Source organism: Anguilla rostrata, chromosome 17, assembly GCF_018555375.3.
Source record: "Anguilla rostrata isolate EN2019 chromosome 17, ASM1855537v3, whole genome shotgun sequence".
In the NCBI taxonomy this organism is placed as follows: domain Eukaryota; kingdom Metazoa; phylum Chordata; class Actinopteri; order Anguilliformes; family Anguillidae; genus Anguilla; species Anguilla rostrata.
This window is the reverse complement of record NC_057949.1, coordinates 885031-1029209: the sequence shown is the minus strand read 5'-3', so window position 1 is coordinate 1029209 and position 144179 is coordinate 885031. Positions and strand designations below refer to the sequence as shown.

General features: G+C 42.9%; 2 protein-coding genes and 17 non-coding genes across 19 annotated transcripts; 6 read left to right on the top strand and 13 right to left on the bottom strand.

Moving 5' to 3' along the window:
- Window positions 1–36802: 36802 nt before the first annotated feature.
- Window positions 36803–36879, bottom strand: trnaf-gaa (transfer RNA phenylalanine (anticodon GAA)). The gene has a single exon. It is a non-coding gene; the product is annotated as a tRNA-Phe (tRNA).
- Window positions 36880–38136: 1257 nt separating this feature from the next.
- Window positions 38137–38208, top strand: trnad-guc (transfer RNA aspartic acid (anticodon GUC)). Its single transcript has one exon. It is a non-coding gene; the product is annotated as a tRNA-Asp (tRNA).
- A 56-nt stretch (window positions 38209–38264) lies between these two features.
- On the bottom strand, window positions 38265–38338 carry trnai-aau (transfer RNA isoleucine (anticodon AAU)). Its single transcript has one exon. It is a non-coding gene; the product is annotated as a tRNA-Ile (tRNA).
- Window positions 38339–40824: 2486 nt separating this feature from the next.
- Window positions 40825–40897, bottom strand: trnaf-gaa (transfer RNA phenylalanine (anticodon GAA)). The gene has a single exon. It is a non-coding gene; the product is annotated as a tRNA-Phe (tRNA).
- Window positions 40898–42150: 1253 nt separating this feature from the next.
- Window positions 42151–42222, top strand: trnad-guc (transfer RNA aspartic acid (anticodon GUC)). The gene has a single exon. It is a non-coding gene; the product is annotated as a tRNA-Asp (tRNA).
- A 58-nt stretch (window positions 42223–42280) lies between these two features.
- Window positions 42281–42354, bottom strand: trnai-aau (transfer RNA isoleucine (anticodon AAU)). Its single transcript has one exon. It is a non-coding gene; the product is annotated as a tRNA-Ile (tRNA).
- Window positions 42355–44839: 2485 nt separating this feature from the next.
- On the bottom strand, window positions 44840–44912 carry trnaf-gaa (transfer RNA phenylalanine (anticodon GAA)). The gene has a single exon. It is a non-coding gene; the product is annotated as a tRNA-Phe (tRNA).
- A 1252-nt stretch (window positions 44913–46164) lies between these two features.
- trnad-guc (transfer RNA aspartic acid (anticodon GUC)) lies at window positions 46165–46235 on the top strand. Its single transcript has one exon. It is a non-coding gene; the product is annotated as a tRNA-Asp (tRNA).
- A 57-nt stretch (window positions 46236–46292) lies between these two features.
- Window positions 46293–46365, bottom strand: trnai-aau (transfer RNA isoleucine (anticodon AAU)). The gene has a single exon. It is a non-coding gene; the product is annotated as a tRNA-Ile (tRNA).
- Window positions 46366–48849: 2484 nt separating this feature from the next.
- trnaf-gaa (transfer RNA phenylalanine (anticodon GAA)) lies at window positions 48850–48922 on the bottom strand. Its single transcript has one exon. It is a non-coding gene; the product is annotated as a tRNA-Phe (tRNA).
- Window positions 48923–50175: 1253 nt separating this feature from the next.
- On the top strand, window positions 50176–50246 carry trnad-guc (transfer RNA aspartic acid (anticodon GUC)). Its single transcript has one exon. It is a non-coding gene; the product is annotated as a tRNA-Asp (tRNA).
- Window positions 50247–50303: 57 nt separating this feature from the next.
- On the bottom strand, window positions 50304–50377 carry trnai-aau (transfer RNA isoleucine (anticodon AAU)). The gene has a single exon. It is a non-coding gene; the product is annotated as a tRNA-Ile (tRNA).
- A 2485-nt stretch (window positions 50378–52862) lies between these two features.
- On the bottom strand, window positions 52863–52935 carry trnaf-gaa (transfer RNA phenylalanine (anticodon GAA)). The gene has a single exon. It is a non-coding gene; the product is annotated as a tRNA-Phe (tRNA).
- Window positions 52936–54187: 1252 nt separating this feature from the next.
- Window positions 54188–54259, top strand: trnad-guc (transfer RNA aspartic acid (anticodon GUC)). Its single transcript has one exon. It is a non-coding gene; the product is annotated as a tRNA-Asp (tRNA).
- A 58-nt stretch (window positions 54260–54317) lies between these two features.
- trnai-aau (transfer RNA isoleucine (anticodon AAU)) lies at window positions 54318–54391 on the bottom strand. The gene has a single exon. It is a non-coding gene; the product is annotated as a tRNA-Ile (tRNA).
- Window positions 54392–56876: 2485 nt separating this feature from the next.
- Window positions 56877–56949, bottom strand: trnaf-gaa (transfer RNA phenylalanine (anticodon GAA)). The gene has a single exon. It is a non-coding gene; the product is annotated as a tRNA-Phe (tRNA).
- Window positions 56950–57785: 836 nt separating this feature from the next.
- On the bottom strand, window positions 57786–62508 carry LOC135243762 (uncharacterized). The gene is made up of 7 exons (XM_064315784.1): window positions 62401–62508; window positions 62183–62254; window positions 62016–62084; window positions 60754–61912; window positions 59401–60493; window positions 59123–59279; window positions 57786–58927 (listed from the first exon to the last, which is right to left on the bottom strand). Exons 4-7 carry the CDS (start codon window positions 61749–61751, stop codon window positions 58221–58223), a joined length of 2955 nt encoding a protein of 984 aa, XP_064171854.1. The 5' UTR covers window positions 61752–61912; window positions 62016–62084; window positions 62183–62254; window positions 62401–62508; the 3' UTR covers window positions 57786–58220.
- A 3245-nt stretch (window positions 62509–65753) lies between these two features.
- On the bottom strand, window positions 65754–65827 carry trnai-aau (transfer RNA isoleucine (anticodon AAU)). The gene has a single exon. It is a non-coding gene; the product is annotated as a tRNA-Ile (tRNA).
- A 41587-nt stretch (window positions 65828–107414) lies between these two features.
- LOC135243896 (eukaryotic translation initiation factor 3 subunit A-like) lies at window positions 107415–108195 on the top strand. The gene is made up of 2 exons (XM_064316021.1): window positions 107415–107673; window positions 107719–108195. Exons 1-2 carry the CDS (start codon window positions 107599–107601, stop codon window positions 108178–108180), a joined length of 537 nt encoding a protein of 178 aa, XP_064172091.1. The 5' UTR covers window positions 107415–107598; the 3' UTR covers window positions 108181–108195.
- The last annotated feature ends 35984 nt before the right edge of the window (window positions 108196–144179 follow it).

The window sequence follows — 144179 nt, the reverse complement described above, 5'->3', positions numbered from 1 at the left end:
TTGTATATAAATGATCTTCCGGACTTATGTAATGGAGCTGGTCTGACAAGCATGTTAAAAAATTGTACTCATTTAGACTAATCAGAAACTGTTTGCCATTTGACCCTGCAAAGTTGTACATGCACTCTATGATTTTTTCGCATTTTAGTTATTGTGTTGCCTCTTAGTCGCAAGCATGCCCCTCGGTTATCAAACCATTAGAAAGGCTCTATAATCGTGCAATAAAAATACTAGACAAAAAGATTTCACCATTGTCACGTTCTAAAAAAACTGCATGTTTTAAGTTTTCATAACTTTGTTAAGTTTGCCAATGCCAAACTTACTTTTAAATGCCTACATGATATGGCTCCAACATGTCTTAGTGACAGGGTGAAATCTTTGTGGGATTCTGGTCTCACCACTAGGGGCGCAACTGTGGGGAATTGTAAAGTTCCGTATTGAAAAACTTCTTTTGGCCAGACAGCCTTTTCTATTGAGGGAGTTACCATCTGGAATTCTTTACCTGTGCACTTTAAAACCGACCATAACTTTGAGCATTTTAAGTATAAACTGAAGCAATTTTTTAAATGCACCCAGTTGTGTAATCATATGTGATTATGAATTGCTAGGTTTTTATTAAATTTTATGATATCTTTACTCAATTTTAATGTATTCAATAATGCTCTAGTAGTTTATTGTATGTGTTTTATGATTATATGATTTTGTGCTGTACGTGTATGTGTTTGAAAAGCCCAGCTAGGGACAAGCATCGCCAATTAGCATATGCTATAATGCTGTGATACATTGCATTGGATATTGTTTGTCAATAAGCTGTTTAAATGTATCTGTCCCTATCAAATACACATTAAATAAATAAATAAATAACCTTGTAGCTTATCTATAGCTACAGCTAGCTTTGTTTATAGCTAGCTACCTATCCTATTCAAGTGAGAAACAGAGTGTAGAAATTGGCTCGATGTTATGTGAGTCAATGATCACACTTGCTCAGAACAAACCGCTGGTTTATTAGGAACACAAAAACTGTGTGAGCCAAGCCGACATTCAGTGAGTCTGCTTGCATGCCTTGAACTAGATGGGGCTAGAGAACGTTGATTGGCCTAGCCATAAACACACGTACAGGTATGGTGGCTCATAGCGAACAAACAGGACAATCATTCAGCCAAATGATTTACATCCCTTAGGCTCACACCTCTATGAAACAAATGGTTTACTTAAACCACATTATACACAGGAAAGTATATGGCAGCCCATAGATTTTTTTACTGCATATATTTTGGGTTTGGTCTGCAGGTGCGGCCTGAATGCGTTGTGTATGGTGCATTGCTGTTCTCAGTGGGGAAGTGTGCTGTGGGCATTGGCTGGAGAGGGGATGCATGTTGTGATTGCATGGCGTTTGGCTCTGGTGTTTGTGGTGTGGGGGGAACACTGTCCATTGTGGAGGGACCGGTGTTCTGGGAGTCTGGGTCCTCTGCGTGGAGCTGTGGTGGCAGCAGCTCTGCAACAGGAAGGATATAGCAGCGATTCTTCCTGTATGTCTTCCCGCTGGACTGGATGACGTAGGAGCGTGGCTCCTTGCTCATCTCCTTCACAGTCCCAAGTTGGTCGTATCCTTTGGGGGTCTGCATTCGGACCACTTGTCCCTCTGCTAAAGGCTGTAGTGGGCGACTCGACTTGTCATAGTGGTGCTTTAGAGTGAGCCTTTTGTTGAGGAGTTGGGTGTTGACTTGCTGGGCGTTCTTCGGGGCTGGTTCCAGTAGTTTGGTACTCACCGGAATGGCTGCGCGTGTCTGTCGTGACATCAGACGTTCAGCGGAGGAGCTTAATGTTGGATCACGGGGAACGTTTCTGAGGTTCAGGAGATTGAGGAAGACGTCAGCTCCATCTCTGTGAGATTTCTCCATCAGCTGCTTGGCACTGCGGACCGCTCTCTCCGCAAGCCCGTTTGACTGGGGAAACTCGGGGCTGCTGCCGTGGCATGAATGAAATCCCATTGTTTGGCAAAATCTTTGAAATTGCTGACTGGTGTATTGCCTAGCATTGTCAGAGAAGAGGGTGTGCGGTGTACCATGGACTGAGAAGTGTCTCTTCAATTTGGAGATCTTGGCTGATGATGTCATGTCACGGAGAAGGTCGATTTCAAACCATCCGGAATATGAATCCACAAGCACTTGGTAATGTTTGCCACACCAGTCGAAGATGTCTGTGGCCACTGTCGATTATGGGAGGTCTGGAACTGGGTGAAGTTGAAGAGGTTCTTTTTGCTGGTGAGACTTGGTGCTGTTGCACGCTGCACATGAGAGCAACTCCTTGGTGATGTCGTTTGACATCGTTAGCCAAAAGATTATGCTTCTAGCTCTGCGCTTGGTTGCTTCAGCACCTGGGTGGCCTTTGTGCACAATGTTGATGTACTCTCTGTTCAGAGACTGGGGGATGACTGCTTTGTGGCCTTGCATGACGATCCCGTCCTCCACTGTGAGTTTGTCTCTGTAAGGGAAGGAGAGACTAACAGCAGGCTGGAGCTGGGTTTTCCTGGTGGGCCATCCTCGTTGAATGACTGCACTGAGGGTTTGTATCCTCTGCTACGTGCTTTCTGAGTTCCTCCAGGCTGGCTGTGGAGTAGGGGTGTGCAGAGGCGTAATTATCTATATCTGTTCAACCAATAAAATTATCTGTATCTGTATCTGTATCTGTATCTGTTCAACCAACAAAATTATCTGTATCTGTATCTGTTCAACCAACAAAATAATCTGTATCTGTATCTGTATCTGTTCAACCAACAAAATTATCTGTATCTGTATCTGTTCAACTAACAAAATTATCTGTATCTGTATCTGTTCAATCAACAAAATTATCTGTATCTGTATCTGTATTTGTTCAACCAACAAAATTATCTGTATCTGTATCTGTATCTGTTCAACCAACAAAATTATCTGTATCTGTATCTGTATCTATGTATGAGATTCTTAGCCTGACCTAAGGCTCAAAATGTGAATTTGCACAATTTTTTAATGATAAAATAACAACCATTGTCTGCTATATTGCAAATTGTCTGCTATATTGCAAATTCCCTAATTGCCGTTTCTACCCTCTTCCCCACGCTTCCGGCGGGGCTCTTGCCCCAACCCTCGAGAGTGCTTCGAGAGTCGTCTGGTCTTCCCCACCTCTGCGGTCCAGCCCGTCTTTCGTCATTGCCTCCAACCTGCCCACATCTGCCGCCACCTCCTGTTCCCCGTCACCGCCACCCGGCCCCACCCATCATCTGAGCCACAGCATAAACCTTATAAAACTGACTGACATGCTGGTCACCAGTCGGCACCCTGAGCCAACCAGAGGAGGATGGGTTTCCCCCTTGAGCCTGGTTCCTTCCAAGGTTTCTTCCCATCTGCCACAGGGAGTTTTTCCTTGCCACTGTTGCCTTAGGCTTGCTCCTGTGGGGGTTTAGGCCAGGGTTGTCTGTATAGTGTATTGTGACAACTGCTGTAAAATACGCTATACAAATAAAATTTGATTGATTGATTGAACATTAGAGTTGGTATTGTTAGAAATACTACCATCCTACATGATTTGCCCTGTAACAAGCCGGCAACCATGAGGAATTTTAACAGTATCTCTGATGCAGAACTCGACAGAATTATAGCACAGAGTAAATCGTCAACCTGCTGCCTCGACCCTGTCCCTAGAAATTTTTTTTAAAAGGTTGTTAATAGTGTTTCCACATCAGTTCTAAAAATAATTTACACATATCTAGAGACGGGAATTTTTCCCAACGCATTCAAAACCGCTGTTGTGAAACCGCTACTGAAGAAACCTAATTTAGACTACAATGTCCAAGTAATTACGGGCCGATATACAATTTACCCTACGCCACACCATAATAAAAAATAAAAAAATAAATAAAATAAAACATAAAATAAAAATGATATATATACTGTATATAGCCTATATATTAAATTATATACTAAATATTAAATAATTTATATATAAATTAAAAATGTTAAACTTTATAAATATTTCTGCCTAAATGTGCTTTCAAAACCGTACTGTCGCGTCCACATATTTATTTTCAAAAAGAGCCTAGGCCGCGCGCTCCGTGCTTGCTCCTTTCTGAGGTGGACGGAAGACTTGCAGCGCGCAAAGGTTGCACTGTCTCTCAAAGCGTCACTTTTTTTTCTTCAGCGACCTAAAGACAACGAAAAGGTAGGTAGCGATGCTTGAAATATTACAAAAATACCATAGTGTTAACCAGTGTTTGAATTGGACCAAAATAAGTGCCGGTACCTACTCCTCAAAATACATACTGTTTAAAATAAATTAATGTTGGTAATCAAAAGAAGAGTCGGTACTCATATACAAGTCCCGATAGCTCCTGCCTATTTCAAGCACCTGGCGTTAACTATCATTCGGTGATGACAACTGGCGGATCATAACTTTGTTCGGGCAAGTGGAATGCCTCATGCAGTTGTCTGATCGGACAAGTGAAAAATAAATAAATATGATAAATATGTAACGGTATCTGAAAATAAAGTGTTTGTTTGAGCCGAAGCGGAACCTGTTCCAGTTGAGCTACGTACATGCCTACCCTTTTTTATGTAGAGTTGCTGTTATAATGGTACAATACATCTGATTAAAATGGTGACCTGGAAAAACTCGTCGGATGTTGCGGCGGCAAATTGTTGGCAAATCACCAAAACAGTGCGAATTAAAAAAAATTTTTTTAGGGAATTTAAAATGTTTGTGATTCAACTACTTCCATTCCCATACTACAACATGGTGATTTTTTTTCCCATGAAAAGTGTTTGAAAAGGAAAGTGTTTATTTTTAGTTTAGTTTTGTGAATGTAGTGAGCTAGCAAAACTGAGAGTTAGGCTACAGTTGCTACAGCTGAAGGCTGCATTCTAATGACGGTTATGATTATAACGAGAGGATCAGTCTCACAAGCTGCTGCAGAAATGAATACAGATAACACTAGCTAATAAAAAATACATTAATCAAGCATCTAAGTTAGTTAGGAAATGTTTGCTTCTCAGTAGAATTCGAATGTAACAGAACAGAATCTTTAAAGCCATTTTTCTCACTTTTTACTTGTTTTTGCATGGACAAAGCATGTAAACTCTGTCATTGAGTGTGAGAGAGACAGAGAGAGGGCTTTGAATGTGGACCCAGCGACAATGGTTGGATCCGGTTGGATCTATGGGAAGTGAGGTCCAAAAACGCACCTGCAATTACCGCTTCTCGCCATTGGCACCGCCATAGAGAACGAAACTGAAATATTCGAGATTGTAACTTTTACAAACATTTTATGGTTTTAAAGTACACCGAAGACTACTTTTAGCTATTGCAAACTGCAATTCCTTGTATCAAGAGCTCGTCAGAGCTAAAAGATAGATTTAGATATTTAAAAAGAACCTTTAAGAAGTCTCAAGAGGTTATGATTTCATAGTCTTAAAATTTTTCGCCTTTGCTACTCCAGCCCCGCCCCCCCCCCCCCCCCCCCCTTCGGACACCCACCACTGCACCAAGAGACCAATTCCACAGGAAACACTGGTTTGTCCCTAACGTTATGGAGCTCACTGTATATAAAAATATAATTTCTGCTTCAGAAGTGGCCCATGAAGTACTTGGCAAAAGCAGACCAATGCCAGTACTTCTCTTAACACCCAAGCTCTGAGGAGCTTCAGGAGACCCAGCAGCTGTGGCAGCATGTGCCTGCAGGGAATCCGACTGCATGTGTGCCAGTTGTCACCTTGCAACCTTGGTAAATCCACCTGCTCCATTCCCAGCCCCAATCCCATTTCATGCTTGCGCATATCAACCCTGCTAATACTATTATGAACAAAAATACAAATATAGCTTTACATTTATACTTGGCTGTTGTTGTGTTTATATGTTTATTAAGAATTGTAATATGTAGTGTAATCTTATTTGTACTGTTGCAATAATTGATCTGATGTAAATACTCTGATAATTTTCTGTGTTTTGATTTGGCAGAAAAGATTTCCTGATCCTCTCCATAGTAAAATGGAGGTGGAGAACAAATATCATGTTAATATCAAACCTAAAAAAGAAGAAGCAGGATCTGAGACACTTCTGCGAAAAAATAAATCTATTATAAACAATTATTTATTTGCCCATGGGTGGATTCAAACCATAGTTTCCATGACACGTGTTACACCTATACACAGCTGGCCCTGCTGTGACAGGCGGGGATACTGGCCACTATACTAACGAGGACAGAGCACATTGGCACGCCCCCTGTTGCCCGTGGCTTTACCCTGAAAATGCCAGTAAACACCAAAATGTTCTCTTCCACAATGTGTCCTATTTAGAAGGGAACATACGATGAAATTCACACGGGTTTTGTATGGGTTGTAGACTCTTTTGCGTTAGTGCAGCTTGTGAAATCTGTGAATTTGTTAATCAAATTTTTTTAGATATACGGTTGAGGCCAAAAGTTTACATACACCAAGGCTAAATATATTCAAAGTGAGTTTTTCACAACTCTGCACATTTCATGTTACCATACATTTCTTTTGGCAAGTAAATTACTCCAGGACACCAGGGTACCTTTTCTGTATCATACAGCACTATGTACTACAGGAAGAGGAAGCTGCTGAAAGAGCAGGCTGGGCTATACACCTGGAAGTACACGAAGAAGGCAGAGGTGATCCATTGCAGCCATTGCATAAACAATATTTTGGAAATTGGCACTGTCAAGAGACCTCAGTTATCTCCTATGAGGAATGGAATGCAGAGCTGGCAGCAGGAAGGCAGAGCTCACTCCTGACCACAAACATACAAATCCCTTAGACCCCTTCATTCTGCCCAATGTATTTTGTACCTTTAATTGGCTAATTAAAACATGCCAGAAATCCATGCCACTTTCACTGAATTCAACATTTAAAGTCCACTGAAGGATAGTACTTGTTTTCATTACTTTTGATTACATCCATTTAATCTATAGTTTATTACTGCACTGTTAAATTATTATTATCGTTATTATTATTATTTGTGGTAGTAGTAGCTGTTGTGTTTATTTACTGTTATTATTATTATTATTATTATTATTATTATTAGTAGTAGTAGTTGTTGTAGTAGTAGTAGTAGTATTTTCTTCTTTTCTTTTCATTTGCAAATAATTTTAGACAGTAGCACTGTATAAAACATTAGATTAGATTAGATTCAACTTTATTGTCATTGCACAGAGTACACGTACTGAGACGACAAAATGCAGTTAGCATGTAACCAGAAGTGCAAAAGAAGCAGTAAAGTGCAGTAAGGTGTATGTACATATGTATAATATAAATATAGAGTATGGAATATGTAAAGCTAAGGTATATACAGTATGAAAGTGATAATTAATCATTGGAAGTATAAGTCTGAGTGGATGTATAGTTATTTATCCTCACCTTGGAGTGAGTGGATGATCATCGTGCATGCCTGCTCAGTGCAGCACACACGTCGGTGGGGGCGAGTGTAAGGGGCTGGTGGTCTGCAGGGAGTACAGCCCTGATAGCTGCCTCCTGATTGTCCCTGTCAAAGCGAGCGTAAAAGTTATTAAGCTCATCAGGGAGGGAGGTGTCGCTGGTTGGGGGAGAGGTGTAGGTGGGTTTGTAGTCTGTGAAGGCCTGGATGCCCTGCCACATGCGTCAGGGGTTGGAGTTGCTAGTGAAGTGCTCCTCAATCCTTAGCTTGTGGCTGTGCTTGGCCCTCTTGATGCCCCTTTTCAGGTTAGCCCTGGCTGAACTGTAGGCCTGCACGTCACCTGATCTAAAAGCAGTGTCGCGTGCCTTCAGCAGTAGGCGGACCTCTCTGTTCATCCACGGCTTCTGATTGGGGAACATTGTAATCATGCCATTCAGATGTCATAAGAGATTGCATCCATTTAATCTATAGTCTTGTATTTATTACTGCACTGTTAAATTATTATTATCGTTATTATTATTATTTGTAGTAATAGTAGTATTTATTATTATTATTATTATTATTATTATTATTATTAGTAGTAGTAGTAGTAGTAGTAGTAGCAGCATTTATTTCATTTGCATTTCTGGACTATTAAATTTTTGTTGTTGTTGTTGTTGTTGTTGATATGTTCATTTGTAAAGCATTTTAGACTGCTATGGCACTGTTTAAAAGATGGCATAACAGATGCTCTGTTGTATTTAATTCTTAAGATAGAAATGTTTCAAAATAGAAAATGTTCATAAAAAAATGGATAAAAAGCTGGAAGCCAAAATTGTGGTTTGCGGTTTAGCAAGGTTCTGAATCAGTGCTACTGTAAACAATGTAAATAAACCATTTTATAAACAAGTACACAGTATTGATTGATTACTATTTATATGTCATTAGAATGTAGATGCTCAACATTCATGTAACAATCACTACTGGTAATTGAAAGCAATGAAGTTCTTGAACACTGAATTATAATATTCGAAAAACATTTTGAAGGATTAAAGAAACAAGATTGCACAATAAAACTTTGGCACTTTTAATATATAGCAGTTTTATGCGTACCAAACTGTTAAATTATTAGTTTTATGCCTCTGACATCTTTAGTTAACTTTTTAACCGCGATTAGTTTTGTGCTTTTTGAAAATGCGTGATTTGCAGTGTCCTCGGTTGTATTCAAACTCACGTCATCGCGGGGTAATTCTTGGTTACTCTTTTCAATTCTTGGTAGCCAGAGGCCAATGCGCTATAGCCTCATCATGGTACGCACGCACACAGCACTCTGTTCCGTATTAATGCTGGAGGAGATGTAGGCTACAGATTAACGGTGTGTTGCTGAAGTGGGTAGTAGAGCAACAATCCCTTTTTCAAACGAGTGAAAATGAAATGCAATTAGTTATACACACTTAATTGCATTTGAGAAATATAGGCATAGTTTGCTTTGCAAGATAGTTGGCTAGTACCAGTTAAAGTTAGTAGCCATCCCTCAGTCCGGTTGTTTAGCTTTCTGGCCCGCTAGCTAGTCGTGATTTGTGATAGCATAGCATCCTATTTAATATTGGTGAAGGAGAGCTATGTGAATCTTACAGCAGTGAGCTGATAGTTTGTACCGCCGCTATCACAGGTTATAGTTAGCAAAACACTGAATTCCATTTGATATCTCCAGGTCAAGATGCAGAGGAAAATCTTGTCCTTCTTTAAAAAAACGACAGAAAGCACCAGCCCTGTCCTCAGTCAGGGGGTTGATAGTGCAAGAGGTAGGTTATTTTACGTGAGATTTATAGTGATAGGCTATTTGTCCTTAATTGAAATGTATGCAGATTTAATTGTGTGTAGGTGTGGTTACAGGTTATATGTACTTAGGTTAGTGGTGATGATTTCAAGGAGGCTGAGCAGTTTTGAAAATAGATTACTACTGCTCAGTCTGAGCTTTTATTGGCAATGGAGCAGACACTGCCATGTGATGTCAGCACAGTCTCATCTGTACTCATGCTGCTTCCTATACATTGTGCTTGAAAATACAACTATTACCATGTTGGCAAGTTCCTTTCATCTGTGGCTTTATTATCTATGCTCTCTAAATTAATTTGCATTGTGGATATAGTCTTTTTATGTGAATTTATGCCCCTTAAAATGTTTGGGTGAAGCAGACAAGATTTAGCTCTTTTCCAAGAGAAGTGGCAGCAGTGTAGAAGCTAGTGTAGAAGTGAGTGAACAAGTGAGTGTCATTTTCAATAATTCAGCACAAATAGTTGACATGAAAATCTCTAAATAAATATACAGCATTTACCCTAATATAAAGTGGGAGATTACCGAGCTACAAAAACTGATTTAGTGATGTTTTAAAATAATCCCACCAGAGTCTTTGAATATATATATGTCGAATGGCAGAAAATTGCATCATTATTTTCATTTTTTTCTGGGGAAGGACCCCCATGCCCCCCCCCCCCAGAATTTTGGCTTGCATGATGCCCCTGAAGCCATTCATGGGTCTCATATTAACAGCACAGGCTGCTTAGTGTCCACACTGCTGGTGTTAACAGCACACTTTTAACAGCACAGGCTGCTGCTGCTTAGAGTCCACACTGCTGGTGTTAACAGCACACTTTTAACAGCACAGGCTGCTGCTGCTTAGAGTCCACACTGCCCGTGTTAACAGCACACTTTTAACAGCACAAGCTGCTGCTGCTTAGTGTCCACACTGCTGGTGTTAACAGCACAGGCTGCTGCTGCTTAGTGTCCACACTGCCAGTGTTACCAGCACACTTTTAACAGCACAGGCTGCTGCTGCTTAGTGTCCACACTGCCGGTGTTAACAGCACACTTTTAACAGCACAGGCTGCTGCTGCTTAGTGTCCACACTGCCGGTGTTAACAGAACTTTCACACATTTTGTGTTAGTTAGTGGGTTGTCATTGTGATAGGAATCACATGAAGCCAAGCCAGATCATTGGTAAAGGACATGTTCTTCCCCAGATTGCTCCCCTTTGGGGAGTCTTTTTTCACCAGCATTTGAGTCTTTTTTTTCCGCACAGGGGAGTTTTTTTTGTTTATTATTTTTTACCTTACTTTCTCACTTTTTGGGGTTTCCCCAATTTTCCTTTTAGGTTTTGTTTCCTCTATTCTACATGTTATTGCTTATATATTATTGGTTCTTTTGCAGTCCTGGTGAATGTTCCTTGTTATACTGGTAAATGTATTTCAGCTGAATATATTGACTTTTCAAATATGACTACTATAGTATTTACTATTTTATTTACAATGAACAGGTTTGAATGCATATTATTCGCAATACATCATACATGTTATTTTCCACATGTATACACACATACACACACACACACACATAATAATAATTGTATGTAATAGATGTTTTGGATATAAATTTCCAGTTTAGAAACTGGTTGTTTCCATTGAATCTTAATAAATAAAATATATTTCACATGTTGGAAAATCACAATGTGGCTCTGAAACTATATTATATCATATTTGTTTATTTATTTATTTATTTAAATGGCATTGTTTGCTCTAACAAATCAAGAACAATGCATAAAATTGTCAAAACCACGTCAGAACTAAATCACAGTAATACAGTTTTATTGACCTGTTCATAGACAAAATGGGCACCACGTAATTTAACATCTACCTCTGTTCTCAGACCTTCCAGTAGCTACATTTAACCCATGAGCAGAGAAATTAAGGACATTTAATATTATCAATTATCAACCGCTAAATACCTTTTTAAAACAAACGCTTACCCCAGAAGAAAATGTGTAAGATGAGTATCGATGAAAAAGTGGTATCTATTTCTCTCTGTTGAAAGCAACGTAAGTTTACCTCATTCTGTCCAAACGACAGCTATATAAAAGCAACAGGAAACTAATTTCCTCTGATGGGCGGGTTTTTATCTTGTGACAGAGGCCTGAGATTGTCACGTAACGGGTAGGGGGGACCCAAACGCAGAGGGGAAAAAAACACAAACTCAAAAAGGGAAAATTAACATAGACTTTACTTACACGACAGACAAACAAGCAGGGAACAGAAAAGGCCACGATGGGCAAAAACACAAACTCAAAAAATATCTAATAAAACAGAAAACAACAGGAACTCAAAAACACAGGCAGGGCAGAACACAGGCAGGCAGAGTACAAGGGCAGTTACATTTCAAACAGATCAAACACAAGTAGGAAACAAACACAAGGAACCAGCACCCGAGTCAAGGGACAAAGAACTTAAATAGACAGGGGGTAACAAGACACAGGTGAACTCAAAACAATCAAACCAGAAGGAGGGGATAACAAGATACAGGTGGGAACAATGATAGAATAACGAGACAAACAATAATACAATTAACAGGGGGGAGCAGGACACAAAACAGAAGTGCCGCCATCTGGCGGCCCAACAAGGGAAACACAGACAGGAAAACACAGAACCATGACAGAGATGAGGATGATTAAACTCTCTTGTATAATGTCCACATCACGATCTCTCTCTCTCACACACGAGATGGACACTTCATATGCGCACACCATTTTTAAACATAGGCTATGTATTGAAAACATTTTTAAGAACTGCTCCATAAATTATACAGTTGTGAGAGGGATGTATTTTCTGTTACATTTATGATGGGTTCGCCGTCACTTGTCACCTATCCAATATTAAAATTCTTGGTTTTAGGTCAGAATGGTCTCACAGCATGCTTGTTATCCCGGCTAGCTAGCTAACTGTTGAATTGTATTCAAAACAGCGGTTACTATAAACGCAATCGTTCACAAACATACGGATGAAAATGCCTCCCGTAGCCATGAGTTAAAAACGGCTATTCTACTGTCCAAAAAAGGGAGGATTCCGATTTGCGGGATGGTTGGCAACCGTAAATAAAGCTAGCAACAGTAGGGACCAGACGTCCCCGTTTTCCGGGTACAGCCCCCGTTTTTGATAGCCTGTCCCCGGCTGGAGCTGTCCCCATTTTTAACTGTGCGTTAAAAACAGACTGCAAAGTGAAATAATATTTTACGTGGCAAGAAAGACCGGGCAGCAGAGCCTACCGGTTGACATCTCAATCGTGTTGTGCTTGTTTTGGCCAACAGAGAGTTCGCAATAGCAGCTTTATATCACTCTTCTTCTTCTACGAACTACTTGCTCATGCTAGTTTTAGAGAAAACTGCAGTGGAAAACTCAGCCAGAAGCTAGCAAGTGTCAAGTGAATCCACAACATCACCACAAATGTGTTTTCAAGACCATAGTTTATTACAGTACAGCAGTGCCATGGTCAAAATACATGAAACCGGAATTGTCCCCATTTTTTATTTCATAGATAATAACATTGGATATTTTAATGATATATTGACCACTGAACTGGAAATGTCCCCGGTTTTCATTTCAGAAATCTGGTCACCTGAAGCAACAGTAACTACATTACATTACAGGCATTTGGCAGACGCTCTTATCCAGAGCGACGTACAACAAAGTGTATAACCATAACCAGGAACAAGTATGTCGAAAACCCTAGAGAGAAGTACCGGTCCAAGTGCAGGGAACAACCGCATAGTTCAACTTGGACCCTGAAGGTTAAACTGATTAACACTAACACAAACGAGAACAGCAACAACGCAGTCTATGCAAAAATACAAGCAGTAGTTAAGACAGGTGCATTAACTAAGGTGCATTAACTAAGTCACCACAGCTACCTAGTTACAACCCTAAGCTTACAGTCATTTAAGAGATTACAGGGAGGTAGGGAGGGATGGGGAGAGGTGCAGCCTGAAGAGGTGAGTCTTCAGTCGTCACTTGAAGTGGGTCAGTGTCTCAGCTGTTCTGACCTCCATGGGGAGGTCATTCCACCATCGTGGGGCCAGAACAGACAGGAGACGTGTTCGGGAAGCGCAGGTGCGAAGAGGGGGAGGTGCCAGGCGTCCTGAGGTAGCAGAACGGAGGGGTCTGGCTGGCATGTAGGGTTTGAATATCTTGTGGAGGTATGCTGGGGCTGATCCCTTGACTGCCTGGTATGCTAGGACCAATGTTTTAAATTTGATGCGAGCTATAACAGGCAGCCAGTGGAGGGTAGTGAGCAGGGGAGTGACATGGGAGTGTCTGGGGAGGTTGAAGACCAGACGAGCTGCAGCATTCTGAATGAGTTGCAGGGGTCTGATGGCAGATGCCGGTAGTCCAGCCAGAAGAGAGTTGCAGTAGTCCAGGCGGGATAGTACTATTGCTTGGACCAGGAGCTGGGTTGAGTAGGTGGTGAGAAAGGGGCGGATTCTCCAGATGTTATACAGGAAAAATCTGCATGCCCGGCTTACTGCTGCAATGTTCTTGGAGAGGGACAACCTGTTGTCCATCACCACTCCGAGATTCTTGGCACAGGGTGATGATGTCACTAAGGTGTCCCCTAGGGAAATGGAAAAATCGAGGAGGGGAGAGGTTAGAGCAGGAATAAAGATTAGCTCCGTCTTTCCCGGGTTGAGCTTCAGGTGGTGATTGTCCATCCAGCTCTGGATGTCCCTCAGGCAAGCGGAGATGCGGGCAGGGACCTGTGTGTCCGATGGGGAGAAGGACAGCAAGAGATGCGTGTCGTCGGCATATATCATTGCACAGAAATTAGGCATTTTATTTTGAAAGTGGTTACCAATGGTTACAGGCAGCCATGCTGGAAGAAAGAGAACTATACAAACATTCCGTGCAAGGCCTCTATTGTCAATCTTTCAAGGGCTGTTGTGATTTACTTTCAAATGTTTTTGCAGCTTTTTGAGATGTGACATTTATTCTGAACCAGGGATTCTTGGTTTTATGTATATGTTGATTATATTTATTGGTTACATATAATGTAATCAGTCTTTGATTAAAAAACTCCTTTTAATTATGTATCTGTCTCTGTCTCTGTATCCCTGATGATACAGTGATAGAGAATAAGCTCATAGTGCTGCTGAGCACCATAAGCTGAGCTGAACATCTGCTCTCAAGCCACAATGCCATATTAACTGCACTTCCTGACTACAGTGGCTGGTATATATCACCTTTTAGAACAATGCAACTCTCAACTAACTACGGTGGCCAGCACATACCATCTTTTAGAATCATCCAATACACAACACCCCTTCCCCCCACTATTCAAAACTCTGGTAGCGTTTTGGGGGAATCCTCAGATGCACTGGCCGTCGGGGCGTCTCTTGAGGAGTCAGAGCAGGGGGCATAGCCTGTGAACTTGGAGGTGACTGGGGAGTGGGCAGGACCTCTGTCTGACTGTTGTCCAAGGGCCCATTGTTGGGCTTGGTGCTTGGAGGGCTGCTTAGACTGTCTTTAAAATCCCCACATATAGGCAGGGGGGGTTGCTCAATTGTTGAGGGAAGTCACCTCCTGAGTTGGTCCACATGACGCCGGTGCACCTGACCACCCACAGCTCGCACTCTGTAAGACAGGGGACCCGTGATATCAACAATTGCTCCAGGCACCCGTTTTGGTCCCTCTCCATAGTGTCGCGTGAACACTGACTCATGACCTGGAACTGCCTCATGGTGTCTGGACTTTTGGCAGCAGCTCTCTGTTGTTTTTGTTGCATGTCTGATCCAAGGTCTGGATGTAGATGGTCCAAAGCTGTTGTCAAGTGGCGGCCCATCAACATTTCAGCCGGACTCTTCTGAGTCACTGAGTGAGGTGTGGTATGCTGTGCTAGCAGAAACCTGGCAAGGCATGTTGGCCAGTCTCCTTGAACAATTCTTTCAAGACACTCCTTAGTTGTCTGTACCATACGCTCAGCTTGCCCATTGGATGACGGGTGATACGGGGCAGTGGTGGTATGTCTGATGCCATTTCGTTGCATGAACCTCTTGAATTCAGCTGAGGTGATGCTGTGCCGCTGTCAGAGACAATCACATCTGGGAGACCATGGGTTGCCATGAGCTTGCATAATGTGGTTATCACAGCTGTGGAAGACATGGCGCTCACCAGCTCAACCTCCAACCACTTAGAGCAGTGGTTCTCAACTCGGGCCAGAAAGGGCCGGTGTGGGTACAGGCTTTTGCTCCAACCAAGCAGTTACACACCTGATTCTACTAAGGTCCTTAGTAAAGACTCCAAAGGTTGATTGGTAGAATCAGGTGTGTAACTGCTTGGTTGGAACAAAAGCCTGCACCTACACCGGCCCTTTCTGGCCCGAGTTGAGAACCACTGACTTAGAGCATGAATCCACCACAATGAGGAAAACCTTCCCATGAAAAGGGCCTGCAAAATCGACATGCAGACGTGACCATCTTCTTAAACTCCACTCCCAGGGGTGCACAGGGGCCTTGGGTGGAGCATGCTGTGATTGCAGACACGTTGAACACCTCCTTACCATTTCCTCCACTTGGGCATCCAAACCTGGCCACCAGACATAACTGCGGGCAAGGCCCTTCATACGGACAATTCCAGGGTGGGCATCGTGTAGTAAAGTGAGCACTTCCTTCCACGCCTGTTCTGGGATCACAACCCTATTTCCCCACAGCACACAGTTCTTGTGGACTGAAATTTCATGACGGCGCACAAGGAATGGACTGAAGCGCTTGTCGCTGTCACCATCAGGCCACCCATTCATGATCCACCGTAAAACTTGTGACAAAACAGGATGTTTTGCAGTTAGTGCTCCTATTTGATCAACATGGAGAGACGCATCTGGAACTGCCTCCAACAACAAACTGCCTCCTTGAGTGGTGGTGGAGTCTCAGTGAAAGCAGCTGGGAGTGGCAAACAGCTGAGGGCATCAGCATTGGCCAGTTGCTTGCCCAGGCGATAGCATAGCTCATATTGGTAGGCCGAAAGAATCAAACTCCACCGCAACATGCGAGGAGACAAGACTTGTGGCACAGGCTGATGCAGCAAGCCCAACAGTGACTTGTGATCCGTGTAGACAACAAATGACTGGGCAAACAGGTACTGGTGGAATTTTCTCACAGCAAAATGACAGCAAGCGCCTCTTTGTCGATCTGTGCATAGTTCCTTTCAGTCGATGTCATGGTTCGTGAAGTGAAGCTCACAGGTGCTTCGCGGCCATCTGGCTGAACATGGCTCAGTAGGGCCCCGAGCCCATAAGGAGAGGCATTGCAGACCAGCACTAGAGGCTTGGTCTCATCATAATGCACCAGAACATCATCAGTCTGGAGTAACTGCTTTGCCTTCATGTACGCAGCTTCATGTTCTCTGATCCACTCCCAAGATGCTGATTGATCCAGTAAGCGATGCTATGGCTCCAGCACAGTTGCCTTATTGCGAAGAAAACAATTGTAGAAATTCAGTAAGCCCAAAAAGGCTTGGAGTTCTGTCTTGTTACGTGGTGTTGGTGCACCTTGTATGGCAGCCACCTTCTCATTTGTTGGTCTGATTCTATCCTTATCTATACAAAACCCCAGAAACTCCACTTCTGGAGCCGCAAAGAAGCATTTCTCTTTCTGCAGCCTCAGCGAAATATCAAAGCACCTCATCGAGATGCTGATCATGCTCGTTCTGTGTGTGACTTGCAATAAGTATTTTGTCAAGGTAAGGTTGGACCCCAGGAATGTCAGCTAACAGGGTGTCCATGCAGCATTGGAAAATGGACACTGCTGTCTACACTCCAAATTGCAATCGCAGGGCACGAAACAATCCACGGTGTGTATTTATGGTGAGCAACTCAGCTGCCTTCTCATCCACAATAAGCTGTTGATATGCCTGCTTTAAATCTAGCTTGGTAAAAACAGTCCCACCAGCCAGTTTTGCAAAAAGCTCATTAACATTGGGCAGGGGTTAAACATCAGGCCTGACAGCTGTGTTTACAGTGCAGCGGTAGTCACCACAGCATCTCAGTGAGACTCTTTTTTCACCACTGGCACAATAGGAGTTGCCCACCTTGACTGCTTCACAGGTGTAAAAACACCTTGCTCTAATAGGAGGTCCAAGGCCGCATCCACCTTTGCATGCAACTCAAATGGAAATGTGCGAGCTTTGAAAAACTTGGGCGCCACAGTTGGGTCCACTTCAGTTGACACTGGTGGGCCCCTGCATACTCCCATCCCTTCACCAAAAAGTTCAGCGTGTTTTTTGAGGATGCTGAGCAAAGAGTGCTGGTGAACCTGGTAAACTCCAGTGACATCAATGCCAAGAGCACTGAACCAATCACGTCCAAGCAGGCTTGTTCCATGGCCCTGGATGACCAACAAAGGCAGGGCATGTTTTAATCTTGCCCAGTGTGCTCAGTGGTGCACTTCACCATTGTCTTAGGACTCGACCCTCACTCATTAGCTGAAGGGCATCTGTAGGCCAGAGGCTGTGAAAAGTGTCCTCACTGATCAGGGAACAGACAGCACCTGAGTCCACTTCCATCTTGAGTTGCTTTTTATTAATTGTAACTGTAGCGTTGTGACACTCAGCTCCCACAACACTGTTGATCATATATGCTCCTTCAGTGTCACCGTGCATGTCATCACCCTGTTGGGGTTGCGCCGCCACAGCATTTGTAGCTGAAAACGATGCGTTTGCATGTGACTTTGACATGCAGACTCGGGCAACGTGCCCCCTCTTTTTGCAGTAATGGCAGACCGCTGTGCTAAATTTACAAGTAGAAGAGCTATGCGTTCCGCCACAGTGAAAACAGGGCTTACGCCCTTCCTCCCCATCAGCTTTTTTCCCCCGTCTTTGCTGTTGCACTGTCTGGTGAACATCACTTGGTTCAGGCGTTCCGTCAGGGCGAAGCATACGCGCGCTTGCAGATGCGGTCTCAGCTGCAAGGGCCTTTTCTTCAGCCATTTGGAAAGTTAGATTAGATTCAGCCAGTAGGCGGCGCTTCATTGAGAATTTACAATGTCACCTGCACTGCTGAATACGCGCTCAGAAGGTACACTAGTACCAGGTATGCAGAGGTACGTTTTGGCAAGATTTGCCAGCAGGGGAAACTCAGGCTGGTTTTCCACCAATCTAACGCATTACCATCCAGGGCCAGGGAGTCAGTCTCTTTATATTTCACAACTTCAGCTTGTGCTCTCTGTCTGGAGGACGTCACTGCAGGGTTCACTGTGCAGAAGGTGTCCCCAAAGAGGTCAGCCAGAGCCTTTGTCTTCTTAGAAGCTGGAACATATTCTGGAACAATACATGAATGGTAGAAATACAGGGGATGAACAAAATAACAGATAAACCAGGATTCCATAAAACATAAAACTGCTGTCACATGTTTAAGTAAAACCGCCACCCTCCCTATTCTTAACCTGATAATCTATGCTGTTTTGTGACTCAGGTCAGGTTCAACTTTTAGGTAGCCTATTTTTTAATATCCATTAAAATTATTCATAATTGACCATTAATCATATTATCATGAAATAATAAAAATTCATGACTCAAATGTAGCTATTGTTAGAAACAAAAAACTGCTAACAAATTACTAACATAATAACAGCATTTTACTCATTTGATGATTTTTATTTTTTCATGATAATATGATTAATGGTCAAATTGAGAGTGAGTCACATGAGAATCACAAAACAGCGTAGATAGGTTAAGAATAGAGGGTGGAGGTTTTACTTAAACATGTGAGTTTTTATGTTTTATGGAATCCAGTTGTTTGTTATTTTGTCCACCCCTGTATATATTACTTGGAAAAAAACAAAGATAAAATATCACTTCCATGCAATGCCAATGGTTTGCCAACAAGGCCTAAATAAAAGTAGCAATATACCCTAAAGGGCTGGCAACAAGGAAAAATGAACACACCTGACTCTAGCTTGTGAGTGGGACACAGGTTCTGTGTCTGGTTCGTCAGATGTAGGTCCTGTGTTTTCTGAGACAACTGGCTCTGTCTCATTCTGGAGATGATGCACAAAGAAAAACAAAGCAGCTAGCCAAGCTGAACAATTTGACTATGGCATGATGAGGATAGCTACACAATACTAAGACAAATCAACTTACCTTTTGATCCCACAGTGTCACCACCTCTGATGTGAGACACTCAAAAGTTGTCTCTCTTCTCTTTACTCATGTAAGGGACCTTCTTGAATCTTGCGTCTAGTACTGATGCTATATTCAAGACTTCCTGTACATCCATGTACCTGTCCCTGAGATCTCTAGCCATTGTTTGCTTCATCTCTGTCATAAGCGAAGAGTCATCCTGTGTGCTCTTGAAGTGATCCAGCAGCTTAGCTTTAAGTGGTGCGAGGACAGACAAGGTAGGCTGCTTCTCTTCACACATGACAGTAGTGGCGACTTTCACAGGCCCAAATGCCTTTACTATGTCCTCAGCAGCGGTGATGTCGGTCTCGCTCAGTGTGTGCACGTCACTGGCCCCTTTCCTTAGTTGTTTGTCCAGGATGTTGCGCACACAGCAGCCTGCTGCTCCAGCCTGCTGTCCAACATGTCCAACGAACTGTTCCAACGCGTGGCTACATCTAGCTTTAGTTTGTGTTGTGGAATTTCAAGCAATCTCTGCTTCTCGCACATAACTGCTGTTGCGGTGGTACTCCGGTGAAAGAACGCCACAACTTTTCTGACTCTGCCCAGAAGTCGTGCGGCACCAGCACATTTCAGCCCTTTCTGCGTAGCCAAATTAATTGTGTGTGCAAAGCACTTGATGTGTGGAGACAAATGGGTCTCGACTCCAGCCGCTGTCATGTTGCTAGTGTTATCGGTTACGAGTTCTGGGTTTTTGTTGTTTATGTTCCATTCGATTCGTGCTTCTCTCAGGACGGCCCCAATGTTTCTACCAGTATGTGCTTCATTCAATACACGCATCTGCAGAACGTAATTTTTCATGCGCCAGTCTGCGTCTATGTGGTGTGAAGTGATTGTTGCATAACCTTCTGTTGAACATGAAGTCCATCCATCCGTTGTAATGGCAACTCGCTCTGCTTTCTTCAATTCTTCTTGGACTTCTGCTTTTATTTGATTGTAGAGTGTGGGTATGCATTTCTCGCTAAAATGCTGTCGGCTTGGGATGACAGATTTAGGCTCTAACGTGTTCAGTAACTCGCAAAAGCCTTTGTTTTCGACCACACTATAAGGCCTCATGTCTTTACATATGAAATACGAAATGGCGGATGTTACATTCATTGCTGTCTTGGAGTTATGGCTTAACTTCTGTGATAAGTAGTTTTCTAAAGAAGGCGATTCATTTGATGCCTTGGAAGGCGTAGTGGAAAAGGTAAAGTTATCTACACCATGTTTTCTTTTCAGGTGCACGGCTAAGTTTGTGGTGTTACCAGTGTATTTTATTTTGGCTTTACATTTTTTGTAAATAGCATGCATTTTGTTTATTTTGCCTTCTTTTTTACTGAGTCCGAAATGATTCCATACTGCAGACTTACATCCGACGGGGGTTTGGATATCCGATTCCTCACTCGTCTCTTTTTGTGACTGCGAACTACCGGTAGCCATGCTGCGATCTGTCTCACCACCTGCCGTTTGTGCCGCTGAGCTTGGTTTGTGCAGAGCACTTATGCGCGTGTGGCTGATGACGTCAACCAATGAAAATTACAATTTAAACTGAACTAATCAGAGACGTTGACAGAACTGTCTGTGTTTTTCCGCAGCACTGGTGAGCTAAAAATTGGTGGGGCACAAAACTTTCCTTTAAACTAATCATTGATCTCAACCTGTTTTCATTCATTTTCCTTTATTATCAAGCGTGCCAACAGCAAGTAGCCTAACGCACAGTGTCTTCATACCGTGTTAGGGGGATTAAATCATAAATTCAATTTATCCATTAAAAATCTGTTTTAATCACCAAGTAGTCTACACAAAGCAGATAGAACTGTCTGTTATCTACCGTGTTAGCTTTCAGAATAACCAGCAAAAACGAAACCTGTACTTCAAGATTATTTACAATCTATGCATTGCAGATATTTGCCATGAATACGAGTGCGGAGAAAGAAGTGCATGTATCTGCAAATGATGTTGATTAAAAATGTGCACAATTTCGTACTGCAAATGAAAATAAATGTAGTATATAAGGCCTTGGCTACTCGCTAAACTGCCTATTTGGGAAGAGCTGGCTATATAATTGAGTATTGAGTAGCCTATTTTGTGGATTAATTGTATTGATACTCAAGGAAAATCAGGGGAAGTTTCCGCCACTGCTTAGTGATTAAAACAGATTTTTCTAAATCGCATTTGTCATTTAATCTCCCTAACACCACGCGAAGAAGCTGTGTGTCACTTTCCAATTGATTAGTCAGATCGTTTGCATGCTTGTTAATCACTGAAAATGAATGAAAACAGTTTGAGATCAATGATTAGTTTAAAGGAAAGTTTTGCGCCCCACCAGTCGCCGCTAGTCTGAACGATACAAATTGATTAATGCATGTTGAATCAATTGAATTGAATCGTTGCTTTCTGTATCGATGCATCAATCCGAATCGATTAATTGTTACACCCCTACTAGCAACAATGTCCTTATAACCCATAAGACTGCTCTTTTCTTGTTATCTTCCTCGATGTCATTCGCCACAAAAAAACATTCTAATCTTTCGGAATACTCCTGCCAGCAATTTCATTTCTCCTCTGAAAATTCTTCAATGCGCCCGAAAGTAGCCATGGTAGCAAAAAAAACACTTTGCCGTTTTAAACCGGAGCTAAGCAGGAAGCGGCGTTGATTCAGCCGAACTCACAGAACTGTCCATTGAAGGGAACGTGCACTGCGCCTTTTGGTTCGCAATAATTCGTTGAGAAGTATCCAGCAATCCGCTTTGTCAACAGTGTTATGTCGGGTGCCATTGAAAGAAGGAGACCACTGCAGGAGTAAAGTTCAGGAACCGTTTACTCTGGGAACTAGATAGCTTACAAGTTTACGTTTGTGTCAAGCCACAATGCCATATTAACTGCACTTCCTGACTATGGTGGTTGGTATATATCACCTTTTAGAACAATGCAATTCTTGACTAACTACGGTGGCCGGCACATACCATCTTTTAGAATCATCCAATACACAACAGTACTTTTGATGATTTATTTTCCATCCCTTCACTCTTGTAAAGGAGACAACAGGCCTTTTCAGTCACATATGTGTATTCCTGAGCTGACTTCTTGATTGATCGAGAGCTCACTTACCTGATTGGCTGAAAGTAGCCATTTAATGCAGACCAAGGCGTGTACACCCTCACAAACAAACACTACCGTTTTTCTCGCTCCGATGCTGGCTGGTGTCAGCAAGTCTGCGTGAAATATGCGACTAGGCTAAATCCTAGCCTTGCTCTGTCTAGTTTGAGTTTTGACAACAAGCTTGCAAAACAATCCTGAGCTATGTGCCACAGCACAGACAGGCACCCTGGCTAGAGAAGTGCAATTTATTAGTGACCACGATTTGGTAAGTGTTTCTGTGCTGAGTGTTTTTGGACTTTTTTGGAATTAGTATCGGTCATTGTTATTAACAAATTAGCATTAGCTAGCATTAGCTACAGCTCCTTATTTTCAATCGAAATGTTTTTGGAATTCATCTGTCAAGCTTTTATTATTATTATTATTATTATTATTATTATTATTTTCTGTTAAAACATTTAATTCATATCCAGGGAGATAGCCAACTGCTTGCAAGTTAGATGACATGTGTAGCCATTTACTTGCACAATCGCATTTCAGGCTGGAAAATAACCCATTAAACCAGAGAAATTGCTGAGTTGGCTTAGAATCTTTATCGCCAAAGAATGTAGCAAGGCTGGCAGCATCAGTATAGCAATGGACGCTGCAACGAAAGTTTAAGTACGTCACACTGGTTTTAGAATTTAATTACCTCACCCGGATCATTTTTGCAGCCCGGATCAAAATAGGCGTGACAGCTCCACTGGGCCAATTGGCAGTGGGTACCTGGATTTATTGAGTTTATGTAAATCTTAATGTTGTTGGTAAGATTGACTGTGGACCTTTGGAGCAGTGATAGCTTGTGGAACCAATATTTTAGATGAGTCTGTATCTGAAACTGCAACAAAACTACTACTACTTTTCTCCAAAGTTTAAAAGCTGTTGTATTATCTTGATCTGAAAAATGGGCACAGTTGAACCACTTGATCTGCAGTCAGAAGTCAGGGTTTCCTCCAGAAAAGTTGTCAGGCCCGGTGGCAAGTATCCTTTGACAGAGCCCGGCGGCCTGGCGCGGGCTGGCGGCCAAGTGTCTTTTTTGATGGGGCCCAGTGCGGGCCAGCGACAGACTGATGGCAGCATTAAGGTAGGGCCCTATAGACAGACTGATGGCAGCATTAAGGTAGGGCCCTATAGTTTCTGTGATAACAGAATCACGGACGGAATCGCGGAATTTTAAAAAGCTATAACACAGATTCCATAGGGCCCTACATTAAGTCAGTGCTAAAAGCTGACTGGAGATTTGAAAATATGACTACGTAATGTGAATGTTGTTATAAATAAGCCATTTATTCAACACAAATTTTAAAAAATCAACAACAACATCAATCAACTATTTACAGCATAACAGAGTCTTACAAAGAATCTGACAACAATGTAGTCTTTGAATGCTGTGTTTTCAACAACAACAAAATAAATTAAATCAAAATAAATAATATCAAAGTTTTTGCACTCCACAAAAAACTTGCATTCAAGTCCTGATTGGCTACTGAATCTTACAACAAGCCTTGGAATGCTGGGCACATTTTAATAGGGATGGGAATCGAGAACCGGTTCCAAGTTGTCCTATTCGTTGGAATCGTATGCCTCCGAGCTTATCGATTCCTGTGATCGAAGCCAGCATGTTTTTACGACAGCTGCAAAACAATGATGTAACACCTTGGGGGAGGCACGCACGCAGGCAACCTCTCTTAGGTGTTTGTTTTGGGCAGCTTTCACAACAAATTTGATCCGGGCTGCCAGCCTTGATACTGTTGCGATAAAGATTCTAAGACAACTCGGCAGTTTCTCTGGATTAACAGGTTATTTTCTAGCCTGAAATGCGATCATATTACTAAATGGCTACACATGTCATGTAACGTGCAAGTAGTTGGCTATCTCCCTGGATATGAAGTAAATGTTTTTACCAATAAATAATAATAATAAATGCAATTTTATTTAAATAGCTATACAAAAAGGCAAAATAAATGTTGTGGTTGCGATTGCCGTCGTAGATGTAAAAAAAAAAAGTTTGCTCTCTTTGCAGTGGTTTGGGCTGGAAAAGAGCTGTAAGAGCGGGATATGCACAACACTGCCTACTGATTCGCTACTGAATCTTACAACAATGCACAGCCTTGGAATGCTGGGCACATTTAAACAACAAAAAAATATCTATATCTGTGTTACTGACTGTTTGGCTAGCTAGCTAAGTTAGCTAAATGACCACATTGTCGTGCACATCAATGTCATCAAGCTAACGTTATTAATAAACAAGTGAAGTCGTTATTTCGATGACGATTAATAAGTCATGTAATGTTACAATGTATCGAACATTACATTCGTGCTATTAGTTGAACGTTACCTACACACTGCTTAAGTTAATATAAAAAGAATGTTTGTAACAAGGTTAGTTAGCCTACTAAATAAGAAATGGTGGCTTGCTAGGTAACGTTAGCTTGTGATAGTTGGAAGCGTTGGAAGTGTTGAACGTCACTACGCACATTGAGGGTAAAGAACACTGATCACAGACCTGCTGTTTTCCTATAGTGAGTTCACGTTTTAACCAACAGATGTCGCTGGGGAGCTTTCCAACCGAGCCACCCCACTGTAACTGTAGTTTAAAAAACATTAAAAATACGGAGTGGAACACTAAGAGATGAATTTTCATTATAGAAACCTGAAGATTCTTCTGAAAAGATAGCAATAAACCTAACATAAAAATTGGCATCATGCCCAATGGAATTATTTGTGAAGCATAAAAAGGTCTATAAGGTGATCATGTTGGCTGTGTTCCTTTTGAGCAGCAACTAGACCTACAATGTCTACAAAGCCCCTTGAATATGAGACAACCTGCTGCATGTCTGACGCTTTCTCCAATGCTTATAGACACTGCTACTAAAGACTGCAACTCTTCATCTGTTGTGAAATGCTAACATGATGATTGCTGTTACTGCAGTTATTTAAAAAATGTCACTTAATGAACAACAATTGCCATCACAAATTAATAACTTGTGACGCAGAACATATAAATGTAACTTCTATGAGAGTTCTGGATATTTTCATACAGTCTGTGGTCCATTGGAGGAGTGACAGCCACTGCCACAACATCACATAACACCAATGACTGTCAAAGTATATCAGGACAGCAGCTGGTTTTCTCCAATGTTTAATTAAAAGGCAAATGGCTTAGCTATGCTCAGAAGTCCTGAACAATAATAATATTTTCCAAAAAAGTATGAAAAATTGTTCACAACGTTTCATCAGTTGCAGTAGAACTTAGGACCTTGGGAACACAGATACGCTTGCTGCAAGAATTCCTTGTGGAAGCTCATTTGTGTTAGATTACATGCATACGGTCAGCTTGGGAGTAGTTAGACGCATGTTAATATTCTTGACTTGTGGCCCAAAACTTTGTCGTTGATCTGTAAGGCAAAAGGAAGAAATATAACAAAAATGAAATGCACTGAGAGGGAAGATGCCGAGTGAATTTGCTTGGCAACCCCAGGGTTTACATGAACTTGACAGGTGGAAGGCCACCGAACTACGGCAGTTTTTGTTATACCCGGGACCTGTGGTACTAAAAAAATGTGTTGTCCCCTGAAAGATACAAACATTTCCTGTCCTTGACAGTAGCCATGTCATTATGCTGGAGTCAGATGAGAGGACTCGGAATGTTACCTCCAATTTGCTCATGAACTAATGAAACCCTTTGTCATGTGCTGTGCTGATCTGCATGGCAAGTGTTTTCCTGTGTACAATGTACATGGACTTATCCAGTTTCATGAAGATGTCAGCCACTTCAACTGTTCATTAAATGAAATTTCCTGTTTTCCTTTTGAAAACTATCTGCATCAAATCAAGAAACGTGTGAGGAGCGGGAAAAGTCCCCTAGAACAGGTCACCAGGCGTTTGTTGGAAATTGAACATGCAGAAGTGCTCGTGTTACCCCACTACTCAAAAAACCCACCTTAGACCCCTCCGATGTAGCAAATTATCGACCCGTATCCCTTCTACCCTTTCTGTCCAAAACCCTCGAACGAGCAGTTCTTAAACAACTAACCTCTTTTCTCCATCAGAACAACCTGCTAGACCCTCACCAGTCTGGCTTCCGATCTGGGCACTCAACAGAGACTGCACTCCTAGCTGTGACGGAGGCACTTGCCACTGCAAGAGCCTCACGCCTTTCCTCTGTCCTGATCCTTCTTGACCTGTCTGCAGCTTTTGACACGGTCAACCATAAAATACTCTTCTCCACCTTGGCTGGGATGGGAATTGCCGGGACTGCCCTGTCTTGGTTCGCTTCCTATCTTGCAGATAGGACCTACCAGGTCACCTGGAAGGGGTCTGCCTCTGCTTCTCATCCACTTGTTACGGGAGTGCCGCAGGGATCTGTACTGGGACCTCTGCTGTTCTCCTTATACACCAGATCTCTTGGTTCAGTCATTAATTCACATGGTTTTTCCTATCATTGTTATGCAGATGACACACAACTCTTCTTTTCTTTCCCCCCCTCGGCCACACTAGTCAATGATAAGATCTCTTCCTGCCTGGCTGACATCTCCACCTGGATGGCCAGCCACCATCTGAAGCTCAACCTCAACAAAACTGAGCTGCTCTTCTTCCCGCACAAGACCTCCTTGCTTCGTGAACTCTCAATCACGGTTGATGGCACCACAGTGACTGCCTCTCACTCTGCCAAGAGCTTGGGGGTGGTCCTGGATGACCAACTGGACCTCAAGGAGCACATCAAGGCAACATCAAGGTCCTGCAGATTCCTCCTATACAACATCAGGAGGATTCGACCATACCTGACGACGCACTCCACCCAGCTGCTCGTCCAGGCTACGGTGACCTCTCGCCTTGATTACTGCAACTCTCTCCTTGCAAACCTGCCAGCTTGTGCCATACAGCCACTACAGATGATTCAGAATGCCGCTGCCCGGCTCATCTACAACCTCCCCAAATTCTCCCACGTCACTCCTCTGCTGCGATCGCTTCACTGGCTACCGGTCGCTGCCAGGATCCGATTCAAAGCCCTGACCCTTGCCTACACTGCCGCCAACAGGACAGCCCCCATCTACTTGCAGGACATGACTCAATTCTATGTGCCTGCTCGACCACTCCGCTCTGCAGCAGCAGGGCGTCTTGTAACCCCTCCCACCCGCCCAAAGGGATCACAGAGCTTCTCCACCCTAGCTCCCCAGTGGTGGAACGAACTCCCCGTCCCTCTCCGAACCTCCCCCTCACTATCCATCTTCCGCCGTGGCCTGAAGACTCATCTCTTCAGACTATACCTAGAATAACCACCACCATGCTGTGTATATATATATATTTTTTAAAAAAAATTTAAAAAAAAAAAACCCTTTTTCCTTGTCACTTGTTACATGTTGCCCCATCCCTGCACTTCTTGGTAAATTGTATTTGTCCTAATACTCTAGCTTAATCTTCTGCCTAGTTTGGCTTTGCAGATGTTAGACCAGGATAGTGTTCATTGTTCTCAGCTAGAAATAGCTGTACAAAATAAGTAATTGTACCTTACTGAACCTGTGTTCAGCAGTTGTCCACGATCATGAAAATACACTTCTTGTACGTCGCTTTGGATAAAAGCGTCTGCCAAATGAATGTAATGTAATGTAATGTAATGAACGAGAGCAAAACAACCTGACACACAGCCTAAAGTGTTTGTTTCTGTGAAAGAAAAAGACAGTTTTCTCTTGAGAGATGACAGATTTGCTTTCATTCAAGAAAAAATTGCTGATGGCACTTTTGCGTGTGAAATTATGCACCAGCACCACACTTCAACATTATTTCAACAACCGTGCAGCTCCAAACTTCTAAATATAGTGTACATAGTCAATGGGCAGGGCAGGATGAAAAGAGGACTACCGCGTGAAACCGATCTGTTCCGCAAGGTGGCCTGCCTCCTGCAAGAAACTGGTGGTTATGTCCTCATACCCCTTCACTATGGCGTGGAACACAAATCTTAAAGCAACATCCAAGATGGCCGCCAGCCCAGTCCTTTGTTTGTGTGCCTGCATGTGAGCTCTTAACTTTATTTTGTTTTATCTGTGTTTTATATTGATAATCCAGCCAAGGAAAGTGACTTTTTTTTACATCTAATCAAGAGGTGACTCTCTTTTGGCTCTTTTGGCTTCTTAGAACTACCCAAAAGGGAGATAATTTTACTGCTGTTAGGTCTCCTCTACCAGCTATAGCCTGGCCCTCTTTTACCAGCTACAGCCTGGGCCTTCCACCAGCTACGGTTTGGCCTCCTCTGCTAGCTACAGCCTGGGTCTTCTCTGCTAGCTGCATCCTGGGCCTCTTCTACTAGCTACAGCCTGGGCCTCCTCTGCTAGCTACAGCCTGGGCCTCTTCTACCAGCTACAGCCTGGGCCTCTTCTACCAGCTACAGCCCAGGCCTCTTCTACCAGCTACAGCCTGCGCCTCCTCTACCAGCTACAGCCTGGCCTCCCCTACCAGCTACAGCCTGGGCCTCTTCTACCAGCTACAGCCTGGGCCTCCTCTACCAGCTCCAGCCTGGGCCTCTTCTATCAGCTACAGCCTGGCCTCCTCTGCTAGCTTCAGCCTGGGCCTTCTCTGCTAGCCACAGCCTGTGCCTCTGTTATTGGATTGGACATGTTTTATCCAGTAAAACCTTCTTTGCCTTTTCGGCTTACAATATTTTTTATTTTTTGGCACATATCGGCTCAAACAACCTGCTTTTTCAGCAGGTACACGCAAGAGTCTGCCATCATTTCCAATGGTGGTGGTACTTTGGACTTCAGTTTATCATCCAGGGACATTTCTTCCTTCTGGATTACAAAGATTTTTGGACTTCTTACTAGGTGTGTATTGAATCTTATTCATTTGTACTCTTACATGTTATTGCATCAGTTCCATGACTCCTCATTAATTTTGACCAAACCCTCAGTGAAAGATAAACAAATGCGATGAAAGAAGTGAGGGATGCCATTTATTCTGGTCAAACACTACTCCTGGGAGAGATGGGCTGTCTTATGAATTATTCAAACATTTGGATGAGTTAGTTCTTGAAGAAATTCTAGCTTTGTTTAACTCGGTGTGGGCAGAGGGTTGTCTACCTAAGGAATGGAAACATGCAGTCGTAGTCCCTATCTTGAAACCAGGTAAAGATGCATCTGACCCCAGTTCATATCAGCCTATAGCATTAACATCAGTGCTTTGTAAAATCGTGGAAAGGATGATTACCAATAGGCTTGTTTATTTTTTAGAAAGTAAGGGACTTTTTGCCAATTTCCAAAACGGCTTCAGAAATGGTAGTTCAACAATGGAGTCAGTCACAGTTTTAGACCAAGATATTAAAAAGGCATTTGATAGTAAAGAAATTGTGGTAAGTGTATTTTTGGATATTGAGAAAGCCTATGATTCCTTGTGGAAGGAGGGACTAATGATTAAAATATATGATTTAGGAGTTAGAGGTAGAACGTTCAATTGGATCAAAGATTTTCTCATGAAAAGAACAATACAAGTACAAGTGGGTGGGAAAAGCTCAAAAATCGTTGAAATGGGAAGTGGTACCCCGCAAGGAAGTGTAATTAGCCCAGTCCTATTTAATATAATGATAAATGATATATTTAGTAACATTGGAAGATGGTTTGGACAGTCTTTATTTGCAGATGATGGTGCCATTTGGAGAAGAGGAAGAAATGCAGAGTTTATTTTAAAACAAGTCCAAAAGGCTCTAGTTTCTGTAGAAGAATGGGCAGACAAATGGGGCTTTAAAATCTCAGCTGCAAAGTCTAAATTTATGATATTTGATTTTAGAAGAAAGTTACCTAACCTAGGACTGCACATGTATGGATCTTCACTGGAGAGAGTGAAAGACTTCAAATTTCTGGGAATTTGGTTTGAAGAGCAAATGACTTGGGCTGTTCATACAGCAAGAGCACTAGCAAAAGGGGAAAAAGTGTTAAATGTCATGAGAAGTCTGGCTGGATGTGACTTGGGGGCAGAGAGAGAGACTATGCATTTAATATACCAGGCGCAATGATAAGATCTGTACTTGACTATGGGTGTTTTGTTTATGGCTCAGCTGCCAAGTCGGTGCTCGGGAAATTAGACATTCTACAGAGCAAGGCATTGAGACTCTGCTGTGGGGCTTTTAAAACTTCCCCAATTCCTGCACTGCTTATTGAAATGGGAGAAATGCCCTTATACTTAAGGCGTATTAAGTTGGGGCTGCAGTACTGGGTAAAACTAAGTGGCGCTAATCAAACACTCCCAGCCAGGTGTCTTTTACAAGGGTCATGGGATCCGGGTGGCAAGATTAAAAGGAAACAATTTTTTGACAGTGTAAATCAGTGGGCCAGTAAATTGAGAATGGAGCAGGAAAGCATAGCAAATCATACGGGCTGGTTACCTGTACCTTTTTGGGTAATGCAAGAAAAATGAAGGAAAAGGACAGTAGTGTGATAGTTTCAAAAATAGAACATTACCTCAACAGAGAGATGGAATCTTATTTGAAAGTTTTTACAGATGGTTCTAGGGACCCAGAGAGTGGGAAAGCAGGATTTGGACTGTATTTGGCTCAGTTTGGTCTTAGGATTGAGCGGCGTGTCACTGATGGAAGTTCTGTCTTCACAACAGAACTACTGGCAATTCTTTGGGCTTTGTGGTGGACAGAGGACGTAAGACCAAAGAAAGTCCTCATTTGTTCTGACTCAGCAGCTGCTCTGATGGCTAAAAGAGGACTTAAATCAAAAGCTCGGCCTGACCTTATTAATGAGATTTTATCTGTTTTGTTCAGAATTGGGAAATCTGGTTGCGAAGTCAAGTTCTGCTGGGTTCCTGGGCATACTGGAGTTGAGGGAAATTAAATAGCTGACGCTATAGCAAAGGCAAGTCTTAAGAAAGGAGACATAGATGTAAATATATCCCTGGGAAGGATGGAACTTAGAGGAAAAATCAAGGAGGGTGTTGAAAGAGAATGGCAGGGATTATGGGAAAAGGAGACTAAAGGAAGACACAATTTTTATTTTCATCCTCAGATTAAAACACCCAGTTGTTGGTCTGGAACCTGAAGAGATTCAGTTAAAATTAGCAGACTGAGGCTTGAACACTGTGGGTTAATCATTACTTGCATATTGTAGGAAAACATCCAACAGGACTATTTGAGTGTGGAAACCCAGAAACAGTCAAGCATGCTCTCCTGGAGTGTGGCAAGTATAAAGCAGAGAGGGAAACTTTCTATAAGAGATGGTCAGACCTAGGAGTAGTTGCATTCTCCATTAAATCTTTTTTTGGCCAAAGCGAGAACCACCAGCTGATCACCAATACAGTTTTACAGTTCCTGCATGAGTCAGGGCTGTATATGAGAGTATGAGCTGCAATTGTTAAATTTCTATCCTGTGGAGGGCAGTAATACGCCTAGTTGCGTCTACACTGCCGAAAACTGACAAGAAGAAGAAGAACAACAACAAATGCGATGTTTTGGCACTGTTTTCAGACGTGGGTTAATCATTCTCATGTTGTTTGTCTCTGGCAATATTCACCCAAACCCAGGGCCTGCTATTCAAGGCCCCACTGCCTCTAGTCTGTCGTTTAATGATTTTTGTGAACAGGCTTTTTACATGTCAATATCCGTAGTTTGTTGCCAAAACTTGATTATTTAAAATCTTGGGTGCGTACTGCAAACCCTGATGTTTTGGCTGTCTCTGAATCGTGGCTTAAGAAAAGTGTCTCTAATCTTGAAATTCAAATATCGGGCTACATTGTCTTTCGTCAGGATAGATCCACTAAGGGAGGTGGTGTGACTATCTTTGTAAAAGACCATTTGCAATGTTCTGTAACACTGTCTAAGTCAGTCCCCAAGCAATTTGAACTGTTACTGTTGAAACTTAAACTGTCAAAAAATTTCACTCTCTCTGTTGCTGTTTGCTATAGACCACCCTTTGCTCCAGCATGTACACTAACAGCTCTTGGTGAACTTCTGGCCCCTCACATTTCCTATGAGTTTGTCCTTCTGGGTGATCTAAACTGGGATATGATCAACCCCCCAGATTTAGTCATATAGAAATTTGATGCTTTAAACCTCTTTCAACTTATTACTGAGCCAACCAGACATAATTTGAAATCACCCTCAGCTGCCACACTGACTGATATTATTCTCACTAACACTCCATCAAACTATCAAACTGGAGTCTTCAGTCAAGACTTGAGTGACCACTGTGCCATTGCATGCGTTCGCTCTGGCCTCTCTGTCAAACGCCCACCAGTGATTGCGACCAAGCGCTCACTGAAAAACTTCGACAATCAAGCCTTCCTACATGATGTTGCAGCTGTGAACTGGGATAGAATCAACCTTATCCCTCTGTGGATGATGCCTGGTCTTATTTCAAGAATACCTTTAGCCTTATCATTGATAAACACGCCCCACTGAAAAGATTCCGGACCAAGAATTGTTACAGCCCCTGGTTTACTCACGACTTGACTGCTGTGATCCAACTAAAAAATGCCTTATGGCAGAGAGCTAGGTCTTCTCAGTCTCCTGCCGACTGGCTGGCCTTCAGACAATGCAGAAACAAAACCACACAGGCGATCAGGAAAGCTAAAATCAGTCACTTCAAAGAGAAATTCTCAGCTTGCGGATCTGACGCCAAGAAGTTCTGGAAAACAGTCAAGTCCATGGAAAACAAACTTGCTTCTCCTCATCTACCCACCTCTATGAAATTTGGTGAAATTGTTGTTAATGATAAAGCACGCTTGGCCACGCTCTTCAACCACCACTTCGTGAAATCATTGGATGTCTTTGATGCAGCTGCTCCTAACACTGCCTCAACTCATACTCCTACTTCATCATCCAGCATTAACAGCTTCTCCCTTCAACCTGTTATGATTTCCGAAGTCCTGGATGAACTCATTAAGTTAAATCCAAACAAGTCAGCTGGATCCGATGGGCTTGACCCTGTGTTTTTAAAAGCGGCCACTCATATTATTGCTGCCCCCATTACAAGCCTGTTTAACCTGTCATTTCAACTGTCTGTATTCCCCCTTGACTGTAAATCTGCCATGATTCTCCCCCTCTTCAAAGGAGGCTCTGGCTCTGACCCGAACTGCTACAGGCTAATTTCCATCTTGCCCTGCCTGGCCAAAGTCATAGAGAAACTAGTTCATAAACAACTAATTCACTTCATTGACTCTAATCACATTCTGTCTGACCTGCAGTCTGGGTTTAGGACAGGCCACGAATGTATCACCGCTACCCTGAAGGTCCTTGACGACATTGTTACCGCCATGGACAACAAGCACGTCTGTGTAACTGCTTTTATAGACCTAGCCAAGGCTTTTGACTCAGACTTAGTAGCATTGGCCTGTCCAGCAGATGCTGCAACTGGTTTGCCAGCTACCTTGCTGATCGTGTCCAGAGGGTGAAGACCGAAAACATCACGTCGGAACCACTTTTCATCACTAAAGGTGTGCCTCAAGGCTCCATCTTTGGCCCAACCTTGTTCTCCATCTATATTAACGAGGTAGCCAAGGCCGTTGGTAGCTCCCGGATACATCTGAATGCTGATGATACTATCATATATTTAGCTGGCCCCTCAGTACATGCTGCTGTGTCCACTCTTCAACAAAGCCTCACCTCTATCCAGCAGTCTTTCCACAACCTCCACCTGCTCCTCAACTCCAAAAAGACCAAATGTATGCTGTTTGACCGGAAAAATCTTAACATCTCCAGCGCCCCCAAGATTTTCAGTGCTGATGGCTTGGAACTGGAGTTTGTCAGCTCCTATAAATACCTTGGCCTCTGGTTGGACTCATCTCTCTCATTTAACACTCACATCAATAACCTTCTGGCTAAAGTCAAAGCTAGACTTGGTTTTCTGTATGGAAACAAGGCTTCTTTCACGCACTCCGCCAAATACACTCTTGTGAAAATGACCATCCTTCCTCTGTTTGACTATGGCAATACAATTTATAAAATGGCATCAAAGGGCATCCTTAGCAAGCTCGACACACTCCACCACTCAGCAATCCGTTTTGCCTCATGTGCACCCTTCACCACTCACCAATGTGATCTCTACAAACTGGTGGATTGGCCCTCCCTTCATACCAGGCGGCTACAACATTGGCTGCACTTAGTTTATAAAACACTCCTGGGAAAGACACCCTGCTACCTCTCAAACCTCCTGCACATTTCCGACAGCAATTACCGTTTCATATCCAGTGATTTCATAATGCTCATCATTCCAAAAGTCTGTACTGTCTTTGGCCGTAATTCCTTTCATTTTGCTGCTGCAAACAATTGGAACACACTACAAAACACACTCAAACTCACAGCTCTCACATCTCTCAACGTTCAAACAAAATCTGCAACAGGTCATAGTTGACTGCTGCACCTGCTGACCAGCCCTCTCTTCTCTCTCTCTCCCGTTACAACTGTACAAAGAATATCCAGTAACTCACCTTCTCTTGCACATAGTGTTTATTTATTGGTTTATTGATTTTATTTATCGACTTTTGATTTATTTTATTTACCTATGCCGTCTTTTGCCGTTTCTAGTGTACTGTCGTGTCATACTGTATATCGTACTGTATTGTATCTATACTGCATGTGTCGTTTTGTGTTGACTGTGTTTATTTTACATATTTACTGTTGCTGACGCCTCTTGGCCAGGTCATCATTGTAAATGAGAATTGGTTCTCAACTGATTTTACCTGGTTAAATAAAGGTCAAATAAAATAAATTAAAAAAAGGTTGAATTTAGTCTAATCTCCATTTTAATTAACTGTAGAAGAGTCCACCGTTATTGATTGTAATAATCATATATCTCATAGATATATATATATATATATATATCATAGATAATTATAGTGGAAATGTGTTCCTATGGCCTAACTGGTAGAACAAGGTGCTAGTAATGCCTATGGTCACGGGTTTTATTCCTAGGGACCACACATACTGATACAAAATGTATACTTTATCCTGCAGTACAAGGTGCTGTGGATAAAGGCCTATGCTAAATGAAAATGTTAAAACTGAAAGTGACATGCATATACTGTCCTTTCCAAATCATGTATTTATCCGGACGGAGTGTAGCACAGTGGGTAAGGAACTGGGCTTGTAACCGAAAGGTCGCAGGTTCGATTCCAGGGTAAGGACATTGCCGTTGTATCCTTGAGCAAGGTACTTAACTGGAATTGCTTCAGTATATATCCAGCTGTATAAATGGATACAATGTAAAAAAAAAAATGCTATGTAAAAGTTGTGTAAGTCGCTCTGGATAAGAGCGTCTGCTAAATGCCTGTAATGTAATGTAATGTATGCCAGGGCAGTGTGGGCATTGTGATCCCTAGAAATGTTCAATAACAATATTAAAATGTGATCTAATTTTACTTCTGTATTGTAAGTAAGGTGAAGATGCACCTGAAATACCTGGGATCCAGTAGCAGGATTTAGTCCAGAAAAAGTCTGCTTAAGGCACACTATTATAAACGTTTCTGTAAGGGAAGTAACGTTAACCCATGATAATATTATGTTATTACATATTAATATGTTAGCTATTATTGTGATGTTCTGTGGAGCACTGACATGTTGTATGGCCTAGCTAGAACTGTAGTTGCATAGTATACATAGACTAATAAAATTTGGTTCACTGGACTGACTGTGAATCCCTGTGAGACTGATCTGAGCTGAGTATAAATCAAGTACGATATACTTCACGCTAACTTTGATAGATGCATACATGTGATATGATGATGATTTTTTATTGGCATTCCAATATAAAATACTCACGATGTATCCTTTGCCGGGAGGTGATGAGAAGCAGAGTCTGAAGCCGTTTCGCTAGTCTCATCCGATATTGGGACATTGGAAATAGGGAGGACACAATGATCGGCCTCTGGGGCACGAAGACGAGGTGGCAGTGGAGGAAAGGAGTGTGCATTTTTTGAGTATTGGGACGGACCCCAAATGAGAAGGGAAACCAGTTTATCTCAGGCCGTTTTCTCACCTGCAATTGAATCACGCCTGGCAAAAGTCAATAGAGCCTTCTAGACAGGCTGTTCTCACATTGCCCCTGCCCAGTAAGTAATCAGCAACAATGGAGTACAAACGATGATTGACAGCGATGTTCCCACACTGCCACACATGGCGTTTAGTGCAGGTCCACATCTCAGGAGCTTGGTCGCACGAAGACCCGACAGTCCTAAATGGAAAAACTACAAATCTTAGAACTGGATTCCACTCTGTGGAACCGGTATCAGCTTAAGCAGGAGGTAAACTCAAGCAGAGGGGCTCAGCTGTACGCGACGAAAGATGAAACACCTCCCATTGCCGAAACCCGGGATTGAACCAGGGACCTTTAGATCTTCAGTCTAACCGCTCTCGCCACAGCTGAGCTATTTCGGCCGGCGAGTTTGCAGCATTCCTCGGATTTGCCGGGCCTGGGCCTGGTAGGTGGCGTGACAGAAATCTTCCGCCAGGGCTCCGCTGGGAGCTAAAGCAGCAAAATCTCTGCACAAAGCATGCTAAAGTATGAAGTACTTGAGTAAGACTGCAACAGTTTCTTTTAAAAATACTTTGCCTGGTAACACGTGCACAGTACGTCGGACAGTACATTTGCAATTGTCAATGTTTTCGGTGCTTGTCCCTTACAGACAAACCAATTCAAAAAATGTCTTTTTTATGCCGGTCTTGGACTAGGGGCTTCTTCCTTGCGCGACAGCCTTTCGGGCCATGGCGATGTAGGATTCTCGAAATGGTGGATGTAGATACTTTGGTACCTTACGCCTCCAACTCCTTCACCAGCTCCTTTGTTGTCGTCTTGGGATTCAGTTGAACCTTTCGGACCAAAGTTCGTTCAGCCCAGGTAGATAATTGTTCCCTACTTCCTGAACGATGCAGTGTCTTTGTGGTCCCAAGATTTTTATATTTGCAGACAATTGTTTGTACAGATGCTCGTGGTACCTTCAGTTGTTTGGAAATTGCTCCCAAGGAGGACCCTGACTTTTGGAGGTCCAGAATTTCTTTTCTGAGGTCTTGGCTGAGTTGCTTGGATTTTCCCATGGTATCATGGGCAACAAGGCAGTGGCTCTAAAGGTAGGCCCTTCAATGCAGCCACAGGTGCCAATAAACTCCCAATGAAGTCCTAATTATGACAGTTGGACAATCAGAAGCTTCTAAAAAGTCATTACATCAATGTCTGGAATCTTCCAGACTGTGTAAGGAGACAGTCATCTTGGTGTATGTAAACCTGCGACCATCTGGAATTCTGAATGAATTAAAACGGAAATAAATCAGTCTCTAATCGACTGTTGTAAAATTACCGCTGATGTGAACAAAGCAGATGCCCTAATTGACTAGCCAAAAGATACGTATGGTAACATGAAATGTGCGGAGTCGTGAAAAACTGAGTTTGAGTATCTTAAGCCTTGGTGCATGTGAACTTTTGGCCGCAACCGTACATGTAAAAATTCTTGTCAAACAAATTCACAGATGTCACAAGCTGCACTAACGGAAAAGAGTCTACAACCCATACAAAACCCGTGTGAATTTCATCGTATGTTCCCTTCTAATTAGGACACATTGTGGAAGAGAACACGTCGGTGTTTACTGGCATTTTCAGGGTAAAGCCACGGGCGACAGGGGGCGCACTAACCAGCTTTGTCCTCGTTAGTATAGTGGTCAGTATCCCCGCCTGTCACGCGGGAGACCGGGGTTCAATTCCCCGACGGGGAGAATACGTTTTTGTTGTCCACTCTGACAAAACGTAGTAAAGGAAGGCCAGAGAGCCTTGGCCCGTGCAGGGGTCGAACCCGCGACCTTGGCGTTATTAGCACCACGCTCTAACCAACTGAGCTAACCGGCCCGTGAACAGGTCATCCCGTCAGCTATCGCCGGCAACCATAGGGTAATTGCTTTCACACCAAGAGATTGTGGAAGTTACGCTAGGAATTCAAAGACGCATCGGAACAAGATGACACGTCCCGCCAAATTCCTAACTCGAATCATTGACTCAGAGCCCAGAAGGCCGACCGATTCATCGTTGCCCCTGCTCTTTTTTGGAATTCGGTGGAACCGGGGGAACACTGTTGAAGACAGACAGTACCGCGGATTCTGGATACGGCTTCGGCTCAGCTGGTCCAATGGGGAATTGGCAATACCGAGAGCAGGAGAGTCTAGCTCCCGAAAACCAGTGGCGGGGTCGCTCTTCCATTTTCGCTTCCATTTCTTTCCAATGGCGTGCTCTGCCCCGGTCATTCCTTACCAATCAAATCTCCCCGTCTCTGCGGTCCATTTCTTACCAATCGGGTCTCGTTCAGCCCGTCCATTTCTTACCAATCAAATCTCCCCGTCTCTCCGGTCCATTTCTTACCGGTCGGGTCTCGTTCAGCCCGTCCATTTCTTACTAATCAAATCTCCCCCTCTCTTCGGTCCATTTCTTACCAGTCGGGACTCGTCATTCCCATCAATTTCTTACCTATCAAATCTTCCCTTCTCTGCAGCTCCATTTCTTACCGACCAGGACTCGTCATGCCCGTCCATTTCTCGCCAATCAAATGTGGCAGCACAACTGTTTACTTTGAATGCATGGCACCGATTAGATGTGGATGACAGGAGAACGCGATGTTCTATCTTGTTCTATCAAGGCCCATGGTCCTGGAACGAGCTGCAGGCTAAGCTCAAACTTGATTATCTCATCTCGTTACCAGATTTTAAAAGACGGATAATTGATATTTGGTCTGTGACCTGTGCTTGTTTTAAACCCTGAACTTGTTTAACACTGTTTTAGTTCATGTATTCTGTCATGTTGGTTGGTTTATTCTGTGCGCTACTGTTGTCGTTGTTTTTGTTTTGTACGCCGTTTCATATAGCTTTGGCCCTGTCTTGGCTATTTCTCACTTAAGGTTTTAATCTCAACGTGACTTCCTAGTCAAATAAAGGTTCATATTGTCTAGACAGTCTGCATTGTGAAGAGATCAAGACAACAGCCTCTGTCATTCACTGCGATACTGAAGAACACTGTGGGATTTTGCATGATTTATAAAGGTAAGACAACTGCATTAAATTATTTAAATCGTTAACGGTTTAAGACAAAAAGCTAGCTATTGTCTGACAGTAATGAAGATGGTACGTTTCCTTTTTACCATATTTGATTATTTAGCGATAGCTTGCTGATGGAAATTTACCTCAAGACGATTCCCTGACAAAACGTAGTAGTACATAAAGTTTTTGTTAAGTATAATAATGTACATCAAGATCATTTTCAAAGTATAGTTTAAGTACTTTATAAAATGAAATTGGTCCATTTTAATTATAATTAAAGTATGTCCTGGGGCTACACTTTAAGTGTGCCATTACTGAACTACCACTAAACTTTGTATGCCATATCTTTAAAATGTGATCTAATTTTACTTCTGTATTGTAAGTAAGGTGAAGATGCACTGGAAATACCTGGGATCCAGTAGCAGGGATTTAGTCCAGAAAAAGTCTGCTTAAGGCACACTATTATAAACGTTTCTGTAAGGGAAGTAACGTTAACCCATGATAATATTATGTTATTACATATTAATATGTTAGCTATTATTGTGATGTTCTGTGGAGCACTGACATGTTGTATGGCCTAGCTAGAACTGTAGTTGCATAGTATACATAGACTAATAAAATTAGGTTCACTGGACTGACTGTGAATCCCTGTTAGACTGATCTGAGCTGAGTATAAATCAAGTACGATATACTTCACGCTAACTTTGATAGATGCATACATGTGATATGATGATGATTTTTTATTGGCATTCCAATATAAAATACTCACGATGTATCCTTTGCCGGGAGGTGATGAGAAGCAGAGTCTGAAGCCGTTTCGCTAGTCTCATCCGATATTGGGACATTGGAAATGAGGAGGACACAATGATCGGCCTCTGGGGCACGAAGACGAGGTGGCAGTGGAGGAAAGGAGTGTGCATTTTTTGAGTATTGGGACGGACCCCAAATGAGAAGGGAAACCAGTTTATCTCAGGCCGTTTTCTCACCTGCAATTGAATCACGCCTCGGCAAAAGTCAATAGAGCCTTCTAGACAGGCTGTTCTCACATTGCCCCTGCCCAGTAAGTAATCAGCAACAATGGAGTACAAACGATGATTGACAGCGATGTTCCCACACTGCCACACATGGCGTTTAGTGCAGGTCCACATCTCAGGAGCTTGGTCGCACGAAGACCCGACAGTCCTAAATGGAAAAACTACAAATCTTAGAACTGGATTCCACTCTGTGGAACCGGTATCAGCTTAAGCAGGAGGTAAACTCAAGCAGAGGGGCTCAGCTGTACGCGACGAAAGATGAAACACCTCCCATTGCCGAAACCCGGGATTGAACCAGGGACCTTTAGATCTTCAGTCTAACGCTCTCCCAGCTGAGCTATTTCGGCCACGAAGTTTGCAGCATTCCTCGGATTTGCCGGGCCTGGGCCTGGTAGGACGTACAGAAATCTTCCGCCAGGGCTCCGCTGGGAGCTAAAGCAGCAAAATCTCTGCACAAAGCATGCTAAAGTATGAAGTACTTGAGTAAGACTGCAACAGTTTCTTTTAAAAATACTTTGCCTGGTAACACGTGCACAGTACGTCGGACAGTACATTTGCAATTGTCAATGTTTTGGTGCTTGTCCCTTACAGACAAACCAATTCAAAAAATGTCTTTTTTATGCCGGTCTTGGACTAGGGGCTTCTTCCTTGCGCGACAGCCTTTCGGGCCATGGCGATGTAGGATTCTCGAAATGGTGGATGTAGATACTTTGGTACCTTACGCCTCCAACTCCTTCACCAGCTCCTTTGTTGTCGTCTTGGGATTCAGTTGAACCTTTCGGACCAAAGTTCGTTCAGCCCAGGTAGATAATTGTTCCCTACTTCCTGAACGATGCAGTGTCTTTGTGGTCCCAAGATTTTTATATTTGCAGACAATTGTTTGTACAGATGCTCGTGGTACCTTCAGTTGTTTGGAAATTGCTCCCAAGGAGGACCCTGACTTTTGGAGGTCCAGAATTTCTTTTCTGAGGTCTTGGCTGAGTTGCTTGGATTTTCCCATGGTATCATGGGCAACAAGGCAGTGGCTCTAAAGGTAGGCCCTTCAATGCAGCCACAGGTGCCAATAAACTCCCAATGAAGTCCTAATTATGACAGTTGGACAATCAGAAGCTTCTAAAAAGTCATTACATCAATGTCTGGAATCTTCCAGACTGTGTAAGGAGACAGTCATCTTGGTGTATGTAAACCTGCGACCATCTGGAATTCTGAATGAATTAAAACGGAAATAAATCTGTCTCTAATCGGCTGTTGTAAAATTACCGCTGATGTGAACAAAGCAGATGCCCTAATTGACTAGCCAAAAGATACGTATGGTAACATGAAATGTGCGGAGTCGTGAAAAACTGAGTTTGAGTATCTTAAGCCTTGGTGCATGTGAACTTTTGGCCGCAACCGTACATGTAAAAATTCTTGTCAAACAAATTCACAGATGTCACAAGCTGCACTAACGGAAAAGAGTCTACAACCCATACAAAACCCGTGTGAATTTCATCGTATGTTCCCTTCTAATTAGGACACATTGTGGAAGAGAACACGTCGGTGTTTACTGGCATTTTCAGGGTAAAGCCACGGGCGACAGGGGGCGCACTAACCAGCTTTGTCCTCGTTAGTATAGTGGTCAGTATCCCCGCCTGTCACGCGGGAGACCGGGGTTCAATTCCCCGACGGGGAGAATACGTTTTTGTTGTCCACTCTGACAAAAACGTAGTAAAGGGAAGGCCAGAGAGCCCTGGCCCGTGCGGGGGTCGAACCCGCGACCTTGGCGTTATTAGCACCACGCTCTAACCAACTGAGCTAACCGGCCCGTGAACAGGTCATCCCGTCAGCTATCGCCGGCAACCATAGGGTAATTGCTTTCACACCAAGAGATTGTGGAAGTTACGCTAGGAATTCAAAGACGCATCGGAACAAGATGACACGTCCCGCCAAATTCCTAACTCGAATCATTGACTCAGAGCCCAGAAGGCCGACCGATTCATCGTTGCCCCTGCTCTTTTTTGGAATTCGGTGGAACCGGGGGAACACTGTTGAAGACAGACAGTACCGCGGATTCTGGATACGGCTTCGGCTCAGCTGGTCCAATGGGGAATTGGCAATACCGAGAGCAGGAGAGTCTAGCTCCCGAAAACCAGTGGCGGGGTCGCTCTTCCATTTTCGCTTCCATTTCTTTCCAATGGCGTGCTCTGCCCCGTTCATTCCTTACCAATCAAATCTCCCCGTCTCTGCGGTCCATTTCTTACCAATCGGGTCTCGTTCAGCCCGTCCATTTCTTACCAATCAAATCTCCCCGTCTCTCCGGTCCATTTCTTACCGGTCGGGTCTCGTTCAGCCCGTCCATTTCTTACTAATCAAATCTCCCCCTCTCTTCGGTCCATTTCTTACCAGTCGGGACTCGTCATTCCCATCAATTTCTTACCTATCAAATCTTCCCTTCTCTGCAGCTCCATTTCTTACCGACCAGGACTCGTCATGCCCGTCCATTTCTCGCCAATCAAATGTGGCAGCACAACTGTTTACTTTGAATGCATGGCACCGATTAGATGTGGATGACAGGAGAACGCGATGTTCTATCTTGTTCTATCAAGGCCCATGGTCCTGGAACGAGCTGCAGGCTAAGCTCAAACTTGATTATCTCATCTCGTTACCAGATTTTAAAAGACGGATAATTGATATTTGGTCTGTGACCTGTGCTTGTTTTAAACCCTGAACTTGTTTAACACTGTTTTAGTTCATGTATTCTGTCATGTTGGTTGGTTTATTCTGTGCGCTACTGTTGTCGTTGTTTTTGTTTTGTACGCCGTTTCATATAGCTTTGGCCCTGTCTTGGCTATTTCTCACTTAAGGTTTTAATCTCAACGTGACTTCCTAGTCAAATAAAGGTTCATATTGTCTAGACAGTCTGCATTGTGAAGAGATCAAGACAACAGCCTCTGTCATTCACTGCGATACTGAAGAACACTGTGGGATTTTGCATGATTTATAAAGGTAAGACAACTGCATTAAATTATTTAAATCGTTAACGGTTTAAGACAAAAAGCTAGCTATTGTCTGACAGTAATGAAGATGGTACGTTTCCTTTTACCATATTTGATTATTTAGCGATAGCTTGCTGATGGAAATTTACCTCAAGACGATTCCTGACAAAAACGTAGTAGTACATAAAGTTTTTGTTAAGTATAATAATGTACATCAAGATCATTTTCAAAGTATAGTTTAAGTACTTTATAAAATGAAATTGGTCCATTTTAATTATAATTAAAGTATGTCCTGGGGCTACACTTTAAGTGTGCCATTACTGAACTACCACTAAACTTTGTATGCCATATCTTTAAAATGTGATCTAATTTTACTTCTGTATTGTAAGTAAGGTGAAGATGCACTGGAAATACCTGGGATCCAGTAGCAGGGATTTAGTCCAGAAAAAGTCTGCTTAAGGCACACTATTATAAACGTTTCTGTAAGGGAAGTAACGTTAACCCATGATAATATTATGTTATTACATATTAATATGTTAGCTATTATTGTGATGTTCTGTGGAGCACTGACATGTTGTATGGCCTAGCTAGAACTGTAGTTGCATAGTATACATAGACTAATAAAATTAGGTTCACTGGACTGACTGTGAATCCCTGTTAGACTGATCTGAGCTGAGTATAAATCAAGTACGATATACTTCACGCTAACTTTGATAGATGCATACATGTGATATGATGATGATTTTTTATTGGCATTCCAATATAAAATACTCACGATGTATCCTTTGCCGGGAGGTGATGAGAAGCAGAGTCTGAAGCCGTTTCGCTAGTCTCATCCGATATTGGGACATTGGAAATAGGGAGGACACAATGATCGGCCTCTGGGGCACGAAGACGAGGTGGCAGTGGAGGAAAGGAGTGTGCATTTTTGAGTATTGGGACGGACCCCAAATGAGAAGGGAAACCAGTTTATCTCAGGCCGTTTTCTCACCTGCAATTGAATCACGCCTCGGCAAAAAGTCAATAGAGCCTTCTAGACAGGCTGTTCTCACATTGCCCCTGCCCAGTAAGTAATCAGCAACAATGGAGTACAAACGATGATTGACAGCGATGTTCCCACACTGCCACACATGGCGTTTAGTGCAGGTCCACATCTCAGGAGCTTGGTCGCACGAAGACCCGACAGTCCTAAATGGAAAAACTACAAATCTTAGAACTGGATTCCACTCTGTGGAACCGGTATCAGCTTAAGCAGGAGGTAAACTCAAGCAGAGGGGCTCAGCTGTACGCGACGAAAGATGAAACACCTCCCATTGCCGAAACCCGGGATTGAACCAGGGACCTTTAGATCTTCAGTCTAACGCTCTCCCAGCTGAGCTATTTCGGCCACGAAGTTTGCAGCATTCCTCGGATTTGCCGGGCCTGGGCCTGGTAGGACGTACAGAAATCTTCCGCCAGGGCTCCGCTGGGAGCTAAAGCAGCAAAATCTCTGCACAAAGCATGCTAAAGTATGAAGTACTTGAGTAAGACTGCAACAGTTTCTTTTAAAAATACTTTGCCTGGTAACACGTGCACAGTACGTCGGACAGTACATTTGCAATTGTCAATGTTTTCGGTGCTTGTCCCTTACAGACAAACCAATTCAAAAAATGTCTTTTTTATGCCGGTCTTGGACTAGGGGCTTCTTCCTTGCGCGACAGCCTTTCGGGCCATGGCGATGTAGGATTCTCGAAATGGTGGATGTAGATACTTTGGTACCTTACGCTCCAACTCCTTCACCAGCTCCTTTGTTGTCGTCTTGGGATTCAGTTGAACCTTTCGGACCAAAGTTCGTTCAGCCCAGGTAGATAATTGTTCCCTACTTCCTGAACGATGCAGTGTCTTTGTGGTCCCAAGATTTTTATATTTGCAGACAATTGTTTGTACAGATGCTCGTGGTACCTTCAGTTGTTTGGAAATTGCTCCCAAGGAGGACCCTGACTTTTGGAGGTCCAGAATTTCTTTTCTGAGGTCTTGGCTGAGTTGCTTGGATTTTCCCATGGTATCATGGGCAACAAGGCAGTGGCTCTAAAGGTAGGCCCTTCAATGCAGCCACAGGTGCCAATAAACTCCCAATGAAGTCCTAATTATGACAGTTGGACAATCAGAAGCTTCTAAAAAGTCATTACATCAATGTCTGGAATCTTCCAGACTGTGTAAGGAGACAGTCATCTTGGTGTATGTAAACCTGCGACCATCTGGAATTCTGAATGAATTAAAACGGAAATAAATCTGTCTCTAATCGGCTGTTGTAAAATTACCGCTGATGTGAACAAAGCAGATGCCCTAATTGACTAGCCAAAAGATACGTATGGTAACATGAAATGTGCGGAGTCGTGAAAAACTGAGTTTGAGTATCTTAAGCCTTGGTGCATGTGAACTTTTGGCCGCAACCGTACATGTAAAAATTCTTGTCAAACAAATTCACAGATGTCACAAGCTGCACTAACGGAAAAAGTCTACAACCCATACAAAACCCGTGTGAATTTCATCGTATGTTCCCTTCTAATTAGGACACATTGTGGAAGAGAACACGTCGGTGTTTACTGGCATTTTCAGGGTAAAGCCACGGGCGACAGGGGGCGCACTAACCAGCTTTGTCCTCGTTAGTATAGTGGTCAGTATCCCGCCTGTCACGCGGGAGACCGGGGTTCAATTCCCCGACGGGGAGAATACGTTTTTGTTGTCCACTCTGACAAAAACGTAGTAAAGGGAAGGCCAGAGAGCCTGGCCCGTGCGGGGTCGAACCCGCGACCTTGGCGTTATTAGCACCACGCTCTAACCAACTGAGCTAACCGGCCCGTGAACAGGTCATCCCGTCAGCTATCGCCGGCAACCATAGGGTAATTGCTTTCACACCAAGAGATTGTGGAAGTTACGCTAGGAATTCAAAGACGCATCGGAACAAGATGACACGTCCCGCCAAATTCCTAACTCGAATCATTGACTCAGAGCCCAGAAGGCCGACCGATTCATCGTTGCCCCTGCTCTTTTTTGGAATTCGGTGGAACCGGGGGAACACTGTTGAAGACAGACAGTACCGCGGATTCTGGATACGGCTTCGGCTCAGCTGGTCCAATGGGGAATTGGCAATACCGAGAGCAGGAGAGTCTAGCTCCCGAAAACCAGTGGCGGGTCGCTCTTCCATTTTCGCTTCCATTTCTTTCCAATGGCGTGCTCTGCCCGTTCATTCCTTACCAATCAAATCTCCCCGTCTCTGCGGTCCATTTCTTACCAATCGGGTCTCGTTCAGCCCGTCCATTTCTTACCAATCAAATCTCCCCGTCTCTCCGGTCCATTTCTTACCGGTCGGGTCTCGTTCAGCCCGTCCATTTCTTACTAATCAAATCTCCCCTCTCTTCGGGCCATTTCTTACCAGTCGGGACTCGTCATTCCCATCAATTTCTTACCTATCAAATCTTCCCTTCTCTGCAGCTCCATTTCTTACCGACCAGGACTCGTCATGCCCGTCCATTTCTCGCCAATCAAATGTGGCAGCACAACTGTTTACTTTGAATGCATGGCACCGATTAGATGTGGATGACAGGAGAACGCGATGTTCTATCTTGTTCTATCAAGGCCCATGGTCCTGGAACGAGCTGCAGGCTAAGCTCAAACTTGATTATCTCATCTCGTTACCAGATTTTAAAAGACGGATAATTGATATTTGGTCTGTGACCTGTGCTTGTTTTAAACCCTGAACTTGTTTAACACTGTTTTAGTTCATGTATTCTGTCATGTTGGTTGGTTTATTCTGTGCGCTACTGTTGTCGTTGTTTTTGTTTTGTACGCCGTTTCATATAGCTTTGGCCCTGTCTTGGCTATTTCTCACTTAAGGTTTTAATCTCAACGTGACTTCCTAGTCAAATAAAGGTTCATATTGTCTAGACAGTCTGCATTGTGAAGAGATCAAGACAACAGCCTCTGTCATTCACTGCGATACTGAAGAACACTGTGGGATTTTGCATGATTTATAAAGGTAAGACAACTGCATTAAATTATTTAAATCGTTAACGGTTTAAGACAAAAAGCTAGCTATTGTCTGACAGTAATGAAGATGGTACGTTTCCTTTTTACCATATTTGATTATTTAGCGATAGCTTGCTGATGGAAATTTACCTCAAGACGATTCCCTGACAAAAACGTAGTAGTACATAAAGTTTTTGTTAAGTATAATAATGTACATCAAGATCATTTTCAAAGTATAGTTTAAGTACTTTATAAAATGAAATTGGTCCATTTTAATTATAATTAAAGTATGTCCTGGGGCTACACTTTAAGTGTGCCATTACTGAACTACCACTAAACTTTGTATGCCATATCTTTAAAATGTGATCTAATTTTACTTCTGTATTGTAAGTAAGGTGAAGATGCACTGGAAATACCTGGGATCCAGTAGCAGGGATTTAGTCCAGAAAAAGTCTGCTTAAGGCACACTATTATAAACGTTTCTGTAAGGGAAGTAACGTTAACCCATGATAATATTATGTTATTACATATTAATATGTTAGCTATTATTGTGATGTTCTGTGGAGCACTGACATGTTGTATGGCCTAGCTAGAACTGTAGTTGCATAGTATACATAGACTAATAAAATTAGGTTCACTGGACTGACTGTGAATCCCTGTTAGACTGATCTGAGCTGAGTATAAATCAAGTACGATATACTTCACGCTAACTTTGATAGATGCATACATGTGATATGATGATGATTTTTATTGGCATTCCAATATAAAATACTCACGATGTATCCTTTGCCGGGAGGTGATGAGAAGCAGAGTCTGAAGCCGTTTCGCTAGTCTCATCCGATATTGGGACATTGGAAATAGGGAGGACACAATGATCGGCCTCTGGGGCACGAAGACGAGGTGGCAGTGGAGGAAAGGAGTGTGCATTTTTTGAGTATTGGGACGGACCCCAAATGAGAAGGGAAACCAGTTTATCTCAGGCCGTTTTCTCACCTGCAATTGAATCACGCCTCGGCAAAAAGTCAATAGAGCCTTCTAGACAGGCTGTTCTCACATTGCCCCTGCCCAGTAAGTAATCAGCAACAATGGAGTACAAACGATGATTGACAGCGATGTTCCCGCACTGCCACACATGGCGTTTAGTGCAGGTCCACATCTCAGGAGCTTGGTCGCACGAAGACCCGACAGTCCTAAATGGAAAAACTACAAATCTTAGAACTGGATTCCACTCTGTGGAACCGGTATCAGCTTAAGCAGGAGGTAAACTCAAGCAGAGGGGCTCAGCTGTACGCGACAAAAGATGAAACACCTCCCATTGCCGAAACCCGGGATTGAACCAGGGACCTTTAGATCTTCAGTCTAACGCTCTCCCAGCTGAGCTATTTCGGCCACGAAGTTTGCAGCATTCCTCGGATTTGCCGGGCCTGGGCCTGGTAGGACGTACAGAAATCTTCCGCCAGGGCTCCGCTGGGAGCTAAAGCAGCAAAATCTCTGCACAAAGCATGCTAAAGTATGAAGTACTTGAGTAAGACTGCAACAGTTTCTTTTAAAAATACTTTGCCTGGTAACACGTGCACAGTACGTCGGACAGTACATTTGCAATTGTCAATGTTTTCGGTGCTTGTCCCTTACAGACAAACCAATTCAAAAAATGTCTTTTTTATGCCGGTCTTGGACTAGGGGCTTCTTCCTTGCGCGACAGCCTTTCGGGCCATGGCGATGTAGGATTCTCGAAATGGTGGATGTAGATACTTTGGTACCTTACGCCTCCAACTCCTTCACCAGCTCCTTTGTTGTCGTCTTGGGATTCAGTTGAACCTTTCGGACCAAAGTTCGTTCAGCCCAGGTAGATAATTGTTCCCTACTTCCTGAACGATGCAGTGTCTTTGTGGTCCCAAGATTTTTATATTTGCAGACAATTGTTTGTACAGATGCTCGTGGTACCTTCAGTTGTTTGGAAATTGCTCCCAAGGAGGACCCTGACTTTTTGGGGGTCCAGAATTTCTTTTCTGAGGTCTTGGCTGAGTTGCTTGGATTTTCCCATGGTATCATGGGCAACAAGGCAGTGGCTCTAAAGGTAGGCCCTTCAATGCAGCCACAGGTGCCAATAAACTCCCAATGAAGTCCTAATTATGACAGTTGGACAATCAGAAGCTTCTAAAAAGTCATTACATCAATGTCTGGAATCTTCCAGACTGTGTAGGAGACAGTCATCTTGGTGTATGTAAACCTGCGACCATCTGGAATTCTGAATGAATTAAAACGGAAATAAATCTGTCTCTAATCGGCTGTTGTAAAATTACCGCTGATGTGAACAAAGCAGATGCCCTAATTGACTAGCCAAAAGATACGTATGGTAACATGAAATGTGCGGAGTCGTGAAAAACTGAGTTTGAGTATCTTAAGCCTTGGTGCATGTGAACTTTTGGCCGCAACCGTACATGTAAAAATTCTTGTCAAACAAATTCACAGATGTCACAAGCTGCACTAACGGAAAAGAGTCTACAACCCATACAAAACCCGTGTGAATTTCATCGTATGTTCCCTTCTAATTAGGACACATTGTGGAAGAGAACACGTCGGTGTTTACTGGCATTTTCAGGGTAAAGCCACGGGCGACAGGGGCGCACTAACCAGCTTTGTCCTCGTTAGTATAGTGGTCAGTATCCCGCCTGTCACGCGGGAGACCGGGGTTCAATTCCCCGACGGGGAGAATACGTTTTGTTGTCCACTCTGACAAAAACGTAGTAAAGGGAAGGCCAGAGAGCCTTGGCCCGTGCGGGGGTCGAACCCGCGACCTTGGCGTTATTAGCACCACGCTCTAACCAACTGAGCTAACCGGCCCGTGAACAGGTCATCCCGTCAGCTATCGCCGGCAACCATAGGGTAATTGCTTTCACACCAAGAGATTGTGGAAGTTACGCTAGGAATTCAAAGACGCATCGGAACAAGATGACACGTCCCGCCAAATTCCTAACTCGAATCATTGACTCAGAGCCCAGAAGGCCGACCGATTCATCGTTGCCCCTGCTCTTTTTGGAATTCGGTGAACCGGGGAACACTGTTGAAGACAGACAGTACCGCGGATTCTGGATACGGCTTCGGCTCAGCTGGTCCAATGGGGAATTGGCAATACCGAGAGCAGGAGAGTCTAGCTCCCGAAAACCAGTGGCGGGGTCGCTCTTCCATTTTCGCTTCCATTTCTTTCCAATGGCGTGCTCTGCCCCGTTCATTCCTTACCAATCAAATCTCCCCGTCTCTGCGGTCCATTTCTTACCAATCGGGTCTCGTTCAGCCCGTCCATTTCTTACCAATCAAATCTCCCCGTCTCTCCGGTCCATTTCTTACCGGTCGGGTCTCGTTCAGCCCGTCCATTTCTTACTAATCAAATCTCCCCCTCTCTTCGGTCCATTTCTTACCAGTCGGGACTCGTCATTCCCATCAATTTCTTACCTATCAAATCTTCCCTTCTCTGCAGCTCCATTTCTTACCGACCAGGACTCGTCATGCCCGTCCATTTCTCGCCAATCAAATGTGGCAGCACAACTGTTTACTTTGAATGCATGGCACCGATTAGATGTGGATGACAGGAGAACGCGATGTTCTATCTTGTTCTATCAAGGCCCATGGTCCTGGAACGAGCTGCAGGCTAAGCTCAAACTTGATTATCTCATCTCGTTACCAGATTTTAAAAGACGGATAATTGATATTTGGTCTGTGACCTGTGCTTGTTTTAAACCCTGAACTTGTTTAACACTGTTTTAGTTCATGTATTCTGTCATGTTGGTTGGTTTATTCTGTGCGCTACTGTTGTCGTTGTTTTTGTTTTGTACGCCGTTTCATATAGCTTTGGCCCTGTCTTGGCTATTTCTCACTTAAGGTTTTAATCTCAACGTGACTTCCTAGTCAAATAAAGGTTCATATTGTCTAGACAGTCTGCATTGTGAAGAGATCAAGACAACAGCCTCTGTCATTCACTGCGATACTGAAGAACACTGTGGGATTTTGCATGATTTATAAAGGTAAGACAACTGCATTAAATTATTTAAATCGTTAACGGTTTAAGACAAAAAGCTAGCTATTGTCTGACAGTAATGAAGATGGTACGTTTCCTTTTTACCATATTTGATTATTTAGCGATAGCTTGCTGATGGAAATTTACCTCAAGACGATTCCCTGACAAAAACGTAGTAGTACATAAAGTTTTTGTTAAGTATAATAATGTACATCAAGATCATTTTCAAAGTATAGTTTAAGTACTTTATAAAATGAAATTGGTCCATTTTAATTATAATTAAAGTATGTCCTGGGGCTACACTTTAAGTGTGCCATTACTGAACTACCACTAAACTTTGTATGCCATATCTTTAAAATGTGATCTAATTTTACTTCTGTATTGTAAGTAAGGTGAAGATGCACTGGAAATACCTGGGATCCAGTAGCAGGGATTTAGTCCAGAAAAAGTCTGCTTAAGGCACACTATTATAAACGTTTCTGTAAGGGAAGTAACGTTAACCCATGATAATATTATGTTATTACATATCAATATGTTAGCTATTATTGTGATGTTCTGTGGAGCACTGACATGTTGTATGGCCTAGCTAGAACTGTAGTTGCATAGTATACATAGACTAATAAAATTAGGTTCACTGGACTGACTGTGAATCCCTGTTAGACTGATCTGAGCTGAGTATAAATCAAGTACGATATACTTCACGCTAACTTTGATAGATGCATACATGTGATATGATGATGATTTTTTATTGGCATTCCAATATAAAATACTCACGATGTATCCTTTGCCGGGAGGTGATGAGAAGCAGAGTCTGAAGCCGTTTCGCTAGTCTCATCCGATATTGGGACATTGGAAATAGGGAGGACACAATGATCGGCCTCTGGGGCACGAAGACGAGGTGGCAGTGGAGGAAAGGAGTGTGCATTTTTTGAGTATTGGGACGGACCCCAAATGAGAAGGGAAACCAGTTTATCTCAGGCCGTTTTCTCACCTGCAATTGAATCACGCCTCGGCAAAAAGTCAATAGAGCCTTCTAGACAGGCTGTTCTCACATTGCCCCTGCCCAGTAAGTAATCAGCAACAATGGAGTACAAACGATGATTGACAGCGATGTTCCCGCACTGCCACACATGGCGTTTAGTGCAGGTCCACATCTCAGGAGCTTGGTCGCACGAAGACCCGACAGTCCTAAATGGAAAAACTACAAATCTTAGAACTGGATTCCACTCTGTGGAACCGGTATCAGCTTAAGCAGGAGGTAAACTCAAGCAGAGGGGCTCAGCTGTACGCGACAAAAGATGAAACACCTCCCATTGCCGAAACCCGGGATTGAACCAGGGACCTTTAGATCTTCAGTCTAACGCTCTCCCAGCTGAGCTATTTCGGCCACGAAGTTTGCAGCATTCCTCGGATTTGCCGGGCCTGGGCCTGGTAGGACGTACAGAAATCTTCCGCCAGGGCTCCGCTGGGAGCTAAAGCAGCAAAATCTCTGCACAAAGCATGCTAAAGTATGAAGTACTTGAGTAAGACTGCAACAGTTTCTTTTAAAAATACTTTGCCTGGTAACACGTGCACAGTACGTCGGACAGTACATTTGCAATTGTCAATGTTTTCGGTGCTTGTCCCTTACAGACAAACCAATTCAAAAAATGTCTTTTTATGCCGGTCTTGGACTAGGGGCTTCTTCCTTGCGCGACAGCCTTTCGGGCCATGGCGATGTAGGATTCTCGAAATGGTGGATGTAGATACTTTGGTACCTTACGCTCCAACTCCTTCACCAGCTCCTTTGTTGTCGTCTTGGGATTCAGTTGAACCTTTCGGACCAAAGTTCGTTCAGCCCAGGTAGATAATTGTTCCCTACTTCCTGAACGATGCAGTGTCTTTGTGGTCCCAAGATTTTTATATTTGCAGACAATTGTTTGTACAGATGCTCGTGGTACCTTCAGTTGTTTGGAAATTGCTCCCAAGGAGGACCCTGACTTTTGGAGGTCCAGAATTTCTTTTCTGAGGTCTTGGCTGAGTTGCTTGGATTTTCCCATGGTATCATGGGCAACAAGGCAGTGGCTCTAAAGGTAGGCCCTTCAATGCAGCCACAGGTGCCAATAAACTCCCAATGAAGTCCTAATTATGACAGTTGGACAATCAGAAGCTTCTAAAAAGTCATTACATCAATGTCTGGAATCTTCCAGACTGTGTAAGGAGACAGTCATCTTGGTGTATGTAAACCTGCGACCATCTGGAATTCTGAATGAATTAAAACGGAAATAAATCTGTCTCTAATCGGCTGTTGTAAAATTACCGCTGATGTGAACAAAGCAGATGCCCTAATTGACTAGCCAAAAGATACGTATGGTAACATGAAATGTGCGGAGTCGTGAAAAACTGAGTTTGAGTATCTTAAGCCTTGGTGCATGTGAACTTTTGGCCGCAACCGTACATGTAAAAATTCTTGTCAAACAAATTCACAGATGTCACAAGCTGCACTAACGGAAAAGAGTCTACAACCCATACAAAACCCGTGTGAATTTCATCGTATGTTCCCTTCTAATTAGGACACATTGTGGAAGAGAACACGTCGGTGTTTACTGGCATTTTCAGGGTAAAGCCACGGGCGACAGGGGGCGCACTAACCAGCTTTGTCCTCGTTAGTATAGTGGTCAGTATCCCCGCCTGTCACGCGGGAGACCGGGGTTCAATTCCCCGACGGGGAGAATACGTTTTTGTTGTCCACTCTGACAAAAACGTAGTAAAGGGAAGGCCAGAGAGCCTTGGCCCGTGCGGGGGTCGAACCCGCGACCTTGGCGTTATTAGCACCACGCTCTAACCAACTGAGCTAACCGGCCCGTGAACAGGTCATCCCGTCAGCTATCGCCGGCAACCATAGGGTAATTGCTTTCACACCAAGAGATTGTGGAAGTTACGCTAGGAATTCAAAGACGCATCGGAACAAGATGACACGTCCCGCCAAATTCCTAACTCGAATCATTGACTCAGAGCCCAGAAGGCCGACCGATTCATCGTTGCCCCTGCTCTTTTTTGGAATTCGGTGGAACCGGGGGAACACTGTTGAAGACAGACAGTACCGCGGATTCTGGATACGGCTTCGGCTCAGCTGGTCCAATGGGGAATTGGCAATACCGAGAGCAGGAGAGTCTAGCTCCCGAAAACCAGTGGCGGGGTCGCTCTTCCATTTTCGCTTCCATTTCTTTCCAATGGCGTGCTCTGCCCGTTCATTCCTTACCAATCAAATCTCCCGTCTCTGCGGTCCATTTCTTACCAATCGGGTCTCGTTCAGCCCGTCCATTTCTTACCAATCAAATCTCCCCGTCTCTCCGGTCCATTTCTTACCGGTCGGGTCTCGTTCAGCCCGTCCATTTCTTACTAATCAAATCTCCCCTCTCTTCGGTCCATTTCTTACCAGTCGGGACTCGTCATTCCCATCAATTTCTTACCTATCAAATCTTCCCTTCTCTGCAGCTCCATTTCTTACCGACCAGGACTCGTCATGCCCGTCCATTTCTCGCCAATCAAATGTGGCAGCACAACTGTTTACTTTGAATGCATGGCACCGATTAGATGTGGATGACAGGAGAACGCGATGTTCTATCTTGTTCTATCAAGGCCCATGGTCCTGGAACGAGCTGCAGGCTAAGCTCAAACTTGATTATCTCATCTCGTTACCAGATTTTAAAAGACGGATAATTGATATTTGGTCTGTGACCTGTGCTTGTTTTAAACCCTGAACTTGTTTAACACTGTTTTAGTTCATGTATTCTGTCATGTTGGTTGGTTTATTCTGTGCGCTACTGTTGTCGTTGTTTTTGTTTTGTACGCCGTTTCATATAGCTTTGGCCCTGTCTTGGCTATTTCTCACTTAAGGTTTTAATCTCAACGTGACTTCCTAGTCAAATAAAGGTTCATATTGTCTAGACAGTCTGCATTGTGAAGAGATCAAGACAACAGCCTCTGTCATTCACTGCGATACTGAAGAACACTGTGGGATTTTGCATGATTTATAAAGGTAAGACAACTGCATTAAATTATTTAAATCGTTAACGGTTTAAGACAAAAAGCTAGCTATTGTCTGACAGTAATGAAGATGGTACGTTTCCTTTTTACCATATTTGATTATTTAGCGATAGCTTGCTGATGGAAATTTACCTCAAGACGATTCCCTGACAAAAACGTAGTAGTACATAAAGTTTTTGTTAAGTATAATAATGTACATCAAGATCATTTTCAAAGTATAGTTTAAGTACTTTATAAAATGAAATTGGTCCATTTTAATTATAATTAAAGTATGTCCTGGGGCTACACTTTAAGTGTGCCATTACTGAACTACCACTAAACTTTGTATGCCATATCTTTAAAATGTGATCTAATTTTACTTCTGTATTGTAAGTAAGGTGAAGATGCACTGGAAATACCTGGGATCCAGTAGCAGGGATTTAGTCCAGAAAAAGTCTGCTTAAGGCACACTATTATAAACGTTTCTGTAAGGGAAGTAACGTTAACCCATGATAATATTATGTTATTACATATTAATATGTTAGCTATTATTGTGATGTTCTGTGGAGCACTGACATGTTGTATGGCCTAGCTAGAACTGTAGTTGCATAGTATACATAGACTAATGAAATTACGTTCACTGGACTGACTGTGAATCCCTGTTAGAATGATCTGAGCTGAGTATAAATCAAGTACGATATACTTCACGCTAACTTTGATAGATGCATACATGTGATATGATGATGATTTTTTATTGGCATTCCAATATAAAATACTCACGATGTATCCTTTGCCGGGAGGTGATGAGAAGCAGAGCCTGAAGCCGTTTCGCTAGTCTCATCCGATATTGGGACATTGGAAATAGGGAGGACACAATGATCGGCCTCTGGGGCACGAAGACGAGGTGGCAGTGGAGGAAAGGAGTGTGCATTTTTTGAGTATTGGGACGGACCCCAAATGAGAAGGGAAACCAGTTTATCTCAGGCCGTTTTCTCACCTGCAATTGAATCACGCCTCGGCAAAAAGTCAATAGAGCCTTCTAGACAGGCTGTTCTCACATTGCCCCTGCCCAGTAAGTAATCAGCAACAATGGAGTACAAACGATGATTGACAGCGATGTTCCCACACTGCCACACATAGCGTTTAGTGCAGGTCCACATCTCAGGAGCTTGGTCGCACGAAGACCCGACAGTCCTAAATGGAAAAACTACAAATCTTAGAACTGGATTCCACTCTGTGGAACCGGTATCAGCTTAAGCAGGAGGTAAACTCAAGCAGAGGGGCTCAGCTGTACGCGACAAAAGATGAAACACCTCCCATTGCCGAAACCCGGGATTGAACCAGGGACCTTTAGATCTTCAGTCTAACGCTCTCCCAGCTGAGCTATTTCGGCCACGAGGTTTGCAGCATTCCTCGATTTGCCGGCCTGGGCCTGGTAGGACGTACAGAAATCTTCCGCCAGGGCTCCGCTGGGAGCTAAAGCAGCAAAATCTCTGCACAAAGCATGCTAAAGTATGAAGTACTTGAGTAAGACTGCAACAGTTTCTTTTAAAAATACTTTGCCTGGTAACACGTGCACAGTACGTCGGACAGTACATTTGCAATTGTCAATGTTTTTGGTGCTTGTCCCTTACAGACAAACCAATTCAAAAATGTCTTTTTATGCCGGTCTTGGACTAGGGGCTTCTTCCTTGCGCGACAGCCTTTCGGGCCATGGCGATGTAGGATTCTCGAAATGGTGGATGTAGATACTTTGGTACCTTATGCCTCCAACTCCTTCACCAGCTCCTTTGTTGTTGTCTTGGGATTCAGTTGAACCTTTCGGACCAAAGTTCGTTCAGCCCAGGTAGATAATTGTTCCCTACTTCCTGAACGATGCAGTGTCTTTGTGGTCCCAAGATTTTTATATTTGCAGACAATTGTTTGTACAGATGCTCGTGGTACCTTCAGTTGTTTGGAAATTGCTCCCAAGGAGGACCCTGACTTTTGGAGGTCGGTCCAGAATTTCTTTTCTGAGGTCTTGGCTGAGTTGCTTGGATTTTCCCATGGTATCATGGGCAACAAGGCAGTGGCTCTAAAGGTAGGCCCTTCAATGAAGCCACAGGTGCCAATAAACTCCCAATGAAGTCCTAATTATGACAGTTGGACAATCAGAAGCTTCTAAAAAGTCATTACATCAATGTCCGGAATCTTCCAGACTGTGTAAGGAGACAGTCATCTTGGTGTATGTAAACCTGCGACCATCTGGAATTCTGAATGAATTAAAACGGAAATAAATCTGTCTCTAATCGGCTGTTGTAAAATTACCGCTGATGTGAACAAAGCAGATGCCCTAATTGACTAGCCAAAAGATACGTATGGTAACATGAAATGTGCGGAGTCGTGAAAAACTGAGTTTGAGTATCTTAAGCCTTGGTGCATGTGAACTTTTGGCCGCAACCGTACATGTAAAAATTCTTGTCAAACAAATTCACAGATGTCACAAGCTGCACTAACGAAAAGAGTCTACAACCCATACAAAACCCGTGTGAATTTCATCGTATGTTCCCTTCTAATTAGGACACATTGTGGAAGAGAACACGTCGGTGTTTACTGGCATTTTCAGGGTAAAGCCACGGGCGACAGGGGGCGCACTAACCAGCTTTGTCCTCGTTAGTATAGTGGTCAGTATCCCCGCCTGTCACGCGGATACGTCTGGTACATCCTTGTGGAGCAGTAGAAGAACTTCACCTCTCCGCTCTGATAGAAGTGATGGATGGAGGAGCCATCACCCAGGTACCGTGATTTCGGCTGGCCACAGGCAAGGCAGTTCCTCGTTTTTTTTTTTTGAGGTTGCATCGCTGCCTGCTGTTTCTGCAAGATCTCTTGCACCAGCTTTTCCACTGTGGCCTTGGTCACAGGGGCTCCCTGGGTGTCGCTACCATGAGATGTGACTGGGTTTATAAGGGCTGAAGGCAGGGTGACGACTGGGACAGTCTGACTCCCTGCAGTCAGATGCTGCCACAGCTGCTGGGTCTCCTGCAGCTTCTCGGGGCTGGTGTTTAAGGAAGTACTGGCATTTGTCTTCTTAGCCAAGTACTTCACATACCGTGAAATATGCTGCCTTGTGGTGGGGTGCAGGAGACTGTTGGGGCCAGAGCAGGTACTCTGCACCAGAGCAGCATAGTCTCTTTCCACCTGCTGCAGGAAATCCTGCTGCAGGAAATCCTTCTCTCCCTTGTGCTTCGCCAGGAGTCCATCAATGACTGCTGTCATGGGTGATGGCCACCTGTTGTGGTCCAAGACAAAGACCAGCCCTCCTGTCTTTACTGGACCTGTGCGCGCAGCTCTGGGAGAGGCAGCTTGTGGCAGGGGAGAAGTGCTTTGCAGACCTAAAAGGAGATTAAAAGATTTTTCTTTGTGATAAACAAGTCAGGATCGCTCACACAATAATAAAAGATCAACTTATACAAAAGAGAGAGCAATACAGTGAAGAACGCATATTCATTATTAGGCTTTTGAGAAGGTTCGGCTTTCTCAGCATATGAATACATATTTTCGTTTGGATGCAGTAGCATTTGATTTACCTGTGTCCATTAAAGAGAGAATGTTGCTCTCCTCTTCCTGTTTTGTGGACAGTTTTGGGTGGCAAAAGGCTGTCTGTTGCGAGGACTGTGGTGAGGGCAGGGTCCGTGCTGTCAGGGATGGGTCCAGTTCAATGGACGGCTCACCACTCTCAAAGCTCTGATGTAAAATAGACAAAATGACAAGAAATTATTAAAGTCAGCAACAGTAAGCTGTAAGCAAGTGCTGAACAATGTTATTAGACTAACACAATGACATGACAAAAAGAAAAGTAGACTACCTGTGCGGTGTCTGTGTCCCTCTTATCTTCAACTGTGGGTGGGAAGTGAAGTACCACAGGTGGCGCAGACAATGCCTGGGTGGAAGGCAGCTGTGTCTCCACAGGAGGAGGGAGGACTGTCTTTTGGGTTTTATGTTTCTGCCAGTCCAAAGGAACTGGACGGCAGCCTGGCTCCAGGTACTGCAGTCCAAACCTCTCTCCTGTGTCCCTGCCAGTGATGTGCAGTGCTGGGTATTTAAACTGCCCCATCACCTTCTCAGAAGCCTGGTTGAGTTCACATACCAAAACAGGGTCAAACATTGCCGGTAGCACCACTTCAGGCAGCTTCAAGTCCACCAGGCTCTGGAAATTCCATCGCGCCACTCCAGCTAACCCCTGAGCCTGGAACAGCTCGTTGGAGACCTGGTTCCCAGTCACCCAAAGGGCCTGGTGAAAGTGGAAGCCCTCTTGTTGAGATGTGCCCCTGATGGGGATCCAGACTGGCACAGTGGCTCCTGCCCTCTTCACGTGGTTGAGCTGCACAGTGCCCCCGTACCTGTACAGGACCCCATCCTCTACCTCTGCGTCGCTGAGGCAGCCTCTCAAAATGTGGACTCGCTGGATCCTCCACATCTTCAGCATGGAGGGCTTGTACAGCAGGGTGTCGTTAGGGTCCTTGGCCAGATGGAAATGGCGAAGGACATCCTCCACTCTCTGCACGAGCTCCCTCGGATACGGCACCTTCATCCTGCAGTGCTCCCTTATGTGCTGTTTGGTGGGTTCAGCAGGCACAATCCCACAGAATCTGTAGGCCACTTTCAGCTTCTGCAGGTCTCCCTGGTCCACAATAGTGAATGCCGCAGACAGGAACTTGCAGAATGTGCTATAGAGTGGATGATGCTCAGACACACACTCCCTGGTGAACCTGCGCATGCAGTGAAACAAGTCCAGCCTGATAGCAATGTCCTGGTTGAACTTGCTCCGAGATGCGCAGGTGCTGATCAGGCTACCAGAGGTGGCCTGTACCACGATGGCATCGGTGGTCTGCCAGGAAACCCACTGAAGGTGCCCAAAGGGCTGCAGGTCCGGGACTCGAAATGGAGCACAGCAGTCTCTACATAGGCACAAAAAGAGAGACAAGGCAATTGTAAGTGTTTGATGTAGAAATGTATGGATATGTTTTCAACACACATTTAAATAATCAGCCTACCAAAGTAAAATTATACTGATGTTTCATAGTTAAATGATTCTCACATTTTTAAAATTGTAATTATACCTTCAAGTATAACTAATTAATGGATTAATTTTTATTATATTGTGTATAAAGTAAGTTTAATGGAACAGACAGTACACGTGACTAAATGTTATTCATACCTGTCCACCCACTGGTACTTTGCCTTCTCCACCCCAGCAGCACTGTAGCGGTTGGCCAGGCCCTCGTACATGGGCTTGAGCGACTTGTCACACTCTGACTGCAGCATCACCCAGGACAGGATCATCCAGTTCTCATTCATTATGGCATATGATGACATAGTGCCAGATGAGATGGTAACCTTCCTAGCCATTCGGCGTGTGTGGTCTGACCGGAAGACCTGTCCAAATGTTCCCTGGAGGAGCTGGGTAAATGCCGCCTCCTGCCGCTGGAACTCCTGTAGGAGGTAGTCCGTCAGGTAGTGCGAAGACACAGAGACTCCATACCAGCCATCTTGGTCCTCATACTGGCCAAAGGGTGCAGGAGAGTCCGCTTGTTGCAGATAGCCAGTGATGGTAGCCTGCCCATAAAGCCCTGCTTCCGCATCCCTAATGTTCTGCACTGCCAGGAGGTAGGCCAGGTTGGCACGCTCATATTTTAAGTGCAGCAACTCTGTCACCTGGTTGGCCATGTCATTTGGGGACTTGCCGGTTCTTCTCAGCTCATCCATGACGGTCTTGCAAATGGCCTTCTTGTGTGTGAGGAAGGCTGGGAGGATGTTGGTGAACCTCCTGGGAAGTGTTTCCAACCACTGTGGTTTGTCTGCAAACCAGTAGCGCCTACAGACTTTGCAGGTAAGTCGGGAGGCGAAGATGTAGTACTGGCCACTGGTGCCAACAATCACACAAGGCCTTCCAACACCTGCAGACAAAACCTGTGGAGAGGCACACCCATACAGACAGGGCAGGATGTAGTTGTTCCTGACTCTCTCCATGATGGCATGCTCTGGCTTCCAGATGAAGAAGGGGTGAAGCTGAAAGTGCTTAGGAGACGGAAGCTTAGAGCTGGTCTCAATTAACTCCGGCTGAGGTGGATGACGCCACAGGGACACCATGTTCATCAGGTGGCGCACTGGTCGGGACGCTGGCCAGAGCCCCAAAGCTTCCAGTTCAGTCTTCATCCAAATACGCTGCTGGCGAGAGCAGTTCCATTGGCGAACATCCTGATCATAGCTGTAGGCCGATGCTGGGTGGGCAGGCTGGGCAGAGAGAGCTGGAGGAGAGGGTGCAGGGTGGGTGAGGGGTCTTGGGTGCTGCTGAGCCGTGGTAGGGTGTGCCAGAGCTACAAAACACACAAAAAATGAAAACCATTTTTAAGCAATTTGGGCCACAGCAGATAAAATGAAATTAGTTAGGCATTAAAGACACATTATAGCGAGTAATACCTTCAGCCAATGCAGTTTCCTGCTCATCTCTGACAGGGGCAAAGGACCACACACCCTGTGATACGGAACCTTAGGGAAATGGTACAAACACAGGAGTCTGTAATTAACAAGCAGATGCTAACATCAAATATTGATTGCTATACTTATGTTCTTTGTTGAATGCTTACCAATACTGGGAGATGTGACGGTTTGTCTCTTTGGTGATGGAGGTGAGCGTCGTACTGCTGGCTTGCTGTGACCTTAAAAGAGGATAGAAAAAAAGAAATGTCAATAATCAGCAGTCTATCTTCTCAGGAATTACAAGTTGTAAATAATAATATGGACACAATAATTAGCCAGACAGACAGGTGTCTTAGTGTGCTGTTCATTACATGAAACATCATACCCTGTTCCTGTTGTTCTGTCCCAGGTGTTGGCAGAGAGGATGGAACCAATGCCAGCAGCTCAGGAGGAATTGGCAGTGGGACCTTCCCTGCCGCCGAAGGAGCTAAAAAATAAAACATTAACATCAACATACAACCTGAAGTGATACCTTTATTAAATAGACAGGCTTGTATTTCTACATGCATACTTACAGGCAGAAGCAGTCCCATGGGAGTTGTCGGCCGGCCTGGAGAGTGTAGCAGTAGGCTCTGGCCTACTCCTCACTGTAAATGCAAATACAAAGAGTTACTCTATTCCAATATGCCTTGCCCAGACAACACTGTCTGCATAATGTACAGTAGCCTTGTTAATACTTCCTTTACCTGTATTTGATTGTCAGACTAATTACAATTTTGAATTGGGTTTGTCCAAATTTTTCAGAACAACAAAAGTTTTGAAAGCAGGTAAAGCAAGTCAACAGACTTGCATTTTTAAAAGCAAACTGTGAATTCAAAGCATGTTGCGTGATTTACTGGTGGGCCAAAATAAAATTTTGAATTAAAGATAGTGGCACTGGCTCCAAGCCAAGCCTTTTCATTCTGTCCATATCGCAATTTAAATGCCCCCTAGAAGCACCACTGCAACAAGCATGAAAAAAAAATGTAAAATTCATTTGAACACTTACCCTCATCGCTGATATACTGTACGTTAGTGTTTGGTTAGTAGAAAAAAGAACACACACGTCAGAACAGGCCAGAACACGGCCAAAATAAGAAATTTGTGCATTGGAACTCATTAACAGGTGTTGAACTCTGTTCATCACAGAATTCTCAAACTGATGGAGCAAACCTCTTGGCACAGACACAGCTTGGGCTCTGACAACTTCAGCTGGTGAACCTGAAAGTATAACTGTCATTAGTATTACATTAACAAGGCTGTACATTTTTAGAGATGGCCTCCATGGTTGATTGATTTATTGTTAGTTTTTATTTTAAGTGTCATGCACCGTATGGTGCCCAGCCAAAAAAAAATAGCTTCCACTAAAAAAGTAATAATAAGCTTATATTTTTCAGCAATATTGACTAGCAGTAGTAATTGTGGAGGGAAGATTAAAAATGACAATACACAGTAAACATAAAACAAACATAAGGTGTATCCTGTCTCTCATTTTTTTTGAAATCGTGCTGTTCTCATGTCATCATCTCTATGTGTATGTTTCCTACTTGCTGTGTAAGTTGTGTAAGTCAGTTGTACACTCACTCGGCTGGGCCTGAAACTTTTATGGCGACAGACTCAGCATTGCTCTCTCAAGCTCCTCGTCATCCTCCATCACTGTGAAAAGAATCAGTAGCGTCAGTAGTTTGTTAAAATACATTTAAATATAGAAATAAGCATATTTGTTTGAGCTAACCTGAGGAACTGGAGCTGGGTTCGGAGGTAATCGGCGTGGTGCGGGGCAACACAGCAGGTGGCGCTGTTGACGGGGCTGGTTTAGTACCCTGCAGGGAATGCTGCTTCAGGAGGTATTGCTGCAGTTTGTACATTTGACTGTTTATAACGCACTGCTTGCCTAAGATGAAAGCTGCATAGCCATCAGCCCTACTATCCCAGATCTGCTGCCAGGTGTTTTTGGCCCGGGCTCCAAACCCGACAAGGTTGTCGCCCTCTGACGACACTGAGGGCGCAGGCCGTCTGGAAGACAGATACTGTCTGAGGTCTTCAATGTCTTTAAAACTCCTGGCATAACCAATGAAGGACAGCAGACTGTCCTTGCTGTGGCCCTCGGGGCTGAAGATTCCTGCCTTCTCCTCCTCTTCAACCTTGTTCAGAAGATATATGGTATATCCAACATCATTTTCCAGAAGCCATCTGAAGGATTTACCTTTGTACTTCCCAAACTGTAGCACATACTCTCCCAACACCTCCAGCTTATCAGACACATCCCCTCCCCTCTGAAAGACCACAGTGTAGGCATTATCTTTCACATCTTCTTCCTTCAAAGGTCGGGACTTGTCCTGCAGAGAAGGGTTGCGTTTGATCTTTGCAGCCTCATCAGACGGGTCCTGCCGTAAATGGCCGGAGGGGCCTCTTCTGAAGCACACCTCCTTCTTTCCTGGGAAAAAATTTACAGGCCTCTGCATGGTGATCACCTGTGTACATCAAAGCAGCATTAGTTAGGATGAAAGAAATGTGTGTTTGTGTGTCTGGCCCTTCAAGTGTAACAAAGGCAGATACAAAACGGGCAAAACTACTAATGATGGTGAAATCAACAATACTACAGCGAGGGGAGAATTAAGCATATTGTAAATCCAAATATGATCGCAGGATTATACCAATACTAACCGAGATATTGGACATTAAGATTTAAGATTCAAGATTTCTGTATTTGTCATTTTTGCTTACATAAAAACGAAATGTTGTTCCTCCCAGTCCAAAACAGTGCAAACGAAAAATAGACAATATGCCTAGAATAATATGTTTTGTTATTTTAAAACATGTGACATTACATACAGACACATAATCCCGTTTACCTGCAATTATTCCCACTTAAAATTCTATCATTTACAATCTGGACGTGAAAAACCATCATTCAAATAGGAAAACATAATCTACTGACCACCCCATTTTGTGGTGAAAAGTTAGTGAATCGTCGTCTAGGCGATCAGGTCAAAACCCGGCTAAATTTGGTTAAAAAGTAAAAGTTTTCCCGAAGACCGTTTAGGACGTAGCCAGGCTAACCCGGTAAAACCTGAGGTAAATTGGTTTTAACCCAGACCGTTTATGTCAAAACGTCTCTCAGGTCAGATTTGCATCAATCTAAACATCTTTTTTTTAATATAAAACGAACTAACAAACTAAATGTATACAGTTGCGTGTATGTCTGTATTACATGTACAATTACAGAGATAGGATTTACCGAAACGTAAGTGCTGAGACAGGTGAGTGAAATGATTCGCGGGAGGCGATGTCGGTCGTACAGGTAGCTTCGCGGTTAAGTACTGTAGAGGCGATGATGATTCATTCATTCAGGACGGAACAGCACCACGACATCATCGTGTGGCCAAAACTATATTACACCCGCAACGTTAAGAACTACCGTTGAGAATGAATGGGGAAAGTTAAGGGCAGAGACGAACATGTCGTTCCTGCACATCCGGGACGGAACAGCGCCGCGAAATCAACGTGCGGCCGAAAACATATTACATCCGTAGTGTTAAGAACTACCGTTGAGAATGAACGGTAAAAGTTAAGGGAAGTTAAGCTTGACTATCCACGGCTCCCGCGCAGGAGACTGGGGTTCAATTCCTCGACGGGGAGAATACGTTTTTGTTGTCCACACTGAAAAAACGTAATAAAGGGAAGGCCAGAGAGCCTTGGCCCGTGCGGGGGTCGAACCCGTGACCTTGGCGTTATTAGCACCACGCTCTAACCAACTGAGCTAACCGGCCCATGAACAGGTCATCCCGTCAGCTATCGCCGGCAACCATAGGGTAATTGCTTTCACACCAAGAGATTGTGGAAGTTACGCTAGGAATTCAAAGACGCATCGGAACAAGATGACACGTCCCGCCAAATTCCTAACTCGAATCATTGACTCAGAGCCCAGAAGGCCGACCGATTCATCGTTGCCCCTGCTCTTTTTTGGAATTCGGTGGAACCGGGGGAACACTGTTGAAGGCAGACAATACCGCGGATTCTGGATACGGCTTCGGCTCAGCTGGTCCAATGGGGAATTGGCAAATCCGAGAGCAGGAGAGTCTAGCTCCCGAAAACCAGTGGCGGGGTCGCTCTTACATTTTCGCTTCCATTTCTTTCCAATCGCATGCTCTGCCCCGTTCATTCCTTACCAATCAAATCTCCCCGTCTCTGCGGTCCATTTCTTACCAGTCGGGTCTCGTTCAGCCCGTCCGTTTCTTACCAATCAAACCTCCCCGTCTCTCCGGTCCATTTCTTACCGGTCGGGTCTCGTTCAGCCCGTCCGTTTCTTACTAATCAAATCTCCCCCTCTCTTCGGTCCATTGGTTACCAGTCGGGAATCGTCATTCCCATCAATTTCTTACCTATCAAATCTTCCCTTCTCTGCAGCTCCATTTCTTACCGACCAGGACTCGTCATGCCCGTCCATTTCTCGCCAATCAAATGTGGCAGCACAACTTTTTACTTTGAATGCATGGCACCAATTAGATGTGGATGACAGGAGAACGCGATGTTTTATCTTGTTCTATCAAGGCCCATGGTCCTGGAACGAGCTGCAGGCTAAGCTCAAACTTGATTATCTCATCTCGTTACCAGATTTTAAAAGACGGATAATTGATATTTGGTCTGTGACCTGTGCTTGTTTTAAACCCTGAACTTGTTTAACACTGTTTTAGTTCATGTATTCTGTCATGTTGGTTGGTTTATTCTGTGCGCTACTGTTGTCGTTGTTTTTGTTTTGTACGCCGTTTCATATAGCTTTGGCCCTGTCTTGGCTATTTCTCACTTAAGGTTTTAATCTCAACGTGACTTCCTAGTCAAATAAAGGTTCATATTGTCTAGACAGTCTGCATTGTGAAGAGATCAAGACAACAGCCTCTGTCATTCACTGCGATACTGAAGAACACTGTGGGATTTTGCATGATTTAGAAAGGTAAGACAACTGCATTAAATTATTTAAATCGTTAACGGTTTAAGACAGAAAGCTAGCTATTGTCTGACAGTAATAAAGATGGTACGTTTCCTTTTTACCATATTTGATTATTTAGCTATAGCTTGCTGATGGAAATTTACCTCAAGACGATTCCCTGACAAAAACGTAGTAGTACATAAAGTTTTTGTTAAGTATAATAATGTACATCAAGATCATTTTCAAAGTATAGTTTAAGTACTTTATAAAATGAAATTGGTCCATTTTAATTATAATTAAAACATGTCCTGGGGCTACACTTTAAGTGTGCCATTAATGAACTACCACTAAACTTTGTATGCCATATCTTTAAAATGTGATCTAATTTTACTTCTGTATTGTAAGTAAGGTGAAGATGCACTCAAAATACCTGGGATCCAGTAGCAGGGATTTAGTCCAGAAAAAGTCTGCTTAAGGCACACTATTATAAACGTTTCTGTAAGGGAAGTAACGTTAACCCATGATAATATTATGTTATTGCATATTAATAAATGTTAGCTATTATTGTGATGTTCTGTGGAGCACTGACATGTTGTATGGCCTAGAACTGTAGTTGCATAGTATACATAGACTAATAAAATTAGATTCACTGGACTGACTGTGAATCCCTGTTAGACTGATCTGAGCTGAGTATAAATCAAGTACGATATACTTCACGCTAACTTTGATAGATGCATACATGTGATATGATGATGATTTTTTATTGGCATTCCAATGTGAATTTCATCCTAACGTTCCTTTCTAAATAGGCCACATTGTGGAAGAGAACACGTCGGTGTTTACTGGCATTTTCAGGGTAAAGCCACGGGCACTACAGCTAGCTTAATACTTTCTTTTCTTCAAAAAAAAATCTGTTATATTCTGGGCTCCTGATCTGCTCCTGGCCTCTCTTTCCTTCTTCTCCACTCTTTTTTACCGTCCCGATTTATGTTTCGGCATTGTGCTTCTCTATTAATAACCTGCTGGCTGCTGCTGCAGTTCGGGAGCAATAACGTTATGCACAAATTCTCAAAAGAGGAGCGAATCATAGATCAAACCATTTTTTAAAAAGAAGGGGGTTATAGCTCGGAAAATAGAAACTTCTTTCATCAATATTGCATGATTTTGTGGCTTTGTTTTAACTCTGACTCATTAGTATGTGCAGTGTTCATACATTTTTTCACCAATGATGAAATGAATGACTTCTCCACAACCTTTAACTGAATTTCCATGACCAAAACAAATGACTTTATCTCAGCGGGACGATTTAAAATTATTTATTGTAACACTAAGTAAAATTAGGTCTGCATCTGAAACATATGGTGCCTCTCTAAAACAAATAAACACCAGACAGACACACTTAGATACATTCTCTCATATTTTAATTCGAATAGTTTAACATTTTTGTCAATGTCTCAAACAGGGCTCGAAATTGCGACCATTTTGGTCGCAATGCTCCCGAAATTTAATCTGTGCGACCTCGAAATATAATTGGGAGCATTTGTGCGAGTGCAAATAATTGTTCTGGTGCTACCTTTTTTTTTTTCTTTTTTCAGCCGAACGTCTCTTCCTCTGTACATTCGCTAGTTAGTAGACTCAATATGTGCCTTGTGAGCTGACGATGACCCTTCTAACCAATCGTGAGCTTGACATTCTTACCTTTAATGCTGATTTTAAATTGGTTAATTTTAGCCTTCAATCACTCCCTTTCGCAGCACTCCACTGTCACGCGACACAGAGAGCTAACGCGGTAACTAATGTTACCTGAAGACAAAAGTTTATGTTCAATTTATTAGCGTTATCGAAAGCTGGCGGAAAGTTTACTGGCGGTTGATTTAATTAGCGGTATTAATGTGACGAGAAGCGCTTTGTCATTTGAATGCATAACACGCAATTCCTTGAAGAGTCGACACATTTTAGGCGTGACAATTTAACTGTTACTTGTAAACTGTACTGTTATATTGTCGTTTTTTATCAATAAAAAATCTATTGCATATATTGTTGGTGCTCCTTACATTTTGGTGGGTGCTCCTAATGTTTTGAAGTTGGGAGCACCAGTGCTACCAAGTAAAAAAGTTAATTTCGAGCCCTGATATATTATTGAAGCTGCACTTTCCTGGCATATTGTCAGCACAGTAGGGCCTACTAACTGCTACATTAGCAGAAGCGGGCCTGTAAACAGACTGAGCCAGACCGAATTAACTTCTCACACCACCAAAATACCACGAAGGTTACGTGCCAATTTACATTTTATTACTATACATACTATTTTTATGATTGGATTAATTAGTAATTATATGTACACCAGATCCCTTGGCCCTGTAATATCTGCCCATGGCTTGTCCTATCATTCCTATGCCGATGACACGCAACTCTTTCTCTCCTTCTCCCCATCGGACACACAGGTCCCCGCCCGCATCTCCGCTTGCCTGAGGGACATACAGAGCTGGATGGACAATCACCACCTGAAGCTCAACCCGGGAAAGACGGAGCTAATCTTTATTCCTGCTCTATCCTCTCCCCTCCTCGACTTTTCCATTTCCTTAGGGGACACCGTAGTGACATCATCACCCTGCGCCAAGAATCTCGGAGTGATGATGGACAACAGGCTGTCCCTCTCCAACAACATTGCAGCAGTAACCCGGGCATGCAGATTTTGCCTATACAACATCCGCAGAATCCGCCCCTTTCTCACCACCTACTCAACCCAGCTCCTGGTCCAAGCAATGGTTCTATCCCGCCTGGACTACTGCAACTCTCTTCTGGCTGGACTACCGGCATCTGCCACCAGACCCCTGCAGCTCATTCAGAATGCTGCGGCTCGTCTGGTCTTCAACCTCCCCAGACACTCCCACGTAACTCCCCTGCTCACTACCCTCCACTGGCTGCCTGTTATAGCTCGCATCAAATTCAAAACATTGGTTCTAGCATACCAGGCAGTCAAGGGATCAGCCCCAGCATACCTTCACAAGATATTCAAACCCTACATGCCAGACAGATCCCTCCGTTCTGCTACCTCAGGACGCCTAGCACCTCCCCCTCTTCGCACCTGCACTTCCAGAACACGTCTCCTGTCTGTTCTGGCCCCACGATGGTGGAATGACCTCCCTGTGGAGGTCAGAACAGCTGAGACTGTGACCCAATTCAAACGACGACTGAAGACCCACCTCTTCAGGCTGCACCTCTCCCCATCCCTCCCTTCCCCCCCAGTAAATGACTAAACTTAGGGTTGTAACTAGGCAGCTGTTTAATAGGTGACTTAGTTGATGCGCCAGTCTTAACGACCACTTGTATTTTTATTTATTTTTATTTTTCCATAGATTGCGTTGTTGCCGTTCTCGTTGTTAGTGTTAATCAGTTTAACCACCAGGGTCCAAGTTGAACTATGCAGTTGTTCCCTGTACTTGGACCGGTACTTCTCTCTAGGGGTTTCGTCATACTTGTTCCTGGTTATGGTTATACACTTTGTTGTACGTCGCTCTGGATAAGAGCGTCTGCCAAATGCCTGTAATGTAATGTAATGTAATATTTGATGCAACTTTTGCTATATTTCCATTACTTTTCCAAAACTTTTCCAGGGCCTGGAAATTGAATTTTAAATTTCAATGACTTTTCCAGGTTTTTCATGACCATACTAACCCTGTATGAGTATTAGTTAGGCCTATGCATAATAATTTAGTCATAGATAGGGGGGCCTACATAACAGCCAACTGGGGTTTTTGTGGGCCCCCACAAGGGCTGTGGGCCCCTAGAATTGTCATCACCTTTCACCCCTAAACGACGGCCCTGGGAAGGTGAAAGCTGAAACATTTGTGTGTTAGATTGTATTCTAAAGCAATGCTGCCCGAAGGTTCCTAGATCGTTTAAAGTAACTTGGCCCTGTGTTCTTTAATCTGAATGTGGCCATTCTAACTTTGTGTCACATAAGTGTCAAATAATAAAAATTGCCTCATGCAAGACATTTAAATGAATGTATAAAATGGCTGGTGAATATCTAGAGAGAGCATATTCCTCCAGAAAGGATATGTTTACACTTGGTTGTCAAGTTAATTTTACAAAATGTACAAGATCTTGTATATTTGCAACTTAAAATAAATACTGACTGTAAATAAATACTGTACATATATACACACATATATAGAACACTTAATTATCCCCATGGGGACATTTCCCTAGCAGCATGTAACATTCACATTTACAAACACATTTATACCAAGAAACATACAATCATTCATGCTACTGAAAGGCTGGGCGGATAAGTACGTAAGATACAAATTTGACATATTGAGGCTTATTAAATCAATCTTGAATCTTACAAACCTATCCACTCATATGTTTGCCCCATTAATGTACTGTATGCTTGTACACACAGGGCCAAGTGAAATAATTTAGGGAACATCGGGTAGCATTGCTTCGGAATACAGCTTGTTTAATTTGTGTGAGGTAAGATAGCCAATATTGTTTCTTGTACAGTAACTTGGTGTAATTTTGATATCAATACTTTTAATGATAGGCCTACATTTTGCCAGTTTGGATGAATGACTTATGGACAGTGCTTTGTATGAGTAACTTGGAATTTTTGTATTTGAAAACGTGGTTTTCATCAGATACAGATTACTCAAAGTAGAACCCAATTTTCCTCTGAAATTATATTTTATATTATTGTGATATTTATGATACTATGATAATTATATTTTTATGATAATTATTATATAATGATAATTTCTATTTTAGGACCCAACATTAGCAGTGAGGTTTCATCACATTTATTCTGAAACCTGGGTTCAACAACCAAACAGACTTCTGTACGTCTGTAGAGCCCAACTTAGTGAAATAACATAGACACGACAACAGTAAATAAAGGATATATATAATAAATATGTGACTAAGCTAATTGAAAACAATAATTTGCATAACATGAGGAGTAATATTATACAATTATAATCAGAGGAAATTATAATTCTGCGACGACTAAACATAGAGGTTAACAGTTCTACCGTTTAACTAAAGTTAATTTGTTTTATGGGTTAGTGGCACGCTATTCTATATTGCAAAGTTAGTTCATTTAATCAATCAGTCTCATAAAACAGAATCAGTGGAGAGACATGACTAATATGATTCACTAACATAACTGATGTAAACACTTGGCCTGCAGTGTAACACAGATTTTTGGAAAGGAAGGTTGTGGTCTCCTGCATGTAGGCTAATGTACAATTAGATTTCTTGGATGATTGTCCTAATTGTCCAATTGCATAATTGGATAAATTGCACATTACTTTGCTATGCAAATTAAAACAAACATGTGAAATGCTTAAACTCACTTGTTAATATGATTATAAATGTTTGATATTGTATTTTGTGCGTATTTGGGGCTTTATAAAGCTGCTAATCCCCTATTTATTTCCCTTTGTCTCTACAAGTTGCAGAAATAAGACAAAGATCTGTCTGCAGATATGTATGTGAAACGTTCCCTTCCATGGGACATTGCTCTGCACATATTCTTTTCCATCAGGAAGTTTCCCCTCACAGTCGCTGCCATGACCAACAAACTTGTGCATATGGAATATACAAAAGTTAGTGATATAGAATATTAATGGAATTTCAGCAGCTTTATTTTAAATATTTTTATTTTGAATACTGGCAAAAAATATATAAATTTTCAAATTGGCAGTAATCTGAGAGATACTTTACTGGTGTCTACACAGTAAAATGTTCAGCGTTAAATCTTACAGAGTACATACTAGAGATGGTGCTTAATGCAAATTCCATACTCGGCAACACTCAAATAATGCGTTCACTTTGAATGTTTTCTGCTCCCGAATTTGGCCAATATTATTTGGATTCAGATCTTTTTTTCCATTTCTTTAATGGTATTCGCTCAGACGTCAGCACCAAGTTTTACAATTAGACGCACACACACCTACACACACACTCTCACATGCGCACACACACACACACCTACACACACACACGCGCACACACACACACACACACGTGCACACTCACATGCACACAAACACGCACACACAAACACACACACTCACATGCACACACACACAGGCCTACACACTCTCACATGCACACACACACACCTACACAAAAACACACTCACACACATGCACACACAGACGCACACACACTTACGTGCACACATGCACTCATACCCACAGACACACACACACACACTCAAGCTATTTTATTACGAATATATATATTCGTACTGGATAGGAACCCCTTTTGCCTCCAGAACAGCCGGGATTATCTGCATGGATTCCACTAGGTGGCACCAAACATACACTCAGCACACTGTGCTCCATTCTCATGCAGACGCAGGGTACTTCAATTACTAAATACAACTGTATTCTACATAAAAAACAATGTCTATTCTTTATTGCTCAGACGCATTGTTGAATGCTTCTAGAGGTATTAAATTATTTTAATACTGTCTTAACCCCTTCGCGCAAGACCCCTAGTGGTCGGCACGCCGGCATGCCCAGATTACTGAACTCAGACATTCAGTGCTACTGCAAACAAAGTACGATATAAAAACATAAGTAGACGATACACTACAACTATGCCGAATACGAAGTTTTGCAGTGCCACCATTGTCACTCTGGTCGTTCATTTAACACATCCCCCTCCCTACAGTCACATCTACAACTACACCCCCCACCCATGACATAATGGACAATATTGTCTATTTTGGCATTCATAAAAACATTCTTTCACCACTAAAAAATCGTATTCCGTCATAGCAACAAGATAAACCCGACAATAGCCCTAAGATATGTCAATACAGCAGTGAAAACGCTGCTCACTGAATAACGAAATAAACGAGAAAATAAAAAAAATAAAAAATGATACCATGTCATTCTACAGTCAATATCTGGGACTAAATATTAAATAAATATACAACCTTACCGTTGGTTTTACGTGTAAAGATGTCCCTTTTGAGACTGAGTGGTCATACATTGTTTTAGACTATCCCTTCGTGAAATATACGTGCATTTGTCTTGCCTGGGTATCTTCCAAAATAGCTGTGCGTAATACCACACGTGTTGTTTACAGTGTTGTCGCCCTTTTTAGTACAGTCTGGCTTGATTAACAATTCATTTATATAGTAGGTGAGAGTATAAGCTTTCTAACGATGTAGGCTATAACATGTCTAATTTTGCTTTTGGAATAGCGTTTTATAGGTCAGCGTAACCGGAAATTTTCTTATCATCGCATTCAATTACGCATTCACTCTGTGGTAGCAGTAAAACAAAGATGCTGCTAACGAAACGTCAACTATTTTTCGGAATTTCTTGGAAAATACTATTATTATTGAGGACTTCTGAGCATAGCTAAGCCATATGTTTGCTGACAGAACTAGCTGACATCGTTTTCTGGTGTAAGACAGGAGCGGATAGAACTATATCATTGATTTCCTGTTTCTGCCTCTATCTACTGAAAACAGATAAGATTTCATCATTGCTATGTAAGTATTACTGCTCAAAATACTTTGGTTATTTATGTTATTTTTTAAATTGAGCATCATTAAATAGGTTAGTGGTATTACATAATGTGGATATTTCACACTGTAATGTAAGCGTTAGTTAGTAGTGTAATAGTTTTTGTGAAGCATGCAACAGTGATGACGTGAGAGTTGGAGCATTGCCAAAACATGGTGGACGGTTGAAAATTGTTTTAATGTCGTCCCATCCCCATACAAGAAAATATACGAGAGTACAGAGTATAGAAATACATACAGGAGTTAATTATTACACATTTAGGTACTGTACCGCATTGTGTGACAATATTTTTGCATTATTTTTTATCCTGATAGCAATGTTCCATATTAGAACTTCACAAGGGGCTCATTTATATGCTTTATAATGGACAAAAAGTATTTTATTCATTTTTGCAGTGATTCTGAATATGTTTCTGGACCCCTAGATATTTTAGACCACTGTACTGATGTGCTTGTAATTCCCACTTAAAAATGATGCAACAGCGAGTTTCTAGAGACAAAACAGTTGATTTGCAGTGAAATACGTGAATATGTTGTGATTTACAGCAATGCATTTTAGCAATTTAGACATTTTGGATAGATTTGGAGACGCTGGGTACACTGCTTAGTTTTTGCTTCATAAATCTATAGTAGTTCTACATATCCACCCTTAGATTTTATGAACTTGTGGTCAAGAAGTTTTTGATCTAGCACATGTATAGTGTAACCTCTTGTATATATGCAATCTCTCAGTATTTCATTGCAAACTTTGTCAAAACAATTGCATTTGTGGCACTTTATTTCTTCCAAAATTATGAATATAAACTAATCTGCATTAGTATTGTAAATGGTACAAATGTTTTGCTTCGTTTAAGCCATTTTTCAAGTCTCTGTGGTGTTCACATCTGGAGTTATAAAGCTTTAAATAGGGTACCCCCTAAACGGGCAAGGATTGGCAAGATTTGGCTTGTGCGCTAAGGGGTTAAAGGCATTTAGCAGACACTCTTATCCAGAGCGACTTACGCAGCATTTTACTTAGCATTTACATTGCATCCATTTATACAGCTGGATATATACTGAAGCAAGACAGGTTAAGTACCTTGCTCAAGGGTACAACGGCAGTGTCCTTCCAGGGAGTCAAACCTGTGACCTGTAGGTTACAAAAGCAGCTCCTTACCCATTATACTACCCTGGCATGTTTTTGCAGTATTACACCTCCAGTGCAGCATCTTAGTGTTGCTCTTTGTGCGTTTTAAGCAGGTACAACTGCGGGTGATGAAACAGTCTAAATTTTGGTAAATGTTGCCACGGGTTCCAAATGCGACTCTCGTTTTACTGTCGCTCAAAACAACATATTTGAGAGTTTGAGAGTTGCAAAACAATAAAAAGAAAACAAACTTTATAAAAATGAGAGGTATTCAGATATTAAAAGGAGAGCTTTAGGACGCAATTGGCATCATCCAAGTTCTAGGTTATAACATACATGTTAAAATGTTAGCATTGGGTTCTGGAACAACCAATCTACTGTACCAGGGAAACACGGATAGTTTTGATGTCTATGCTCTTGTAACATGACCAGTAAGTTGTCAAAGGCTGAATCGTTTGTGTGTGTGTGTGTGTGTGTGTGTCTGGACATGTATTACTATCTTTGTGAGAACCAAATGTGACCACAAGGATAGAAAGATGAGGAAAATTACGCAAGGTGGGGACCTTTCGCTGGTCCCCACAAGTTCAAGAGGCTGTTTTAGGGTTAAGACTTAGGGTTAGGGTCAAAATTAGGTTAAGGTTAGGGTTAAGGGTTGGCATGTAGTGGTTGGGGTTAGGGTTAGAGTTAGGGTTAGAGGTTATGGAATGAATGTAGTCAATGGGAAGTCCTCACAAGTATAGCAATAAATTCTTGTGTCTGTATGTGTGTGTAGTTTCAATATAAGAACTTGTTAGCAACTCACTTTTTTAAAGTGTATAACAGCTTCGAAATCCACGGTTGATATTAATGGGTATAAGTTATCTCGTAGAACAAAACGTGAAACTCTCTTAAGCTTACTTTCACCACAGACCTTATTTTGGGCCGAAAACGAAATTCCTATGGTAAAAAAGCATTGAAAATCAAGGGAACCCATGGCTCAAAACTGCGAACAAACTTCTGGGTTTTAGGACTAGAAACTGTAACACTCTAACTTAGCAACACAAGAGAGAAAGCACATGTAATATGAATTCAGTATAAAAGGGTAATCATTATGGTGTATTGTAAAAGTATATTGAGGTGTTTAGTTTTAATATTTGAACTTTATAAAGTTATTGTATTTGTTTCCTATGTAATACCCATAGGCCTGTGTTCATGTAATGCCACCAGGTGTTTTTTTCATATCTGAATAGGAGAGATCTATAAGAATACTGTATGTTTACTTTTAAATTATTCATTATTAGAAAAAAATTTCCTGGTGAAGAGCTTTAACAACAGCAAAAGTCTCAACGTCTCTTTCTCTCTTTCCGTTTAAAATTCCAGTCCAGTCCAGGAATCAAACACATCTTCTGACTCCCACCTCAAATCCTGGGGTGTGTAACATCAGTGCAGATATTCTCTTAACATTTCACTTAGCCTACTTCAGTAGTTAGCTAATGCTAGTGGGCTAATGTAAACAGAAAACTCGCCTCTCGATATCCGAGTCTGTTGCCTCTGTGAATGGATGCTTCCTCTTTAGATGCTCTAGCCTTGATGTTGTGATGTTGTGGAAAGAAAACTCAGCTTCACAGTAGCAGAAGGCAACTATATTTTCTCCCACTTTGAGCAGGAAATGTTCCTAGACCTTGTAAAGGATTTGCCTTTTTTTCCCAGGGCCGACATCAGAACTCCTGGCCTGCATCACCATGATGAGTGAACTTCCAGCAGATTGCAATGAGACCGAAATGGAAGCTTCAATGCAAAAACATCTGAATTGATGATTTTTTTGTTGTCAAGTAATTTCAGTTAATCAATGAATTGTGACAGCACTACTATCAACATGGCTGACAGACCCCCCCCCATGCCTGGCCTATTGCTAAGGATGAACCACCCAGCAGCCCTGTGTGTATTTGTGTTTGTATACTTTACTTTCACTTCTGGATTGTGTGATTTTTGTCGAAATGTGCTGTGGGTGCTGTGTGCAGAGGGTGAACTTAAGACATTTTTTCAGGCCTACATTTGTCCTTGTGTTTTTTTGTATTAGTGCCATTGGCCCTTTAAGAGGATCCTTTTTAAAATAAATTGGCTCGCCCAATTCCCTTCCTAATTTTGAACGTCCAATTAGTTATGTAGTGTTCATGCTGCGATCCCCTCAGCCCATTTGTTATACGTCCACTGTTCTCCAACAAAGCAGGTGAAGTCCCCAGCCTGTTTGAAGTAATGTGGAGCCTTATGTTTAGCACTGGGGGGGGGGGGGGGGTAGCCAATCGACAGCCTCTGTAATGTTTATGAACCTGTGAATGGATACATAATTTGTTTAATCAGCAGCTTTGCTTTAGTTGCGGTCTTTTTATTTGCCGTGGGATGTGTTTGAGTTGTGAGAGCCTGAGGCAGAGCCTGAATGTTAGTCTCACACCAAAAGCATGAGTGCTGGCAGCCCTATAAGCATAAGGCAGGGGTCAACCCTACAGGCAGACCTCAGGCAGGGGTCACTGGAGAGCTGGAGAGTGATTAAACAAACCCCTAACCACTTGTTCTCAAACTCAGTCCTGTGTGCTGGTTTTCATTGAACCACAACTCCAAGCCCACAATCATTAATTTAACACAATGCTGGTTTGGCTCGTTATCATTTGCTTTGTCTTTGAATTTTTCATCATCTTCCAGATGGTTCATTTTAGTGGCCATGTGTCCACAATTTCACCAATTAGGAGCCTATTGCTTCAGTTCAGTCTAATTTGATCAGTTAAAAAAATACAGCTCTCTTTATGAAGTTATTTTCAATATAGCATAATGTGATATGGGATATTTATTTTTCATGGCATGCATCACTATTTCTGACATAATGTGGCTTAAGAGGGTAAATAATCCCTCAAAACATTAAAAGCATAATTAAGAAAAATTAACAGCTTGTTAAAATTCTGGGATTGCAATTGTGGTTGGAATGAAAAGGGACAGGACCGAAATTGAGAACCGCTGCCCTAACCGCCTGGGCAAGGTAATCGGCAGTCGTCCATTGCAACAGCCCCCCCCCCCCCCCCCCCCCCCCGCCCGCAATCTTTGTTTTCTTCTTCTTTTTGAAGAAATTGATAATATTAGTCTCACCACCAGTTTTCCTCCAGATGTTGAGAGATATTAGTTTGAGAGTACCTTCTCTAAGTATCAACAAAACACTCAGAAATGTGAATAAGCATCTTGGAAAATGCCTTCAAAATTATTTAGAGCTTGTGCTGATTGAATCCGTCTAGAATCGATATCAGAATGTGATATGAATGTTTAACACAATGGGCCTCATTCAAGAAACGTGTTCAATCACATTTCATCGTTAACTGTGTGTAAGAACATTTCCAGGAACATTTTTTTCTTATTTGTATTTGTTCTGGGCTGTTTACTTTTGCAAATCACATGAACAGGATTGCACATTAAATTTACAAGCAGTCAGCATTCATCATCTAACACACCTGGGATATGCACAAAAAGGTCTGCCCATGTGTCATGAATCCCATATTGATTTTTCGTAGGAACATTTTTAAAACAAAAGAAAGAATAATTTAAGAAAAGTTTTGTGAATGAGGCGCATGTGCCCAGGAGTGGAATTTTAACCCAGTTTCAAAACTTGAGTCTCAAAGAAGAGTCATGTGACAAAGCAGTGGTAACCAACCCCGTTCCTGACGATCTGCCATCCTGTAGGATTTCACTCCAACCCTGACAAAGCACACCTCATTCAACAGCTCGAGATCTACCATCCTGTAGGATTTCACTCCAACCCTAACAAAGCACACCTCATTTAGCAGCTAGAGATCTACCATCCTGTAGGATTTCACTCCAACCCTAACAAAGCACACCTCATTTAGCAGCTAGAGATCTACCATCCTGTAGGATTTCACTCCAATCCTAACACAGGAGGTCACATTCATCAGCTAGAGATCTTTGTCGAACTGCTAATTAGCAGAGTCAGGTTGAGCCAAATTAGGGGTGAAATGGAAACCTACGGGATGGTAGATCTCCAGGGACAGGGTTGGTTACCACTGCTCTAAAGCAACTCAAGCAACTGTGTTGTCAAATAACGTTTATTTTATTCACCACTTAGATCCATCACAAACAAAATGGTGATCATTAATGATATTACTTCTTCTCAGAACAATGAAATATGACTGAAAATAAATTATGGAGAAAGTAATTTTGGCCGGAGCCTTTTCTACAATCTAGTCATTTTAAGAGGCTGACAAACTGGAGAGGGGTGTTTGTTTAACTGTAATATATACTAATTTTCATTGTAACAGTTTCCATTACTTTAATTGCTTATTTTGTATGTTTTAAGTAACAAACTATTAAATTCAATTCAATTCAATAAACTTTATTTATCCCCAATGGGCAGTTAGTTACTGGGCATATTATCAATCAGTATAAAAAGCAGACAGGACCTAGCATACGCAATAACATGATGTCATACACAACAGAAACTCAAATAAAAAAACATTTAGAAAAGGAAATGCAGTAAAAAGTGCAATAAAATGGGTGTTTAAAATGGAGTATGCCTGCACACATAAAAGCACATAAACTCGTGCCACTCAGAGAGTGCAGGGCAGAGCTGATCACTGATCAGCCTGATTGCCTCAGGTTGATCAGTTACTCTCCGCTGACGGTCCGGCACCGGGGGCAACGGTGGTGCTGACCCGAGGAACTTTTTGGAAGTTGTTTGTTGCACTGTTGTCACTACACCATTGGGGAAAGCTGGATATCCTATTAATCGCCACCTTGCAATATGGGCTCTGCACGCCTTGCATCAAACAAGATGTGTGAAATGAAGTAAACAAACCCACACTGACGTGACATTCACCCCCTGAACTTGTGTGGCGTCAAACCATGTGTAAAACTTGCCTTGTTTGTTCCCCCAAAGAAAAAAGCAGCAAACTAGTGTTCCCAAACTAGTATTCCCAATCTCCAGGCTTGCAAGCAACCCATATGTCTGCTTTGCTTTCTCTGAATGATGCAGTGATTTTTTTAAACCGTTCTTTCGATATTCCTATGGACAAACAATTCCACTGTCTTGGCTTGAACATTTCTTCTTCTGTCCAAAAAATTACCACCAATACCTATTGTAGTCCACTAAACACAATATTAACTGACCTAACAAGGTGGTTGTCAATCCCTCAGTCCATCCAGGCACACTTCTTTGTAGTCAAGATGAACATTGTGCCAGGGAATGACTTAGTTAGTTCAATGATACCTCCTTCTTCTCCAGCTGGCTACTGGAATAAAATCCACTCTGCGCTCACTAAATTCATCTGGAATAATAAACCCCCCCCCCTCAAATTAAGTTTTCTATTCTCCAACACTCAAGAAACACAGGTGGTCAAAAATTACCAAATTTTAAACTCAATTTCTGGTCCAAATGAGCCTTGAACACATGGCTCAATCTTTAAGTTAGAACTGCAAGAATAGACAAAACGTCTCTTCTAATATCCCATTCAAGCTGTTTGTCTAAACTTGGCTGCATTATTTCTCAGCTAATTATGGTCTGGCACTCCACTGAGAAAATTTCTGACTCTCATCGGAAACATCATCTTCATATTCCGCTGTTTAATAATTACTCAATTACATGTGGGGGTAAGCCCTTATCCTTCCCCACTGGTCAGAAAAAAGTATTAAAGTCTTATTGGATGTTATACAAGATAATATACTCCAAGCGTTACAGTATCTAAAAGACTCCTGGTACCTTCTTCTTTTATTTACAACTTAGAGCTAATCTCAATGCCTATGGAGCTCCCTGGGCTTTAACACGGACAGCCAACCGATCCATATAATTTATGCATCTGCCATTCTTTTCAGTTTTGTTACTAAACTGTACTCTCCTCTTACTCACACCACTTCGCAACAACAGGCAGTTTGCTGAATTTGGAGCAACAATCTAAGCCTTCTTAATATCAACTGGTCGAGAAATCCTGATCACCAAATACACAGCTTTTTGGCTCTCTGTGGCATCAGCATTGCTACTGATTACTGGGAAGAACCTTTTCCCTGCTTTGTTAAGTGATGACTCAGAGCCCAACAACAAGCTTTGTTTAAGGATGTTTTCTTATACAAATTACTATTAAAGAATATTTTGTTATTAACATTATTAACATTGTCAACCAATTTTACATCTAACATTGACCATCAATGCTACCTGTCATTTAGTGACATTATGAAAGAAGTAGCATAGCTGTTCTGCACCTGCCAGGGAGCTCCTCTTGTCCTCACAGACCTTCCCTGTTGTGGCAAGAACTTCCTTGCTGGGGACAAAAATTCTTTTCACAAACCTTATGATTTGTACCTGTTTATATCTTTAGAAATACATTTACTGCAGGATATACATAAGAGAAAATTAGGGAAGCCCCAACGGTAAACTGCAGAATACAGTCTGATAAACAAGTGGTGATTGAACAGGCATCTGTCTGAAAGCACTCTGAATCCACCAAAGACAGAGCTGCTGGCTTGTGGATGCTTGTGACTCGCCTGTGGACGTTTGTGACTTGCTTGTGAAACGCTTGTGACTTGCTTGTGACTCACTTGTGGATGCTTGTGAAACGCTTGTGACCCACTTGTGGACGCTTGTGACTTGCTTGTGAAACGCTTGTGACTTGCTTGTGACTCACTTGTGGATGCTTGTGAAACGCTTGTGACCCACTTGTGGACGCTTGTGACTTGCTTGTGAAACGCTTGTGACTTGCTTGTGACTCACTTGTGGATGCTTGTGACTTGCTTGTGGATGCTTGTGATATGCTTGTGACTCACTTGTGGATGCTTGTGACTTGCTTGTGGACACTTGTGATATGCTTGTGATTCACTTGTGGATGCTTGTGGCTCACTTGTGGATGCTTGTGACTCGCTTGTGGATGCTTGTGGCTCGCTTTTGGATGCTTGTGGCTCGCTTGTGGACGATTGTGACTTCCTTGTGAAACACTTGTGACTCGCTTGTGGATGCTTGTATCTCGCTTGTGACTCACTTGTGGACGCTTGTGATTCGCTTGTGGACGCTTGTGACTCCCTTGTGGACGCTTGTGACTTGCTTGTGGCTCGCTTGTGGACGTTTTTGACTCGCTTGTGGACGTTTTTGACTCGCTTGTGGATGCTTGTGACTTACTTGTGAATACTTGTGACTTGCTTGTGGATGCTTGTGATTCACTTAAAGCCTGATTTATTCATATTCACAAAGCACTGTTGACAAGTGCCTCTGGACAAAAATGACGTATGGAGAACTAAATGTACCCAGATTAAATAAATATTACATATATATATATATATATATATATACATATATATACATACACACAGTACTGTGCAAAAGTCTTAGGCACCCTAGATTTTTAAAAATAATATATAGTATATATTTTGTCTGTTTATTTTCAGTTTTCTGCATTAGTGTGTCAGTAGAAAAGAGAAAATTGTAGATTTCCAAACATGAATTTTTGTATTTTGTTAAATAAAGTAATATTTTAAGTAATAGACTACCCTGACCAATTTGGTGCCCTAGGCAAGATCTTAGCTGGTGCCCCCTGCATCGCAGCCAATTCCACATATACATATAAGACTAATCAATAATGAAAATGCAAAGGCTTACAACTATTAATTACAAAAGGGGATGTAAAAGGAAAAGCATTTTAATTGACTATTATAAGCAGGGCTAACGTTGGCTAACTAGACTTATACAACGGCTTGGCTGAATACTCGATTCTGATTGGTCCAAGGGTGGGCATTATGTCTCAGTAAAGGGACACCTCGGCATTTTAACAGTTCTAAAATCAATGCACTACAAAATCCAGCATTCTAAAGTAGTTAAAACAGCAACATTATTCTTTCGGTTTTGAATTGTTGTTACGTCCCCTCCCCTTTTCAATGTCCAATTTCGCTGGATGGCAACATTGAATCACGGTTCTAGTTACTGCCTACATTTAGGGATGTCAACCATCACGCAAATTCCGGAATCTTTCCTTATTTGGACAGCAGAATAGGCGTTCCGTATTTAACTCATGGCTACGGGACGCATTTTCATCCGTATCTTTGTGAACGATTCCCTGTGTAGTAACCGCTGTTTTGAATACAATTCAATAGTTAGTTGGCTAGCTAGCCGGGATAACAAGCATGCTGTGAGGCCTGACCTAAAACCCAGAGTTTTAATATTGGCCAGGTGACAAGTGACGGCGAACCTATCATAAAGCTAACTGGCATTCAAACCCGGTTTCAGAGTGTCTTGGAAAAACGCAATGTCTACACTGCAAGACTGCAACATTTTAAAAGCAAGACAGAGCTAGGGAGATTGATTGAGTTATGGTTTCATGTATTTTTCTTAAATAATGTAATGACATGTAAATTGTATGTTCTTAAATAAGAAGGAACTACTTTTTCTTGATAGAATCGTTGGTTTCATAGAATTAACGACCAGAGGTTTTTGCTTAACAACCGTGAAAATAGAACTACCAACCAGAGTTTTTGCATAATGGTCCAAATAGAACTACCAACAGTTCTGGTTCGTACAGCACACTTAAAAGAAAAGGTGTATTTCTCAAAATTATGTTGTAGGTTATTCCCCAAACACCTGATTAGTCTTTCCAACTTTAAGGTGGGAGTAACTGACGTTAACTCTAGCTATTTATTAAATTAGCGAACATTACTATCGTCCAAAGTAAGCTAGTAACACTCTGCTTCAACGGTATGCAATAGATCACGTTGATGTAAATAGTATCATGTTTCAAGGGCAGTGTAACTCACTAATTCAGCTAGCTCACCCACCCCCCACAATCAGGCAAGTCTAACTAAACGTGGGGGGGGGGGGGTTGATGCTGCGGGCAACCCAGAAAATAGGGCTATAGTTATGTTGCTGTGGGCTTTTTTGTAATATAATAGTATTAGTGAAAAATAGTAAAATTAAAAAATTTTGAATTTTTTTTCTTCCATCATTTGGGGCGCCCCATGGATGACGGCACCCCTAGCATTCGCCTATACCGCCTATGCCACGGGCCGGCCCTGAGACTACTTTTCAGATAAAAACTTGATCAAGGGTCTCTGGGATTACCTGGAGAGCCAGAAGCAAGCGAAACAGCCAAAATCTGCAGAACTGTGGCAAATTCTCCACAATGCTTGGAACAACCTACCAGTCAATTTTCTTATAAAACTGCCAGACAGTGTACCTAAGAGAATTGATGTAGTTTTAAAGGCGAAGGGTGGTCACACCAAACATTGATTTTATTTAGTTTTTAACTATTTACTGCTCTTTATATTATTTTTTCTATATTTATAACTTTTCATTTCAGTATTTTTGAAAGCATCTTAGCTGTACAGCATTCTTTTATACAGGTGCCTAAGACTTTTGCACAGTACTGTATAAATATATATATATATATATATATATATATATATATATATATATATATGAAACTCTCCTAATGCACATCAAGACATTAAGAGGCCATTTCCTGAGTTCGTATACACTTAGTATAAAGTAATACTGACAGGTCCCCAATATATTAAAATAAATCAATTAAGAATTAAAGCCGCAAGCGGCGTTGGGAGGGGTCCAAGCATTGGCATAATTGCGCCCCTATGGAGCAATTTTTAAATGGTTTTGTCCTCATGATCATATGGGCTACCTTCACCCAACATATCTACTGCATCGCCATGGATGTCTCCTACCCGCTAGGGGTTAAGGCCTTTACTATGTCATAACACTAAAAGCTGTTTTATACGTCTGCATAGTACACGTAAAAATGGGTCTGTGTAGGGGTTGTGCTCAATGTGCGGCATGTGCGAAGGTTGCAGACCACGGGTATGCCGCCTTGAAGAGGCATACCTCTTCAAGAAATTAAAAGCGCATAGTTAGTAACCAGTGCCCGCATACACCGTAAAGAAGATGATTGGTTGACTGCTGACATGAGGTCACTGGCAACGTTAAATATGCAACTAAAAGCGCTTTTGTCAGGTGAATGTCTTCGTTGCAACGAGTTACATCTAGCTGAGCATTTTGTGGTCATTGGTGCAGTATTTAGTAAGTTTGGAAATATGAATGAAGATGTTGTCTTTTGAACTCTAACGGTCAGTAACAAAATCTAATTACATTGCCTGCGCAACCTGTGAAATATGCAACACATGTATAAATGATCTGGCCCTTCGCGAGTGCCACACACAACGGAAATGCAGACTACACAAAAGTATAAAACAGCATTTAGATGGTCCGGCGTGTATGTAGAGCTAAGAACTAAAATAGGCATAAGACATATTCCAATCCATTGCTCAGCTTAGCAGAGAATGCATATTTAAGAGCGCCTCAGAGACTGATAGAATAATAAATACGACATTGAGAAAAAACGAAACAAAAGACGAAATATCAACTCGCGACCTGCGTGCTGCACGCAGAGTAGCCTACCGTATTATTTATTTAGACATTGGCAGATAAGAAAATTTCCAGTTACGCTGACCTATAAAACGCTATTCCAAAAGCAAAATCAGACATGTTATACATCGTTAGAAAGCTGATACTCTCACCTACTGAATAAATGAATTGTCAATCAAGCCAAATTGTACTACAAAGGGCGACAATGCCGTAAACAACAGGTGTGGTATTACGCACAACTATTTTTGAAGGTAGCCTACCCAGGCATCACAAATGCGCGTACATTTCACAAACGGATTGTCCAAGACAATATATGACCACTCGGTCTCAAAAGGGACATCTCTCCACGTAAAACCAATGGTAAGATTGTATATTTATTCTATGTTTAGTCCCAGATATTGACTGTAGAATGACATGGTATAATTGTTAAAAACTTTGTGTCATTTAATTCGTTATTCAGTGAGCAGCGTTTTCACTGCTGTATTGGCATATTTTAGGGCTAATGTCGGGTTTATCTTGTTGCTACGGAATACGATTTCTCTCAGCATAATGACGGATTCAAAGACTGAACAACCTCACCCGATATTGTCTTCAAATGGATCCATGCCAAAGAAAAGTAATGATTCATCCTCTCAAAAAGCTTTTACTAACAAACTTTTAATTGCAAAAAACGAAATATCAACTCGCCACCCCTGCTACCTGCACTCAGAGTACTGTATTATTTATTTAGACATTGGCAGAATACAGCATAAATTGCGTCTTTTGTTTACATTCAATAGGCCTATTAGTAATTGCAGCGAGAAACTGCAGCTGTAGACACAAGATAGTTCATGTTATGTTATGGTAGCAATGGAACGAAGCGGACTATATATGAATTACCGTCACTGTTTTATTATACCAGCGTGTTTTCGCGCGTTTGCACAGAAACTCGAAACCTATCAATAGCTATTTCTCAGCATAATGACAGATTTAAAGACTAAATGAACTCACCCGATATGGTCTTCAAATGGATCCATGCCAAAGAAAAGTAATTATTCATCCTCTCAAAAAGCTTTTGCTAACAAACTTTTAGTAACCTAGCATGCACTCTGGCTGGCACTTCTATTGCTTCGCCGACGTTCAGACCCTCCCCTCACTGATAAAAACTAGACCCTACGGTTTCGGATTACTTGCGTCGCCATGGATGTCTTCTAGCCGCTTGCCGTAAGGAAGTTAACTAGATGTCGTAACACTTAGATTTGGAGCTCCAGCTCTTCCGCACCCCAACTAATAAAAAAGTCAAGATGGCGGGCAAACAATATGGTGGACATAGGTAGTCTAATGGCAAAGTTGTAGAGCACATTCAGTTGCATGAAATTTTGCGTTGATCTGACTTACAATGTGGGAGTTATGACCTTTTAAACACGACCCTTTGTTATAGTGCCACCATTTGGCCAACATAGGTGATTTGTAGTGCCTGAGTAGTGGGGGGCCATAGGAACCCATCTACCAACTAAAAAGTCAAAATGGCGGGCAAACAATATGGCGGACATAGGTGGTCCCAATGGCAAAGTTGTAGAGCACGTTCAGATGCATAGGTCGATTAAGTTTTGTGTTGATCTAACTTATGGTGTGGGAGTTATGGCCTTTTACGCATGACCCCTTTCCAGGACCCCTTCTGCCTTCTTGGCGTCTATTGGATTGCATGGAAAGTTTGAGGTGGGATTATTAAAAAATCAATAGTAAATATTCACAGAAATGGGGTAGGATGTAGACCACTTCAGCAGCCCTTCTGTCGTAATTAAATGTCAAATTTTAAATTTTGATGAGAAATGGCCATCTAATATGTCAATTTTTCAATATGATTTTATTCATATATTTGTTTATATAGACAGTTTGGAGTTTTATTTGAATATGGTACAGTGATTTTTCGTCCACAACATTCCAGATGTGCATTATTTCCTGTTCTCTCATACACCCCTGATGCAATGTTGAGACTATTAGATTTTGAGGAGAAAACAAAATGCGTGACACTGATCTGGCCATAGTACAGTCTTAAAAGTCATGTGAAGTGAACGTAACATAATTAAAAATAATTAAAAAAATTCTCATTACCACCTTTGTTCAAATTCTCTCTTGATCAGTATCTCTCTTTTAGAAGCAAATTATAACCTTTGCAAATACGTAGCCTAAGGAAGACCGCGAAACCATCCAATAATATAACGCAACCGATTTAAGGTGGACCGGAAATTTCCAATCGGGAGCTGCGAATTGGGAGCCCACTTCAGCGTCGTCAAATAAGGTGCGTCCGTACTTACAGTCTCTTACACCTGATACTGTAGACTGGATGAAAAAAGAACGCCAACGTTCCCTCGTTGCCGGATCCACTACCTTCCCCTGGTAGCTTAGTGGCGCTATCCGGTTGGCGTAGATCCCACGTCGGCCACACAGAGGAACCCCGAGCTTTCCCTGGTAGCCCGGGGTGCCATCTGAGCGGCGTGTAGAATGCTGGTTCTAATCTCAAAGCTAAGCAGATGCGCGAGTGTTAGCCTGAATGGCTACGCGACTAACGAACTTTTAATCAATACACCACACTACTCGCGACAGGCGAGCCTGGACAAACGCAGTTTAAACTGTAGCGTTATGGCAAAGCTTGCCAAACTAGCAATGCTATTTGCTTACTAGCTGCATTAACTGAGTGGTAAACACTTAGCCGGCGCTAGCACAGGTCACAATTCGATCACTAGCCATTTTACAGTAACAATAAAAACAGTCTCTAATGCACTCTATTTAAAAGCGCAGACTTTTTACTGGTAGTTGTAGAGTAAGACTACCCTCAAACTTACTATTTTACTGGAAAATTATCACCGTAGTGTTTTCCATGGAGACCTCTCTTTTCTCTGCCCTCTGGCATCTGCTCCTCGATTTCTCACGATCATCCTTATCTCTCCAGTCATTGCCCCACCCCATAGCCAATGAGGATGGATAAATTACAGAGTGACAATTAGTTATACTAATCAAAGAGTAGAAAAAGCCACCCAGCTATACTATTAGATTTTGTCGCCACATGTAACACAAGTGCATTTCACAGCAACTATACTATCCATACATCCAATATTAAAGTGCAGGCTCACCATAGCCCTAACGAGTGGGCTTGTACTGTTGGCCTGGAATGCAACATGACTGGGCTACACACACACACACACACACATATATATATATAAATAATTAAATACTTAACTTAAAGCCCCTAGTGGTCGGCACGCCCGTCATATTACTGAATCAGACATTCAGTGCTACTGCAACCGAAATAAGAGTTAAAAACAGAAACGCTTTGTTTTAGTTTTATTAGTAGATGATACACGACAACTATACCAAATACGGAGTTTCACAGCGCCACCATTGTCGCTCTGGTCGTTCATTTAACATGCACCCCCTCCCTGCAGTCTCATCTGCAACTACACCCACCACCCATGACATAATCGACAATATTGTCTTTCTGGGCATTCATAAAAAATATTCTTTCACCACTCAAAAATCGTATTCCGTCATAGCAACAAGATAAACCCGACAATAGCCCTAAGATATGACAATACAGCAGTGAAAACGCTGCTCACTGAATAACGAAATAAACAAGACAAAGTTAAAAAAAAAAATTATACCATATAATTCTAAAGTCAATATTTGGGACTAAATATTAAATAAATATACAACCTTACCATTGGTTTTACACGTAGAGATGTCCCTTTTGAGACTGAGTGGTCATATATTGTCTTGGACAATCCGTGAAATATATGGGCATCTGTGATGCCTGGGTAGGGGATGGCGGGGCACGTTGGACCGCGGGGCAAATTGAATCACAGGTTTTTTAGGAGATTGGCCTATGCTGCAGCAACACAGATGTATTTTTGTGAACACATCTCTCTACGTGACTTCCACAAATCCTGAAGACAGCGGGATTATTTGAAACGAAATAAAGTTTCATTTAACTCCCCAGACATTCCCATGTCACCCCCCTGCTCACTGACCTCCACTGGCTGCCTGTTATGGCTCGCATCAAATTTAAGTCCTTGGTGCTTGCATACCAGGCAGCTAAGGGGTCAGCACCAGGGTACATTCAGAGGATCATCAGACCCTACACACCAGCCAGACCTCTCCGTTCTGCCACCTCTGGACGCTTGGCACCTCCCCTCTTCGCGTCTGCACTTCCGTTCCGTCTGCTGTCTGTCCTGGCCTCGCTGGTGGAATGACCTCCCGTGACGGTCAGAACAGCAGAGAATCTCACCACTTTCAAACGCAGACTGAAGACTCATCTCTTCAGGCTGCACCTCTCCCACCCCTCCTAGCCTATAGTTCAGCTCACTGTACCTAGCTAGGATAATTTGATTATGTTAGTGTATCTGGCAGGATTGTTTTTGTATGATTAGGTGTGATTCCAGTGCTAGTTTGTACTTGGTAGGATTCTTGCTTGCTGAACAAGCTTACTCTACAGGGTTGGAGTCCTGATCGATGTGGTCACTTCTGGCACTACGATCCTTACTTCACTCTAGTGTTTCTTTTGCGCCTCTACATCATGAAACCTATGCACTTGTTGTACATCGCTCTGGATAAGAGCGTCTGCTAAATGCCTATAATGTAATGTAATGTAATGAAACCATCAAGACTATTTATTCACAATCGTCTAGTTTTACCCCATGTAAGTATTTTTTTTAAACTTAAGTGTTTTTTTACTTCTACTTTTTGTATACATGTCACAAAATCCAAACATATATCATTTTAATCACTATTGTAGTGGCTACAAGATAGAATAGTTTTCGTGTTTCATTCTACATAGCACTGAGTGACAGCTAGCCAAATATGTGGCTCCAGTAGTGTACCAACTGTGTACAAACGTGCCTCGCCTTCAATGAACAAGAGCGAATAGCTATTTTACTTGACTTTTATTCACAGTATGAGAAATGGGCAACGTAAAACTGACAGAGGAGTGGCCAGGGAGGTAGGCTACTTGAGCTAGCAGCCAGAGATGTGGAGAAAGGGATGTCAGTTCGTGGAGTTGCCAAAACCTTCTCCATCAGTTACGTCTCCCTGCGACGCTATGCCAATAAGAGGAGAGACATGCAGGAGGCAGGCAGCAGACATCTCCCTAATGTTAGCTACTCATGCCATACTCAAGTCTTCAGTAAGTCTTCAGTTTTAAATTGCATTCACTTACGCATTCACTCTGTGGTAGCAGTAAAAGGTGCTGCACCTAACAAAACGTTGTCAACGATTTTTCGTAATTTCTTGGAAAATACTATTATTATTGAGTTCTGGGCATAGCTAAGCCATATGTTTGCTGATAGACCTAGTTGACATTATTTTCTGGAGTAAGACAGAAGCATCATTGATTTACTGTCTCTGTCTCTATCTACTGAAAACAGATATAATTTAATCATTATACGTTATTTTTGACATTTTGCATCTTTTAGTAGGTTAGGGTTATTTTATAATGAGGATATTTCACACTGTAAGCGTTTGTTTGTAGTCTAGTAGTTTTTGTGACGCATGCAACAGATGACGAGAGTGTTGGAACATTGCCAAAACTTGGTGGACGGTATTTTTCAACCATCACCATGTTTTGGCAATGTTCCAACACTCTCCTCATCGCTGTTGTATGCGTCACAAAAACTATTACACTACTAATTAACGCTTACATTACAGTGTGAAATATCCACATTATATAATACCACTAACCTATTTAAAGACACTCAATTTAAAAAATAACGCATATAACCAAAATATTTTGAACAGTAATACTTACATAGCAATGATGACATTATCTGTGTTCAGTAGATAGAGACAGAGACAATAAAGCAATGACAATTCTATCCACTTCTGTTTTGCTCCAGAAAACAATGTCAGATAGGTAACATATGGCTTAGCTATGCCCAGAAGTCCTCAATAATAATAGTATTTTCAAAGAAATTACGAAAAATCGTTGACAACGTTTCATTAGGTGTAGAGTCTTTTACTGCTACCACAGAGTGAATGCGTAAGTGAATGCGATGATAAGAAGATTTTCGGTTTCGCTGACCTATAAAACGCTATTCCAAAAGTAAAATTAGACATGTTATACATCGTTAGAAAGCTTATACTCTCATCTACTAAATGAATTGTCAATCGGCCAGACTAATAAAAAGGACGAGAACGCCGTGTGGCATTACCATTGGCGTAGGAACCGGGTGGGACGGGTGGGACGTCCCCCCCAGTGTTTGTAAAGAATCTAATTGTCCCCCCCAACCATAGGTGCCGGCTCTGTGGGTGCTCTAGAGCTCCAGCACCCCCAATATCTCAGAGTTCAACATTTAAAAGTGAGCTACCATTAAATATATATTAAAATAAAATGTATAGCACTGTTGCCAAAAGACGTGCTTCCTGGAATGCCCACGCGAGTGGGTGCTCTTGGTCTGTTATCTTCTGTATCTTGTCCTAACTCTCGGTTGGTCAGCTCAGCTGTCATGGCTGTAAATCACGTGACGACGGCAAAGGTAAACAAAAAATGACTTGGCGTCTAATTAGCTAATAACACCAGGTAGTCTCGCTGCGCTGGCAATAAAAGTATATGTCATTTTAAAAAGGACAACAAATATGGATAAATTTGTCGTCAGAATAACAAAACCACCACCTGTTCAACCTGCTAACCTAACTACCGACGATGATCACCGCATGGAGGATCGACTTGCTAATGCAAGTCAGCCGCAGCCGGTGCCTACAGAACAAGCCGGAGCAGAAGCTAACATTAGGGAGGGCAAAACGGAGCTTTAGAATGTCGTCAGCAGTGTATGCGTGTGAGCTCGACAATACATTTATCACAGAAAAGGTAGTGTCGGCTTTTTTAGTTAATTATGGTGGCAAAGTGACAAGAATTAAGTGGTACTGTGCTGTTAGCCTTATTGATTGCCGTACAAGGTTAATGTGAAGTAGCTAGCACAATCGGACAGCACTAACCCATAAAAATGTACTTTGAATGGTACTTGCTCAGTCGAACGGTGAATGTGAAAAAAATTTGATTATAGTCAGCGGCACTGAAATTTTCTGTCACTCCCTCAATAAACGGCAAAAGTCCCAGTAGAAGATTGAATTAAATCTTTTAAAGATACATATTTTCTGAAACGTTATCGATTCCGCTTGGCCGCACTGAGTGAAACTAAGTGATCTGTGCGTATAGTTGCTATGTAAATTACATCAGAAGGGTTCAACCTTGTTGTTTGCTACCTAAACTTCACAGCACACTCATTGCCGTTATCATGATTGTAGCAGGAAGTGTCTATTTTCTAAATCCATTTAAACCATTCACAAATGACCTGGGACTTTGAAGTTATAAGGCGGGACGTATCAAGTGTCCAGTGAAAATATTCCATATGTGCAATACTTAAATGTTAATTTCCGGAATTACATTTTTCGATTGTCCTCTCTACTAACATCGCACCGCCACCACGCAAAAAAGGGAGAACACGTGTGTTTTTAATAAGACATCGGAATACGGAACATACTATTTTTCTTTAAATGTGGACATTTTGTGCAAGAATTGCAAAAAAAAAAACAAACAAACAAAAAAAACGCTGTCATTGTGATTTGTTGTGATTGATAAAATAAAGGCAGTACATTTTCTTTAAAATGAGCACCCCCAGTCATTTTTAGAAGTTGGCGCCTGTGCCCCCAACCATAAGTGATCCCTCTCCCATGTAAAGCTTTCCATAAAGGCTGCAACAGCAATAAAAGATTACTTCAAAATTATGCGGAAAGGACTGTAATGCAGGCCTGTAAACATAACATGAATTATTGACTCCCCTCTTCACACAGTAGCAGTGGTTTACCCCCATGGCCACGAAAAGTTTGAGCTTACGAAAGCACAAATGGGATATGTAGTCAACAATTAGAGGTGATTGCTCAAGCCGATCATACTATGGACTTCACTTCCCATAAAGAAATAAAAATGGTAAGAAGAACTTTTAGGATAGCGCTTCCGAATTTGCTTGTGTCGAAAGTTCTGCGACTGAAACAGCGATAGATTTACCCACTAGCATCTGTCCAGAATGTAAACAAGCCAGGCAGTGTTCACGGTCGGGAAAACTTTTATGACAACGTCAGCTAAAGTCATTGACTCACAGCGGTTGGAAAGAATGGTAACGGTAATCTTATGTTTGTAATGTTACCTATCAATATGCCAGCTAACGTCATTGTTAGCTAGCTAGTTGTCAATGAATGAACTATGATATCTGATAGTATGATAAATAGCTAGCTAGTTAATAGCTGTCGGCACGCTGTTTGAATGTGATGTTCACAGAACCTATAAAACTACCTGGCGATAGTTGCACTCGGTTGCTAAGCAGGGAATTAACGTGACTCCCCATGTTGCAGTGTTAGTATTTTAGCAATGTTTGTGTAACGTTATGGACACGTCTTGTAAAATTACAAGTTTGTTTTAGTTATCGATATCTCTTTTTAACATTAGCCCCCCCTTCTAATATTTAGAACGTGTATTTGTCCCCTTGAATTTTCTTTTCCTTTACATTTCCACCATAAATTGATGCAGAAAAGGCACAAATGGGTATATAAAAATTCACCAGAATGCAGGAAATGAAGTGTTTGACACTCAAAATTTCCTGGGGGAGGACCCCAGACCCCCCAATGTTCGAACAAAACCTATGCCACTGGGCATTACGCACAACTATTTTGGAAGGTACCCAGGCATCACAAATGTGCGTATATTTCACAAACGGATTGTCCAAGACAATATGTGACCACTCAGTCTCAAAAGGGACATCTTTATGCGTAAAACCAAGGTAAGGTTGTATATTTATTCAATATTTAGTCCCAGATATTGACTGTAGAATGAGATGGTGTATATTTTTTTAAACTTTGTCTCGTTGGTTGAATTTGCATTAATTATTGCGATCGCAAGATCGCGATCTCCTAGACCGACTGAAAAGTGGCACCAAAACGAGGCACCGAAATTTGCGTAGTGATTCGGTCTGTCGGTGCTGACCATATAGGAAATAGTGCCATTAAGGTACCGGTTTTCGGTACCCAACCCTACCGCAAACTACCTTCTCAGACTGTTCACTTATGTTTGCAAACATTTGCGGCGAACATAAGCTAACAGAAAAAAGTTTGAAATCGTTTGCAAAGTTTGGGAATGGTTGCCTTGTTAGCTGAATTTGAACACACCTCAGGAGAAAAAAGCTTTGAGACCAGCGAGTTGTATTTTTTGCTCTTTATCCTTGATAACAGACTCCTGTGGATTGCACTCCTGTCGCTGGTTACCATTTAAAATTGCACTCAGCTTTCATCAATCACACCAGTGTAGTCACACGTGATGCAATCCTAGCAGTCCAGGTGTCTCTGCCTCGAGAACAGATGGAGAACAGAGTTCAGTGAGATGAACCCTCAGATACCCCGTATTACTGTAGTGAAGTCATTTAATAGCACCCTCTTTCAGAGGCTATTACTCACATTAGCCATCATATCTATAAAGGCGCTTTTCTTTAACATTTCAACAGACTTTATCAGTGCTTTATTGGCAGGATCTCCCCCAATACAGATATATCTGAAGAAGCTCCATATCGGCCAATATTATCTTAATATATAGATATATATATATGTGTGTGTATAGACAAATAATATCTTTATATTTTGTATTTGTTTTATCCTGGGTAATTTAAAGCTCGCTAACTAATGACAGGCTGCAGGGATGCATACTCGTCACCTTTCAGCAAAATTCATCGCTTTTATTTTGAAATGGATCATCCAATTGAATCGTGTAGATCCGATGAGAAAATGATTTGTGGGGGAGTCTCAGAATAGGGAAGTATATACTGGCCGTAGGCCTACACAACGTTATCAGCTCATTTGTTGTTCAATATATCGTCTAAAAGAAGACCGTGCGTCAGGTTATTTGAATGAGCAGCTCCATCGTATTCATGATTTATAAATGACTCATATACAGTTGCTTCCTTTGATATCTTGATATCTTGTTCTACAAAGCCAGAAGTTAACCAACAGATCTCTATTTATCCTCATGAATCACAACTAAATCATCATTCACTTATAAATTCTGCTGCTTGCCTAAACATCGCATCTCAGAGACAAATGTTTGTCTCTGTCCATGTTACTGTTTTTCATGAAATGTTTTCATTTTTCGTGGTAGTTATGGAGAAAAGTGCAGTTAACCAGAACATCACATACATTCCCATAGCCGAATGACTGAGGAGCCACAGGCTCCAGGAGTGGAGGAGTATGGCTTATGCTTTAACACCTCAGTATATCGGTTTGATGCATTAGCGCTAATGTTTGATACATGGTGCTAATGGGACTCATTACAAATGGGAGCGGGACTCAGTGACAACACGGTGCCTCCCCTGTTACTTCTCTCCATCCACCTCTGTGGGAAATCTAAGGTGATTGATCCAGAAACCCAAAGGGATGTGCTGGATTGGAGGGGTGGGATCAGGCAGGGAGAAATCTCACGCCTGAGTGACCCGGATCATTTATCCGTCTTATTGCTTTGCTGTCATGTTGCCAGCTTCGCCGTCCCGCTCTCCTCCTTCCCACTGCTGTTTCGTGCTGCTTTCCTGCGTAATTAAAGAGGAAAGTCTGGCGAGAGGGGGGATCAAAGGGGTGGCATTTATTTTCGTTCCCCATGGGTATACAGAGACAGTGCACTCCGAGAGAAAAGGAACGGCTGCCTCCGTTATGGATTTTTCACTCTCAGTCCAAGGTGCTCACGCTCCCTCTCTCCCTTTCTGCTCAACTTCTGCTCTGTGAGTGAAAGAATGAGGCCTGAAAAGCAAAGCAAGTTTAAATTGCGTATCGACAGTTTTAAAGGGCAAGATATGAATTATTTCTTTTAGTAAAATTTTGTGTGAAGAGGAATGGCATATGACTGGTTTCCCTCCTGTCGGCCCGTATTGATCTAGCTGTATCTTGGGGTAGATGTTTTACATTACTGTAAGGATTTGGATTTTGTTGCAGAGAAAAACTCCACTTATCTGACTATTTTAAAAACTGATAACCTCAATGATTGGGAAATGTAGTTAGAAAGAGTGGGGAAAGGTGCTATAAAACCATGAAAATCCAGAGATAAGTGACCCGATGCGTATGCTTAGAATCCATGTCTGGCACCAACCCCCCCCCCCCCCGGCTTTGTCCCCAAGGTCTTGGGAGTTGTTTCTACCTTACAAGAAGGAAAGAGGTCTTGGGACTTGTTACCTGTCTGAGTACTCAGAGGTTGTGTGTCTGAGATGTGGCTGCTAAAGCTCAGAGGTCTCTTAGGACTGAGGCACGGGAGCTCTGACTCTGAGACCCAGGTAAACACTGCACAGTGATCAGGATGCTTAGAGCACTTTAGAACACACGCACCAGCTCTAATACAGCACACTTTAGAACACACGCACCAGCTCTAATACAGTGCACTTTAGAACACACGCACCAGCTCTAATACAGCACACTTCAGAACACACGCACCAGCTCTAATACAGCAGCACACTTTAGAACACACACACCAGCTCTCATACAGCAGCGCACTTTAGAACACACGCACCAGCTCTAATACAGCACACTTTAGAACACACGCACCACCTCTAATACAGCACACTTTAGAACACACGCACCAGCTCTAATACAGTGCACTTTAGAACACACGCACCAGCTCTAATACAGCAGCGCACTTTAGAACACACACACCAGCTCTAATACAGCGCACTTTAGAACACACGCACCAGCTCTAATACAGCACACTTTAGAACACACACACCAGCTCTAATACAGCGCACTTTAGAACACACGCACCAGCTCTAATACAGCAGCGCACTTTAGAACACACGCACCAGCTCTGATACAGCAGCGCACTTTAGAACACACGCACCAGCTCTAATACAGTGCACTTTAGAACACACGCACCAGCTCTAATACAGTGCACTTTAGAACACACGCACCAGCTCTAATACAGCAGCGCACTTTAGAACACACACACCAGCTCTAATACAGCTCACTTTAGAACACACACACCAGCTCTAATACAGCGCACTTTAGAACACACGCACCACCTCTAATACAGCAGCACACTTTAGAACACACGCACCAGCTCTAATACAGCAGCGCACTTTAGAACACACGCACCAGCTCTAATACAGCAGCACACTTTAGAACACACGCACCACCTCTAATACAGCAGCGCACTTTAGAACACACGCACCAGCTCTAATACAGCAGCGCACTTTAGAACACACGCACCAGCTCTAATACAGCAGCACACTTTAGAACACACGCACCAGCTCTAATACAGCAGCGCACTTTAGAACACACGCACCAGCTCTAATACAGTGCACTTTAGAACACACGCACCAGCTCTAATACAGCAGCACACTTTAGAACACACGCACCAGCTCTAATACAGCAGCACACTTTAGAACACACGCACCAGCTCTAATACAGCACACTTCAGAACACACGCACCAGCTCTAATACAGCAGCGCACTTTAGAACACACGCACCAGCTCTAATACAGCAGCACACTTTAGAACACACGCACCAGCTCTAATACAGCAGCGCACTTTAGAACACACGCACCAGCTCTAATACAGCAGCGCACTTTAGAACATACGCACCAGCTCTAATACAGCAGCGCACTTTAGAACACACGCACCACCTCTAATACAGCAGCGCACTTTAGAACACACGCACCACCTCTAATACAGCAGCGCACTTTAGAACACACGCACCAGCTCTAATACAGCAGCGCACTTTAGAACACACGCACCAGCTCTAATACAGCAGCGCACTTTAGAACACACACACCAGCTCTAATACAGCAGCACACTTTAGAACACACGCACCACCTCTAATACAGCAGCACACTTTAGAACACACGCACCAGCTCTAATACAGCAGCACACTTTAGAACACACGCACCAGCTCTAATACAGCAGCGCACTTTAGAACACACGCACCAGCTCTAATACAGCAGCACACTTTAGAACACACACACCAGCTCTAATACAGCAGCGCACTTTAGAACACACGCACCAGCTCTAATACAGCAGCACACTTTAGAACACACGCACCAGCTCTAATACAGCGCACTTTAGAACACACGCACCAGCTCTAATACAGCAGCACACTTTAGAACACACGCACCAGCTCTAATACAGCAGCACACTTTAGAACACACGCACCAGCTCTAATACAGCGCACTTTAGAACACACGCACCAGCTCTGATACAGCAGCACACTTTAGAACACACGCACCAGCTCTAATACAGCACACTTTAGAACACACGCACCAGCTCTAATACAGCACACCTCAGAACACACGCACCAGCTCTAATACAGCAGCGCACTTTAGAACACACGCACCAGCTCTAATACAGCGCACTTTAGAACACACGCACCAGTTCTAATACAGCAGCGCACTTTAGAACACACGCACCAGCTCTAATACAGCAGCACACTTTAGAACACACGCACCAGCTCTAATACAGCAGCACACTTTAGAACACACGCACCAGCTCTAATACAGTGCACTTTAGAAAACACGCACCAGCTCTAATACAGCAGCACACTTTAGAACACACGCACCAGCTCTAATACAGCAGCACACTTTAGAACACACGCACCAGCTCTAATACAGTGCACTTTAGAACACACGCACCAGCTCTAATACAGCAGCACACTTTAGAACACACGCACCAGCTCTAATACAGCAGCGCACTTTAGAACACACGCACCAGCTCTCATACAGTGCACTTTAGAACACACGCACCAGCTCTAATACAGCAGCACACTTTAGAACACCAGCAACCAGCTCTAAACAGCAGCACACTTTAGAACACACGCACCAGCTCTAATACAGCGCACTTTAGAACACACGCACCAGCTCTAATACAGCAGCACACTTTAGAACACACGCACCAGCTCTAATACAGCAGCACACTTCAGAACACACGCACCAGCTCTAATACAGCGCACTTTAGAACACACGCACCAGCTCTAATACAGCACATCTCAGAACACACGCACCAGCTCTAATACAGCAGCACACTTTAGAACACACGCACCAGCTCTAATACAGCAGCACACTTTAGAACACACGCACCAGCTCTAATACAGCACACTTTAGAACACACGCACCAGCTCTAATACAGCACACCTCAGAACACACGCACCAGCTCTAATACAGCAGCGCACTTTAGAACACACGCACCAGCTCTAATACAGCAGCACACTTTAGAACACACGCACCAGCTCTAATACAGCACACTTTAGAACACACGCACCAGCTCTAATACAGCACACCTCAGAACACACGCACCAGCTCTAATACAGCAGCGCACTTTAGAACACACGCACCAGCTCTAATACAGCAGCACACTTTAGAACACACGCACCAGCTCTAATACAGCACACCTTTAGAACACACGCACCAGCTCTAATACAGCACACCTCAGAACACACGAAAGCTTAATACAGCAGCGCACTTTAGAACACAAGCACCAGCTCTAACACAGCACACTTTGGACACACGCACCACTCTAATACACACTGCTGAGTCAATGTGTAAGACATAGATGCCGTTGTCAGGTGAGTCAATGAGTGGCTGTTTTAAACCATCTTTGTGCAACAAGACATCTAGAATCACGTTGACCGTCCAGGTCAGGTTTTTTATGCCTGAGGTGAAGCAAGAGGGGCTCGTAGACTCTCTTCTTCGAAAAAGACCCTCTGTTATTGGCTGGAAGTACATTGGACTGTCCAAGGCAGAAGCTTTTTCTCTGTAGCCGGTAGAGAAGGGGATACAGGCAAATACATAGCCAAGCTAAAGTCACATTTAGCTTGCGAATACATAGCCAAGCCAAAGTCACATTCAACTTATGATTACATAGCCAAGCCAATGTCACATTCAGCTTGCGAATACATGGCCAAGCCAATGTCACATTCAGCTTGTGAATACATAGCCAAGCCAAAGTCACATTCAGCTTGCGAATACATAGCCAAGCCAAAGTCACATTCAGCTTGCCTGCAATGACTGTTAGTGAGCGATGCTAGAGGGAGGGAAATCATCTGTTGTTTGGGGGTGGGCAGACCAGATCCTTCACAATTTGGTGGGTACAACTATTAGCACTGTATACTTAGGCCCGTGAAACAATATTGACATTCTTCTTTTGTGTTGAACCCTCCACATGAATTATGTCCTTTGGAAGATTCCCTTTGTACAGTATCTGACACATTAAAGCAGTACATTTGGCAAGATCATCACTGGGGGTAGCACTGCATGATAATGCTCAGGGATCCAGGCACACAGCTCAGCGGTGGTTTGGTGGTTAGTTTTCTGGAGGAGTACTGCCGTTCTACGTTAAGTATTTAGATTCAGTAAATATTCAGCTTTGTGGATTATGTGTAAAATATGTATAAACTGTGTAAATCAGACTGCTTTTGGACAGACAAGTCTAATGTTCTTCCACAGTATTTTCACTGAAAAAAACACTAAATTAATTTCAGTGATTTGGAACCTAGTGAATGGATGCTAATTCCTCACATTTAAGTGAAGTGTAGTGGTGCTGGGAACGTGCCCATGATTCTGCCCCCTGCCGGGGCGTTTCCACCGTGAGCGACCTGCTGGGCCTGAATCAGTTCTGTGAATGTGCAGATGTGTGATTTGAGCATGTGCTCCAAGTCTACGCTCTGTGCCTAACCTTGGAGAAGGTTGTCTGCCGAGCAAATAAAGCAATGTAATGTTCTCCACTAATTGGCTGGAGTCAGCACGTGTCCCTCTGGCTCCTCTAAATGGAGACCGCTTCTGTGCACAATGAGATTGCATTGTTTCCTGTGTTATAAAAAGTAATTAAGTGTGTGGGCCGGGCTCGTGAACATTCAGAAGGCTCGAGGGAATAATCGCAGCCTGACGGCATTAAGGCTAGTTCCCAGCCCGGGTGGGTGGATTCGGCGATGAAAAATTAGGAATGCGTCAGTTTACCCAAGGCCCAAACGGCGACGGAGGCTTCATTACGCTCCCTGCAGCATGGCTGAGGGGAAGCGTGTATTGCTTATCTTGCACTTTGTGATGTCGGATTGTTAAGGCTCAGCGGAGGGCCATTGTGCAGTCACTAAAGAGGCTGGAAACATCCAGGCTGTGGGTAGCCGGGCCAATTTATCCCTTTTAAAGACTGTGATTACCCAGGAAAAATGGGTGACTGCTTATGCAAAGAACCCTCTCTGTAAGTTTGTTTTCCCCTCATTACACGACCTGTCCTGAAATCTACGGTTTGGACATGCTGTGTGTGACTAATCTGGAACGGGTTTCTGCATTTGTGGAGAATAGTCTCAGTTGAGTGAACATTTAAACTGCTGGTTTAACTATAAAAAAACATGTTTCATACTGCATAATATTTTAGCAGCGATTTTCACTGCAGTTTATGTTTTCTCACAATGTTGCAATGTAATACAGAAGGGGGCTTCATAGGAGTGTGCACAAGCCAAACAGCATAAAAATGCACATATTTAATAGATGTAAAAGTAAAAGACAGTCTTCTAAAAGTTCCCCTTGCCCTGCCCTCTGCCTTGCCTCACCCACCAAATAGCACAATACAGATATGTATCTTTCACAATAGGTCAGTTCTATCAAAGGTTATTTTTAACCATTATAATTACACTACAGTTACTATTCAGCTTTATTTACAGTTAAGGTTCAACATTACTGTCAGATTTCTCTGAAATGTGTCTTACGTCACTCGCCTTTCTCACAGATTCACAGAACAACAGGTTATAATACAACAAGCTAAACAGTTATTTAAACAGTCCACCAGGTGCTATCAAATAGATACACACTGTAACCCAACGATAAGAGGCACCACCGGGGAGGGGTGATGGGTGCAATAATTTAACACAAACACCAGAACGGATATGGTTGTCTCTGTCAATGTAACCGGGACTTTTATTTTGAAAACAGGAAAACAAGCAAAATAATACAAACAAAAAGGCTAGCTCCAAGTGAGCCTAACTATACGGGTCTTTTGGGCCCTGTCGGGCAGCTAAGCTGCTTACCGACAAGACAAATAGTAGACAAAAGAGTGGTCAAAAAAACAAGCACAGTTCGGGACACGGTTCGGTTCCTCACACAGAAAAATGGTCAAAAGCTAATCGGGCACTCAGACAGAAAACAGGTCATTCACAGGTTCCAACACAATCTCTGTAGCACTCACTTATTCTTTTCACAAAGAAAACTCCAAACTCCCACACCTTCACAGCTGTATGGCCTACTTATACTGAGCTTCATTAGGTAGGATGGCTTTCAGGTGGGTTTAACAAGGGGGCGGAGCTGACATTTGGAAGGGGGTGGAGCCCCCGGAATGGAAAATACCGGCCTTCCGCTACAGCTCCCTTCATGGTCTTACAACACATACATGTTTAGTTCTGCACATAGACATCGCATAAACCTGAACTGCACCTTGGTAAAGGTGATACCAAATATACATCAGTAAAGGGGTGGGACATGCCTATTACCTACACTTATACAAAGGATAAAAAGAAAGCTTATTGTTAGGAGATACAATTCTACTGGTGCCAAGTAAACCTGACCAGTCTAGTCTCAGCTAGCTGCCTAGCTATAACCCTAACCTAGTGCATATTGTTTGGTGTAAAGGTGTGTGTATAAACCAAGCAAAAGAAAACAGAAAATAAATGCAGCACATCTACCAAGGCAGACTCCCCCTTGGTAGGTCGTGCTGCATTTATTGGGCTGCTGAAGTGCGCTGAAGTGCGCAGATGAGCCTATCTTAACAATATGTTTATGTAAACAGTAGCCCGTGAGTATATCCATGCATTTGTGTACTTACCAGTTTACAAGAGAGCAGACTGCAAGCTTCTATTCTGCGACTTTAAGAATGCCCGTTCAATTCTCATTAATAACATAAGAAGGGAGACACAGGTACTTAAAGTTGCAGCAAAAGAAAAGTTGAAACATGTTTAAATAAACATGTGATCCACTATAAGAGATGGTGCATGTATAGTGGGCTACGCGTAGGGTGCGTGTAGGGTGTGTGTAGTCCTGAAGTGTGGTGTGTCTGTAGGTGATGTAAGTGTAAAAAAAAACATCCTTTCAAAAAGTGTTCATCCTACTACAGTGAGGGGAACGAGTAAAAAAAACAGGAGCATAGGGGAAGGCTGATGAACCCTGAGCTGCCAGGGGCTCCAATTAGGGTAATTATGTTCCTGTCTGCTACCCGCCATCCACCTAATCACCTGCAACACAGAAACAAATGGAAAAGACGGCAGGGAACAGAGGTTCTAACAGACTGCAATAAAACCAGGGCAAAATCATAAAATACAACAAGAATACAGATTAAGGAAAGACCGCTGCAGAGGACAGCGAGCAGTGAACTGTGACCAGTACTGACCCCCACAACAAGATCCCTCTGCACTCTGAGCCCAACACCCCGGAAGAACACAGGAACTGGAGTTTGTTTTTAAAATTCAATAATCCAAAATCACAACAAAGGAAATGAGAAAAAAGGTTCTTCTCTCCTAAAGGCCCTGCCCCCATCACTGACACACCTGGCCCTGAAACACTGACTCCATCACTGACACACCTGGCCCTGAAACACTGACTCCACACGGAGAACAGTTACCCAAGGGCAGTACGAAACATCATGCGTGATGAGAGCAGATGCTTCTGATACCTTGGTTTGCTGAATTCATATGAGTGGTGGCTCTCTGGTCAGACTACGTGCGAACACCTTTAAGAAGAGGAACACTTGCTCCAAATATGCCATTTAGTCAGAAATAAACATAAATTGTACTCATATTGTTTGCCCCTGTTATGAGACCAATAGATCTAAAGCTATTTTGACAAGGACAGCGTCAAGATGAGTCAGATAACCAGCATTTGACGCATTTCAGTCTGGTGTCAGTGCCAGTTGCATCATGCTCAATTTACAAGGGTCAGCGCTCCATGAAAGGGGGTCCACTGTAAATCTCCACAGGCACTATACAGCTGACCCAGGACAGAGAACCTGTACCTGCTGTAGAAGGTAGCACCACCAATGCTACTCCACTTAATGTTGCCGCCCCTGTGGGAACTGTTAGGCCCAGGAAAAGCACACAGATCACTTTCAGTCATTCTGTCCCATGGCCCATTTGCTCACTGGGGCAGAGGGCAGTGGATGGCGAACTGGCAGGAGTGACTGCCCTTAATCTTCTGGCTCTTTCAGTCGTTGCAGACAAGGGGTTTAGAGGCTACACAAATGCATTAAACCCCTCCTGTGTGTTGCCGTGCTGGAAAACGGTTTGAGCGGTGTGAGCAACTGAAAAGGGCTTACTACAGACTGCTGCACCTCCAGGGCCACCATCCTGCTACATGTCTGTGACACGTCATTTCATGCAGGGTTTTAGGATGACCTCATGCCTGCTTGACTGTGTTCAGATCAGGGAAAGGCACACTGCAGCCAATCAAGCAGCCCAACCCCTGAGGATTTCCCAGGATTGGAATATCACTGTCAAAGCTGCTGCCTGTGCCACTGACAATGCTGCCAATACAACACTGGCCATCAGGAAGCCAGGCTGGATACACCTTCCTTGCTTTGCTCACACCCTGAATCTGATTGTAAGGGAGGCCCTTCATGTCATCAAACCTGTGGTGGAAAAAGTCAGAGGTATAATTGGATACCTGCACAGAAGCACGGTTGTCTCTGAGAGACGAAGGGGTACTCTGCATCAAATGGGGCTACTAGAACTGAGATTCACCAATCAGCAAGACGAGGAAGGGAGCAGGGAGCAGCAGGCTGAGAAAGAGGAGCAGCGAGCAGCAAGCCGAGGAAGAGGAGTAGGGAGCAGCAGGTTGAGGAAGAGGTGCAGGGAGCAGCAGGCAGAGGAAGAGTAGCAGGCAGCAGTAGGCGGAAGAAGAGGTGCAGGGAGCAGCAGGCCGAGGAAGAGGAGCAGGGAGCAGCAGCACAGGCAGGGAGCAGCAGGCCAAAGAAGAGGAGCAGGGAGCCGCTGCACAAGCACGGAGCAGCACAAAGGAGAGTGCAGTGCAGACTGATCTTAATGGCTGGGTCAGATATTGAACTGTAAACTAACTATGGTTATTTCCCCTTATTATTAAGCAGAGATCATGAGTCTAGAGCAGTGCTGAGTGCATACTTTTGATATCTTTGCTTTTTGCATTGCTTTTTGCTGTGATTGTTTTATTGTGAAACTAATTATAAGATGGTTAATTCATTATTTAGTTGTGCTCTTTTGATTTTGTGAGCAGTGAGTGAGCAGTGAGTAAACAGTGAATGAACAGCGAGTGAGCAGTGAGGGAACAGTGAGTGAGCAGTGAGTGAACAGTGAGTGAGCAGTGGGTGAGCAGTGAGTGAACAGTGACTGAGCAGTGCAAGCTGCCATTCACTGGTGTTGCAGACATTCCCAATGAACAGATGCCAACATTCTAAATACCCTTTGGGGTTTTAACCAAGCCAGGTACATTTTTAAGGACAATAATTTAGAATTTGAGAATGGGATTAATAGGACATTTTTCAATGAACAATTGAAAATGAATGTATTTTTTATCCATGACATACCTGACCAGGTGGCACTCCGGTGTGCCGTGGTACAGTGGCAGGAAAACTCTGCTCTAATGCAGTGCTCTAATACACTGCTCTAATGCACTGCTCTAATGCTGTGCTCTAATACACTGCTCTAATGCACTGCTATAATGCAGTGCTCTAATACGCTGCTCTAATGCACTGCCTGTCATGGTTCTGTGTTTTCCTGTCTGTGTTTCCCTTGTTGGGCCGCCAGATGGCGGCACTTCTGTTTTGTGTCCTGCTCCCCCCTGTTAATTGTATGATTGTTTTCAACTGTCTAATTATGGTTTGCTGGTTGTCTCGTTATTCTATCATTGTTCCCACATGTGTCTTGTTATCCCCTCCTTTTCTGGTTTGATTGTTTTTTGAGTTCACCTGTGTCTTGTTACCCCCTGTCTATTTATGTTCTTTGTCCCCTTGACTCGGGTGCTGGTTCCTTGTGTTTGTTTCCTACCTGTGTTTGTTTCCGACCTGTATGTATCTTCTTGTGTTTCTTGTATGTGTTTGCCTGTGTGTTCCACATGCCTGTACCCTGCCTGCATGCCTGTGTTCTGTTCTGTGTTTTTTTGTTCTTAAGAATGTTTTGAGTTTGTTGTTTTGCCCTTTGTGGCCTTACCTGTTCCCTGTTTGTGTTTCCCTTTTTTTGTTGTAGTAAAGTCCTTGTTTGTATCTATCCTTTTGAGTTTCGTGTGATTTTTCCCTCTGCTTTTGGGTCCGTACCCCCCACGAGTCCTGACAGAAGGAACCAGCCAGTGCTGGACCCAGCAGAGGTTTTTAAAAAAAAATTTTATCATGCCACCGGGGTGGTGGAGTGACCCGGAGGACTCGCCACCCAGCAACTGGGAGCTCGACCCAGTTTTCGCCCTTGAGCCTCCCAGTGCCCGGGGCGGGCGGTCACGGAGGCGCCGTGGTCGGGCTGCCTCGCGGTCGGCTAGACCTCCAGCTGCTCAGCCAGCGGATCCCGGCCCTGCATCTTTTGATGGGTCTCGGCTGGTTATTTTTCCAGGGCCCGGCCCGCGGGGGTCCCGCCGGTCCCGTCCGGCTGCCCAGCCGGGTTCCCTATGGCTGGGGTCCGTGTTCCTGTCTCCTGCCCAGCCAGGTTCCCTACAGCTGGGGTCCGTGTTCCAGTCCCCTGCCCAGCCCAGACTGCAGGGGGGTCCGCCTGCTCCGCCCGTTGTTCCGCAGGGGCCACTGCCGCCTGCTCCACCCACTGTTCGTGCTTCACCCGCGCCTCGAGCCCCGGAGAGGTCTCCAGAGCCGCCTCGAGCCCCGGAGAGGCCTCCAGAGCCGCCTCGAGCCCCGGAGAGGTCTCCAGAGCCGCCTCGAGCCCCGGAGAGGCCTCCAGAGCCGCCTCGAGCCCCGGAGAGGCCTCCAGACCCGCCTCGAGCCCCGGAGAGGCTTCCAGAGCTGCCCCGAGCCCCGGAGGGCCCTCCAGAGCCGCCCCAAGTCCCAGAGGGGCCGCCTGCTCCACCCCAAGTCCCGGAGGGGCCGCCTGCTCAGCCCCAAGTCCCGGAGGGGCCGCCTGCTCAGCCCCAAGTCCCGGAGGGGCCGCCTGCTCTGACCCTCGTTCCGTGGCTGCCGCCTGCTACACCCAAATTTTGTGCTTCACCTGCGCCTCGAGCCCCGGGGAGGCCTCCGGAGCCGCCTCGAGCCCCGGGGGGCCTCCGGAGCCGTCCAGAGCCCCGGAGAGGCCTCCAGAGCCGTCCAGAGCCCTGGAGAGGCCACCTGCTCCGTCTGTTGTCCTGCAGGGGCCGCCGCGCCCTGCTCTGGCCGCTGTTCCGCAGGCGAAGCCGCGCACCTTGCCCCCTAGTGTTCCCCGTCCGAGTCCAGTCCCGAGTCCTGTTCCCCCGTCCGAGTCCAGTCCCGAGTCCTGTTCCCCCATCCGAGTCCAGTCCCGAGTCCTGTTCCCCCGTCCGAGTCCAGTCCCGAGTCCTGTTCCGTTCCTGTAATGCACTGCTCTAATGCAGTGCTCTAATGCCATGCTCTAATGCGCTGCTCTAATGCCCTGCTCTAATGCTGTAATGCACTTCTCTTATACACTGATGTAATGCGCTGCTCTAATTCACTGCTCTAATGCACGACTCTACTGCAGTGCTCTAATACACTGCTCTAATGCAGTGCTCTAATGCACTGCTCTAATGCAGTGTTCTAATGCGCTGCTCTAATGCAGTGCTCTAAAACTGTGCCCTAATGCACTGCTTAAATGCACTGCTCTAATGCAGTGCTCTAAAACTGTGGTCTAATACACTGCTCTAATGCAGTGCTCTAAAACTGTGCTCTAATACACTGCTCTAATGCACTGCTGTAATGCAGTACTCTAATGCGCTGCTCTAATGTGCTGCGCTAATGCACCGCTGTAATGTAGTACTCTAATGCGCTGCTCTAATGCAGTGCTCTAATGCACTGCGCTAATGCGCTGCTCTAATGCAGTGCCCTAATGCGCTGCTCTAAAACACTGTTATAATGCAGCGCTCTAATGAAGTGCTCTAATGCGCTGCTCTAATGCAGTGCTCTAATGCGCTGCTCTAATGTACTGCTCTAATGCACTATGCTAATGCACTGCTCTAATGCACTGCTCTAATGTACTGCTTTAATGCACTGCTCTAATGCGCTGCTCTAATGCAGTGCTCTAATGCGCTGCTCTAATACAGAGCTCTAATGCACTGCTCTAATGCATTGCTCTAATGCAGTGCCTAAATTCGCTGCTATAATGCAGTGATCTAATGCACTGCTCTAATGCACCGCTCTAATGCAGTCCTCTAATGCAGTGCTCTAATGCACCGCTATAATGCAGTGATCTAATGCACTGCTCTAATGCACCGCTCTAATGCAGTGCTCTAATGCGCTGCTCTAATGCAGTGCTCTAATTCGCTGCTCTAATGCACTGCTCTAATGCGCTGCTCTAATGCAGTGTTTTGCTGTTGGCTAAGCAGAATCATGTTACAGTAGAAATGGAGCACTTATCGATTTATTTCGATGGATGTAGAAACAAAATCCAATACAAAGAATGCAGATGGCCACCAGACGGTGTACATTAAATGTAGTAAACAATGCAATTTGGTTCTCTAGCCCAGCTCATTCATCACCTGGCACATGAATATTCGTGCCTGTGTCACTGTCAACCGAATGCACTGCTGTAGTGCACCCTCATCTGTCCCAATATGAAAAAAATAATGTGTAATAGTGAGTAACCTGTTGGGAAATGTTTGTTTGAATCAAACTTGAAACCATCTAAGGATAGGATTATGATAGTACTGATAGTAATTAAAGCTATATCAAATGAGTCGCCACACTCAAACTGGAGAAGAGATCACCCAGCTGTTGTTACCAAAGAGTCGCCAAGAAGCAAGGAAATGCTTTTCCAGGCGGTTCACCATAATCCAATAGCTGGTCATCTGGGTGTGTATAAAACACTGAGTAGGCTAATGGCCTGATTTTGTTGGCTGGGCATTTGGGATGAAGTACACAGGTGGCGTGCATTTTGTCCCATATGTTAATTAGTTAACCCCTGTGGTCATTCCAAAAGTGTCATTGCGCCCATTACCGTTAAGGGAGGTCCCGTTTAAGCGGGTGGGGATGGACCTCATCGGGCCATTAGGCCGAAGTGCATGTGGGCATCGCTTTGTGTTAGTTTTAGTGGACTACGCAATGTGATACCTCTGTGCCTCTGTGTAGCATGTCACGAGTGTTGCACAAGCACTGTTCCAAATGATCTCCCAGGTTGGAATCCCGAAAGAGATCAAGGTACTTTGTTTATGTCATGCACATTACACAAACTATACAAATTTTTGGGAATTAAATAAATGAGAACCTTAGCCTCCCATCCCCAGACACTTTGGTAGAAAGATTAAAAAAACAAAAAAAAACAATGATTTTCAAGTTCATACATGAAGATAGTCTTAATTTGAGGGTTTTCTCCCCACTGGGAGTTTTTTTTAACCTTATGTACTTGGGGGTTCAGGCCTGGTGTTTGCTCTGTTTCTTGCCTTGCTACTCTGTAAAGCATCTTTGTGACAGTTCTCTGTAAAAAGCAATATACAAATAAAATTTAATTTAAGTGAATTTAATTGGGTAAGTGGTTGAACCCTTTATTGTTTGCAGTGTGTGAGGTTCCCCAGGCCTCCACGTGATTTTCTCCCTTTGAATTATTTTTGGCAGGCGGCCACGCGGTGTGTTGGACCTAATTAAAGAAAAGCTGGGAGGAAGGTCCAAGTGCCAGTAAAATTGAAACTCGTTCTGGACCTGCGATGAAAAGCTCCACACACTATGGCACTCGTCACAAGAGATTCTGCTGCAAGTGCAGGAATGACAACAGTGGGCATATAATAAAGGAGCTCAGCTGAGACCATTCACACAGGGTATATATAGTCGATGTAGATAGGAGATGTTGACTAAGAGGTTGCACTGCCTGACAGGGGTGTAGCAGCACAGATATACTGCCTCAACCCCCTACAAAAGTGGAGAGGGGAGACTCCTGTTTCTCTTGTGACCACAGTAATTCTACCCAAGTCCTTAGTGATGACCATCTCTCACTGTGCCAGAGAGCAGATGTGACCCAGTTGCAGAAGTGTTTGGGGATGTGTTCTCACCCCTGCCAGGGCGCACAAACCTCATACACCACCACACTGAAACATCTCCAGGGGTGACAGTACGTTCTCAGCCCTATAGATTGCCTGAACACAAAAAGAAAACTGCAGGTTGAATTGGAGGCTATGTTACAGATGGCAGCAATAGAAGAATCACACAGTTCGTGGAGCAGCCCCATTGTGTTTGTGCCTAAGCAGGACGGGTCGGTACGCTTCTGTGTTGATTTTCGTAAGGTGAATGATGTCTCGTGCTTTGATGCATATCCCATGCCTAGGGTCGATGACCTCCTGGACTGTCTGGACACGTTTGCTCGTTTTTTCACAACACTGGATTTAAACAAGGACTACTGGCAGATTGCCTTGTTTCCAGTCTAAGGAAAAAAATGATCTTCTCCACTCCATGCGGTTTGTGCCAATCTGTGACCCTTCCTTTCGGCTGTTCGGGGCCCCCGCTATTTTCCAGTACCCCATAGAGCAGCATATGGAGCAGGCGGGGGCAGTGCTTGGGTCTCTGTAGTATATTTCATTCTGATGTGCCAGGTTGATGTCATAAGGCTGAGCCTTGATTAACACCAGTGAGGCTGTGGGTGGGACACAGGCCTAGGACTGGGAGCTAATCATCACGTAGGCCTGTCTCCTGTAGCTCTGATTCTTTGTTATGTTGATAAATAATGGTAAATAAACTTTCCTCCAAAGTCACTGGCCCCGGCTTCCTGATATCATAGTCTCTGAGGTGTGCAGGGCTCATGGACATCCCAAAGAGGGAGGTATGGTATCTGGGGTACCATTTGGGTGGCGGGCAGGTGCGTCCCCAGGTGGATAAGACAGCAGTGGTTGCGGCCTGCCTGTGGCCGAAGACAAAAAAAGAGGTTAGACAGTTCTTGTGACAAGCAGGGCACTATAGGAGATTTATTCCAGCTTTCTCAGAGCTGACCACAGCTGAGCTGGAGATCGGACGGCTCCCCGGCCTAAGTTGGGTGGTGGGGGTATGTGGGGGGGTGTCGTGGTTAGGGCGCCATCTGCAGGCGGAGAGGGAGCGGTTCAGCTGCCATGCGACTGCAGCTGCAGGCAATTAGAGGATAACTGTTAAAACTTTGTCTGTTCTGTCCGCAGTGAGATCAGGAGATGGGAACTTTAGACGCACGCGGGAGCTACGCTGGTCATCTGAGCCCAAATCCTTTCATGTGCTTGCTTTGTTTTCTCACTCAATAAAACCCAGAGTGCGTCCAACACCTGCTGGAAAGTGAGTGTTAAAAACTGACGCACACCTTCAGCAAGTAGTTCCAGTCAAATGGTCTGCTCACCATTCTAAATTCATACACTGGCTACCAACACAGTTAGAAGTGAACTATGATTCAGTGAATCCGTTAAACTTCTTAAGTTCCCGGACGACACTACCCTGAACGGTCTCATCTCAGATGGTGATGAGTCCAGATACCGGGAGGAAGTAAGCCAGCTGGTGTCATGGTGTGGAGCCAACAGCCTGGAGCTGAACACACAAAAGACTGTGGAGATGGTCATTGATTTCAGAAGGAAGCCCACCCCACTCCCTCCCTTGGAAATACACGGCACCATGGTGAGCAGAGTCGTACAAATTCCTAGGTACCACCATTCAACAGGACCTCAGATGGGACAGGAATGTCACTACAATAACCAAGAAGGCACAGCAGCGTATGTACTTCCTGTGACAGCTTAAGAAATTCAAGCGGTCGCAAGTGCTGCTGGTCCAATTCTACACAGCCATAATTGAATCAGTCATCACATCCTCCATCTCCTTGTGGTTCGGCTCTGCATCATCCCACTCCAAGCGGAAACTACAGCGCATAGTACGGTATGCAGAGAAAATCATTGGCTGCCAGCTCCCCCCCCCTCACAGATCTGTACACCTCCAGGATGAGGAAGAGAGCAGGGAAAATCATGGCTGACCCCTCACACCCCAGCCACTCTCTCTTCCAGCACTTCCCCTCTCAGTGGAGACCGAGAGTGAGAGCCCTAAAGACTAGGACTAACCGCCACCTGAACAACTTCTTTCCCCATAATCCTCCTAAACAAAGACCCTTCCTCTATCCCCCCCTGCCCACTTGCACACTCTCACTTCAACTGTGCTGTTAACTGTGACTTTTACTCTGCCCATTTGCACACTCTCACTTCAACTGTGCTGTTAACTGTGACTTTTACTCTGCCCACTTGCACACTCTCACTTCAACTGTGCTGTTAACTGTGACTTTTACTCTGCCCATTTGCACACTCTTGCACCGTAACTGTGTACATAACCCAGTTATTTGCACTGTATTTGTATATTGGCACTGTACTGTATTGTATTGTATTATATTGTATTGTATTGTACTGTATTGTATTTTTGTTACACTGTATTTTTACTTTTATTTTTTTTAAGCACTCTTTTTTTAAGCTCTTTGTATTGGATTGTATGTTGACACCTTGCACTAAGGCAAATTCCTTGTACATCGTACTTGGCGAATAAATAATTCTGATTCTGATTCTCTCATAAATGTTTTCTCAGCAAGAGTTCGTAACAGAAAACTCTCTGGGAATCCAGATGAGGATGTAGCCAGGAGGGATAACATTAAGCTAAAGTTCAATTTTTAACAAAGAGCTGAACAATACAGCACATCTAACTGAAGATATCCCAAAAATATTACTTTTTGATTGCAGAATAAACTTTGAGGTCGTGCAAAATATTTTAATTTTGTCATCAAATGTTGTTTAATTAATAATGGGTGTGAAGGGAAGGAAGGTTGTAATGGTTCTGGCCTGTAGAGAGTGTCTCAGCACGGCTGTGTGTAGTGAGAAATTTGACATGACCAGACAAATATGAAATATTTCCTTGTCTGCATTCACTCTTATAGGATCTCTAATTAATATGAGACTCAATGATGTCACCCAATGGCCAGTTGTGAGCCCTCCCCCTTTCAGGACTCAGCTGAAGCCATTGCCCCCCCCCCCTATGATTTCATCTGTTTCTGCCCAACCCTGTTCATGGGGATCTGCCATCCTGTAGATTTTCATTTCAACCCTAATTTGGCGCATGTGACTCTACTAATCAGCAGTTCAACAAGATTTCTTGCTGTTGAATGAAATGTGCTTCGTTAGGGTTGGAGTGAAAACCAGTTGGAGTGCAGTTATACCCACTACACCTCAAATCAATTTTATAGCACTTTTTACAGGAAACTGTCACAAAAACGCTTTACAGAGTAATAGAAAAAGGGCACAAAACAGAGCAAAAACCAGGACCCCAAATAGCATGTGAGGTAAAAAAAAAGAAAAAAAAGAAAGTGGTGTCTCATAAGAGGAATATAAAGACAGAAAGGCTTAAAGTGAAAATATATTGAGTAAATAGACATTTTGTTTACCTGTAACAAAAGTATTGCAATGTGCATATATTCCCACTGCATGGCCTGGTATTTAAAATATTATCTATATTCCTTTTAAATTTCTATATTTTCTTCTATGTTTAAAACACATAGAATCACATTTTGGTTTGCAAATGGCTTTGGATTTAGGTTTGAAAAGGACAGGGAAGGTAAAGAAACACCAAAAAGGTTTCACTTGCATCACCCCTCTGCAGTTTATTCGCTGATTCAGAGCACGCCTCCTTCTGGCTGTGCTGCTGCAGTGGCTCTGCCTGCCGTCTGAACCTTAAAGCACTCAGCTGGCAGATAATCGAAGGGAAGCTCTTCAGAATTCGAGCGAGAACTGCCACAGCGGTGGGGTGATCTCGGGTGAGCTCTCTCACATGCACAGGACCCTGCGGGGTTAGAGCTCCCAGTTCCCCCCGACGCTGAAGACTCTTTGAATACAGCCAATTTCAAAGGCCATCTCTTAACATGTTTTGCCCGTGGCAGGAAGTGCCAGTAACGGAGATGGAGTTTGACATTCTCTGCCCCAAGCGCTCATCTTTTGGTGATAAGCTGGTTTTCATGTGTGTCATTTCTCTAATAAACTTTTTTTAAAATTTAAGAAGGAAAAGGTAGGGGGCGGGGGCAGGGGTGGAGGATTTTGCCTCTGAGGAATGGCCCAGTGTTCTGTAACACTCATTGCGCCTCTCAATCTACTGTTTTTTTGCCAGTGAAATTTGAAGAAACAACCAATGAGCCAGGTTAGAATAACTCATATGCACAAAGGTTGCATAATTCATCAGGGGCTTCTAAAGAAGAAAACAGACCCACTGGGAAGCTAGAGTATTTTCAGTTTTATGAATGGTTGTCCTGTTTGTACATTTTACCCTGCTGGGGCATTTGCTGATAACGAAACACAAGGGTTTCCTGTGGACATTTAGAAATTGCAGCAGTATAGCAGGGGGGAATATGGCATACGAGCATTGTGCTATATTAAGATGAAATCAAAATTGAGCTTTTTGGTTTTGCACACGAGCTGTCATACCTATGATGAAATATACAGGAGGATCTAAGTTCTGCAGATACCGGTCCTGGGCTCTTTAAGGTCCATGAAATTGTGTCCAAGAGATTTTGGCCAAAAACTTTGTTCCCTCTGCCAGGAAGCTAAATCTTGGCCACAAATGGTTCTTTCAGCAAGGCAATGCTCCCAACCATACCGCAGAATTAACCAGGAATAGATTTTTTTTCGATGAGTTATCTTACTTTTAATTACTATCAAGTCGCCAGACTGAAAATGGAACTGAGAAGGGTAGTGCACAAGCACAGACTGAAAAAATGAAGGATCACAAGAATATTCTTCATGGAGGATGATCAAAGATCCCCCCTGCCCAATATGTTCACCAACCTCATAAAATACTAGAGAAGACCACTCTTATGGATATTATGCATTATGGACTGAAAACATAGTTGTGTACTATTGATTCAAGATTCAAGAATTTATTCGGCGTTTGTACAAGTACATTGGAATTCATACTCATCACTTCTTCAGACATTACAGGAAGTGCAGGCATTGTTGTGCTTTTGTTAGGAGAGTCTCAGAGTTGTTTGACCAGGTCAGACTCTTGGAGGTGCAAGATTTGGAAACAGCTGACCAGTTGATTGTTAGAGGAGTGTGGGTGTTCTTGCACCTCCCAAAATCCACAATCAATTCCTTGATTTTCTGGAGGTTTAGAGCCGTGCATGGAGCTTGGTTGTCATTGATCATCAGCCTCATTCTGCAGTACAGTAATATGTGTTCAGTAAGTTTTTGTGCAGGTCCATATTCCCTGAACTAAATGCAGAAGTTCTACATTTAAGTTTCTTGCATATACAGTATTATTATTAAAGAGTTTTCAGTTGGTGTATGACCTTATCTTTTTTGTTTTTGTTTTACAGGAACACATGTATTAGTAGTGAATTTATCATAGTGTATAGTAACATCAGTGTATTCATTACGCCCCATGGATATGTCTTCAAATACACTCTGATTGGTGGATTTGAAGCAGTCCGACAGTTGCTGTTCTGACCCCTTTGACCAGCATTGCACATACCTCTCAGTGACAGGTGGGTTCAGCTTGTTTGTGCACATGCTGGAAGGTGGAGTTTGGAGTGGTGATCAGACCTGCCAAGGTGGGGACGTGCGACAGAGCGACAGTGCGCCCTTCGGCCTTTCAGTAGCAATGATCCAATAATGTGATACCTCTTTGTGGAAAAAATATTAGTTCTTAAAAAGAAATCCTTTACTCTGAGAAATATAAATATTAAAGAGCACATAAATACTGCTCAAAGCCTGTTTTTTAATACAGCTCATCTTTATGAAGGGCATGAATCATTTTGAAGAGCAGTGTATAGGCTGTGGAGAAAACTTTCATGGAATCAGATCAGCTCAGCAGAAACAATCAAGGCTACAATCTTCCACTTTGATCAAGCTTTATTCAAGTGCACAGAGGAAGACACACAGCAATACAAGATCTGGATGTAGTCGGAAGAGGGAACCGGTGTATTCTTACACCATTTCAGAAGGTCTTTTGAGGTTTTTACATGGGTACACTTTGCTTGACATATTTACAATGACATATCCCTTCCCTACTTATCCCCACCTTTGCAAAGAGGCAGTATTTTGCCTTACAAGCCAACATTTTCTTTACTTACAGACATATATTTAATACCGCACCTCACATTACTTTATTCATCCCTCCTTGATTCATTATCTCGGGAGATTTTCCAGGGATCTTTACGGCTGGCTCCTGTGAATATTTGTAAGAAAGGGCCTTGTTTCTGCAGAACACCCCTGAGGCAATATGCTGACACACAAGGGGTTAACAAAAGCGTAGATGTATAATATAAAGGATACATGTGTCATATATGGACGGAGTGTGGCACAGTGGGTAAGGAACTGCGCTTGTAACCGAAAGGTCGCAGATTCGAATCCCGGGTAAGGACACTGCCGTTGTACCCTTGAGCAAGGTACTTAACCTGCATTGCTTCAGTATATATCCAGCTGTATAAATGGATACAATGTAAAGTGCTATGTAAAAAAAGTTGTGTAAGTCGCTCTGGATAAGAGCGTCTGCTAAATGCCTGTAATGTAATGTGATGTAATATAGAAATACAACAATGAGCAACAGTGATTGGAAAAAAGGCATAAGATTTCCATATAGATATACACACACATATGCCCACACCCACATATATACAGTGGTATTTTTTCAAACTGTTAAAGTGAGCAAATAAATAGTAATTGTACATAACAATCTGCAGAAATATGTCACGTTTAAGTCTGTGATCTACAGAGGTTGTCTTAACTTCTTTCCACTTAGAGATTCAACAAAGCACAGAGTTTGACCAGGGGTGCCCAAACTTGTGCATACTATTGTAGGTACACTCGGTCAGTCTGTGCCATCCAAATGGAAATTACTTTCTTTAAGAACATTCAGCGCATCTGACACGCATCTGATGACATCATCAGTGCATGCCACATTCAAGATCCTTATCACAGTCCACGGGTCCCCCCTCCCCCCACCAGGTATAAAAGTTAGGGACAGTAATCACTCCCGCTCTCTTTTTGCCCTCTCTTCTCTTTTTTGCCCTTTCTCTTCCTGCGCCTTCACCCATTGTCCCTTGAGTGCCCACATACTGTGGAACTCGTATGTGCCTAACTTGAGTTCTCACAACTCTGTAGAGCTCCAATTCAAAGGGCGTGCAGAACGCCTAAGATCGTGGCAGTCACCAATTTATCTTAATGCACAGAAAAGTCACTGTACGCAGCAACCAGGCTCTGCCGATTTAGCTTGCCTCCGGCGACTAAGCCTGACCCATCCTGTGTGGAAACTAGTGCACGCCTGACGCTGCGCCAACTAACCGTGACGAGCTCCAGGAAGAAGAGCCGGGGGGACAACCACATCGCCGTTGCTACGGAACAAGGATTCGGTTTGCGCCGCGCGCCTCACATCTGGAAACCTCCACAATTTCACAACCCCAAGACTGTTCTGTCCAGGACCCCACAGCGACCACCGGAGGCCGCTACCCGCATGAATGGATGGACAGTAAGACTGAGCAAACTTTCCAGGCAATAGTTTAGCTTAGTCTGCATTGAGTTTAATGTGACATTGTGTGTTTCCATTTTGTTGTTTATAGTAATTTGCGCTGGCGATGTAATCTTAGGGAAACAATCGCGTCTGTACTTCCCGCTCCCGTCTGCTGTCTGTCCTGGCCCCTCGCTGGTGGAATGACCTCCCCGTGACGGTCAGAACAGCAGAGAATCTTACCACCTTCAAACGCAGACTGAAGACTCATCTCTTCAGGCTGCACCTCTCCCCACCCCTCCCTAGCCTATAGTTTAGCTCACTGTACCTAGTTAGGATAATATGATTACGTTAGTGTATTTGGCAGGATTGTTGTTTTTGTCTGATTAGGCAAATGTGATTCCAGTGCTAGTTTGTACTTGGTAGGATTCTTGTTTGCTGAACAGCTTACTCTACAGGGTTGGAGTCCTGATCGATGTGGTCACTTCTGGCACTACGATCCTTACTTCACTCTAGTGTTTCTTTTGCACCTCTACATCGTGAACCAATGCACTTGTTGTACGTCGCTCTGGATAAGAGCGTCTGCTAAATGCCTGTAATGTAATCATATGCATGGTTTTTCTTTCTCCCTTTCTCCCCGACTAACTTTACAACCCTAACAACATCACACTCCTTGTATAGTCGGTAGTAGGCGAATAACCAGCTTGGTTGCATGTATTGCTTAACAGCTGAAGTTACGCTTCACTCCCCGGCACTACCAGAAGCAATACTATATTGTCATTTCTCAGACACTATGGTATATGACACCACTGTGAGGAGAAGGCCAAACTTATGCATACCATGGTATATGACACCACTGTGAGGAGAAGTCAAACTTGTGCTTACCATGGTATACAACACCACTGTGAGGAGAAGGCCAAACTTGTGCATACCATGGTATACGACACCACAGTGGGGAGAAGGCCCACCAGCCTCCTCACAGCCTGCAGCTCCACACCTCGAGCAGCAGCCCAGAGCAGCTCAGCCTGGCCAGTTCCACAGGCAATACATCCATAATTCAGCTGAAAGGAACCAGCTGTCTGGGGTTACCGCCCCTGGCTGCAGGCAATCGAATTGTCAACCACGACACTTCAAATGGCTCCTTCAGCTGGGGAGCTCTCAGACTCTCTCCTCCTGAAATGTCCAATAAACTGTTGGAACCAATGTCATGCTGGGGCGGGGGTACACAAATTAATTACAAACTTAATATAAATTTTCTTAATCAATTACTAAAACCAGGTATTATATTGTCCTGTCACGATCACAAACCAGACCTGTGCAAATAATTTCTATTCTGGGCATCTGGCAACCATAACTTTCTTACAGCAGACACAGAAGCTGAGGATGTCACTGGAGCTCTCCTCCACCATCTTAAATCAGTCTACCCTTTTTAAAATTGATACTTTGGCAGGATAATGAGAGAAAGCATGCATCATCTCAAGTTGGTTCAATGAACATAACACTGACCTGAATTTACTCTAATGACCTGCACGTCCCCAGATCTCAATCCAACAGAGCACCTCTGGGATGAGGTGGAACGGGAGGTTTGCAACATGAATGTGTGGCCAAAAGAATCAAGTTCAAATTTAATCTTTATTGTCCCTGATGTTGCAGCAATATCACAAAAATCCACGGAAAAATACAAACACCAAAACAAGCCAACAAACATATAATACAGACAATAAATAATGTTAAACATGTGCAAATGTGTAAAACTAGTGCAAATGGCATGTAAAAACACGGCATGCGGAAATCCATCTGTGCTGGTTGAACATATGTATTGCCTACGGAACAAAGGAGTTCTTGAGTCTATTGCACTTAGCCAGTAGCTCCCTGAACCTATGCCCTGAGACTCAAATTCAAAAACTAGAGGGTGATCAGTGCTGCTTAGAGTAGCCTTGGCTTTGCATGAGACCTGATGAGCATATACTGTATGTCAGACGGAGAGGTCTCTGGTATACCAATGGTCTTACTGGCTACTTTAAAAATACCATTGAGGTATTTTTTTTACTATTCATCCCCAAATTACCAGTCCAGGTCACCCTCTCTTCCTCGTTTACATTTGCCCCTCTGTGTGGTGGTGGTTGGCGTTGTCGGCCTTGCATAGTTGGCCTCCCCGATTGTAAAAAAAATTGAATCCAATTCTGACAGAAATTTGGAAGCACTGGATCCCGATCTTTATGTTAGCCCCTCGGAAAGGAATTGTTTAAAAGCCTGCAAAGTTTGAGCAGTTTCGTTTACCAGGTTATCCTAAAGATTGGCTTGACCAGGCGTTCTCTAAGCTAAGAATTATGATTCTGAAATGACATGTCTTAAAGAGAACCCATCTTTGATTTGTTGTAACACCTATTGTCCAATTATCAAAATCCATTTGCATATTTTGAGGACAGATGAAAAATGTAAAGAATCTTTTGTTGACAGAAGATTTGGACACAGGGAGATATGGGAATTCCAGAACTTTATTTAAATTCTTAGTAGAGAGAAAGAGAGTGATTCTTTAAAATGGAAACAAAACAATACATTTACGCCCTTCACCCTCACAGGATCCAGGTAAAAACAACAAAGAAACACTACAAAGTAAAATAACAAAGACAAAACAAAACAACCAGCCTACAGCAGCTTTCCAGCTCCTTGGTGCCGCTCTCTCCCGCCCACGCGTTTTCTCTCTCAGCATATGATTATGCTGACCCCTGGTCACAGCCATCTACTGGGAAAAGAGCACACTTTAAATATCCAGACTAATTGGTAATGCAATCCAGGTGAGTGTGGTCCTTCGATTGCCCTGAACCTCTCCCACAAACCCACTATTTTTGTTTACTCTAGGAGCAGCAACCTGAGAGATGATGTTTGAGATGTTTGTATGAGCACATAAAACTTTCCTCAGTTGTGATAACCTGTCCAGGATGGATGGTCTTTTGGGTTTTTTTTCCATGTAGACATTATACTTTGTACAAAGTAAACTTCAGCTTTCTTTATGCTTTAGCATTGCCGCAAAAAAGCAATTCAGCATTAATTTCATACTAAATGGACTGCATTTATATAGCGCCTTTACAATTGATGCCTCCCATTCACTCACACACCAATGGTGAAAGACTGCCATTCAAGGTCCCAATCAGGTCGTTGGGAGCAATTAGGCGTTAGGTGTCTTGCTCAGGGACACTTCGACACGCCCAGGGTGGGGGATCGCACCGGCAACCCTCCGACTGCCAGACAACCGCTATGTCGCCCCATGTGCTGATCTATTAATGTAATATACCTTCTTTCTTGTCCTTGTGATTTTCAATACGTAGGGAAGACTAGTCATCAGCTTTGGGCTCGTATAAAGGAACGCAAAATTGCAATATGCAGAATAGACATGAAATCTTCTGTAGCTGGACATTTTCAGGAAGCTCAACATTTGGTCGCTGAATTGTCCTTGTGTGGCACTGATTTAATATTGCTATATATACTAACATTGAACAATGATTTTTACAGCGTAAAAGTAGGTTGATCTTTTATTTGAAGACCTGCTGTGTTATGGTAGAAAAGTAGGTTTACAGACAGCGTATATAACCAATTATATAAAAGACCTTATGGTAACTTCAGAAATGTCTTTCACTAAGTGCTGAATGTTTACTTTTAATAGCCTATATATCTAATTGTCCACTGTTTCACCCCGTGCAATGTGTACTTGTAACGCTTCCCGACCGACGTTGTATTATATTATAAAAAGGAGCTCCTGACTCTTGTCGTTTGTTATCTTTATCTTCAACACCATAATTTCTGTTAAGAAATTCTTACACACCCATATGGCCTTAATGAAGGAGGGGGGTGTTATATCCACACATACTGCTCTATGTGTTCACAAACTTACATAGATTAATACAGATCCTGTATCTCTCATATTTTGTTCTTCTCAAATGATTGTTGTTGGCATTATCTTGGTTCTTTGATCTCTAATTGCTTTATGGAAAGATTCATTGATAATTGCCTTTGATTGAATTTGTTGTCATGGAACCCAGCTGAGTACTGATTGATTTATACACATGTTTGCAATGCCCCTGCAAGAAGAATAGTTAGTCCTGAAGTTCTTTATAGATTCCATGTTTTTTGGTTTTTGTGCACCTTGCACTTTGGCACTTTCATTTGGCACTTCATGCTTGAATAAAATGAAATGATCATTTTTCTCTTGCTCAGCTGTTGTAGCTTAGCTGTTTTCTAATGGACTGATTTTCAGTGGTGTGCGGGTTTTCTATTTGATGCTTAGTTAGACCACCACCTGTGCCTTTTGCCCTCATAAAGTTTTTCACATTTTGTATGCGATGTCACTCCCAGTTTTTATCCTCTCCGGTAGTGTTGTATTCACATGCTATAATATGTCATTGTGAAGCTGTACCTCGTTGGCCATTATCGGGCTAATTCCAGAATTGCAGGTACATTTCAAGTATAGAAAGAAAACAAAAAAGAAAACATCTTTTAAACAACATTTTTTAAACAGAAAAATCGGTGAACTCTGTTATAGACAAATTGGATTAAATATATACAGTCAACAAATGTAATGCTATTTAAAAGAGAACCTTAAGAGAACTTGTGTCTCTACATCCATACATTCATCTTTAATGGGGAATTGCACTTTATAACACTTCTGCTTCTCATGACTGATATTGTCCTTCTAATGTGTCGCCCTTCATTTTTGGATTAATTATTTCATTATGTAAATATTTTACGCTGTTTTGTTGTTTTTCTTTACAAATGCAGGAAGTAGATCCAGGCAGTTTAGTGTCGAACTCGAGGATGCGTATCATGGTGCGACTTCTGATGTGAGCGTACCTGCAGACAATAACATTAGGTTGGTCGTAGAAATAGTGTTGTATGACTACTAGCTAGCGAAACCGAAAATGTCTGAGGAGATTTTGTTTTTGATCATGGGATTGTTGTGCCCTATCGATTCAAGCCGGAATACACAGAAGAAGAGCTGGCTAATTTGCAGGCTGATCGTGCGAGAGCGAGAGCGAGTCAGGAGCGGGCCGACATTGAGGAACCACAGACTATTCCCAGGACAAACGTCAACTGGTGGTAAACATCCTATGAATCACAGACAGACGCGATAGCGTTAGCCAGCCCACATAGTACCTACCTCGAGCGGTTAATTAAAATGTGTAAACAACCAGAAATTATGGAGTGTGCCTTTAAGACACAACACCTTGGAATAAACAATTCAGTTACATACTATCATGTTGACAATCCTAACAATCAAAGAACTACACTTTTCTCAATCTATCTATGACTTACTGTACAGTTACTCTGTATAATTTATTTATAGACTCATTGACCCATGCACTCATCCAACCTGGATGTCTGTGGTTCAGGGTCTGGTTCAGGACTTAGTGGTGGTGTCATCTCTACAAGTCTTCATGCTCTACATCTCTGTGGCACCTCTCTCCAATACCTGTGCTTGTACCTTTGCTCCCTTTCACCCAGACCGGCTGCTGTACTCGTCTGCCCTGCATTTCTCCTTTTGTGCCATCTATTGCTCTATTTCTGTCTTTCTGTCTCTTTGTAAATGTTGTGCCTTGCTTACAGGGTCAGCATCTCACCATGTCCTGTATTGGTGCTGCCTTTCCACGGCTGACAGCTTCATTGACCTAGAACAGACATTATTCCATTTCCTTAACCTGGAGTGGTATACCACAAATCTTCCCTTTACAGTAAAATGGCCCACATCAATCAATCAATCAATCAATTTTATTTGTATAGCACTTTTAACAAAGGAGCTTTGTCACAAAGCAGCTTTACAGAGAACCAGCCCCCAAAGAGTAAGCCTAGGGCAACAGTGGCAAGGAAAAACTCCCTGACTGATAACAGGAAGAAACCTTGAGCAGAACCGGAATCAGAGGGGGAACCCATCTGCCGCAGGCAGGCACTGGTTTCTTATGGAAAGTCAATCATGGCAGGAGGCAGGGGTGCCCAGCTGGTCTAGCTGGTCTAGGGCTGGAGCTCCGGGCCAGGAGGGGGTGCCCAGAGCCAAGGAAAACGAGAAAAAAAAAAACATTGTTAGGGGGTTCAAAAGGTATATTAGCAAGCAGAGCAGAAGAGGCAGAGGTGCCTGCGTGCAATAAGAAAAACCCTGGCAGAATAAGGCTATAGCAGCATAGCTAAGGGAAACAGAGGCAGGGGCCAGCGCAGCCATGAGGGCAGGCTTGAGACAGTCATCACCAACCATGACTGGTTCAGCTTAACACAGCACTACCAATGATAATCCAGTGACAGCACTAACCGCTCAGTCCACCAGAGACTCTATATGCCCGCCACCCACTCCTGCCCCTCAAATATAGGAGAGACTAAAAATATATGTTTTGAGCCTAGCTTTAAATAAGGTGATAGTGTCTGCGCCCCGAACATGGGCAGGCAACTTGTTCCACAGGAGGGGAGCACGATAGGAGAGGGCTCTACCACCTATGGTACTTTTAGCTATTCTAGGAATAACAAGGAGGCCTGCACCCTGCGAACGGAGCGTTTGTGAGGGAATATAAAGAATAAGTAAACCATTTAAGTACAAAGGGGCAAGCCCATGTAAGGCTTTAAAAGTAAGAAGTAGTATCTTATAGTCTATTCGGAATTTAATTGGCAGCCAGTGAAGCGATGCTAGCACTGGGCTGATGTGTTCGAATCTCCTTGTTCTAGTGAGAATACGAGCTGCTGCATTTTGAATTAGCTGGAGCCCCTTCAGAGAGGAATTTGCACATCCAGACAAAAGAGCATTGCAGTAATCTAATCTTGAAGTAACAAAAGCATGAACTAGCTTTTCTGCATCATGTAAGGACAGTATTTTCTGAATTTTTGAGATATTTATCAAGTGATAAAAAGCAACCCTAGAGATGTTTTTAATATGTATATCAAATGCATCTGGATCAAAGGTAACACCAAGATCTTTGATTACAGCACTTGAAGTAATGGAGATTCCATCAATGTTAAGCATATAGTCAGATAGTTTGCATTTGATGGACTTGGGCCCCACTACCATTATCTCGGTCTTATCGGAGTTTAGCAAGAGAAAATTTTGGGTCATCCATTCCTTTATGTCTATAAGACAGGCTTTGGTCTTTGATAGCTGGACAACTTCATCAGGTTTAACTGATAGATACAAATGGGTGTCATCTGCATTGCAGTGGAAATGAATGCCATGTTTGCGAATAACTTGTCCCAGGGGGAGCATATAAAGAGAGAAGAGCAAAGGCCCAAGCACAGATCCTTGTGGTACTCCATATCTAACCCTGGATTTATAAGAGGAATCATTATTAAAATGCACAAATTGATATCGGTCTGATAGGTAAGATCTGAACCAAGAGAGTGCCTGTCCACGGAGGCCTAAAAAATTTTCAAGCATATCCAGAAGGATGAGGTGATCAACTGTATCAAATGCTGCACTTAAGTCTAAAAGCACAAGTACAGAGATGCAGCCATTGTCTGAAGCGAGGAGTAGGTTATTGAGTACTTTGACCAGGGCTGTTTCAGTGCTGTGAGAGGGTCTAAAACCAGATTGAAAAACTTCCAATATATGATTGGAGTGCAAAAATGAACCAAGTTGTTTTGAAATGGCCTTTTCTAGTATTTTAGTTAGGAACGGGAGGTTCGAGATAGGCCTGTAGTTAGACAGGTCATTCACATCCAAGTTTGGCTTCTTAAGAAGGGGTTCGATGACTGCAAGTTTAAGAGTCTGTGGTATGTGTCCAGATGCTAAAGACACATTGACAGTATGTAACATTGGTGTTCCAATCACTGGTAGTAGCTCCTTGAAAAGCTTCGTAGGGATAGGGTCTAGAAGACAAGTAGAAGATTTTGAGTAATTAACTATGGCATTAAACTCCACAAGGTCTATTGGAGCAAAAGAGTTTAGATAGGCCGTCTGTCTTTCTGAAGATTCTTCTGAAGATTCTGCATCCATGCGTTGAGCGGGTGGAAGGGCAGACCCTATATGATGATTGGTAGGAGAACTTTGAATCTTGTCCCTGATTTTTATAATTTTGTCATCAAAGAAATTCATAAAGTCATTGCTACTAAATGATATTGAGACACATGGATCAACTTGATTCTTGGTCAGTCTGGCAACAGTGTTAAACAGGTGACTATGGTTGTTTCTATGTTCATCTATTAAGGTAGAGAAGTATGAGGAACGTGCTGTGGAGAGGGCATGTTTATAAGTTAGTAGACTGTCTTTCCAGTCCTGGAGGAATACCTGCAATTTAGTATAACGCCATTTGCGCTCAAGTTGGCGTGAGGCTTGTTTGAGAGCATGAGTATGGTCATTGTACCAGTGAGCTAATTTCTTATAGCGGACTTTCCTCTTCTTAAGAGGTGCGATAGTATCCAGGGTTCAGGAAAGTACATAATTTATGTTGTCTGTCAGCTGATCAATTGAGCTAGTGCTTGAATTTTTTTATGCGTTTGGGCGGGAGCCAAGAAAATCCCCACAGTGCACAAATGAGCCTGGGAGCTCATTAATAAAAACATTTGCAGTCCTGGAGGAAAGCTTATGGCTAAGGTAGAATGAAGGATCTGGTGACACATGGCAGACTTGTGAAAGTTGGAAAGAAATTAAATAATGGTTAGATAGCACAGGGTTATTAGGCATAACTGCTATATTTGCTATTTCTGTATCATAAGTTAAGACCAGATCAAGAGTATGGTTATGAGAATGTGTGGACTGATGTATATTACATTACATTACATTACAGGCATTTGGCAGACGCTCTTATCCAGAACGACGTACAACAAAGTGTATAACCATAACCAGGAACAAGTATGACGAAAACCCTAGAGAGAAGTACCGGTCCAAGTGCAGGGAACAACCGCATAGTTCAACTTGGACCCTGAAGGTTAAACTGATTAACACTAACACAACGAGAACGGCAACAACGCAGTCTATGGAAAAAATACAAGCAGTAGTTAAGACAGTTAATGCACCTAAGTCACCTACGAAACAGCTGCCTAGTTACAACCCTAAGTCATTTACAGGGGGGTAGGGAGGGATGGGGAGAGGTGCAGCCTGAAGAGGTGAGTCTTCAGTCGTCGTTTGAAATGGGTCAGTGTCTCAGCTGTTCTGACCTCCATGGGGAGGTCATTCCACCATTGTGGGGCCAGAACAGACAGGAGACATGTTCTGGAAGTGCTGGTGCGAAGAGGGGAAGGTGCCAGGCGTCCTGAGGTAGCAGAATGGAGGGATCTGGCTGGCATGTAGGGTTTGAATATCTTGTGGAGGTATGCTGGGGCTGATCCCTTGACTGCCTGTATATGTTGATCGAAGCCAATAGATTCAATGATAGACAAGAATGCTGATCTGTGAGGATCGCCTTCACTATCCATGTGAATATAAGTCCAGGCTGGAAAGGAAATCAGCAAACTCAAGTAAAAAACCACTGTATGGCCCTGGTGGCCCGTATAAAATTGCAAGGATAAAACTTGCTTTTTTGACCGGATGTGCAAAACTGAGAACAAGCACTTCAAAAAAGTTACATTTGAAGCCGGATTTCAAAGTAGCAAAAAGATTTGAATTATATACAGCAGCAACACCACCGCCACGACCCGTCAGACGGGGAACGTGAGTATAGCTGTAACCAGGAGGGGTGGATTCATTGAAGGCAATATATTCATCAGCCTTAAGCCAAGTTTCAGTTACACATAAGATTTCAACTTGGTGATCAGTAATTAATTCATTTACAAGAGTTGCCTTAGGGGCTAGTGATCTGATATTAATGAATCCAATTTTTAGTTGAGTTTTTAGCTGAGTTTGGTCAGCCGAATTATTAGTAGAATGACAAGGTCTGATTTTTTGCAGATTAGCCACACCCCTAATGTGCTTCTTAGCAAGGCTTAATTTTGGTCGAGGGACAGACACTATCTCAATAGCATATAACCTGGGGAGCAGTTTTTGGGAACAAGCAGAAATCTGTGTAAGACAGTAGGTCTGCTGCCTGGCCTTGGTTCTGGTGTGTCAGGAAATGGAATTTCTAAAACTATACGATAAATTATGAGAGATAAGAGCGGCACCCTCCCACGAGGGGTGAATACCATCTCTTTTCAAAAGACCAGGCCTCCCCCAGAAAGTTTTCCAGTGGTCTATAAAGCCAACACCATTTTCAGGGCACCAAACAGACAACCAGCGATTTAGTGATGTCAATCTGCTGTAGATTTTGTCACCACGCCGAGACGGAATGGGGCCAGAGCAAATAACTGACCCAGACATCCATTTCGCCAATTCACACACCGATTTAAAATAATCTTTGGTGATTTCCGATTGCTTCAACCGGATATCGTTAGCGCCGACATGAATAACAATTTTAGAAAATTTACGTTTAGCCTTAGCCAGTACTTTTAAGTTTGCCTCGATGTCGGTCGCACCCAGCCCCGGGAATGCATTGTACTATGGTCACTGGAGTCGCTAAATTCACGTTTCTTAAAATAGAGTCGCCAATTACCAGAGTTTTTTCAACAGGTTTCACAGCTGGTGTGTTGCTGAGGGGGGAGAACCTGTTTGAAACGTGAATAGGATGTTGGAGCACTGGTGGCTTAAATTTTCGACTTCGTTCCCGAACTGTAATCTACCCGCCTTGCTGCAAAGGCTCAGCCGGGGTGCTAACTGTAGACAGACTAGCTGGTGCATCCGGAACCGAGAAGGATTCTATAAACTTCTCACTATCTGGAATTTCATGTAAGGTACGAATGGGAGTTTCCAATTCAGCAATCTTCTCCGTCAGCCTAGCATTTAACCTACACTTATCACAGGTAAAGTTATTGTTAACAGCAGAGAAGGAGTAACTAAACATATCGCACACAGAGCAGGATACAGCCCAAGAGGGAGAGAGAGGTTGAGAAAGAGGGGATACCAGAGGGCAGAAAACAGCCATTAGATCTCGTAAATTACTTATGTTTTATGTGGAATTAGCCGAATAAACACGATGCTCACGGATATCAGTCCTCTTCACCTTTCAACTTACTTGTAATATGGGGGTTTGTTTGAACAAAATTGTTTGAACAAAAAGCCCGAAATAATATCAAATATACACTTGAAAGCAATACAATCCTGTAAAACACTCGTAACAAACAGGAAGTCACAAACTGGATGCCACAGCCATACTAAATGCTGTAAAATAATGCAAAATGCTTTAAATGTGGTTGGAAAGATCTGACTCTGTTAAACCATTAACAGAATTGACGTTGACAGAGTTGACATTTTCCACCATTTTGTGTTTTAACTCCACGTGCTAACCACAAACCAGATACCACATGGCATATCTAAAAAACTGAATTTTATGGATTTTCATCATATTATCTGTTTTTTATTGAATGAAAGATTCACTGCAATATCACAATAACAGATTTGACATGAATTAATCTACTGTAGTATCCGAAACAATTTGTATAAAATAATGAGAGAAAAAGTATGACATACCTCACTCTCTTCCAGATGTTTCCCATCTGAGGAAGTGACATAACCGGGTTTTATAACAGGGGTAACAGAATTGACCAGAACATATGAACAGGCATAAAATATTTTTTTTATTACTGAAATTACATGTAATATAGAAAATACATATTCGCTGTGATGAATTGCTAACTGTTAATACAGTAAGCACAAAAAAAATGAACATTGTTTATTTATTTTGACTTATTTATTCTATATTGATTGAAGTTGAATGCATGAATTAGGACCCAAAGACATTTAATAATGGGGTGGGAGGGAGTCATTTTGTTAATATTATATGTGTAAATCAGGCTTAAAATATACATCAAACATTATTAACTGAATGTTTAATATAATTAATATTATTATGACTTATTTATAACTGATTATCAAAACTGATACACTAAAGAACATTTTTTGAAAAAAATACAAAAGGCTAATCTGGGAGATGTGAAATGTACCCCCAGTTCTAGAACTAGCAACTATTATTCGTGTAAAATTATTATTATTATTATTTTGTGGTTCACTTGCTTCTTGTGCCTGGTTACACCATATCCATTTCTTAACACCATGTAACCTGGATGTGCAAGCATCCCATATTGCAATCTTTTTATGGGTGTCTTCTACCGCAAAATTGCAAATGAGAGTGTTGTATTTATTTGATTGCGTAAATAGAGCCAGTCCAGATAAATTGGTCATTTATGTGTCAGTATCTGCAGCCACAAGAGCCACGATATAGAGAAAGTTCTGTGCTGCGACTGGCCCAATATTTGCTGTTTTCATATATGCACATATAATGGCTATACATATAGTACAGGTGTTGGATGTGTTGGATTTGCCATCAGGAACCAGCTCATCAGTCACCTCTCTGAACTTCCTGTGGGGATCAGTGAGCGTCTCATGACTATCCGTCTGGTGCTTGCCAACAACCAGATGGCAACAGTTGTGAGTGCCTATGCCCCTACTTTAGACTCTGAAGAGGAAGTAAAAGAGACCTACGCCTGCTTAGACGAGACACTGTCAAGAATCCCCAGGGAGGATAAGATTATTCTCCTAGGAGACTTCAACACCAGGGTCAGCTGGGACCTAACTCTCTTTTTGCCAGAAAAACAAACTTAAGGCATCTTGGAGACACCCTCGCTACAGTGGCATCTCATTGACTGTGTCATTGTACGAGTCAGGGACCGCTGTGACGTGAACATCACAAGGGCCATGATCGATGCAGATGACTGCTGGACAGATCATCGCCTTATTCGCTCCACGATGTCCATCAAACTCAAGAGGAAGAGGAGGGTTCAAAAGAAGCAGATCCGGCCAAGACTGAACCTTGAAAGCCCGGATGAAACTGCCACCCCGCAGCGACTTCAGGCCTCTTTTGGGGAAATCCTCCAACAGGAATATCCTGATGACATCGGAGAGCACTGGAGCCTGCTCAAATCCACCATCCTCGATACCTGTAAAACCACCCTTGAGTACATGTCCAGAAAACACCAGGACTGGTTTGATGAGAACGACACAGAAATAGAACAGCTCATCTCCAACTAAAGGAAAGCCTTTTGTGCCTGGCAAAATGATGTAACCTGCAAGGCCAAAAGAGTGGCTCACTCCAGAGCCAAGGCGGATGTCCAGAGCCGAGTGAGGGAGCTTAAGTGGACTCTTGGTGGACAGAAAAGGCTCTGGAAGTCCGGAGACTGGCAGACTTGGGTGACACCAGAGGATTTTTCAGTGCTACTAAGGCCGTCTATGGTCCAAGCTACCGTGGCTTAAACCCCCTGTGCTCAAAGGACAGGCAGGAGCTGCTGAAGGATAACAAGTCCATTAACGCCCGATGGAAGGAGCACTTCCAGGAACTCCTCAACTGTGACAGCACAACTGAACCAGACATTACCAGCCACATCCCCCAGAGTCCCATCAGAGAAGACATGGGGGAACTTCCCACCATGACATGGTGCCATCAGGAGCCTTAAAAACAACAAGGCTGCCAGTCCAGATGGGATCCCAGCTGAGATCTTAAAGGAAGGTGGACCAGAGCTCCTGTACCACATCCACGCCCTACTCCTCAAGGTCTGGGAGAAAGAAGAACTTCCCTCAGAGCTCAGAGATGCTCTGATAGTGACCATATTCAAGAAGGGGGACAAGGCTGAATGTGGAAACCACAGGGGCATCTCGCTCCTGTCAACAACAGGCAAAGCCCTTGCTTGTGTCCTCGCAAACTGACTGCTACCACTGTCTGAGGAAGTACTCCCAGAATCACAGTGTGGCTTCCGCCCATCCAGAGGTGCAGCAGACATGATATTCACAGCACGTCAACTCCAGGAAAAATGTAGTGAACAAAGGCAGCCTTTGTACATGGCCTTCATAGACCTGAAAAAAGCCTTTGACATGGTAGACCACCAGGCTCTGTGGAGCATACTATCAAGGTGCAGCTGCCATGATAAGTCTTTGTGAACTAGGAATTATAAGGTTCTATCTGGGTTGAGTGCAGTTCTGAGATACTGAGCATCAAAGTTTTCACATCTCAGCTGGCCAAACTGTTATGTAGTGTAAACCACCTTCACAGCTCAACAAGACCAGTACCCTAAAGGTACTTGAAGTGCAGAATATCAAAATCATAGGACATGTAAAATTTGGATTTTTTAAGAGGGTCAAATCGCAGATAGAACCATATAATTCTATAAGGCCTGTGCGTGTTTGGTTCTATAAGGTTCTATCTGACACTACACTGAGAATAGCTTAGTTTTCATTGAAAACTGCATTCATTTCTGTAATAAAAAGATATAAAAGGGTGATAAAAGACATATTTAGCAAAAAATAAGTCTGAAGTTGCACATCTAAAACATTATTTTGTATATCATACATTCATTTAATGTGATAATTCATCGTAATTGTTATTTTGCCACATTGTATGAGGTTCTAACTGTTTAATATGATGAACCCTCAATTTCAATGGAAATCTGAAATCATTTGACTTAAATGTAAGATTAATTTACCAGTGTTGAATCACCTTATAACTGAATTGAACTTAAATGACATTAATTTCCATGCAAATAGACAATAACGTTGTATTCTGTTCTATAATGTGTTCAATATATTCTATTCAGAGAAATCCCAGAAGACAAAATTGTATTACCTCTTTATTGAAATATAGAGTACAAAGTCACAGAATTATAAAATTACCCCCGCCTCCAGACCCCTCATCATACCCACCCTGTTAAAAACTTTATTGAACAACCCATCTGTATAATATAACGTATAATAACATCCACTGATAGAGATACATGCACATCGATGTACCTTTAAATGTATATATATATATTAAAAAATTTTTTATTTTTTTTTAAGGAACATCAATGTGCATGTATCTCTATCAATGGATGTATTTCTATCAATTCATCCCAAAAGTCATACTCATGACATAATTCCTTCTCCTCAGACAAGTTATTACAATGCCTTTGCGTGCTTTATTTTCTGAATATTGCTTTGTAGTAGTCTTTGTCCACTGCAGGCATGTATTTCAACATAGACTTTAGATCCTTCTGTTTTGCCTCTGACCGGGAGTGGGTAGCATCTTTGCCTTAGGAAGGACGCAGGTTGGAGAGGCAGCCCTTGTAGTAGTATTACCCCTAATGTCAACTTGAAGAAGTGCCTGCTCATGGCAGGTGGTGTATTGTAGGCAGGGGTTAAATTGGGATTTGGGAGGTGGGTGGACCCTGAGATCCGGTGGGAGGGTGAAAAAAGGTACAATGAATGTCTCAGCTCAAAATAGTTGTATCTTTACTATATTGTGCACATATTTGTAATTAAGGAAAACAATGTGTTAAAAAGAATGTATACTATTGATGAAAGCTTTTACATAATATATTTCAAGTTTATTGAGTGTCATTAATGCTGAGAATTTTTTTTACCCACGAAAATAATCGGTCATCCTCCTCTTGTCCTCACTTTCTAACTCCTTTATCCATCTTTCTTAAATCTGTTTTAATCACTAAGCAGTGGTGGAATCTTCCGCCAATTTTCATTGAGTATCAATACAATTAATCCACAAAATAGGCTACTAAATACTATCATATATAGCCAGTCTCCCCAAATAGGTTTAGCGAGTAGCCTAGGCCTTATAGCCTACATTTATTTTCATTTGCAGTACGAAATTGTGCACATTTTTAATCAACATTGTTTGCGGATACATGCACTTCTTTCTCCGCACTCGTATTCATGGCAAAATATCTGCAATGCGTAGATTGTAAACAAAATTGAAGTGCAGATTTTTAATGGATAAATTGAATTTATGATTTCATCCCTCTAACACGGTATGAAGACGCTGTATGTTAGGCTACTTGCCATTTGATTAATTCAATCGTTGGCACGCTTTAATATAAAGGAAAATTACTAATAAAAACAAGTTGAGATCAATGATTAGTTTAAAGGCAAGTTTTGCGCCCCACCGATTTTCAGCTAACCAGTCGCCGCTGAATAAAACGTTATGTATGTGGGAAATATTCATTCCTATCTTAGCTGCTGACCAGCAACCTGCTGATTTTTTGCTCAAGCAATCAAAGCTGCCATTAATAATAGCTGGCGTTCGTGGTGGCTGTTTATTCATCGGTCTTTAAAATGTTGCATAGATGAAATTACATGTTAATGAAATTACCTACCGCGCCCGCTTCCAAACAATCAAAACAATCAACAATATTTTTCTTTCTGTGCCTGTCTATATAAACAACTGTTTTTTTTTTTCTTCAGACTTTTGATTGGTTGAGCGAGTATCTGGCTAGAGGGAACACATGGACTGAAGCCTACGAAAAATGGACTGGATTGTCATAGTTATTTGTAAAACTGCTGGTCAAAATTATTTATTCATTTACCAAAGGTGGGTGGACGCCGTCCACCCGCGTCCACCCCCAATTTAACTCCTGACTGTAGGCTGACTGGACACTGGCTGAATACCAGTTGGGACACTCCAGCGAATGGGATTTGCTTGTATTGAAAATACTTGGCACAAGTTTGATCATCTTTATAGTCTGTATCTTTCATTTGAATCACTCTGTATGGCTGGTGCCTATTAGCACTATGCAACACACGCAGGAAAGAAACTGGCGAGAAGAATTCAACTGTGGACATTGCCTTCTCAATGTTGCTGTGCATATTATCTACTTCCTGGACAGCTAAGTGCCCGGGTGTCGAATATTTCATTGTGAGTTTTTCAATCTGGGGATGTTTTGTCATGAAATCTGCAACAGCAAAGGCCATCACAACATTTTTTTTTTGAGGGGGACAGCTGTCGCTCCAGGTCACAATTTCTTTGGCTTCTGGATGGTCTTGCACAACCCTTTCAAGAATTGTCATGAGAGCACTTGCTATCTCATTGCCTCCTCTTCCTGCCCTGGTCTCTGTCCACACAGCACAATAACCTTGTTTTGAGAGCGAGGTGTGTGCTGTGAGGTTATACATATTGAGCTTTCGTTTGTAGAAAAACAAGCTGATTTCTGCACGTGGACAAGATATTACATTCTCAAAATCAAAACAGACAGTTAGCTGCTCTTTGCCGTCTCTGTCTCATTGTGTTTCCCTGCGCATGGAATTTTTAGTGTCAATGTGAATTTGGTGAGATCTCCCATTCCTGGTCCACCAAACCCTGTTTTGTAAACGCATCATATGCTTCACATTGATCGTACCTATCTGATTTGCGAACATGGGAAGCTGAGATTAAACTCTGTATTAAAAATGTACCTATAGTACGTTTGCTTGACTGTGTCTCCATTCTCAGTGCATCTAAGTTTATAGAGCTCATACATCTTCATTACATTGAGAGCAGGATCCAAGTACTGCTTTTGGGTACTGGCACGGCAGTAATGTGATTCTACCACTGGAAACGATTTGACATGTTCCCGGACCTGAACCTTTCGTTCCTCAGCTATGCACTTTTTTGTATGTTTTCCTCTACCATCTGCTTTTGGTATGCCAGTGGACATGTTTTTCTTCAAGTGTATGTTGTACACATGTTTCTGGCTAATACAAATGTTCCTAAGTAAAACATCTTGCATACTCGTACTTTCTCATTGTTTATGTTTAAGAAATATCTGAATGAATGGATGTGGCATGAGGCATGTTCTGGGCCTTATTCTATAACCTGACATTCGGTGGTCATTGCAATATAATCATACTTTTTGTCCTGTTTGAGATAATAATATTCAGCGAAACAAGCCTCTTTTTCTGTGACTGATACTTTCTGGTTGCATTTCAACTTACATGAGGTGGTACAGTTCTTTAGAGTTTGTATGTGTTTGGCTGGCACATCAATGTTCTTTGCCCTGGTGTAGACTTTCCCTGCCTGCTGGTGTTTTTTGCGTTTCACATTTACCCATGAGGATGGGTTTGACACTCTCTTCCTCGTCTTTTTTGGCTCTGTCTCATCCCTGCTTTTATCTGTCACACCGCTTGTTCCTGCCACACCCCTGATGCTCCCTCTCTGATTGCTCGTCTCACTTGCGATAGCCCTGATCTCCTGTCTCACTTCTGCTTGTATCTGTACCTAGCTCACTACCACTCTGCTGTATCTGCCCCCTGATGCTCCCCTGTCTCACTTCTGCTTGTATCTGTCACACTCCTGATGCTCCACTATCTCACTTCTGCTTGTATCTGCCACACCCCTGATGCTCCCTGTCTCACTTCTGCTTGTATCTGTCACACCCCTGATGCTCCACTATCTCACTTCTGCTTGTATCTGCCACACCCCTGATGCTCCCTGTCTCACTTCTGCTTGTATCTGCCACACCCCTGATGCTCCCTGTCTCACTTCTGCTTGTATCTGCCACACCCCTGATGCTCTCTGTCTCACTTCTGCTTGTATCTGCCACAGCACTCCTGATTGCCCACCTATCTCCACTTCTGCTTGTATCTGTCACACCCCTGATGCTCCCCTCTATCTCGTCACTGATAGTCTCTGTCTCACTTCTGCTTGTTCCTGCCACGCCATCACCTTCACTGCTGTAACAAAATACAAATTGAATAAGCCTAGATTCAAATTGAACAAGTCCATCTTAATTAAGCCCATTGAATCAATTTGGTTTAAAATAATAACAACTTTATTTTTACCAGATTTTATACAATAGCTTGCAGCTTAGTGTACAGGGTTGGGGTCAATTCCACAAAATTCAATCCAGTTAATTTCCATAATGCAATTCCCTTTAATCACGCAACTCCAGCTCATAGGCAAAGACTTACTTTAACATAAATAAAAGAGTCAAAGCAAACATGTCGCTGTCCAAATACTTTTGGAGTTAACTGTATATTCAGTTCATGTACATAATGCATTTTGTTTTATTTAAAAAATGTGCTAACCACTGTTGGACATTTGGAAGAGGCAAAGTGTAACTGAAACCATGCAGAATTAATTCTCCATTCCATGACTTCATTCCAGAATTAATGGTAATGAATTGACCCCAACCCTGCTAGTATGCTTATGTATAGTTTATACTTAAAATAGCTGAATAGCGATTTTGTACATTTATTTTTAACAGTTAATTTTTCTTTATTAACACCAGCATGTACACATGACAAAAGCCACGCTGCATTAGCTATGAATCTGATACCATTAGTTAGCTGGCAGTCCAGCTAATCACCTTACGGAAACTAGTTCCTTGGTTAGATTGATTGTTAGTTTGATAGCTGACTATTAACGTTATTGTAGCTAGCTGTGGAGAAATATTTGCCTACTAACCACAACAATTAGCCAGTCTGGACAAATACTAGCTAGCTAATGTTAGCTAGCTAATGTGCTTAGCTAGCAAAGTACCAAAGAGTACACCATTAGCCTGCAAGCGTTAGCGATTATCATAACCTAATTCCATACCAGTGCTAGATAATTTGCTTAGCTAGCAAGTAATACCAGTGGCAGGGTAGTAACAAAGAGGACATGGACCATAGGCATACCTTGTGTTAGCTAGCTAGCGTTAACTATTTAGCATTAACGTTAGCGATCATTAGCGATTATCCTAATAACTTCATAGTGTTGCCTAATCCCTTCTCACCTTTCAATACTATTCTCAGCATTAAAAAGTGAAGTTAAAACATCACTAGTTTTTAAGTTTTCCTTATGTTTTGGCTTGCGCGCCATTATGCTGTTTGCTAGGGGAGCATAACATGCTGTTACAGAACATAGCTAGGTGGCTTTTGATTGGTCCATCTGTATTGATTCAAGCATGTGATTGGATTGCAGATAGAACCTTATAACGCCAAGTTCTTATGAGCTTTTGGAGATAGAACTTTCGAAATATCAAACCCAAAAAACATTTTTTTGGAAAAAACACCACCACACAAATGTAAATAAACGTCCAATGATCAAGTATATGTGCCTAACTCAATTTTGTCAAAAGAAAAGTCAGATAGAACCTTATAATTCCATTCGACTCTGAGGTCAACCATCGTCTGAGTTGTGCCAGTGGAGCCTACGCCAGACTCAGGAAAAGAGTCTTTGAAGACGAGACCTAAAGGCCCAAACAAAACTCCTGGTCTACAGAGCCATTGTCCTCCCCACCGTGCTGTATGGAGTCGAGTCATGGACCACCTACAGCAGGCACCTGAGAGCTGTGGAACAACACCACCAAAGATCCTTACGAAAGATTCTGAGGATCAGCTGGGAGGACCACCAACATCAGTGTACTGGAGGAAGCCAACATGACCAGCATCACCACCACAATAATGCAGCACCAACTCTGATGGACAGGCTATGTCATCCGCATGTCCAACACACGTCTCCCCAAACAGATCCTGTACTCCCAGCTGCAGGAAGGTCAGTGAGCCCCTGGTGGGCAAAAGAAACGTTTCAAGGACAATATCAAGACCAATCTGAAGAAATTCCACATCACATTGAGCAACTGGGAGCACATTGCACTGGACAGGCGCGTCTGGAAGAAATCCGCGCAGGAAGGAGCTACACGTCATGAAATGGAACTCCGCCATGGCGCAGTGACAAAGCAACAGCACCTCAAGGAGAGAGAGAAAAAGGCTCAACCACCACCAACCATCACCACTCTCCCCTGCCCACACTGCACCAAAGTATGTGGATCACGGATCGGCCAGCCATCTGAAGACTCACAAGTAGACGACCCAACGGAGAGGACAGTCATACTCGCCTCGAGAGACTGCTGGTGACAGGCCAGAAGTATTAGGCCACCTGTACATCATGCGTTTAACAAATATGAGGTACACATACATCTCCATGCAGTCAGGTCAATACATATCTGGACATTGACAAAGTTATTGTTATTTTAGCTGTCTACCACAGCATATTGGAGTTGAAATTAAATAATGAATATCAGATCAATGTGCAGACCTTCAGTTTTAATTTGAAGATATTTACATCCAAATTTGGTGAACGGTGTAGGGATTACAGCACTTTTTATAGTGGTCTCCCCTTTTTTAAGGGACCAAAGGTAATTGGACGATTGGCTGCTCAGCTGTTCCATGGCCAGGTGTGTGTTATTCCCTCATTATTTCATTTACAAGTAAGCAGATAAAAGGTCTAAAATTGATTTCAAGTATGGCATTTGCATTTGGAATCTGTTGCTGTTAACTCTCAATATGAAGTCCAAAGAGCTGTCACTGTCTATGAAGCAAGCCATCATTAGGCTGAAAAAAACCAAAAAACCCATCAGAGAGATAGCAAAAACATTAGGTGTGGACAAATCAACTATTTGGTACATTCTTAAAAAGAAAGCTCAGGAACACCAAAAGACCTGGAAGACCACAGAAAACAACTGTGGTGGATGACAGAAGAATACTTTCCCTGGTGAAGAAAAACCCCTTCACAGCAGGTGGCCAGATCAAGAACACCCTCCAGGAGGTAGGCGTATCTGTGTCAAAGTCAACAATCAAGAGAAGACTTCACCAGAGTAAATACAGAGGGTTTACCACAAGATGTAAACCATTGGTAAGCCTCAAAAACAGGAAGACCAGATTAGAGTTTGCCAAAAAACATCTAAAAAAGCCTGTACAGTTATGGAACAACATCTTATGGTCAGATGAGAACTTCAGCTTCATCATTCTGGTCAACTAGCACCAGAATGATGGGAAGAGAAGAGTAGAGTATGGAGAAGGGAAGGAACTGCTCATTATCCAAAGCATACCACCTCATCTGTGAAGCATAGTGGAGGTAGTGTTATGGCGTGGGCATATATAGCTGCCACTGGAACTGGTTCCCTTGTATTTATTGATGATGTGACTGCTGACAAAAGCAGCAGGATGAATTCTGAAGTGTATAGGGCTGTATTATCTGCTCAGATTCAGCCAAATGCTTCAAAACTCATTGGAGGGCGCTTCACAGTGCAGATGGACAATGACCCGAAGAGTACTGCGAAAGCAACCCAAGGCTTTTTTAAGGCAAATGAGTGGAATGTTCTGCAATGGCCAAGTCAATCACCTGACTTGAATCCAATTGAGCATACATTTCACTTGCTGAAGGCAAAACTGAAGGCAAAATGCCCCAAGAACAAGCAGGAACTGAAGAGAATAGGGCAGTGACAGACACAGCCCAGGGGAATAGGGCAATGACAGACAGCCCAGGAGAATAGGGCAGTGACAGACAGACACAGCCCAGGAGAATAGGGCAATGACAGACAGCCCAGGAGAATAGGGCAGTGACAGACAGACACAGCCCAGGAGAATAGGGCAGTGACCGACACAGCCCAGGAGAATAGGGCAGTGACAGACAGACAGAGCCCAGGAGAATAGGGCAGTGACAGACAGACACAGCCCAGGAGAGTAGAGCAGTGACAGACAAACAGAGCCCAGGAGAATAGGGCAGGGACAGACAGACACAGCCCAGGAGAATAGGACAGTGACAGACAGACACAGCCCAGGAGAATAGGGTAGTGACAGACAGACACAGCCCAGGAGAATAGGGCAGTGACAGACACAGCCCGGGAGAATAGGGCAGTGACAGACAGACACAGCCCAGGAGAATAGGGCAGTGACAGACAGACACAGCCCAGGAGAATAGAGCAGTGACAGACAAACAGAGCCCAGGAGAATAGGGCAGTGACAGACAGACATAGCCCAGGAGAATAGGGCAGTGACAGACAGACACAGCTCAGGAGAATAGGGCAGTGACAGACAGACACAGCTCAGGAGAATAGGGCAGTGACAGACAGACACAGCTCAGGAGAATAGGGCAGTGACAGACAGACACAGCCCAGGAGAATAGGGCAGTGACAGACAGACACAGCCCAGGAGAATAGGGCAGTGACAGACAGACACAGCTCAGGAGAATAGGGCAGTGACAGACAGACACAGCCCAGGAGAATAGGGCAGTGACAGACAGACACAGCTCAGGAAAATAGGGCAGTGACAGCTCTCCCTGTGCTCTCACCTGTGGAACAAGTGCAGTATCAGCACAACCAGGAATTACATTGTTAATTAATTGTGATTATTGCAATTTTTTTTTTTTTTACCATCAGAGCACATAGGCCCCCTGACAGCTTTGGGGGGGGGGGACTATGCATTAATATGGGGTTAGGGTTTGGGTTGGGGAGGAGGTCCCGGGTCCCAGGATCCAGCACATATTAAGTGCTGAATGTGCACGTATTTCACTGCAATGCAGGATTCTGGCATTTTTGTATGGCTTACAGGTCTCTGTCTGAAAAGCGACCGCTGCCTCTATTGTTTTTTGTTTTTTTTTGTAGTTTATATACACATTTCTATGAGATATATTCCACATTTTTGTGTATTTCCTCCCCGTTCTGTTGTGTTGTAAAGCAGTGTACTCTGGTCATACAGGTGTTCACCTGAATACTATCTGAGTCATACAGGTGTACACCTGAATACTATCTGAGTCATACAGGTGTACACCAAAATACTATCTGAGTCATACAGGTGTACACCTGAATACTATCTGAGTGATAAAGGTGTTCACCTGAATACTATCTGAGTCATACAGGTGTACGCCTGAATACTATCTGAGTCATACAGGTGTACACCGGAATAGTATCTGATGGGCAGTAGTTGAATGTACTGGATATTGTAAGAAAACAGAAAGGATTTTGAACCACACTGGAGAAGAAACTAATGCCTTTTCAGTCAGTTATGCCACAGTTGTGTTTGATCAGCCCAGTCAATAGCCAAAGCCATTTTTATTGGGTCACTGCAGTTGGCCTTTGTGGATCTGGGCTGTTGGGAGATGGCGATGAGGCGTACACTACTCTGAGTAAATGTCAACATTGGCCTTGGCTCACTTGCTTTACAACTGTGTCCTCATGCTGAGAGACTGCAAGAGAAGGCCAGTCAGATAAGCCCCAAATGTCCACAAGCCACAGCATAAAGGGCACTAAGATCTGTTCTGTGAGGAAAAGAGGAGTCTTTGTGCCTTTTAGTGGTACTGCAGTATAATGGTTATGGAACTGGGCTTGTAACTCGCAGCTGTGCAAGTAAGAGCAGTGTAGATATCTAAAATGTAATGTATGTATTAGTTATGCATTCATGCTGAACCACAGTGTTAACTGTCAGCTGAGTTACGGGCTCCTTGCCAACAGCATTATGCTCCCAGAAAGGGGCAGTGAAGGTTTTTACTTCATTATGTTTCTCTCCCTGTAGAGGCTGTTTCTTCACTGCAGTTTAAATAGAATAATTCCAGGCCCCATTTTGTGACACATATCAGCCTACATGAGAGACAGATGGTCTAAATGAAGAAAACACTTATGATACACAAAGTGCTGACATCACATCCCTGACCACACGGCACCAGCTATTTTGGATGCCTCAAAGTCCTGCTCATGCATGCCACCGAAGACTTCTCTGCTGGTCCTTTGAAACTTTTTAGTGTGGAATGCCTCCTTCTGTTCTATCTTCCGCCCAGGAAAATAAAAAAAGGACTGAGCCAAGATGACAGAGCTCATGTGAACGAGGAACAGAGGAGTCTGTGGGAAGGGCTGACGCTGTCTTTACTGGTGAGTGAGACATATGACCGGGGCATGTGGGTAATGGTAAATATAGCACAGATCCCCGCTGGCTTTCAGCAGAATTTCCATTAAAGCCCCGTGATTCTGCCCCTGACTTTATTGCTCTGGTGCACCAGGTGGAATGCCCCCGAGCCTGCTCAGTGTTATTAGCTTGGCTGGCAGTGCATAATTCCAGGGAAGACGCACTCGTTCTCCCGCACGAAACATCCCTCTGCTGTTGAGCCGAGAGGCACACACTCCCAGAGTCTGTCCAGCAGCACGAAATGAACATTTCTTTTTGGGCTTTATTCAAAATAAATGGAAGGAAAATTAACAGTCTGTGGCTTAACGGTTCAACTAGAAATGTAGAGAACGGTAGAATATCTCTCAATTGGTTCCTGTTTCAAAATTGCTAAAAAAAACTATGGAATTGCTGTCTATCCAAAGCCTGCCTTTATGGAGAGCCACTAACTATTTTAAGTATCTAGGGGTGTTGATTTCATGGTCATTGATTTGTTGTATGGGCATTCAGCTGAATGCCTCTGTTCCAAATCAAATCAAAATCAGTGACTGTTAAAACCACACCCCTGATAACAGTGAACAGTCAACTGCCCCTTCAAAATGAGACTTTGGAGCCACAGAGCCAGCAATCCCATGGTGCACTGTTGCATTATGTTTAAAAACAAATACCTCATACTTTTATAAACACACAGCTCACAAACAAAAGGAAGCCATTTTAAAGCAGGAACCAAAGGAGAGATATTATACTATTCTCTGCATTTTTCTGCACATTCTTAATTTCTCATTCTCCACATAGTTCATAGTGTGAGTTCACAGCTTATTCCTGTGGAGGCCTCCTTTCATTGCTACCTTTAATGAGGCTGGAACTGACTTCACACATAAATATGAATTCCTCTCTAGTCTCTTGTGTTTTTATTGATTAATAAGGAAAGAAACTCCTACAGGCAAAGCTTTATAAACATTTTCGTAACACCCCATTTTGAGTGCTGCTGTGCAATATTTTGGGGTAGGTAAGGAGGGCATTGTCTGTTTCTGCATTTCATGCCAACTTCTTTCTTAATGATTTCGGTACCCATTCGTAAATTTACCCAATTGTTTATGTGATTTGTCACATTCGTCATTAAT

Coding starts and splice junctions, on each gene's coding strand:
- LOC135243762 (XM_064315784.1), bottom strand. CDS start 61,751: ATGAAGACTGAACTGGAAGCTTTGGGGCTCTGGCCAGCGTCCCGACCA. Junction 59,280..59,400: donor GGGACACAGACACCGCACAG/GTAGTCTACTTT, acceptor ATTTTACATCAG/AGCTTTGAGAGTGGTGAGCC. Junction 58,928..59,122: donor TCTCTCTTTAATGGACACAG/GTAAATCAAATG, acceptor ATCTCCTTTTAG/GTCTGCAAAGCACTTCTCCC.
- LOC135243896 (XM_064316021.1), top strand. CDS start 107,599: ATGGGTCTCGGCTGGTTATTTTTCCAGGGCCCGGCCCGCGGGGGTCCC. Junction 107,674..107,718: donor CCGTCCGGCTGCCCAGCCGG/GTTCCCTATGGC, acceptor CTGCCCAGCCAG/GTTCCCTACAGCTGGGGTCC.